Source organism: Tachysurus vachellii, chromosome 7, assembly GCF_030014155.1.
Source record: "Tachysurus vachellii isolate PV-2020 chromosome 7, HZAU_Pvac_v1, whole genome shotgun sequence".
In the NCBI taxonomy this organism is placed as follows: Eukaryota; Metazoa; Chordata; class Actinopteri; order Siluriformes; family Bagridae; genus Tachysurus; species Tachysurus vachellii.
This window is the reverse complement of record NC_083466.1, coordinates 5,638,596-5,782,774: the sequence shown is the minus strand read 5'-3', so window position 1 is coordinate 5,782,774 and position 144,179 is coordinate 5,638,596. Positions and strand designations below refer to the sequence as shown.

At 38.8% G+C, this 144,179-nt stretch overlaps 2 protein-coding genes, 19 non-coding genes and 3 gene segments (V, D, J or C); 6 read left to right on the top strand and 18 right to left on the bottom strand.

Moving 5' to 3' along the window:
- The first annotated feature begins 777 nt into the window (after positions 1 to 777).
- trnar-ucg (transfer RNA arginine (anticodon UCG)) lies at positions 778 to 850 on the top strand. Its single transcript has one exon. It is a non-coding gene; the product is annotated as a tRNA-Arg (tRNA).
- Positions 851 to 3,980: 3,130 nt separating this feature from the next.
- On the bottom strand, positions 3,981 to 4,062 carry trnas-gcu (transfer RNA serine (anticodon GCU)). Its single transcript has one exon. It is a non-coding gene; the product is annotated as a tRNA-Ser (tRNA).
- Positions 4,063 to 17,596: 13,534 nt separating this feature from the next.
- Positions 17,597 to 17,669, bottom strand: trnaf-gaa (transfer RNA phenylalanine (anticodon GAA)). Its single transcript has one exon. It is a non-coding gene; the product is annotated as a tRNA-Phe (tRNA).
- A 2,429-nt stretch (positions 17,670 to 20,098) lies between these two features.
- On the bottom strand, positions 20,099 to 23,665 carry LOC132847900 (kelch-like protein 10). The gene is made up of 7 exons (XM_060873400.1): positions 23,523 to 23,665; positions 22,349 to 22,838; positions 21,387 to 21,983; positions 20,998 to 21,147; positions 20,625 to 20,741; positions 20,407 to 20,498; positions 20,099 to 20,213 (listed from the first exon to the last, which is right to left on the bottom strand). Exons 1-7 carry the CDS (start codon positions 23,660 to 23,662, stop codon positions 20,105 to 20,107), a joined length of 1,695 nt encoding a protein of 564 aa, XP_060729383.1. The 5' UTR covers positions 23,663 to 23,665; the 3' UTR covers positions 20,099 to 20,104.
- Positions 23,666 to 31,165: 7,500 nt separating this feature from the next.
- trnam-cau (transfer RNA methionine (anticodon CAU)) lies at positions 31,166 to 31,237 on the bottom strand. Its single transcript has one exon. It is a non-coding gene; the product is annotated as a tRNA-Met (tRNA).
- Positions 31,238 to 33,500: 2,263 nt separating this feature from the next.
- trnav-aac (transfer RNA valine (anticodon AAC)) lies at positions 33,501 to 33,573 on the bottom strand. Its single transcript has one exon. It is a non-coding gene; the product is annotated as a tRNA-Val (tRNA).
- A 4,343-nt stretch (positions 33,574 to 37,916) lies between these two features.
- Positions 37,917 to 37,987, top strand: trnag-ccc (transfer RNA glycine (anticodon CCC)). The gene has a single exon. It is a non-coding gene; the product is annotated as a tRNA-Gly (tRNA).
- A 5,430-nt stretch (positions 37,988 to 43,417) lies between these two features.
- trnas-gcu (transfer RNA serine (anticodon GCU)) lies at positions 43,418 to 43,499 on the bottom strand. Its single transcript has one exon. It is a non-coding gene; the product is annotated as a tRNA-Ser (tRNA).
- A 3,499-nt stretch (positions 43,500 to 46,998) lies between these two features.
- Positions 46,999 to 47,080, bottom strand: trnas-cga (transfer RNA serine (anticodon CGA)). Its single transcript has one exon. It is a non-coding gene; the product is annotated as a tRNA-Ser (tRNA).
- Positions 47,081 to 63,627: 16,547 nt separating this feature from the next.
- On the bottom strand, positions 63,628 to 63,708 carry trnas-uga (transfer RNA serine (anticodon UGA)). Its single transcript has one exon. It is a non-coding gene; the product is annotated as a tRNA-Ser (tRNA).
- A 7,384-nt stretch (positions 63,709 to 71,092) lies between these two features.
- On the bottom strand, positions 71,093 to 71,165 carry trnar-ccu (transfer RNA arginine (anticodon CCU)). The gene has a single exon. It is a non-coding gene; the product is annotated as a tRNA-Arg (tRNA).
- Positions 71,166 to 76,003: 4,838 nt separating this feature from the next.
- trnag-ccc (transfer RNA glycine (anticodon CCC)) lies at positions 76,004 to 76,074 on the top strand. Its single transcript has one exon. It is a non-coding gene; the product is annotated as a tRNA-Gly (tRNA).
- Positions 76,075 to 76,787: 713 nt separating this feature from the next.
- trnar-ucg (transfer RNA arginine (anticodon UCG)) lies at positions 76,788 to 76,860 on the top strand. Its single transcript has one exon. It is a non-coding gene; the product is annotated as a tRNA-Arg (tRNA).
- A 2,480-nt stretch (positions 76,861 to 79,340) lies between these two features.
- Positions 79,341 to 79,868, bottom strand: LOC132847899 (T cell receptor alpha variable 5-like). The segment is given in 2 exon segments: positions 79,341 to 79,684; positions 79,829 to 79,868. Coding segments are annotated over 2 exon segments (384 nt in total).
- Positions 79,869 to 85,693: 5,825 nt separating this feature from the next.
- On the bottom strand, positions 85,694 to 86,137 carry LOC132847898 (T cell receptor alpha variable 12-3-like; the record flags this gene model as incomplete). The annotated part of the segment is given in 2 exon segments: positions 85,694 to 85,989; positions 86,098 to 86,137. Coding segments are annotated over 2 exon segments (336 nt in total), but the record flags the coding sequence as incomplete, so codon positions are not given.
- A 4,362-nt stretch (positions 86,138 to 90,499) lies between these two features.
- On the bottom strand, positions 90,500 to 90,572 carry trnaf-gaa (transfer RNA phenylalanine (anticodon GAA)). The gene has a single exon. It is a non-coding gene; the product is annotated as a tRNA-Phe (tRNA).
- Positions 90,573 to 91,101: 529 nt separating this feature from the next.
- Positions 91,102 to 91,183, bottom strand: trnal-uag (transfer RNA leucine (anticodon UAG)). Its single transcript has one exon. It is a non-coding gene; the product is annotated as a tRNA-Leu (tRNA).
- Positions 91,184 to 92,571: 1,388 nt separating this feature from the next.
- LOC132848073 (immunoglobulin lambda variable 1-47-like) lies at positions 92,572 to 93,121 on the bottom strand. The segment is given in 2 exon segments: positions 92,572 to 92,885; positions 93,046 to 93,121. Coding segments are annotated over 2 exon segments (381 nt in total).
- Positions 93,122 to 116,648: 23,527 nt separating this feature from the next.
- On the bottom strand, positions 116,649 to 116,720 carry trnam-cau (transfer RNA methionine (anticodon CAU)). Its single transcript has one exon. It is a non-coding gene; the product is annotated as a tRNA-Met (tRNA).
- A 1,403-nt stretch (positions 116,721 to 118,123) lies between these two features.
- Positions 118,124 to 118,194, top strand: trnag-ccc (transfer RNA glycine (anticodon CCC)). Its single transcript has one exon. It is a non-coding gene; the product is annotated as a tRNA-Gly (tRNA).
- Positions 118,195 to 118,835: 641 nt separating this feature from the next.
- On the top strand, positions 118,836 to 118,908 carry trnar-ucg (transfer RNA arginine (anticodon UCG)). The gene has a single exon. It is a non-coding gene; the product is annotated as a tRNA-Arg (tRNA).
- Positions 118,909 to 122,547: 3,639 nt separating this feature from the next.
- Positions 122,548 to 122,620, bottom strand: trnaf-gaa (transfer RNA phenylalanine (anticodon GAA)). The gene has a single exon. It is a non-coding gene; the product is annotated as a tRNA-Phe (tRNA).
- Positions 122,621 to 123,354: 734 nt separating this feature from the next.
- On the bottom strand, positions 123,355 to 123,436 carry trnal-uag (transfer RNA leucine (anticodon UAG)). The gene has a single exon. It is a non-coding gene; the product is annotated as a tRNA-Leu (tRNA).
- A 1,690-nt stretch (positions 123,437 to 125,126) lies between these two features.
- Positions 125,127 to 128,672, bottom strand: LOC132849289 (kelch-like protein 10). Its single transcript, XM_060875539.1, has 7 exons — positions 128,522 to 128,672; positions 127,389 to 127,839; positions 126,422 to 127,018; positions 126,035 to 126,184; positions 125,646 to 125,762; positions 125,428 to 125,519; positions 125,127 to 125,235 (listed from the first exon to the last, which is right to left on the bottom strand). The coding sequence occupies exons 1-7, from the start codon at positions 128,659 to 128,661 to the stop codon at positions 125,127 to 125,129; spliced, it is 1,656 nt and encodes a 551-aa protein (XP_060731522.1). The 5' UTR covers positions 128,662 to 128,672.
- Between the last annotated feature and the right edge of the window lie 15,507 nt (positions 128,673 to 144,179).

Below are 144,179 nucleotides of genomic sequence, written 5' to 3'. Positions count from 1 at the left end.
ACAGTGCACCAGTGGTGTAGTGGTATCATGCAAAATTCCCATTCTTGTGAACTCGGTTCGATTCCTGGCTGGTGCAGGTTTGTCTTCTGCTTTGTTTCAAGCTGTGCTGAAAAAGGCTTCCTAAGTGCTGTAACTCCAGAGGCAATTTGAGCTTCTTAATAGAACTTTCTGTCATATGTTACAAGCTGATTCTATTCCAAGTCATGCTCTTCAATATGTAGTGGTATCAGCAAGATTTACACTTTTTTGAGCTTCCTAATAGAACTTTCTGTCAAATGTTACAAGCTGGTGGTATTCCATGTCAAGCTCTAAAAAGGTAGTGGTATAAGTAAGGTTAATTTTTTCCAAAGCAGCCATTAATTCCTGCCTGCCGTTTATTCCGATTCCCGGGTGGTGCAGGTTTGTGCTTTGCTGCCTTTCAGACTGTGCCGTAAAAGTCTTCATAAGTGCTGTACCCACCGAGTCAATTTGAGCCTCTAAATGGAACTTTCTGTCATGTTACAAGCTGATTCTATTCCAAGTCATGCTCTCCAAAATGTAGTGGTATCAGCAAGATTTGGATTTTGCCAAGCTGCCTTTTATTCTTGCATTAAACAGAATGTTTTGGGGATGTGTTTCTTTAAACATCTTATTTGAAGAAGGCTCAATTGTTGCTTTCCAGAGCTTTTCAGATCTATCTGGACAATGGTGAAGGATTGGAGTGAATGCGGATAATAAACTCAGCAGTAGAAAATGATATATGGTTTAAATTTTTTTTTTCTGAAACATTTGTCTGCAGGCCTAGTGGCCTAATGGATAAGGCATCAGCCTTCGGAGCTGAGGATTGTGGGTTCGAGTCCCATCTGGGTCAACTTATAAGGTGTTATTTAGGAACTGCCAAGCACTTCTGTTTGCTGCTGCTCATTATCACCTTCACAATCTGGTCTGTCACATGTGTGAGCCGGATGAAAAAACATTGAAATGGACTTTGAAAATCAAAGCTGAAGGCCTAACAGGTAAAGCTTCAGCTTCTTAAAAAGGCACCCTGAACAATCATTGCTCAGATAGCTAGCAAAAGAGCTTGGTGCAGAGTGCACTAGTGGTGTACTGGGGTTTGATTCCAGGCTGGTGCAGGTTTGTCTTCTGCTTCCTTTCAAGCTGTGCTGAAAAAGGCTTCCTAAATGCTGTAACTCCTGAGGCAATTTGAGCTTCTTAATAGAACTTTCTGTCAAATGTTACAAGCTGATTCTATTCCAAGTCATGCTCTTCAATATGTAGTGGTATCAGCAAGATTTGAATTTTTTTGAGCTTCCTAATGTCAAATGTTACAAGCTGGTGGTATTCCATGTCAAGCTCTAAAAAGGTTGCTATTTTTTCTAGTAATTTATTCTAACATTTTTATGTTATAACATTTACATTTACAGCATTTGGCAGACGCCCTTAACCAGAGCGACGTACATAAGTGCTCTGTATTGTATCTATGCCGATCCAAGCGTTTTGAGTGAAACGGGTATCGGTGGTGCGTGACCGATCCTAATCCGATACCAGTGGTTATGAGCGTCAGAACCATTATATGTGGGTGGGACAGGACCCACCCACTTTTTAAGACCAATAATTTTGGACCCACCCACTTTTAACGTCTCTATTCAGCGCATATGTCTTTTTTTATATTACTTTTCAGAGCGCCGCCAGTCGAATCCATTCTGCTTGAGGAATGCCTAATAAATTAAACTCCATTCCGTGTTTTACCTACAGCATTGACCACGCTACTGCTTCCTGAAATCCATAGGCTTCAGAACCATTATATGTGTGTGGGACAGGACACGCCCATAAGAAAAATACACTTATATATTAAATTGCATTAATGAAAATAAATAAAATAAATTTTATAGGAAATATGTTTAGCAGGCACCCTTTCCATTTACCTCATGGAAAGCGTTAAACATGTCAAGTCAAGTCAAGTCAAGTCAAGTAACTTTTATTGTCACATCACCACAGCACATGTGCCTTGGTGAGTGAAATTCTTGGGAGCAAATCCAGAAATTGCAGAGCAGTTTACATACAGTAATTAAAACGAAATTAAGAACAGTTACATAAGGGTGAAAAATGTGAAATGTGCAAATGTGAAAAGATGCAATATACTCGTACATGGTCAGTACACACAGTGTACTATTGAACGTATTTAAAATAGCAAAGACTTCACACTGTATATTATTTATTTTCGATATAATTAATATATCATATAAAAAAATGAGTGTGTAAGTTAGAGATGTACCGATACCACTTTTTCTCTTCCGATCCGATTCCTCCGATTCCATTTGAAGTCTCCAACTTTAAAATATGTCGCTCATTTGGGTGCAAGGTTTACTGTTTAATACATTTTGCATTGTGTTTCAATAGTTCTAATTTAAAATTCACTTTAAAATATTGCCTTTTCTTCAGAAAATAATTTTATTTAATAATTGCAGTATATATAGTTTAGATTGTTATACCACTAACTGTTAAAAGTACTGTTTGCTACTGCATTAATACTTTTTTAAGGTTTCTTGTGTTTTCATTTTTCATCCAGTAATGGGCATTTTTGTATTTCTTTACCAGAAACAAATAAATCTTAATAACTAAACGAGTTGTATACATTCTTTAGTTTTAAAGGTAGAAAAGAACACAGATATAGTGGGGTTCGAAAGTTTGGGCACCCCAGGTAAAAAAAATTGTACTAATGTGCATAAAGAAGCCAAGAAAAGATGGAAAAATCTCCAAAAGGCTTCAAATTACAGATTAAACATTCTTGTAATTTGTCAAAAAAAAGTTAGATTTTATTTCCATCATTTACACTTTCAAAGTAACAGAAAATAAAAAAATGGTGTCTGCAAAAGTTTGGGCACCCTGCAGAGTTTATAGCATGCACCACCCCCTTTGAAAAGCTGAGACCTGACAGTGTCATGGATTTTTCTCAATCATCATCTGGAAAGACCAGGTGATGTCAATCTCAAAGGTTTTAAATGCCCAGAGTCATCTGACCTTTGCCCCAACAATCAGCACCATGGGTTCTTCTAAGCAGTTGTCTAGAAAACTGAAACTGAAAATAGTTGACACTCACAAAGCAGGAGAAGGCTATAAGAAGATAGCAAAGCATTTTCAGATGCCAAAATCCTCTGTTCGGAATGCCATATTTTTGTTTTCTGTTATTTTGAAAGCGTAAATGATGGAAATAAAATAAAACTTTTTTTGACAAATTATAAGAATGTCTAATCTGTAATTTGAAGCCTTTTGGAGATTTTTCCATCTTTTCTTGGCTTCTTTATGCACATTAATAAAATTTTTTACATGGGGTGCCCAAAACTTTCGAGCCCCACTGTAGTTTATTTGTGACTAGGGTTGCAAAATTCCAGGAATGTTCACAGCTGGAAACTTAAGCCTAAATACAGCGCCTTAGACCACTCGGCAATGCTACCAGAGGACCTGTGAATGTTGTTAGTGAGAAGTATTCTGCTGTCTCACCTGAACTAAGAAGCATCTGTGTGTAATCAGCACAGAGATATGGCTCACAGTTGCAGACCCAGTGCTAGGGAACCGTTAGAAAGCTTAATCAGTTGGATTTAGTTGCTAGAATTCAAGTGCCTTGAAAAGTTTCCCTGACAACAATGGGATTTAAATCCATAACTCTAAAGAGCACCAACAGAATACAAGCTAGTGTGAGCTTACCCAGTGCTAGGTTTTATCACCCCACTCTAGAAAAGACTCATGGAAGAGGTAGGAAGCCTAATCTGTGCCTTGAAAGGTTTTCACAGAAGCAGTGGGATTTGAACCCACAGCTCCAAAGAGACCAGAGGCTTCTTTGGAACCTTAGACCATTCAGCTGCATGTTAGGCTAGGGTCATGAGGGGCCTGTCTACAAAGCTTATGCACTTAAGAAGGGTCTAATGCCGTAGACCCATATACCACAGGCGAAAAGCATTTGGTGTGCATCAATCAAATGTGTTAATGTAAAGTAGGGGCATCGATGAGGGTGGGATTTGAACCTACGTATGCAGAGCACAATGGATTAGCAATCCATCGCCTTAACCACTCGGCCACCTCATCCGGCAAAAATACACCAAATCACACTATGAAAAGCCCAGGGTCTTTAAATGTAGCTCTGAAGCATGCTTGAACGGGCTTAAAACATTCTTGTCAAGATTCAATGCCACAAGGGCTGTGCATAGTTCACTGGAACTCTTTAGACGATATAGCTTGAGGATCTGAACTTACACCACCTGTCTCTAAACAAACCAATTGCCAAAAGCCAGGATCAAACAAGGAACCTTAAGCTCACCAGTCTAACACCCACCTAACTGAGCTATTTCAGCAATGGCGTATGAGCATGTGAGCTCGTTTAAGCATGTGAGTTTCTTGAGGTCTGGTAACACTATTTTTTTCCCCCCTAAGATTCACACCTTGAGGGCATGGAAGCCAGAACCATTGTAAAGCCTTTGAGTTGCCAAGAACCTATAACGCTTTGCAAAGTTCATCAGTGCTCCATAGTCTTAGCCTCTTGTTGGTGGTAGGCTTGCAAAATTCCAGGAATTTTCACGACTGGAAAAACTTTCCATTGGAATTAACAGTAAAATGTGAAAATTAATTGAATTAATTAGGAATTTTCAAAATTGCAGGTTAGCCTATAATAGTGAATGTAAAGTAAAATAAATCTTGCGGAATGATCGTGGTTAAAAAAAAAAAACAGAATTACTGCAATTTCAGCTGAAATTTGATATTGATATTTTGATATTTGAAATTTGAATATGATATTTGTATGAATTTAACATTTGCACATCAGTCTAGTCATAACTACTGATATTTAAGAATAACTATTTAAGAAAAACATTGTATGTATTGATAATTTTTTTTAGATTTAAATATAAAGTTAGTGGTACTTTGACAAGTAATATTTTAAGGGAAATTTGATTTGGTATTAAATTCTAACCATATCTTAAAGGTGTATGTATGACACAATGCACAGAAATGTGAACCCTGATGCATGAAATATACTAAATGATTTATTCAAGAAAAAAAAAAAAAATGTAGCTTCTATCCACTCATGTGGTGAAGTATTGGTAATAAGTTATGAACGACATTCAACAAATAATCTGAAACAAGAATAAATGCAGTAAAATATTGAATAAACACAGTTTTGCCCCATAATTATTTATAGGCTGAAGTACATACAATAGAATACAGTTTATACAATAATATACACAGTTATATACAGTTCTTTCTCCTCCTCTTCTTGAGTGCAGGAAAATGCTGAAAAAAGAAAAGTAGACATGCACTGATTATATTTCTTTTATATATAATGATAATTACCAAATTTTAATAACAGTTTATTATAACAATATTATACTATTATTGCTCTGGTCTTAATAATTGTGATGATATTCCAGATTTATTGTCTTACTGCATGTATTCTATTCAGCAGATTTCTATTGAGCAGATTGAAGAAATATCTGGTCTCCATTTTGCCCTAGCAAGTGTTCTTAAGAGCTCTTCATCAAGCAAAAGAGAGCTTGTCCTTATACTGTGTATCAAACAGGACATGTTTCATTTCAGGCCAAAGATTCAACCTATCTAGGGAGCTTACTGTATATTTTGGCTATAAATTGCAAAGTGTGTGTAATGACTGCAGAATAAAATTGTGTAGCATTTGTCTAAGAATTATTGTATGCATCAGAGTACTTACCATGTCCTGGCCAGCTTCCCTCGCCTGAAGCACAGCAGCAATCTGCTCGACCTGCACACACACATGAATGACAGTAAATTACAGTGTTTCATCTATTTGATTCGTGTATGATGATTGAATAGGCAAGTTGTTGTTGTCCTTCGGCTGCTCCTTGTTCGGGGTCGCCACAGCGGATCGTCCGAACCACGTGTTTTGATTTGGCACAGGTTTTATGTCTGATGCCCTTCCTGACTCAACCCTCCAATTGTATCTGTGTTTGGGACTGGAACTGAGCGTTAACCGCTCATTGGCTGACTTGGTTTTGGTGAGAGCACAAGATATGATTGAATAAGCAAGTTATATACATGAATGTGAGTATCTGTAAATAAGTCATTAGTGGGTGTGGCTTTGTTTCCACACAAATAAAGCTAACTCATGTCAACTGCATGAATCTGACAGAGCACAAGTTATATATTGCTAAACATCTAGACAATTTACTGAAACATACAAAAAAAAAGAGTTTTTGTGTGTTTATGTATGAGTGTGTGTATGTATGTGTTTGTGTGTGTGTACTTGGGCACGCAGACGGTTGGGCTCCGCAATCAAGTTGACCAGGTCATAGTTGTTCTCTCCTTCAATAACCAACCTGGTTATGTGTTTGGCCCCAGTCGGCTGGATTTCAGAGAGAGAGAGAGAGAGAGAGAGAGAGAGAGAGAGAGAGAGAGAGAGAATAATAATAAACTATAATTAAATAAAAGTCTGTAATATTTGATATTAACCCTTAAATACAATATGACCCTCACTGTGCTGTTGTGTAAATGAAATGATTAGCTACATTCTACAGGTAGAAAACACATTGTAACTAAAAGTCCGGAGCTAATCATGTATGTGTCTAATCACTATGTTACACCTGCTTTACTGTAAAACCTGTAGTGAGGATTGTGAAAAGTCACCAAACAACAGAGGAAATATTTTATTGTGAAATTAAAATCGATTCTTAAGTCAAGCTCATCGATTCGGTTCAGTATTTTTACTGTCATTTATACCTGTGTCCAAGTTCGCTAGCACAGTAAGTAGCATTGTGCTAATTCACTTCAAAAGAGGATCTCGCTTAGATAGAAAACATTAGACTGTAACACGGTGTAATTTAAACCTGCTTTATTGTAAAAACACTATGACATTAAAGTCACATTCTCTTACCGTGAGCTGACTGAGTTTGGTCGGGAGGAGCGCGGAAATCCATGGAGTTTTCTTTCTGTCTCTAAAGTCGGATGTAGGATGTTGCTCCGTGCAGCTCAGTGTTGTGTTTGGATTTAAACAAAAATAAACAAGTTAAAGAAAAACATCAAACACGACGGATATGACGTGTGCACAGGTTCTAACAGGGCTTGCGAGATGTGGATAAAAATATTTAATAATAGATTAAGAAAAAAACTTTTCATTATCATTGTTAACAAGCATAGTGTAAAGTGCAACCTCCCAAGTATAAGTGCACTCTTACGAATTTTATGAACAGGCTAATAGCATGTTGATTCATTCATTCATTCATTTTCTACCGCTTATCCGAACTACCTCGGCTCAGGCGTCATCGGGCATCAAGGGAGAATACACCCAGGATGGAGTGCCAACCCATCGCAGGGCACACACACTCTCATTCACTCACGCAATCACACACTACGGAAAATTTTCCAGAGAAATCGCATGTTGATGAATTTGCAAATTAATAGCGCAGCACATCAGGGTGTACAAACTGTCAGTGGCGCTGAAATTGACTTATGCTTAAGGTGCTCTCTTTCAAATCTGATGAACAGATTCACAGATTCACAGATTCACGAAGCACATATGAATGTCTTACTCTGCTCATATGGCTGAACCGCGATCATAGCTCAATGAGGGGTCAAATCGATGACAGGGTAAACAGCCGCAAGACCGACGGACAGCTGTGGCCGCCTTCGGAAGTTGTGGACCAAAGCACCGTCGAGTTGAGCAAATCGCTGCCACAGTAGGAAAAGATAAACCGGGTCAAGTACAAAACAGACGTAGCTTGAGAAGAACCATTAAAAGGGCCGGCCACCTCTGCCAAAGGTGTCCATGACACCTTAAAGTAGGCATTGGTGATTCAGTGGTAGAATTGTTGCCTGCCACGCAGCCTTCAACTTTCAGGACAGGTGTTCCTCGTTAGTATAGTGGACAGTATCTCCGCCTGTCACGCGGGGTGCTACATGTGCTAAATGTAACAAAGCCAAGACTTCTCTGACAAAAGTAGCAAATTGATTCTAGTTAATATAATGGAACACGTTTTACAAAAGCAGCACTTCCAAGCCCCAAGACTCAATCAGAGAGCAAGATGCCACACAGTTTGATTTGATCACTTAACCTGGCACCCTATTTTCAGCATTTAACTTGCACTGGGGCAGGCGCAGTCTAGTCCCAGTTGCCGGCAGCCGTCAAGTTTCAGGACAAGTGTTCCTCGTTAGTATAGTGGACAGTATCTCCGCCTGTCACCTGGAAGACCGGGGTTCGATTCCCCAACGGGGAGGCTGCTTTTCTGCCCAGTTCAAACTCTAGGAAGGCCAAGACGTCTTGGACAAAAGTGGCACAGCTCTCGACTTGCCTGCGGAAGACAGTGTTTTGATTCCTTGATGGGGAGGTTGCTTTGTAGTTGCTCCAACTGTAACATAGCCAAGAATTCTCTGACAAAAAGCAGCTTGCTTTTGATTGGTCTCTGCTTCAACCAAACCTCATAGAGAAAATCATCTGGTTTACAAAAACAAAATTGTGCTGTTTTTGTGTTAAAATAGGAAACCGACTGAACTCTTGAAGCCAGCTGATCATCTTCAATAAAATGAAATGCTGGCCTTGAGAAATACCGCATTGGATTTCAGTGTTTTAGCCACAGTTTGTGTGCCACCCAGCCTGCTTGTTTTTGGCTGGTCTCTGCTTCAACCAAAACTCATAGAGAAAATCATCTGGTTTACAAAAAAATTAATTATGCTGTTTTTGTGTTAAAATAGGAAAAAGACTGAACTCTTGAAGCCAGTTGATCATCTTCAATAAAATGAACTGTTTCTCCGCCTGTCACTCGGAAAACTGTGATCGCTCACACTTCTCTGACAAAAGCAGCAAATTCTTCCTAATTAGTATAATAGAACAGGTTTGAGAAAAGCAGCACTGCCATGCCCCAAGACTCAATCAGAGAGCAAGATGCCACACAAGTTGATTTGATCACTGAACCTGGCACCCTATTTTCGGCATTTATTTATTAAAGCAAATTTACTTACCTAGATGAAATCCCATTCGAAATACACAAGATTTTTCAGTAGAGGCAACCTTTGGATTAACTGTTGCAGACTTTTTATTCACCACCTTGCCTGTCTTCTTGGAGACCACCTTGCCTCTGCAGGTCTTTGAGCCTCTTTCTGGGTTTATTCCAATGAAGCGTATAAAGACAAATATAACAAAGTACCATTGTATGACAGAATCATGTATCAAAATTCTTGTGAAGATGATTCTTAGAGGAAATAAAATACAATATGGAAAGCTTAAGTGTCACACCTTTGAAGAAAATCCAATGTGAAACAAGTGCCCTCTTGATACTGCAGGTTAAAGACGTAGTACACAGCAAACAGTGTTGCAAGTGCAGTCAAAAATGATGACTGGACCCACTCACAAATAACACGGCCCTCTAGGCTTATCATCCATCGGACAGCATCTGTCTGCTCTGCCATACCTAAAATAAAAAATAAACCAAAAATATATAACAACAATTTCAAGATTTGCCATTGAGAAGACTTTGTAAAATTTTTTTAATTCACCTAAAAAGTATCAGTAGGAAAACAATACAAGTTTAGAGCATTCAGCAGAGCAAAGAAATTTATACAGGTTTGGAAAAAGGGTGAGTAAACATGGAAAACTTTTTGGGTAAACTATTCATTTACAACTGTATACAACAGAAATGTTTTTTTTATTGTATCTCCCCCATTTGTCAATGTTTCTTCTTAACATTTTAATAAGACACTAACCAAGCCAAATGAGATGAGGACTTGCAGTTAGATCAAGTTTCTTCTCAACAGCAGATGCAGCAACCTGTAGAGGAGACACAATACACAAGTCAGAATACATAATATTACTTAGTAAAGCAGAAAACCGAATACTCACATCTGCATGCAACACCAGTCCATCTTCATGTTCCTGAAAATGGGACATTAGAAACTTGATATGCAGGTGTGCCATCTCTGTGTTTTCAGGGTGGGATAGGACATCCTTTACTTTTTGATTTGTTCTTGAAGTACTCAATGATTGCCTTTCCATTTTGGACATTTTGAAAGCATTAGGAACATCAATGTCAGTGAGCAACTTGAAGAAGGCACAGATAGACTTGTGATGGAAGAAGTATGGCCACTGGCTCCTAATGTCGAACTGATGGTGTTGGTATGGAATTTAATTGTTCATGCAAAAGACAGAATGTAATCTCCATAAGAGTTTTTACTTCTGCTCTCTCTATAGCACCAGTTCCCTCATAGCTGTAAATGTCCTGTAGTCTATTGTCTATAGACTCTATTGTCCCAGGTGGAAGCTGCGGTTCAAATCTTACACAACCATAGGTGTCTTTTGATCCTCTTTTGCAGCCTTAGTTTGGCTTTGCTCTATGACAAACAAAGCTGCTCTCATGGTTCAAATTTTCAACTCGCATCTTCACTTGAATTAGGAGAGATGTATATCCCCCTCCTATTAATACAATCAATTTAACACATTCGAAAAGTTCTTTGTAATCATAACTTTAGTTGAATACATTTCTTACATTTAAGTTTTGCAACTTAAACACCCAGTACAGGCATTGATGTGTAAACGTGGATGTTTTACGTGTCTTATAGATATAAAGTGAATAAACTAATCTTCATCAACTTACAAAAACTTACAAAAAAAAAGCATACTTTTAAAATGTTTCTTTCGCTCCATCAAACACTCATACATTGATAAGACATTAAATCATAACCATGTACATTTGTTGCTGTATCAGTTCAGTGATTCACACATGTGCAGTAACAACAGCTCATCGGTTCTCAGTATGTCGGACCCTTCCGAAAGAAACAGTTCTCAGTTCTGTACTGATGATTCGCTGTATCGGTTCAGTGATTCACGCATGCGCAGTATCAACAGCTCATCGATTCTCGGACGCGTCCGAAAGAAACAGTTCTCAGTTCTGTACTGATCATTCGCTGTATCGGTTCAGTGATTCACGCATGCGCAGTATCAACAGCTCGAGCTCACAGTTCTCTTAGCACAACATGTCTCAGTTCAGTGTACAGGAGTTACATATACTCCGGGATATTAGTTTATTTAGAGTTTATTTAGAGACCAAAAGTGAATAACTTTAGTAACGTGTGGATCAGCGCTGACTCAAGACGCAAACTGTTTAGAACGAATCAGTCCGATTTGGTGAACTGGTTCATCAAGTTCACTAAAAAGAACCGGTTCAAAAGAACGATTCGTTCACGAACCGGTCATCACTATTTCAGACAAATTGGGCTCTTTTTAAGGTTTGTTTAAGTTGGCACCCTAGCTAGATAGAATAAAAGATGAATGCCCCACATGACAAATGAACAAAGTAAGTCTAAGGACAAGAAAAAACATACAAGAGAAAAAACTTACATAAACATAATCAATTATGTGTTATATCATTATTATAACACATAAACAGTCACACAATTGTACTCAGTGGGACATACTGTATAGTGTAATGTTTTTTTCCAGTCGAGTGTTCCCCCGTTTTTGCGTTCATCTGGGGGAAAAAAAGGCGCGCAATAACAGCAAAGACTTCACACTGTATATTATTTATTATTGATATAATCAATAGTAGTTTATAAGTTAAACCAGTAAATCACGCCCAGCAAAAGCATTGCAAACATATCTATATAAATGGTCGTCACGGCCAAAACAGCTTACATATCTAATATAAATGTGAGTATTAAAGAACTGTCAACCAAAGTTAGCCAAATCAACGACCGAACTCACCTGCATGTTGCCGAAAGGTTAAAAACTTGACTCTTGACTTGAAAAAGGAGAGTTAATACTTGTGAATATATATTACAAGAGTAAATATGTATATCAGGATCATTAACTAATGAATTGACTGTTTGCAGTAGCTCTTTTTCCTAAGTTTCATATCCCGAAGGTATGGCAGGATGTGAACTTATGCAGCAAATGACCAAATGAACCAATTGCCAAAACCCAGGATCAAACCTGAGACCTTCAGATCATCAGATTAAGATCACCTAACTGAGCTATTTCTAGATGCTAGAGTATTTGTGTGAGTTTCTTGGGGTCCGGTAACTCTTTTTCCTACGATTCATAACTACAAGGCATGGCCGCCAACCATTGTAAAGCCTTTGGCTTGCCAAGACCCCACAATGCATTGCAAAGTCCATTGGTGCTGGTGCCAGGTGCAGATACATCTGTATGTGTTACCACAGTCCCAGTTCTAGCATTTTGCGGTGGCAAATTAGTGCCTCAGCCTTAAAATTTTCAGGTTCCTGGAACTCGATAACAGCATGTCCATGTTCCACGTGTGCTGTCGGAAGCCCTCTTGGGTTTGGCAGTAAATGCTTTGCCACACTTATCTGCTGGGGAAGCTCCACTCCTTGCAGAAAAGTGTCCCGGTCAGTTCTCTTTTGTCAGTCAAGCAGCCTGACAAAACATATCCATTTTAGAATAAAACAACTGCACACATTTTTTTAATTACTTTTTTAAAAAAGTAAATAAATATATGATAAACATATCTTTTAAATGTATATGATTTTCTCAGTACAATACACTTGTAGTTCAGTACACACACACACACACACATATGTGTATATTAGATTAGATTAGATTAGATTAGATTAAACTTTATTGTTATTACACATGTACAAGTACAAGGCAACGAAATGCAGTTTAGGTCTAATAGTAGCAAGTGCAGGGTATACAGTTTTTTACAGGATTTAAATTAGTTAAATAAGGTGGTGATATGGAAGTGATTTACAGATGTGTGTGTACTATGAACATAATATACAGATTTACAGAAGGATATGTGCTGTAACAAAATATATGGCTATTACTATAAACAGTATGTATGTTCTATGAATACAATATACAAATAATGAATATATATGTACTATGAATATAATATACAGATGAATATATATGTGCTATGAATATAATATACAGATGAATATACATGTGCTATGAATATAATATACAGATGTCTATTACTATAAACTACATTGATCAAATACAGTGATCCCTCGTTTATCGCGGTTAATGGGGTCCGGAACCCCTCGCGATAATCCGTGAAGTAGGAGTGCCCCCCCTAGGAAATTCCGTATATGTGTGTGTGGGTACCAGAATGTTTAAAATATGTATATTTATACTTTATATATTTATATTTATACTATAATTTTACTTAAATCTATTTAATTATAAAACTTTAATATTATACATTCACTCACTCACATATATTTTACTTAAATCTATTTAACTATAAAACCTTAGTTTGACCTTTTCAATTATGGTCATAATCTTCCTCTTCCTCTTGGGCTCACTAGTGGAATCTTTTGCACGGCGCTTATGAGGCATTGTAAGGGCTTAATGAAAACACAATACGCGAGACACAGTTGACAGCATGAACGAGAGTGGCGAGATACAGTACAACAAGGGAAGAAGCTGAGAGAGGATGCGATGATGCGCAGCCAATCAGTTCAGATCTCGCGCCGGGAGCCAATCACGTGCCTTGTCTGAGTGCCCGTGGGTATGTACAAAGCCTCTGTGAGAGTTTCTCTCTTTGTCTGGCATCCGGGGAAAGCGTTGTTATTTTTATTTTTCGATGAATAATCTTTAAAAAATCACAGTGGAACTTGAACTGCAAAACCTGAACCGCGAAGTAGCGAGGGATTACTATACAGATTTTCAGGATGCTAGCAATATTTTCCTGAATGTAGTGATGGTGATGGAAGGGAGGTGTGTGTTGTTCTGTCTCTGCAGAAAATCTAAACACTTTTGGATTTGGGGACTTCTGGGATTACTGAGAAAATAGAGAAAATCTATCACTCTAATGGAATCAGCTGTATCCTAATAATCACACGTGTTACAAATCTAAACTATTAATAACAAGAGAGAAAGGATTTCCAAATATGGCATGTAAATTCAAAATTCTGTATATATATTCAATATAAAAAAACTGTCTTAGTTTTTGTACAGTGCAGCTGGATTTCCTGTCACTGTGGGCTGCAGAGCACAGTAGTATAGAGCAGAGTCTGATACAGCAGCAGAGGAGATGATCATGTTCACATGTGTAACATTAACTTTAACAGACATTCTTGATGGAGGGCCAGAATCAAAAGTTCCACTTGGAAGAATATTAAGAATGAAATCAGGTTTATATTTTGGATATTGTCTGTACCACTGAAGGTTGCTGTTTCCTGCAGTACTGCTGAATTTGTATCTGCAGGACAGAGTAACATCACCTTCATCTACAACTTTCTGAGTGAAAAGTGGCTCTATTGAATCTGCCATGGAGTCACCTGTCATAGAGAAGAGAACATAATGTTTTTAACCTTTAAATAATCAACAGGAAATACTTAAGTCAGACCCACACTCTGCATTTTCACACTGCATCACCACACAGACTAATATTTAATATAATCTAGTTAATATTTCTGCAATAACAAAAAGTCAATGTTAACTCACCTAGTGAAAGCCACAGATACATGAATATAACAGTGAACATGATGACTGGTCTTAGCTCAGTGAAAATAGTCCAGATCTTTCTGTAATCTAATATGTTAACACCATAAAGCTTTAAAGAGCTCCACCCCACAGCATCACATGACAGTGTCACCAATGTTGTTGTCAGATTGTTGATTCTTACTGAAACATCCTGGCTTTACATTCAGATTTCCAGAGGTTTCCAGTTTTCAGTGTTTCTGACACAGCAGGTGCTTTTGTTTGTCAGAGAATTGACATTAGATAAGTATGTATTCTTATGACAGTTTAGTCTGAAGTGGACAGTTGTGTTGTTTAATCAGAATGGTATCTCTGAAATGAGCTTAGGCACTAACAGTAACCAGGACAGGGGTTAGGATATTATATCAGCAGTATGTATGATAGAAGAACAAGTATACTCTATGTCACATTTACATTAAACCTTATATTTAAACTGTATGCACTGATGCATTTCTCTCTCAAATACTGCTGAGTTTGTTGTTTCTGTATGTTCTTTATTAAATGTAAAGCAGAACAAGAAATATAAAATAAAAGGAAACAGATTTCACATTTCAACATCTTTCTATTTACATGACATACTTGTTCACTCCCATGAGGTGATTAAACACACAAAATCCACTTTAGATAAATTTACTTTTTTACTTTACTTATTTGCTTGATCATGCATCACAATATTTTAAACCCACATACTTTAATGAAATGAATGCCAGAGTATAGATGTGTCCAGAAACTGTGGCCTGTATATTACTCTTCATGATATACTAGTCCCTTGTGTACCTATTTCTTAAAGGACAACTGCATTATTAAATATAGCATATACTATTTGCTTGAAATATTAATCTTGTGCAAAACCAGTTATGACACTGCTGCTGTTTATTATTCAGCCATTTCATCATGTTTTATCTGGCTGATCAAACTGATTATTGACTGGCCCAATAATATATAGACTTGTGAATTTACTGTGATTAATGTGTAGTTTAAACCCTCTTCATTTTTATTTGCTATTTCTTCAAGCTGCATCTGTTACCACAGCTTTTATTTATGTTTGTGGTTAACTGATAAAAAGTTCATAGTTCATGGTTTTTAGAAACCTCTTGCATGTGTATTTGCCATTATAATGTTTTTGTAAAGCCTTTCACTGACTCTGTATCACTGTGTTACTACAAGAGCACAGTGATAGAGAGCAGAATCTGAGAGCTTTAGACCTCTGATAGTAAGTTCAGTAGAGTCTACTACATCTGACTTCATCTCTTAAACATATCTTAGACTTACAGATCTGTGTTGTGTCATACAGTGGATGTAAAGATTTTACACACCCTGTTAAAATGCCAGGTTTATGTGATGTAAAAAATTGAGACCAAGATAAATCATTTCAGAACTTTTTCTCTTATAATTGGGGATGTGACTGTGTTCAGAATTAAGCAATCTCATTCAAACTCATGTTAAATAGGAGTCAGGACACACCTGCCATTATTTAAAGTGACACTGTTTAACCCCAAATAAAGTTCAGCTGTTCCAGTAGGCTTTTCCTGACATTTTCTTAGTTACATCTTACAGCAAAAGCCATGGTCCACAGATAGCTTCTAAACATCAGAGGGATCTCACTGTTGAAAGGTATCAGTCAGGAGAAGTGTACAGAAAAATTTCCAAGGCATTTGATATACCATCGAACACAGTGAAGACAGTCATCATCAAGTGGAAAAAATATGGCACAGTGACATTAACAAGAACTACACTCCAAAATTGATGAAAAGATGAGAAGAAAACTGGTCAGTACTGGCAAGTACAGGATGTGTAGAACAATGTGTAGACAATCTTAACAATCTCCCATATTCTTCATATGTCTGGGTCATGGGGTAGGCTGGCAAGCCTTTTCTTCTGAAGAAAAACATCCAAGCCTGGCTAAATTTAGCTAAACACATTTGAAGTCTCCCAAAAGCATGTGAGAAAATGTGTTATGGTCTAAAGAAACAAAGGTAAGTTTGGTGTGAAAATGACATTGCAAATCACCAAAAGATCACCATACGCACAGTGAAGCATGGTGGTGGCAGCATCATGAGTTGGGGCTATTTTTTCTTCAGCTGGAACTGGGGCCTTAGTCAAAGTGGAGGATTCAATGAACATTTACAAATACCAATCAATGATGGCACAAAACCTTCAGGCTTCTGCTAGAAAGCTGAAGATGAAGAGGAACTTCATCTTTCAGCATGATGGTGACCCAAAGAATCAACAAGTCAAGAAGAAGATTAACGTTTTGAAATGAGCCCAGACCTGAATCCTATTGAGAATGCGTGGGTTGATCTGAAGAGGGCTCTGTGCCTCAAATGTGTCACATTATGTAAATTACACACACACATGTCCTAAAAAAATATAGCCAGTAAAATATTCAAATATGGAGCTCCTATATGTCTTATTTCTATAAAGTAAAAAACACTTTTCTATTCTACAAAATATATTGTTGTAATTAAATAATTTTATAGCTCCATGCTATTTTAAATTTCTGTGGTAATTCCAGTGTTTCAGTCTGACTGCACTCCACACACCAGGTATCTGTGCTGAAGCTTTGTTCAGGTTTAATGTTCATGGCTACTGTTACGCTTCACATGTTTCTGTTGTGTCCAGGTCCAGTCAAGTTCACTTCTAGGCTCTTTTCATGTCATTTACTGCCATCTGCAGGTTTACATGCATCATCACCTCTAGTGTATATTGGCCACCAGTGGACTTCAAATGGTACACAACAGCTGTCTCTTTAGTTACAGTCTAGTGTGGCTTACTGGAAGAAAACTTTGAAGAGCTTCTCCCTTTTGTGAGGTGTAACCGCTATATCGGTTAGAAAAACCACTGTGCCACAGTACCTGCATGTAAACCCAGGCTCAGGAGGGGCCTGTGTACAAAGACTGTACCATGCACACTTCCTAAAGCAAATGCGCTTAAGCAGGTCCTAAGTCAGTACACCCTTGTAAAACACCTAGACCCAGGGATAGATTTGAAAATCACGGTGTCTTTAAATGTAGCTTTCTGGCACAATTCCTTTACCAAACAGGCTTAAAAATGGTCTTGTCAAGAACAACAAGATCCAAAGCCACAAGGGCTTTGCAATGTTCATCAGCACTCCCTAGCCAATGACACAAACATACGCCACCTCTCTAGAAGCAAACCAATTGCCGAAACCTGGGATCTAACCAGGGACCTTTAGAACTTCAGTCTAACGCTCTCCCAACTGAGCTATTTCGGTAACGGCACACATTGCTGTGAGCATTAGCAACGGGACGCGAGTGTGAGCCTTTGTTTTGTTAAGACCCCACACACTTTGCAAAGTTCATTGGCACTCTATAGCCTCAACCTCTTGTTTGAGGTAGCTTTACAAAATTGCAGGTTAGCCTATAATGGGGAACTTAAGGTAATTGAAAAAAATCTTGCAGGATAATCTTGATTAAAACAGCCAGATTTGTGCACATTCATCAATCCCAAGTACCCAGCACTTTGCCTACTGCAGGACTATTAAGGCCGAATCCCCAATGCACTGTGCATTCCTCCATAACAACACAGATCGTTTCGAATCCTGCACACAAAATAATGTCAAAGAATTTCCATCTTGGTGAGTATTTACATAAAGTGTTTACATATTACATAGTTATATTTTAAACTCCATTGTGCTTTGTGTAAGTTACTGTGCAACAAAATTTTACCATTGTAAATACAAATACACTGACTGAGCAGACATTTAGGTGAGATTAAAAAAAAAAAGTTTCTCTGACAGCGGTGGGATTTAACCCACACCTCCAAAGAGCGGAAACAGGATGCAAGCTAGTGTGAGCGTGTAAGTTTACCAGCACAGAAATATCTACCAAAGTTAAGATCCAGACTGCTAGGTTATCACACCCCACTTTAGCATAGACAGGACACTAAATCAGTGCCTTGAAACATTTCCCTGGCAGCAGTGGGGTTTAAACCCACGCCTCCAGAGAGACTGGAGCCTAAATCCAGCATCTTAGACCACTCGGACACACTTCCCGCAGACACTCAGACCTTTACAGTCTTCTGCTTTCCACCAAGAAGGAACATTCTAGCATAAACTTGCTTATGTCAACAGACAAGCGTCTGTGTCCAACCAGCACAGAAATACAGCCCAGAGTTGTGAAAGATGCAGATCCAGTGCTAGCTTCTCACACCCCACTCTAGCACAGACTCAGTGAACAGTTAGGAAGCTTAATAAAGTTAATTATTGTTTGATTAGAATCAAGGATTAGAATCTCTACAGGGAACGAAAATGAAAACTTTAATTTGAATAAAATCAACTAAAATTGCTCAAGCTAAAGTTGTATTATTTTGTTTAAAATGTCCTTAACTGTTTAACATTATTTTTCCTTTCCAAAGTGATTTCAAGAACCTAAACAGGCCTAACGTCCTGCACAGAAGTAATCACTTCCTGTATGTCTGGTTACAAAAAAAAAATTATATCCATTACAGCATTTTTTATTGTTGCATTTTTTTTTTTTTAAGGTTGATCCATGTAGAAAGTGTTTTCTGTGAGCAAAACATATCACACTGCAAAGTAGAACTAAGCTCAGGTACTGAAAATAATTATCCATGTGTTTGGTTTTATTTCTACTCTCAGCTTCAGTGTAGTCTCTGATACATAAAGAATTGTATTAAACATTATTGTCTTTCACTTTAGCTGGTTTCTGACTAAAGAGGAGTGTTGTGGGACACAGGAGACAGGAAACACTAAAATATTGTTTCTGTTCAGAATTAAAAAAAAAAAAAAAGAAAGATCTTTCTGAATTATTTTAATATAAATCTCAGATTTATTGTGTTAGAAGCCTTCTTTACATGGTTTTAATCAAAATAACTATAAAACAGTAAAATATATGTAGTCAAAAATGATTAAAAAAAGACAGTGATGAAACAATATTAATGAATTTATTTGTGTTTCATTATTATTATAACAAACCAGGAAGCTCCACACTCATACAGCTGAATATATTATAGATCCAGTACATGAGATTTAGTAACAATAATAAAGTGAGACAAGTTTTGTATTCTGTACACTTTGATTCATATACAAAGTAAAAAAAAACAACAACTCTATATACATATGACACATTTTATATTAAACATTGTGTTTTAACACCCAGCACATTATGATTTTTTTTTTTATTTTTTGAAATGCAAAAGAACCAAAAAAATCAATACACTGTTATATTCATATATATTCATTTTAAAACATTTAATATTCATTGACACACACCTGAGTAGTTTTAAAGGTATAAAGTAACATTTCCCGTAATGAACGTTATACAATTATAGAAATCGATTTTTTTTTACTTTTAGTACCTTTTACTCATCACACGTACATTAAATACGTAATACTTAATATGATTGATTTGTTCTGTGTATAACTATAAACTCTGAGCTCCCAAAGATGCAATAAATAAATAAAAAAAAGAAGGAGTTATTCCTGAATATTTATACAGATTTCCGATAACAGACTATTGTGTCATAAACACAGCTGAATTACGCAGATGATTAATACAATAAAATAAATGTTTATAATGACAGATAGAGGTTAAATCCTAATCTGTACTCTATGTCTTAAAATAGGCAATTAATTAATAATACCATGACATATAATAATAAAATATAATAAAAGTAATAAAAGCAGTGCATCTAGAGTAAACCATCACGTTCTGTGGTGTAGTCGGTGACGTTGGGAAGCCCAGAAACCACACAGCAGCTGACTGCGCTGCGGGAAATGTTCAGATTCTGGACATGGAACCTGCAGGAAATCAAACGTTTGTCATGTTTGTAATGTTTCTGTGTTTAATTATCACCATAACATCACATTTACCCTGGGGTTCAGTTTAATACACTAAATAATTACAAGATACACACACACACCCTACGAGTTTCTAGGATAAACTTAACTACATAACCCCAGATCTCTGGAAGTGACAGTAAGCTGCTCTTACCACTCATCTTTATACACATCGTAGTACTCGCATCTGGAGGTTGTGCCTTTATTATTGCAGCCACCAATCACATACAAGTGACCGTCCATCACCTGAAAGAAGAAGAAGACGATCATATGGTGAAGAGGTAGACAATAGATGGATTATTATTCATTATTATTCATTCACTCCAGGTTTTGGAGTTGGGTCTAATCTTGTATTAACACCAGGTTCGTTACCTCAATGCCAAAGTTGCTGCGTGGGTTAAGCATGGGGGAAAGAAACCTCCAGGAGTTGGTGCAAGGGTTAAAGGCCTCGATGCTCTGCATCCGACTGAATCCACCGAAACCTCCGATCTATAAAACATCAGATTTCTCTGTGTGAATGAACATAAACAGTGCGAATAGAAACATGTATCCATCCCGCCACTTACAAAACAATGATATGAGCTTCATTTATTTCTTCAAAAATTAAGTTTTCATAGAATTATTTTCACATTTACCACATACCGTAGTCTCATTTTAAGACGTCATTTTTGTTTAAAGGTTGAAATTTCGATCCATTTTCTGTGTGTGTGTGTGTGTGTGTGTGTGTATTATTTTCAGTTCTTACAGCAAACAATTGGTTGTTCAGCGCAATGACACCTAGGCCACTCCTGGGCATGTGCATCGGCTCAATCAGGGTCCACTGATTAGAATAAGGGTCAAAACACTCAGCCGTGAAATGATGCTTGTTTTCACTGAAGCCTCCACAGATGTAGATCTACAGGAACCAAAAAAAAAAAAAAGACAAAAAGTAATCAAGCTTCTGGGTGTCTCCAGGTTCTGCTTTCAGGTCTCATCAGGGACTGGAACATTAAATAATATTAATAATAGATTAATTAAATTTTTTAGCCAAAGGCCCTTGACCCTTTTTGTACCAGGGCACTGTATCAGGAATGATCCTGACCTCTGACCCCAATTCACTGTGCTGAAGTGTGTGTGTGAGAATTGAAGGCTTACCTTGCCATTTAAAGTGGCAGCGCTGGCGTCACTTCGTTGCTCCTGCATGGATGGGATGAGGCTCCACTGGTTGGTGCTTGGTTGATAACGCTCAGCTGTGTTAAGACTCACGGTGCCGTCGAAGCCTCCCATGGCATAGATGAATCCGTCCAGCACGGTAACGCTAACATAGCCGCGGCACGAGTGCATGGGCGCTGCCTCGTTCCACGTTCCATCCAGGGGATCAAATGTGCACATGGTGTTGAAGTATTCCACAAGGTCAGAGCCACCAATAACATACACCAAACCATCAAAGTACACTGTGCCGTGATATATTCGAACTTGCTCTTCTCTGCTGGAGATGCACATCCAGCTGTCCAGCCTCGAGTCGTACGTTTCCACTATGTTCTTAGAAGATTCCTCACTGAAGCCGATGGCAAACAAGATGGAATACGGGAGCCGTGGACGGGTAAACAGATGTGAGTGTCTGGTGTTGGAGACGTACATGGCCTTCATGGCGTGGGCGATGATGGGTTGACACTCACACACACTGCTGACCACCGGGTTTTTCTTTATATTTTCCAGGAAGTATTCCTGAGTCACCAGAGCCAGCCGCACCTGACCTCACAGCACAGACAACACAATATGAAAGGTCAGAACTTTTGGTTAGAAAGTGGAGCAAAAATGTGGAAGGTTGTAGGATAATATGGAATCTGACTAATTTCTACAGGAGACTGTGAGATAATTGTTGTACGATTAAGATCGTATTATATAACAAAAAAGACTTATTATTAAACAAGAAGATCTCAAAATAATTTTTCCTGCCCATTAGCATGTATTGTTTATTACCATCATTACCTAATTAAATTAATTCAGAGCTATCACTGGATCCCTAACTGTTAGTCTACTGTCTGGTTTCTGTTCCATTCAAACTCAAGGTAGGAACAATCATCAGGGTCTTGGTCGGGTGTATTGACACTCACCTTCGGCAGCAGGTTCACTATGTGCTGCGTTCGGACGCTGGGATCATACCTGATCCACAGGAATACAGCTTGGAACGCTGTTTTCTCCTCCTTGATGTTCAGCTCATCCTTCTCCAGGATGTCACTGAGCTGCTCCACGGTCAGCTCTAGGAATTTTCCAGACTGTGAAAAAACGACGTCCTCGAAGTGATGCAACGTGTACATGTAGGCCTGATCCCGCAGCTCGTAGCACGAGTGAGTGTCAGCGTACTGCCAAATCCTTAAGCAGTTATCCGGCTTTAAGTGTTCCTGTATGAATTCACAGCAGCTCATTACAAGGTCTTGGATAAGCAGGTAATTGGCCGTGGCCAAGAGAGTCTCCACTTCATCAGTGGTGACTTGAATGTCCTGCGTGTACATGTAGTGGATTATAAGATCCATGATTTCTGGAGATACACCATTGATGTTGTACACACTCTGATCCAGATTGCTCCATCTTGTGAATAGAGCTCTGCAGATCAGGAAGAGAAGAACATATTATTTGTTAAAACATATAATAAAAATATCTCCACACAATAGACTGGAGTCTTGATGATGTGGAAGCTGCAGTCAGGAGTTAGAGAGAGTTTAAACGGAGGGCGTTCCTCTAGCCTGTCAATCAGAGCGACGATAGCCAATCAAACGTGTAGTTTATGTAACTTGTATAGACAAGTCCAGTAATAAATACATTTTAATTGTACTTCAGACACTATAATGAATCATTCAGCAAATCCAGATTATTAAAAAGAAATAAATCTATCACTATATAAATATTCTTCCATGAAGATAAGATGAAGACGGTGTAGCCGAAGAAAACTAAACTGGAGCTAAATATCAGCGAAAAAAACAAACACTTCATAGTTTATTTCCAGCCCAGTTGTCACCGCATGTGTTTTACACAGTACACACACTGGACATGCGCTCCTTAACATCCTGACACTTGTTTTATTACAATATCGTGTAACAGGGTGGATTTCAGTCAGATGGCTGTGAGGAAACGTCGGCGTTAAGAAATCATCATTAAATCAGACTCGCGCTGTGAGTTGTGACTATGGATCTGTTCATTTAATACTAATGTAAATACCATTTCATCTTCGGTATAGTTTTTGCTCATTAGGTACCATTTTAAGATGAAAAGTTGTGTTTGTTTTTTTACCTGAAATACGGGCTGTACGCCGAGAGGATGTTCTTGTGGACCTTGAAGTCCACTTCGTCCACTCTGAGCACCGCGTCACACAGCGACCCGTCCAATCGCATCTCGTTCAGTAAAGCGCACAGCTTCCTGTCTTCACTCATCTCTCTCTCCATACTCGTAAACAAGTCGTCTAATCCGTACGTGTTACAGGGCGTGATAAGAGCGTTGATAGTGAGTTTGTAAAGAAGCGTGTTTTAAATCGCAGCTTTCTGGAACAGCGCCGAATTCACAAGAGGCGCCGCGTCATAGTGACGTCATGTCGTCAATAAGCTGTGGCCTCAAACCACATCACGTCGTTTCCTGGCACTAATAAACCATAGTTCATTCATCTTCTACCGCTTATCCGAACTACCTCGGGTCACGGGGAGCCTGTGCCTATCTCAGGCATCATCGGGCATCAAGGCAGGATACACCCTGGACGGAGTGCCAACCCATCGCAGGGCACACACACACTCTCATTCACTCACGCAATCACACACTAGGGACAATTTTCCAGAGATGCCAATCAACCTACCATGCATGTCTTTGGACCGGGGGAGGAAACCGGAGTACCCGGAGGAAACCCCCGAGGCAACCATAATTTTAATAATTAATTAATTATAATACACCGAAATTTGTAGTCAGAAATGGATAAATAAATAAATAAATAAATAAATAAATAAATAAACCAAACCAAAGTAATGAATTTTTCAGTCACTTCAGTCACACACACGGGTCTATTTTTAAAGATACACAAAATGTTTTACAAAAACCAATGTACAATGTTATACAAAACCTTTTAACCATCACTCACATAAAATGTGTCATAATATGTAAACTTATTTAAATGCACAGTTTATAAATCTAATCAATGAGCTCCAAAAGATGCTCCAAAATTAAAAATTAAAAACAGATTCCTGCCATAGTTTAAATCCTAGACTTTATCCTACAACAGGACTGTTTACATGTGGGGAAAACCTTCAATACAGTTGCTCTGTACGTTTCATTAGTGAGCGTCACAGCAAATTCAGTCCGAGGTCAGATTGATATGTTCAGTCATATAAACCTATCACAGATCATTTCTTGAATCAAAAGTCATATAAACCTTGGTGAGTATTTGCATATTACATGAAGTTATATTTAAAACTTAATTGTGTTTGTGTAAGTTACTGTGCAACAAAATTATACCATTGTAAATACAAATACACTGACTGAGTAGACAATCAGGTGACACAATAAAAAACTGTTTAAAAAAGACTATGCAGTGTTTTAAAAAGTTTCTATGGCAGCAGTGTGTTTTAAACACATGCCTCCAAAGAGACTGGAGATTGAATCCAGCCCTTTAAACCACTCAGCCATACTACCTGAGTAGAAGTAAGCCTTTATACTCTCCCAAAAGTGTGGGGGGAAGAAAGTCTTCTGCTGTCCACAAAAAAAAAAAAAAAAAGGTTCTGGCATGAACTTGCTCATCTCATGTGAACTAACAAGCATCTGTGTTCAACCTTATCACACCCCACTCTAGCACAGACTAAGGGGGAACAGCTTGAATGCTTTATTCTGTGCCTTAAAAAGATTTTCTAGCAGCAGTGGGATTTGAACCCACGCTGGAGCCTTAATCCAGTGCCTTGGACTGCACAGCCAAGCTACCTGCATGCAAGGGGTTTGTGTAAAAAGACTGTACTGTGCACGCTTACTAAAGCTAATGTGCTTAGGGTCTAACTCATCACACCGAATGCATGCCTGCAAAGAAAAATGGATTAGTAGTCCATCACCTCAACATCTCGGCCACCTAATCAGGAAGAAAAGTTTCCAAAACATGCCATGAATACATAGGGTCTTTAAATATATCTCTCAGGCATGCTTCCTCTACCAAATGGGCTTTGTGAAGAACACCAAGATAAAAAGACACTATGGCTATGCAATGTTTTTTGGCGCTCCCTAGCCGATGTAGCCGATTTAGCTTGAGGATATGAACTTACTCCACCTGTCTCCAAACAAACCAATTACTGAAATCAAGGATTGAACAACTGACCTTTAGATCTTCAGTCTAAGAATCTATTTTTTTGTTTTTATTCCAAAATATTCCAATTGTTCATCTAATTATTTATATATCTGTGCATTGCATTGCATTTACAAGCTTCTTCCCAATCTTATTCTATAGAACTATGCCACACACACCATCTCATGTGTGGATACATTTCACCTCAGCCAGTATTATATTGAATGCATGTCAGTTTATGTTCAAACAAAATGTTTATATTAATGTTTTTATGATACAGTTTATATAAATTTACTCAATTTTCTAATTAATCACCATAAATTCCCAGTAAGTTTTCAACTTGGAATATTGTGCAACCCTAGTTAAGTCATATTTGTGCAGTATGTATGATAGAAGAACAGGTAGAGTTTATATCACAGAGGGATTATTGTAAAAAGAATGTCAATGTGAGCAGGTTTATATGGTGCTCTAGTACTTGGTCCACCATAAGATAACTGAGTTCACCATCTTGTGTTCAGCAAAGAGAAATAACTTAAAACACAAATAAATTTTGCCCCATATACAGTCCTACATTACAAAGAAGAAGGTTTGAGCTGTCAAAAAGAATAACATGTTTTGTAAATTTATATATATTTGTAAAATAATTTTCTCTCTGTAATACTGTAATATGTTCTCTGTCTGTTTTTACCTCTTCAAGTCAGGGGTTGTGGACTTGCTGATGTTCACTGCAACAAACTAACAAAATATTCAGTGCTGCCTTCCATGATATAACCTCATTTGCATTTAAGGTGGTTGGTCCAACACCACTCCTTATAATTTTAATCTATCTACCACTTTAGTGACCTACTTAAAATGAATTTAGAGCAAAGATGCCTTTATTATCACCATGTGCACATTACAGCACAGTGGAATTCTTTTCTTAATATATCCCAACTGAGGAGGTTGGGGTCAGAGCACAGGGAGCGATTATATGGCTTCCCTGGAGCAGGGAGAGTTGAGGACGTAGCTCAATTGCCCAACAGTGGCAGCTTGAACTCTGACATTTTTGACCAACAACCCAGATCCTTAACCACTTGAGCCACCACTGCCTCAAACAAAATAAAGATCATAGTCCAGCACTATCAGAAATTATGCACTCAGGATACCAGCATTTGAGAAATCGCCCCAGTGCAATGTCTGAGCCTCACTTTGGGCAAACCACATCCTTGATTATAGGATTGCCCCTGCCAGGTAAGTTTCTGCTAAAACCACCAAACTTCTGTCAATACTGGAAAACTTTAACCTTCTGCAACATGCACACTTACATACCCACTCTCATGATCACACACATGATCTGATCTTTTGGGCTGAACAGGGGATCTCTGACTGTTCTGAAGTTCATTATTCAGCTGAAAGGTTGGAGATGATGTAAAAACAGACCAAGCCAGCCAGTAGTCAAACCTAGAATCTTCTGATATGTAGTCAGACACATTATCCATTGTGCATTGTCTCAGACTTCAATCCTGTCTCAGCAGAGCAGCACAGGTTGATCGCTTTCCTCCTGAAAACAACAGTCATCTCTCTAGTTTTGTGTCTGGATTGTTGCTTCTACACTAGTCTTCACACTTCTCCACCATCTCTCTGGACACTCACTATTGTGCTAATAAAGCTCAACACTGTATTGCCTCAGCACACTTGAAGATATGATTTAAGCTGTGCTTTAAAGCAGACTTGTGCGACGGCAGAGTTTTTATGATCTCAGGAACTGTAGTGTTCAGACACATTTAGCAGTTTACAACTTATGCTTAAGAACAGTGGAAACAAAAAATAAAAAAAGATTATCAACATCATATTGGATATTAATACAAAATAAAAACAAATAATATCCAATGCCAGCAGAAGAGCACAGACTTCACTGAGGATCACTAGCTATAGATTTTTACTTATAGATACTCATTTCTATCAGTGTGTCTGTGACATTACTAAAACTACAATGTATTATATAATCACATTAAAACCCACTTTACCTTCTAAACATCATAAACAAGTGCTTAGTGCCCTGCAGCTGCAACCTAACAAATGCTGGCAGGTAAAAATGTGTTGAGGAAATCCTGAATGTCACAGTTCTAGTGGGAACAGAATAAAGTTATCACAAACTCCAGAGACATCCGTAATCTGTCATGTTTTAGAATAGATTCAGTAACAGAAACATTGACCTTTAGCAATCAAATGTACATGCAGTTAAACTGACAACAAACTTTCTACTGAACTTTCTACTCTCTAGATGAGTGTCTTTATTTATTTATTTCATTTTCTCTACAATCTGTACAATATTATATGTACAATCAAACTTACATCTGTTCTGAGAGGTTTATAAAAGGACATTGCTCTAGTTCACATCCTACAAAGTAACATGCAGCTGTATATACATGCATAACATAACTAGTGTATCATGGACAAAACTGTCAAGAAACAATACAGTTCAATTAACTTAATTTCATTTCCTGTGCACCTGTAACACACTGTGGAGTGTTTGCTTGTTTTCTGCTTGTTTTCATTTATACCACAAAATTACCACAATTATCGTTTGTGTCTGTGGTTAACTGATAACAGGTTGGTAAAGGGAGGATCTTTAATGTGGTTTTATGAGTTTTTGTAAAGCCTTTCACTGACTCTGTATCACTGTGTTAATCCTAGAGCACAAAAATAGAGTGCAGAATCTGAGAGCTTTAGACCTCTGATAGTAAGTTCAGTAGAGTCTGTACTTGTTTCTGACTCTAATCGATGATCATCAGGAGTGCTCTCATCACCACTATCTGATCTTGCACCTTTATACAGTAAAAACTGTGGTCCGCTGTTAGGATATTGTTTGTACCAATAAAGCCAAATGTTATCACTGCTTGTCTCATATGAACATTTCAGAGTAACATTGTCTGTTTCTTTCCCCACAATGTTGGCATCCTGTGGTCCAATTTTATCTGCAAAACTGCCTGGAGTGAAAAAGAATATAAAGAAATAAATCTGCAACAATTTTTTTTAAATCAAATATTAACCTGGTAAATTAGGAAATTACTATATGCTTTAAAAACAAACATAAATATTATATAATACAATGAATGACCTGTAACTAGAGTGAGAATCAGTGGTGTGTATCTCACTATGTACAGTAAGTTGTATAGTTGAGCCATTTCTGAACACAGCTCTGTGACGATTCTGTATAATAGTGCTGTATGTGCTGAACTTTACACGTCTCTAGAAGGTCACACCCAGGAAGTGACACTGTTCAGGATGAAACCTTGTCTCACTAAAAAAAAATTATTTTAAAAAACAATAAATAAAACATGAATTAAATATAAGTTCTGGATAATCTGAATAATTTTAGTCCTAGAATGAATGAAACTGAGCTACAAACAGAGCTCAAAACATGGAAATTAATTCAGTTTCTACATCATTTTAAACTTAACATATCTGCCTATACTGTATACCGTACACTTACTGTACACTAATATTGCCTAAAAACCCTGTAGATATTTACATGTGAATAATTATTTTCTGTCTATAAATACCATTATTATTTTTAAAATGAGTGTATAATGATGGGCTTGAAGTTTTATTAGATTTTGTTTCATTTATATTAGTTCAGTTACTGAGCCTGACTGTCTGGGGGAAATAGAAGCTGGTACAGAGTTTGGCAGATGTTCTGTCCAGACGTTCTCATCCCTTCTTCCAGTCTAGGGAGGTGATGTTCACAAAACTGGTGGCTTTATAAATGTAGACTTTCTGGTAAGAATCCTTTACTGAACTAAGAGAGAACCTGATGATATTTTCAGCATCATTATCTGTTGTAGTGTCTTGTGCTGTGAGACAGCATGTACTTTTCATATTAAACAGTGCTACAGCTGCACAGGATGCTCTTTATGTCTCCCATGAATGGAGTGAAGATGTGAGGTTGGTGTTTTCTTTCATATGTCTGCAGGAAATGAGGCCTGAGTTGCACTGTGATACCTCCAAGCTTACCGCGTTTAACATATACCAAACATATTTCCGTCTAAATATTCCAAAAATATATCTTCGATAAATATTCCAAAGTCATGAACTTCCTCAGAAATTATATTTTCCTCCCAATACTGCATGATCGTGAGCCCAAATAGCTCAAAAAAAAAAATATTATTTTTTCCATTGAATTTTCCAAGATCTTGTCTCAAATTTTAACATTTAAGATCATACCTTTCTATATTATTTCTATATTACATTTATTTCTTCGCATTGGATTTATGGAAACCTTCATGCTGAAACCTTTTAAATAAACACATTGAGACAAATATTTCTTTATTGGAGTTTTATGTGTAAGTTAAGTGTGTATGTGTAGGTAGTGTTGTGTGGCTGTTCATGTGTATGATAGAGTTTTTTAGTTTTTGTAATTAAAAATGAAAAAATACAGGAAAACACTAAACAACAGAAGTGAGAAGCATTGCAAAACACAGAAACACAATTCAGAAACCACAAAAACGGAGGCACAAACCCAAAACAGATACTAATATCAAGGACTCAGCAAATACTAATGCAAAACAACAGGTATAAATAGGGAATTCAGAGAAACATGTGGAACAAGTGTAAAAGGATTCGATCCATCGACCTCTGGGTTATGGGCCCAGCACGCTTCCGCTGCGCCACTCTGCTTCAGCACACCTTTCAAAAGGGACTCAAACCTACAATCCCTGGCTTAGGAGGCCACTGGAGCATGGCTGTATTAAGTCACTGCTGTTTTGATTTTCTGGCATTTTGGGTTTTTGCTGTAGGCATCTAAGAGCTAAACTGCAACAAATATTAAGCCATTTCATTTTTATTAGAAAATAGGCTGCTCTTAGCAGAGAATGATTTCGAGCCATCGACCTCTGGGTTATGGGCCCAGCACGCTTCCGCTGCGCCACTCTGCTTCAACACACCATCCAACAGGGACTCAAACCTACAATCCCTGGCTTAGGAGGCCACTGGAGCATGGGAGTATTAAGTCACTGCTGTTTTGATTTTCTGGCATTTTGGATTTCTTAGGGAGGTATCTAAGAGCTACACTGCAACAAATCAGAACATTAGACCATTTCATTTTTATTAGAAAGTAGGCTGCTCTTAGCAGAGGATGGTTTCAATCCATCAACCGCTGGGTTATGGGCCCAGCACGCTTCCGCTCACGTGGCCAGTGCCTTATCCATTAGGCCACTGGGGTACTGCTGTTTTAATTTTCCGGCGTTTTGGGTTTCTGCTGGAGGCATCTAAGAGCTAAACTGAAATGTCTTTGGACAAAACCCATTTTCTTTGATGCAAGAGGCCAAAGCTTCATCCAGTAGGCCACCAGGATCGTGGCAATGACCTGCAACGATTAGGGTTGATAGCAACCATTCTGAAATTTATGCCATTTTCTTCTTAGTTAGGTTGTTCCTAACAACCTAGGAGAGGAGGGTTGTGATTTATTGATCTTGGTTTTGCTACAACCATGCTTTTCCTGCACCATGCTGCTTAAGCACACCCCAGATAGGACTTGAACCCACAATCCATTAGGCCACTGATGTTTTAAACATATGGCATTTTGGGTTTCTGCTGGAGCGAAACTATTTGTCCATTTCATTTTTATTAGAAAGTAGGCTGCTCTTAGCAGAGGATGGTTTCGATCCATCGACCTCTGGGTTATGGGCCCAGCACGCTTCCACTGCGCCACTCTGCTTCAACACACCTGCCAAATAGGACTCAAACCTACAATCCCTGGCTTAGGAGGCCACTGGAGCATGGCTGTATTAAGTCACTGCTGTTTTGAGTTTCTGGAGTTTTGGGTATCTGCTGGAGGCATCTAAGAGCTAAACTGAAATGTCTTTGGACAAAACCCATTTTCTTTCCTGGACATGGGATGCCTGGGAAACAACAAAGTATCTAAATAAATTAGACTTTTAATAAATATTTTCATATATTTCATATATGATTCTGTTTTCTTTTTAAAAAGTCTCCACAAATCTAAAACAATTCCTTTTCTTTTGGCTATGATTCTTCTCTCACATATTAGACTTTTCATTAACATCATACTCAAATTTACAAACTTTTTGTTTTGACTTTTTTGTCTCGACCTAACATTACCATTCTATTCCATTCCAAATCATTTTCATTCCAGTCCCCACTCACATCTTTGATTAGAAACTTTACATTGTTTAAAAAACAATTCCAATTCTTTACAATGTAAAAACAGATGTAAAAACCCTTCCTCCCTTTCCTGACACACTTTACACATTGGACTTTGTTCAATTTCTATCTTGGTTAAGATTACGTCTGTAAATACTGCTTCATGCCTTATAAAATATTCAAAACTCTCCAGTTTCACTTTCACACACTTCCCTTTCATATTTTTCCATATAACGTCTTTTTTTAATCCTTCAAAAGTTTACACCAGTACTCATTTGTATTTGGTTCCTTAAAAACTTCTTCCCTAAAAATCTCATGAAACATTTTAACTGTACAGCTTTTAAAACCATACAATTTTTCTTCTTCTTTCGGATAAATGTTCATCTGTTCTTTTTCTGCTTCCATGTTGTCTATTTTCCTTATCCACTCTTTTGGTATTGCATCTTTGATTATTTTATATTCGTCCCTCAGTTCTTTCTGATCATATTCCTCTTTTGCCTCTTCCATTGCATCGATGAGAAACTGTTCTGGTAGAAACCCCTCTTTAAATTCATATAAAACTTCCTGTACTCTTGTTATCCCTGCTAACATCCACTTCTTAAAAAATATTACTGTCCCTTGTTTTAAAATGTTTTTGTTTAAGAACAGAGGTTGATTTAAAATGCTTTCCCTTGTGGAAAGTGGTCAATAAACTCTATAAAATTCCAGTAATCCTTCCGTCATCCAATTTTTTGTTTCATCCATAAAATTCCCTTGTCCAAATTAAAGTTGCCACATTTGTTTATAAAGTATTTCAGTGTTTTTTTCCATTCAAATTGTTTTTTTCTTGTAGATATTTCTTGATTACTTTCACACTTAGACTCATTTTGCTCTGTTCTACGTCCATTAAACCTAAGCCTCCCTTCTCCGCCACCCCTAAGATCATGTTGTAAGCTATTCTTGCTGGTTTACACTCCTATAAAAAGTCACAAAAGCATTTTTTCAGCCTCTTTTCTGTCCAAACAGGCATATCATATACATATAGAACCTACCAAAGCTTAGACACCATTAAAACATTTAAAATTAAAACCTTCCCTTTCAAGTTCAGTGCTCTTTGTTTCCAAAAGTTTAGTCTCCATTCTATTCTTGTTAAAAGCTCCTCCCACATTTCATCTCTTACTTTCTTCTTGTTTTTACCAATTAAAATCCCTAGAATTTTCATTTCATCTACTTCTTTAAAGTTAAAAGAATCCCCTAAAATCAATGCCTTCCCAAACCTCATGTATACTGTTTTGTCCTCATTTAATTTACTTCCCGAGCCTTTACAGTATTCCTTTATAATCTCCATAACATGTTTGACACTTTCTTTCCCTTCTACAATTACCGTTGTATTATCCGCATATTGAAAAATTTTACCTTCTGCTTTACATTTCTGTATTTCTATTCCTCTCACTGGTTTGTAAACTTCTCCAGGCTTTTGTACATCTTTACACACACACACACAGACACACACACACACACACACACACACACACACACAAACATGCAACCGATGCTTCTGAAATTATAGATAGAATAAAATAGTTAACACAATTGAATTGATGTAAGAGCTCTTTCTGATATCCACTTGTGTTGTGTGTGGTTGTTTTTTGTCCAAAGTTTTCTGTACGTTGTTTCAGCTACAACAAACACTCATTCATGCAGTATAGCGAATTTTAAGGGAGGCACCTTGTTGTGGAGAAACTGCATCTATCACGGTTAGAGTCTCAATGTCTGACTGTGTCACACGAGCTGAAACAACAGGCTGCTTACTGAAGCAAAGCTCAAAAGCATCAGCATGTTTCTGCCCAGTTTCAAACCAGGGACCTTTCGCGTGTTAGGCGAACGTGATAACCGCTACACTACAGAAACTACAAAGTGCAACTTTGGGCTCTCAGTCTGAAAATAAATTAAGGAACCGACAAAAGGAAGAAAGAAACTGTTTCTTCATTTGATCGCAATAGCAGATGAGCAGCCACGTGAAAACTGTCGCACTATGTGGGAATCAGGCTGGTTTCAGGGTGTTCCAGAAGGAACGGCCGACACAGAGCACCAAACTTGACTCTTATTTCCCGTAAACCAAAAGCCCAAATCCTTGTTTCTGCCCGGTTTCAAACAGGGGACCGTTTGCTTTTGAGGGGAACGTGATAACCACTACACTACAGAAACCACAGCAAAGCCTGCCCACCCTTTGCTGAGGCCTGGGAAACATCTAAATAACAAAATAAATAAGAGTTACTAAAAAGCATCAACTTTCAGTCACCAAAGTTGGGATGTCTGCAGTCAAGGTGTTGGTGGTATAGTGGTGAGCATAGCTGCTTTCCAAGCAGTTGACCTGGGTTCGATTCAAGGCCAACGCATGACCTTTACCAACACTTGTATGAAGCTCAAACACTTGAGTGCCATTGTCAAGAAGCAGACACAATTTAATTGCTTATGTTACAGCTGGATGTTGTTTCAGCTGCAACAAACACTTGCATGCAGTTTATTTCCCATTGTGGAGAAACTGCTCCAGTCACGTTCAGAGTCTCAATTTCTGACTGCTCTCACATGAGCTGATACAACAGGTTGCTTACCGAAGCAACGCTCAAAAGCCTCAGCATGTTCCTGCCCGTTTGCAACCCGTGATCCTTTCGCATCTTAGGCAACGCTATGAACGCTACAATACAGAGACCTCAAAGCACCACCATAGGCTTTCAATAAAACTGAAAAATTCTGGAAATGACTTAAGGAAGACAGAAAATGTTTCAGCATTTGATAGCCAAAGCAGATAACCACTAAACTTCAGAAACCACAGCAAAGACTTCAGAGACATTTTGGAATGTGAACGATTAACACACAATGCTTATTTATCAAAACAATATACTTAGTATTTACTAATACACTTTATTTACACTGTTGTTTAATCAGAATGGTATCTCTGAAATGAGCTTAGGCACTAACGTGCTAACCACTAAGCCACCGTGCCCCCGTACCTTAACACTCTAATAAATAAAACCCTGCAAACAGGTCATACAGCCACACATGTATGCTTTGGATAAATAATTATTTATTATACCTTATAATTAAATTGAATTTACAACACCATGTAGTTTGTGGTGTCTTTATGACACTCCTTATGAATCCTGCACACAAATTAATGTAAAACAAATGTCCATCTTGGTGATTATTTACATATTACATAAAGTTATATTTAAACTCCATTGTGCTTTGTGTAAGTTACTGTGCAACAAAATTATACAATTGTAAATAGAAATGCACTGACTGAGCTGACAGTAAAAAACTGTCTAGAAGGAATATGCAGTGTCTATGGCAGCAGTGGGATTTGAACCAACACCTCCAAAGAGACTGAAGCCTAAATCCAGCAGCTTAGACCACTCGGCCATGCTACCCAAGGAATTGGAAGCCTTTATGCTCTCCCAAATGTGTTGATGGAAAAAAGACATGATCTTGTTCATGTGAACTAACAAGCATCTGCATTCAACCAGCATGGAAATACAGCCCAAAGTTGCAGACACAGTGCTAACTTATCACACCCCACTCTAGCACAGACTCAGGGAACAGTTAGAATGCTTTATCTGTGCCTTGAAAATGTTGAAATGTGCCTTGAAAATGGGATTCGAACCCACGCCCCCGAAGAGACTGGAGCCTTAATCCAGCACCTTGGACCGCTCGGCCACGCTACCTACAACTAAACCCGTGGTCATTAAGCACGCTACCTACAACTAAGCCCTTGTGTACAAAGACTGTACTGCGCTTGCTTCCTAAAGCTAATGCACTTAAGCAGGGTCCAACTCATCACACCCTTGCGAAACACCTAGACGCAGGGCTAGATTTTCATACCCCACTCTAGCATGGACCAACGTTCTGTGAGCAACAATCGAAGGTTTTGAGGTTATGATGAGGTCAGTGATGATGCACGTGTGCAAAGAAAAATGGATCACCTCTATCAGGAAGAAAAGCTTCCAAAACACGCTATGAATGCATGGGGTCTTTAAATGTATCTCTCAGACCCAAGATTTTTCCCAAACTTATTATAGACTTATAAACTTATATAGAACTATGCCACAGACACCATCTCATGTGTGGATATATTTCACCTCAGCCAGTGTTGTCAAAATGTAATTTTTTAAAAATCTATATTTGATTGAATGCATGTCAGTTTATGTCCAAACAAAATGTTTATATTTATGTTTTTATAAGATACAGTTTATATAAATTTCCCCAATTTTCTAATTAATCACCATAAATTCCCTTTATTGTTCAACCCTAGTTAAGATCATATTTGTGCAGTTTGTATGATAGAAGAACAGGTAGAGTTTATATCACAGAGGGTTTATTGTGAAAAGGATGAGAAAAGAATGTGAGCAGCTTTAATATGTTCTCTGTTTTTGCCTCTTCAAGTCAGGGGTGGTGACTTCTGTCAATACTGGAAATCTTTCACCTTCTGCAACATGTAAACTTACCCACCCACTCTCATGATCACACACTTGACCTGATCTGTTCACTTGGGCTAAACCAGGGATCTCTGACTGTAAACTTTGTTACTGAGCAGGAAGGTTGGAGGTGATGTGAAAACAGACCAAGCCAGCCAGGAGTCGAGCCTAGAATCTTCTGATCCGTAGTCAGACACATTATCCATTGCACCACTGGCCCTGTTCAGACTGATCTTGGAACAGGCAAATTATACTTTTTACAGCTCAATCTGGGTCAGAGAAACGTTCGGTAGTTGTTCCTATATGAAAAGTTAAAGTCATTTCAGTCATTCAATCCAGGATTCCTCTTGTCCTTAGATCACCTATATGAGTTCATTAACTTTATATGTTGAGACAAATAAAGCAGTATTTTATTTTAACAGTGCGTCTTTTTTTTTCAGGTCCATTATTTAAGTTTGGATAAAACTTTTCTTTTTTGATAACCTGAACTTAGTTAGAACATTGGCTGCTCTTAGCAGAGGATGGTTTCAATCCATTGACCTCTGGGTTATGGGCCCAGCACACTTCTGCTGCACCACTCTGCTTCACCACACCCCAGATGAGACTTGAACCCACAATCCCTGGCTTAGGAGGCCAGTGCCTTATCCATTAGGCCACAGCTCTTTTGCATTTCTGGTGTTCTAGGTTTCTGCTGGAGGCATCTAAGCGCTAAACTGAAAAGTCTTTGGACAAAACCCATTGTCTTTGATGCAAGAGGCCAAAACATAATCCAGTAGGCCACCAGGATCATGGGGTTGACCTGCAACAATTAGGGTTGATAGCAATAATAAAACGAGCATGCTCGTGCCAGGTGCAGCTACATCTGCATGTGATACCATAGTCTCAGATCTAGCATGTTTGTGGTGGTGAATTACTAACTCATCCTTAAAATTTTCAGGCTCCTGTAACTCGATAACAGCATGTCCATGTTCCAAGTGTGCTGTCGGAAGTAAATGCTTTGCCACACTGATCTGCTGGGGAAGCTCCACTCCTTGCAGAAAAGTGTATATGTGTGTGTGTATCTTTATAATATATGTGTATCTTTATAATATATTTACAATAAAGTGCTCAATACAGGAACTGCTGGTCCTGTCCAGCAGTTCTCTGCAGTCTTCATGCAGCTGATTGATGTGACTGTATGTCATCACAATTGACACTGAGTTATAAACAGTCTGTGGATAAACAGATGCATTGTTTGTATAATGAATGATCAGTAGTCTCTACAATCATATTCAATAACAGCATCAACAAAAATATTCTAAATATTAATTCAGAAAATGAGAATCACATACTAACTTTTTTATTTATGTTTTCACAAACATACAACGTTTGTCAATTCTCAAATAAAAATTCAGTTATAATAAAATAATATGAAGGTGTAATTACAGTTACAATATGTAATATTTATCTCCTATGAAATCACAAATCCCTCTGCATTAGCATTTTTGTACAAGGACAAAAATTTGTCACAATCTTAATCAGTAGTGAAATATTGTTTTTTTTGTTTGTTTGTTTGTTTTTTCATTTACAACCGATTGTGTGTGACTAAGACTATGTTTCGGCCAATTGACTGTTTTGTCAAAAAATCAACAAGCTTCAGCTTTACATGATGATTGTGGGTTGGAGTAGCATCTGGGTGCACTTCTAGTTAGCTCTTAAGAAGGCACCCTGAAGTTCAAGAATCCTGCAGGTCCTGAACAACAAATGTTCAGATAACTAGCAAGATCACTGGTGCACAGTGCACCAGTGGTGTAGTGGTATCATACAAGATTCCCATTCTTGTGAACTGGGTTCGATTCCTGGCTGGTGCAGCTTTGTCTTCTGCTTCCTTTCAAGCTGTGCTGAAAAAGGCTTCTTAAGTGCTGTAACTCCTGAGTTAATTTGAGCCTTTTAAGAGAACTTTCTGTCATATGTTACAAGCTGATTCTATTCCAAGTCATGCTCTTCAATATGTTGAGGTATCAGCAAGATTTACACTTTTTTGAGCTTCCTAATAGAACTTTCTGTCAAATGTTACAAGCTGGTGTTATTCCATGTCAAGCTCTAAAAAGGTAATGGTATAAGTAAGGTTAATTTTTTCCAAAGCAGCCATTAATTCCTGCCTGCCGTTTATTCCGATTCCCGGGTGGTGCAGGTTTGTGCTTTGCTGCCTTTCAGACTGTGCCGTAAAAGTCTTCATAAGTGCTGTACCCGCCGAGTCAATTTGAGCCTCTAAATGGAACTTTCTGTCATATGTTACAAGCTGATTCTATTCCAAGTCATGCTCTTCAAAATGTAGTGGCATCAGCAAGATTTGGATTTTGCCAAGATGCCTTTTATTCTTGCATTAAACAGAATGTTTTGGGGATGTGTTTCTTTAAGCATCTTATTTGAAGAAGGCTCAATTGTTGCTTTCCAGAGCTTTTCAGATCTATCTGGACAATGGTGAAGGATTGGAGTGAATGCGGATAATAAACTCATTGACAGCAGTAGAAAATGATATATGGTTTAATTTTATTTATTTTATTTTTTTTCTGAGTTCTTTGTCTGCAGCCCCAGTGGCCTAATGGATAAGGCATCAGCCTTCGGAGCTGAGGCTTGTGGGTTCAAGTCCCATCTTGGTCAACTTATAAGGTGTTCTTTAGGAACTGTCAAGCGCTTCTATTTGCTGCTGCTCATTATCACCTTCATAATCTGGTCTGTCACATGTGTGAGCCGGATGAAAAAACATTGAAATGGACTTTGAAAATCAAAGCTGAAGGCCTAACAGGTAAAGCTTCAGCTTCTGAAGAAGGCACCCTGAACAATCAATGCTCAGATAGCTAGCAAAAGAGCCTGGTGTAGAGTGCACCAGTAGTGTACTGGGGTTCAATTCCCGGCTGGTGCGGGTTTGTCTTCTGCTTCCTTTCAAGCTGTGCTGAAAAAGGCTTCCTAAGTGCTGTAACTCCTGAGTCAATGTGAGCTTCTTAATAGAACTTTCTGTTAAATGTTACAAGCTGATTCTATTCCAAGTCATGCTCTTCAATATGTAGTGGTATCAGCAAGATTTGGATTTTTTTGAGCTTCCTAATAGAACTTTCTGTCAAATGTTACAAGCTGGTGGTATTCCATGTCAAGCTCTAAAAAGGTTGCTATTTTTTCTAGCAATTTATTCTAACATTTTTATGTTATAACATTTACATTTACAGCATTTGGCAGACGCCCTTATCCAGAGCGACGTACATAAGTGCTCTGTATTGTATCTATGCCGATCCAAGCATTTTGAGTGGATCGGGTATCGGTGGTGCGTGACCGATCCTAATCCGATACCCGTGGTCATGGGCGTCGGAACCATTATATGTGGGTGGGACAGGACCCACACACTTTTTAAGACCAATAATATTGGACCCACCCACTTTTACCGTCTCTATTCAGCGCATATGTCCTTTTTTATATTACTTTTCAGAGCGCCGCCAGTCGAATCCATTCTGCTTGAGGAATGCCCTAATAAATTAAACTCCATTCCGTGTTTTACCTACAGCATTGACCACGCTCCTGCTTTCTGAAATCCATGGGCTTCGGAACCATTATATGTGTGTGGGACAGGACACGCCCATAAGAAAAATACACTTATATATTAAATTGCATTAATGAAAATAAATAAAATAAATTTTATAGGAAATATGTTTAGCAGGCACCCTTTCCATTTACCTCATGGAAAGCGTTAAACATGTCAAGTCAAGTCACTTTTATTGTCACATCACCACAGCACATGTGCCTTGGTGAGTGAAATTCTTGGGAGCGAACTCCAGAAATTGCAGAGCAGTTTACATACAGTAATTACAGTTACATATGGGTGAAAAATGTGCAAAATGCTCAATATCAGGTGAAATGTGCAAATGTGAAAAGATGCAATATACTCGTACATGGTCAGTACACACAGTGTACTATTCAACATATTTAAAATAGAAAACTTCACACTGTATATTATTTATTATTGATATAATCAATATATCATATAAAAAATTAGTGTATAAGTTAGAGATGTACCACTTTTTCTCTTACGATCCGATTCCTCCGATTCATCCGATTCCATTTGAAGTCTCCAACTTTAAAATATGTCGCTCATTTGGGTGCAAGGTTTACTGTTTAATACATTTTGCATTGTGTTTCAATAGTTCTAATTTAAAATTCACTTTAAAATATTGCCTTTTCTTCAGAAAATAATTTTATTTAATAATTGCAGTATATATAGTTTATATAGTAACTGTTAAAAGTACTGTTTGCTACTGCATTAATACTTTTTTAAGGTTTCTTGTGTTTTCATTTTTCATCCAGTAATGGGCATTTTTGTATTTCTTTACCAAAAACAAATAAATCTCAATAACTAAGCGAGTTGTATACATTCTTTAGTTTTAAAGGTAGAAAAGAACACAGATATAGTGGGGTTCGAAAGTTTGGGCACCCCAGGTAAAAATTTGTACTAATGTGCATAAAGAAGCCAAGAAAAGATGGAAAAATCTCCAAAAGGCATCAAATTACAGATTAAACATTCTTGTAATTTGTCAAAAAAAGTTAGATTTTATTTCTATCATTTACACTTTCAAAATAACAGAAAATAAAAAAATGGTGTCTGCAAAAGTTTGGGCACCCTGTAGAGTTTATAGCATGCACTACCCCCTTTGAAAAGCTGAGAGCTGACAGTGTCATGGATTGTTCTCAATCATCGTCTGGAAAGACCAGGTGATGTAAATCTCAAAGGTTTTAAATGCCCAGACTCATCTGACCTTGCCCCAACAATCAGCACCATGGGTTCTTCTAAGCAGTTGTCTAGAAAACTGAAACTGAAAATAGTTGACACTCACAAAGCAGGAGAAGGCTATAAGAAGATAGCAAAGCGTTTTCAGATGCCAATATCCTCTGTTCGGAATGTAATTAAGAAATGGCAGTCATCAGGAACAGTGGAAGTTAAAGCAAGATCTGGAAGACCAAGAAAAATATCAGACAGAACAGCTCACAGGATTGTGAGAAAAGCAAGTCAAAACCCATGTTTGACTGCACAATCCCTCCAGAAAGATCTGGCAGACACTGGAGTTGTGGTACACCATTCCACTATAAAGAGATACTTGTACAAATATGGTCTTCGTGGAAGAGTCATCAGAAGAAAACCTCTTCTACGTCCTCACCACAAAAATCAGTGTTTGAAGTTTGCAAATGAACATATAGACAAGCCTGATGCAATTTGGAAACAAGTTCTGTGGACTGATGAAGTTAAAATAGAACTTTTTGGCCGGAATAAGCAAAGGTATGTTTGGAGAAGAAAGGGCACAGAATTTAATGAAAAGAACCTCTGTCTAACTGTTAAGCATGGGGTGGATCAATCATGCTTTTGGGGTTGTATTGCAGCCAGTGGCACAGGGAACATCACAAGTAGAAGGAAAAATGGATTCAATAAAATATCAGCAAATTTTGGATGCTAACTTGATGCCATCTGTGAAGAAGCTGAAGTTAAAGAGAGGATGGCTTCTACAAATGGATAATAATCCTAAACACACCTCGACACAAAAACTGAAGGTTTTGCCATGGCCTTCACAATCTCCTGACCTCAACATAATTGAAAATCTATGGATAGACCTTAAAAGAGCACTGCGTGACAGACAGCCCACAAATCTCAAAACTGGAAGACTTTTGTAAGGAAGAATGGGCAAAGATACCGCAAACAGGAATTGAAAGGTTTGGCTGGCTACAAAAAGCGTTTACAAGCTGTAATACTTTCCAAAGGGGGCGGTGCATGCTATTAACTCTGCAGGGTGCTCAAACTTTTGCAGATGCCATATTTTTGTTTTCTGTTATTTTGAAAGTGTAAATGATGGAAATAAAATCTAACTTTTTTTGACAAATTATAAGAATGTCTAATCTGTAATTTGAAGCCTTTTGGAGATTTTTCCATCTTTTCTTGGCTTCTTTATGCACATTAATACAAATTTTTACCTGGGGTGCCCAAAACATTCGAGCCCCACTGTAGTTTATTTGTGACTAGGGTTGCAAAATTCCAGGAATGATCACAGCTGGAAACTTTCCATGGGATTTAATGGGAAAATATGGGAATTAACAGGAATAAATGGGAATTCATAGGAGTTAATGAAATTAACTGGAAAATTACAAAATTGCTGGTTAGCCTATAACAGGGAACTTAAAAGTAGTTGAAAAATAATCTTTCAGCTGAATTTCTACCCTGCACATTCATCAATCCCATGCACACAACACTTCACCTACTGCAGGACTATTAAGGCCGAACCCCCTAATGCACTGTGCATTCCTCCATAACATAACACAGATCATTTTTTGAATACTGCACACAAAATAATATCAAAAAATGTCCAGTATTTACATAAAGTATTTACATATTACATAAGGTTTTATTTAAAACTCCATTGTGCTCTGTGTAAGTTATTGTGTGTATGTAACATAATTTTACAATTTTAAATACAAATATACCGATTAAGCAGACATTTAGGTGAGATAATAAAAAACTGTCTAAAAAGACTATGCAGTGCCTTGAAAAGTTTCACTGACAACAATGGGATTTAAATCCATAACTCCAAAGAGCACCAACAGGATGCAAGCTGGTGAGCTTACCCAGTGCAAGGAAGCTTAATCAGTGCCTTAAAAGGTTTTCATGGCAGTGGTGGGATTTGAACCCACACCTCTATAGAGACTGAAGCCTAAATCCAGCACCTTAGACCACTCTGCCATGCTACTGGACGACCTGTGAATGTTGTTAGTGAGAAGTTTTCTGCTGTCTCACCTGAACTCAAAACGCATCTGTGTGTAACCAGCACGGAGATACGGCTCAAAGTTGCAGACCCAGTGCTAGGGAACAGTTAGAAAGCTTAATCAGTTGGATTTAGTTGCTAGAATTCAAGTGCCTTGAAAAGTTTCCCTGACAACAATGGGATTTAAATCCATAACTCTAAAGAGCTCCAACAGAATACAAGCTAGTGTGAGCTTACCCAGTGCTAGGTTTTATCACCTCACTCTAGAAAAGACTCATGGAAGAGTCTTCAAGATTCAAAGAGACCCACACCTCCAAAGAGACCAGAGCCTTCTCTAGAACCTTAGACCATTCAGCCACACTAGCTGCATGTAAGGCTAGGGTCATGAGGGGCCAGTCTGCAAAGCATATGCACTTAAGCAGGGTCTAATGCAGTAAACCCATATACCACAGGCGAAAAGCGTTTGGTGTGCGTCAATCAAAAGTGTTAACGTCAAGCAGGGGTCATCGATGAGGGTGGGATTCGAACCCACGCATGCAGAGCACAATGGATTAGCAATCCATCGCCTTAACCACTCGGCCACCTCATCTGTTAAACAGACACCAAATCACACTATGAAAAGCGCAGGGTCTTTAAATGTAGCTCTGATGCATGCTTGAACGGGCTTAAAGCAGTCTTGTCAAGATTCAATGCCACAAGGGCTGTGCATAGTTCACTGGCACTCCCTAGACGATATAGCTTGAGGATCTGAACTTACACCACCTGTCTCTAAACAAACCAATTGCCAAAAGCCAGGATCAAACAAGGAACCTTTAGATCTTCAGTCTAACACCCACCTAACTGCATATGAGCATGTGAGCTCGTTTAAGCATGTGAGTTTCTTGAGGTCTGGTAACACTTTTTTTTCCCCTAAGATTCACACCTTGAAGGCATGGAAGCCAGAACCATTGTAAAGTCTTTGAGTTGCCAAGAACCTATAACACTTTGCAAAGTTCATTGCGCTCCATAGTCTTAGCCTCTTGTTGGTGGTAGGCTTGCAAAATTCCAGGATTTTTCAGGACTGGAAAACTTTCCATTGGAATTAACAGTAAAATGTGAGAATGAATTGAATTAACTAGGAATTTTCAAAATTGCAGCTTAGCCTATAATAGTGAATGTAAAGTAAAATAAATTTTGCGGAATGATCGTGGTTAAAAAAAAACAAAACAGATTTACTACAATTTCAGCTGAAATTCACTCACTCACTCATTTTCTACCGCTTATCCGAACTACCTCGGGTCACGGGGAGCCTGTGCCTATCTCAGGCGTCATCGGGCATCAAGGCAGGATACACCCTGGACGGAGTGCCAACCCATCACAGGGCACACACACACTCTCATTCACTCACGCAATCACACACTACGGACAATTTTCCAGAGATGCCAATCAACCTACCATGCATGTCTTTGGACCACTAAGCCCCCCTCAGCTGAAATTTGATATTGATATTTTGATATTTTGCCCGCGAGGCATGTTCTAAAAATAGCACTGGTCAAAATATAGTTCCGTTTAAAAAAATTTTCAATGGTACAATGGTGAGCAGAATGCAGTGCCAGGCTTCCCACTAACAGACATTTACAGACAAAGAAGAGATAACGTGTTAATTGAAAACACCATAACATTGAACTAAAAATGGTGCACAGAAATGTGAAAAATTGTTCAAAAAAAGACTAGATAAATTGTTGTGACATGATTAATGATTTCCTTGACATTACTTCCTGACTTTCAAATGTTGGAACAGATAAACATAAATAAATGTTGCATGTTTAAATATTCCTACCGTCATTGTTGTATAAATCATTGTTAATAATTGTGGGGAATAATTAACATTGACATGTGAGCAGTCTCTTCACCCTATTATTATTATTATTATTATTATTATTATTATTATTATTATTATTATTATTAAAAAGTGCTGTGCAATTTTGCTATTGAGGAAGTTTGTATCAAACAGGTAGCCCTTCGTACTACTCAGTTCCCTTGAAGTAGCCCTCAGTCTTAAAAAGGTTGGTGACCCCTGCTGTAGACAGAAAAGCATAATAATACAATTTTAAAGTTAAAATACATTGTATTTTGGAGAGAGAGAGAGAGAGAGAGAGAGAGAGAGAGAGAGAGAATAATAATAAACTATAATTAAATAAAAGCCTGTAATGTTTGCTATTAACCCTTAAATAGAATATGATCCTCACTGTGCTGTTGTGTAAATGAAATGATTAGCTACATTCTACAGGTAGAAAACACATTGTAACTAAAAGTCCGGAGCTAATCATGTATGTGTCTAATCACTATGTTACACCTGCTTTACTGTAAAACCTGTAGTGAGGATTGTGAAAAGTCACCAAACAACAGAGGAAATATTTTATTGTGAAATTAAAATCGATTCTTAAGTCAAGCTCATCGATTCGGTTCAGTATTTTTACTGTCATTTATACCTGTGTCCAAGTTCGCTAGCACAGTAAGTAGCATTGTGCTAATTCACGTCAAAAGAGGATCTCGTTTAGATAGAAAACATTAGACTGTAACACGGTGTAATTTAAACCTGCTTTATTGTAAAAACACTATGAAATTAAAGTCACATTCTCACTTTTTTCAAAAAGTGGACCTTTTTGCAGTTTTTCTCCACCTTTTGTATTTAATTATGAGGTTCAAATACTTCATTTTGGTGACCTTTTATGCACTAATTTGTGCTGGATTAGCTTGTCTGCTGGTATCTTAACAAGCACGCTTTTTGATGCACCTAAATTATTTACTGCATTGTTGTCAATTTGCTTCCTCATGTACCACCTTTGTCAGTCCATACACAGTTCATAAGTTTAAAGACCACACTAACAACAGAATAGATTTAATGAACTTTACTGAAGTATTAATAATAATTATTTTCATCATCATTTCTTGACTGTCAATGCCTCTTTGCTTGTTGCTGTATTTGTCTTGACACTTATGGATATAATACACTGGTCAGTTCCAATCTTCTTGGGTGCAATTTGGAGAATATGTTCACAGCTTCATCCAGGTTGCCTGTCTGCCGGTATTGGCCAATCACAAAAGTCGATATTGCACAGCCAATATCACTGAATATCCCACTATGTTTTATTATAATTACGCTACGTTTATATGGATATTATATTGTAGACTATTGAGTGGATAAAATATAAAAATCCTTTTAATTAATATATATATATATATATATATATATATATATATATATATATATATATATATATATATATATGTATATATATATATAACCCCTCCCCCATCATTCAGAGGCGATGCTTCACCGTTGCTTTGAAAAGTGTATTGCGAGAACTCTCTCTGAACTGCACGCGCGGCACACACACGTCCAGCTCAGTGTTGTAATGTAACGGAGTACAAATACTTCGTTACTGTACTTAAGTAGAAATTTCTCGTATCTTTACTTTACTTCGCTATTTAAATTTATGTGAACTTTCACTTTTACTCCACTACATTTCCTAGATAAAATGTATACTTTTACTCCGTTATATTTTCACTAAGCATCTTCGTTACTCGTTACTACAAAATAAAATCAGGAGAAATGTGTGCGACTGCAATAAGGGAGGTTTGGTGAATCACTTTATTGGAAAGATTGTTTGCATAGTATATTGCTTCCTTGGGTTGTCTGTGAAGCATTCACATATCTCCTCAAAGCAGGGTTCAAACCTGCATGAGGAAACTCATTGGACCTCTACTGGACTTTGAGGCCAACACCTTAACCTTTCAGCCAATGCAGCTGTGCCAAGAGCTGTACTAAACTGGACATTTTGTTTGTGGCATACAATTAATCATTGGGATTATAACAAAGGAAGGAACTTGAGGGATGTGGAAGCTCAGTGGTTAAGGTGGTGGGCTACTGATTGGAAAGTCATGGGTTCGAACCCCAGGTCCACCAAGCTGCCACTGCTGGGCCCCTGAGCAAGGCTCTTAACCCTCAGTTGCTTAGTTGTAAGTCACTCTGGACATGGGTGTCTGCTAATTGCTGTAAATGTAAACTTCAAATGAATTTTGAAGGACTTTAAAACACCTTCATTCGCTGCAAGCAGGGTTCGAACCTGCGCGGGGAAACCCCATTGGATTTCGAGTCCAACGCCTTAACCTCTCGGCCATTGCAGCTTTACATTTACAAATTTACATTTACATTTACAGCATTTGGCAGATGCCCTTATCCAGAGCGACGTACATAAGTGCTTAAATCTCTCTCATTGGATACATTAATGCTGGTTCACTGGGTTAAATACTTAAGATACCATGAGTTTAAAACATTGTTCAAAGTTACAATGAAAAAGTTTCAACAGTTTCTGGTATCTGAGGGTGGGAAAGAGAAGATAAGTTGTGTATCATCAGCATAGCAGTGGTAAGAGAACCCATGTGAGGAAATAACTTCACCAAGAGAGTGAGCATACTGGGAGAAAAGAAGGGGACCAAGTACTGAGCCTTGTGGGACACCACTGGAGAGTCTGCATGGAGCAGATGTCACTCCCCTCCATGTTACCTGATATGAAGCGGAGCAGGATTTACAAGCTTGTTTCTCGCTCACTGATTGGACTGTTTTTGAAGATGCTGCCACCGACCTGGATGAGCTCACAGAGACTGTAACATCATATATTAGTTTCTGTGAGGATTTGTGTATTCCTACCAGGACTCACTTAACCTACAACAACGATAAACCATGGTTCACTGCAAAACTCAGTCAGCTCCGTCAGGCCAAAGTGGATGCTCACAAGAATGGGGATAGGGTCTTGTACAAACAGGCCAAATACACACTGGAAAGGGAGATCAGAGTAGCAAAGAGAAACTATTCTGAAAAGCTACGGGCTCAGTTTGCCTCTAACGACTCAGCTTCAGTGTGGAAAGGTCTGAAAGCCATCACCAACTACACGACACCATCCCCCAGCACTGTGGTGAATCAACAACTGGCAGACGACCTGAACGAGTTCTACTGTAGGTTTGAAAAAGCCCAATTTTCACCTCCTGTAACCCCTGACTCCAACACACCTAAAATTCAGGTCAGCGAAGATGAGGTGTGTCAGGTCTTTAAGAAGAACAAAAGGAAAAAGGCACCAGGCCCAGACAGCATTTCACCAGCCTGTCTGAAAACCTGTGCTGATCAACTGGCCCCCATCTTTACTCGGATATTCAACACATCACTGGAGCTGTGTGAAGTACCCTCATGCTTCAAAAGCTCCACCATCATCCCCGTCCCAAAGAAACCCAAAATTACCGGACTAAATGACTACAGACCTGTGGCCCTAACATCTGTGGTCATGAAATCATTTGAAAGACTGGTTCTGGCTTATCTGAAGGACATTACTGGTCCCTTACTGGACCCTCTGCAGTTTGCCTACAGGGCAAACAGGTCTGTGAATGATGCAGTCAATATGGGACTGCATTATGTTCTGCAGCATCTGGACAGACCAGGGACTTATGTGAGGATCCTGTTTGTGGACTTCAGCTCTGCTTTCAACACCATCATCCCATCACTCCTTCAGCCCAAGTTATCCCAGCTATCCGTGCCCTCCTCTGTCTGTCAGTGGATCACCAGCTTTCTCACAGACAGGCAGCAGCTAGTGCGACTGGGGAAACTCAAATCCAGCACCCGCACCATCAGCACTGGCGCCCTGTCGGAACTTAGAGCCCGTCTCCAAGTCGGCACATATGCCTTGCATATAATAATCATTAATATAACTAATAGATTAACATAATAATAATGATGATAGTATAGTGTATTCTCTTAAGGCTCAAGGATTTTTCACAACATCTCTCCCCCTCTGAGACTGTAAAAGTCTCAACAAAACCCAAGTACCTAACCACGATGACCACCCCAACACAAACGAGAAACAGAAACTAAAACAAAAACATACTCAGAACATAAAAACATACAAAATCTCTCCCCCCAACAACAACAATGAGCACAGTAGACCACAACACACACGTGCCCCTTCTCAAAAGGTGAGCCAGGAGTGAGCGAAAAACCCTCATGATGCCAAATCGAGGGAAAATTCTCACTCTGCCCGCAAATATAGCGCGACAGTGAAATCAGTGTCACCAGGGTCACCGAAACATATAGCATAAACACATGAAAATCAAACAGTTCTTGCATGGCATGGAAATCGTCCCTACGACCACCACCAATAATGATTACAATGCATGGTTTGAATCCACCGCGGCAAGGGGGCCCAAATGTGTCGGCCTGCGCGTAGGGAACCCCAAATGTTTCTGTTGCGATAAGCGTGAAAGTCTCGAGTTACAGGAACAACCGCATCTGAATCACCTCCTGTCCATGAGTATATGAACGTGGGCGGTTTCTTCATATCCTGTAGTCCTTGCTGCACATCTTTAGTGTGAGATGACCAAAGTTTATATCCACAGAAGAATAGAGTACAGTACTGTCGTATGGCGGCCTGCCGTATATGGCGGGAAACAATATACGCATGTTTATATCTACGTCCATACGTTGAGGCCACACAAAGGGAACGACGCACCTCATATGTGTGTACCTGCAAAAGCAGTCCTTTGTCAAGAACATAATCATTCTGATGGCACGAATGAACCCATAGTCCTTCAGGGAGCACTAGATCTGCGTGTGCAAGGATAAGTGACACGGGGCGTGTGTCTTCCAGCAACGTAAACCAGGTGTCAGCCGTCGGCGGGGACGGGTATGTCAGCCAGGTGCGATACGGCGCGGCACCCAGGTCGAAGTCCCTCCAGATAAAATCGGACTGGTCCACCTCGATGTCTAGTTGGATACATGTGTAGCAGTAACCAGGAGCGTCGTCGAGGCGACAAGCGACACCCCGTGGGCTTGCCTCCAACCGTGCACAGGTGAGGGGTCGCTGGACTCGGCGCCGGCCTCTCCGTGGGCGCGACATGGCCTGCACACAAAGCTCTGCGACCTTGACTGCAGTGGGGGTAGCTAACCTGAGAACACAAGAGTCTGTAGATATGGGTTAAATGCTTCACATAGCTTGACATTTTGCCTTCCATCTGTTCAAGCGATGGGCCCTTATAGGGTCCTCGTGTGAAAGCCATGGGCATTGGCCTGCCTGTCACCATTTCATGAGGTGTCAAGTGTGTTATACGATTCGTCTGCGAACGCATTTTCATCAGAGCCAAAGGCAAAGCCTGTACCCAATTCAGACTGGTGCTAGCGCATATTTTTGCAATTTTCTCTTTCAACACGCCGTTGGCTCTTTCTACTCTTCCTTGTGAACTTGGGTGATAGACACATCCCATCTTATGGTTAATGCACAATGCTTGCGCAAGGGACTCAATTACTTTATTTACAAAATGAGGTCCATTATCTGAACTCAACTGATCTGGAATACCAAACCTCGGGATTACTTCCCTACACAAGAATTTTGCCACTGTTTTAGCATCATTCTTGGCACTGGCCACTGCTTCAACCCATCTACTGAACATGTCAATCACTACCAAAATGTATCGCTTCCCTTCTGCTTTTTCTGCCATATCCACAAAATCCATCATTAAGTGTCGAAACGGCCCTCGGGGTTCTGGAATGTGTCCTATTGGGGCTGTGAAATGCTTCCTGACATTTCTTTTAGCACATAGTTCACATGTTCTCAGCATTTTTTCTACAAAGCTGGCTAGATATGGAGACCACCAATTTTTCCTGATAGTGTCTACTATCACCCTTTTGCTACAGTGGTCTATCCCGTGGGCTTCCTTTATCAACATTGGTAATAGGGCTGTGGGTGCTACCCACAACCCCTCTCCCCCTCTCCACACTCCTGACTCCTTGTCCTGAAATGCACCTCGCTTTTTCCACTGTTCTACTTCTTCCGGATTGGCTGTGTTTTGTGCATCCCTGACATCTTCTATTGACATCTCTCCTGAACCTGCATCTGGCTCTTCTCCCTGCATAACTGCCATTATGCATCTATCCCCTAATGCTGCCTTTTTGGCTGCTTCATCTGCTGCAGCGTTTCCTTTAGTTATTGTTGTTCCATCTGTTTTGTGAGCTTTACACTTCACAATAGCTATTTTCTCAGGTAGCTGTATAGCTGCTAACAGTTCAACTATGGCTGATCCATGGGTAATAGCAGAACCATCAGCCCTCTGGTAACCTCTTTGTGCCCAGATTGGTCCAAAAACATGACATACCCCATATGCATAGGCTGAATCAGTGTAAATTGTACACGCTTTTCCTGCTCCAAGCTTACACGCTGCTATCAATGCTTTTATCTCTGCCAATTGAGCTGAGCATGGTTGTGGGACAGTCCCCTCACTAATTGTTTGATATACATTCTCAATGAAGTCGTATTCAATTACTGCATAACCTGCTTTGTTTCCCTCACTGATGCGATAACAGGATCCATCCACAAAGAAGATTCGTTGTGCCCCTAAAAGAGGTTGGGACTCTAAATCTGGTCGCGCTTTCAGGAACTTTTCAGATTCTTCTGTACAATTGTGTGGAGTCCCTTCACTCGGCAGCACCATTCTTTCGGCTGGGTTTACTGTGTTGCACCTTTCGATTGTCAACTCCGGTGCTGACAGTATTACATCATATCCTGTGCGCCTCGCATTGGTTATTACAAACGTTTGATTTGTCAATAATGCATGCAGTGCATGTGCTGTGTACAGGGTCACGGGGTGACCCATCGTAATTGTAGAAGCTTTTTGATATGCAAATGCTGCTGCTGATATAGCACGATAACATGGCGGCATGCCCTGCTCAACATTATCTAACGCTGTGCTGAAGTAGGCAATGGGCTGCTTTCCTACCCCTTGCTGTTGCTGCATTAGTACTGCCGATACAAAACCTTGTCTTTCTGACACGTATAGGTGAAATGGTTTGCTGTAATCTGGACTAGCCAGCGCTGGGGCTGAGGCTAGTGTGCACTTCAACATCTCGAATGCTGCTAGTGCTTCTGGTGTCCGTGTCAGCTGTGCCTTGGGCTTAGCCTGATCTGTAGCTTTTATTATGTCTCTAAGTGGTTGTACTTTTAAGGCAAAATCGCATATCCATGGTCTACTAAACCTGCCAAATGTGTTATGATCCCAGACGGTATCTAGGGGTATGGATGGGATGCAACAACATGAAAGGATAAGGTTGGATTTTCTTTGGTGTGCACTGTATGTGGCAATCAATACAGGGGGGAGGGACACGAGCTGTGCCAAAACAAAGAAATAAGCAAAACAAAACCACTCTACCTTGAAATTAACCCTCTAACCTAAACTACAAAAGGAAAAGTAATAAGACAGAGCTTCAGCGTCAAACGACGCCCTAACTAACCTACACTACCTACCCCAAACAAAACGTACAGAGGGTGGCACACGCTCCTAACCTAATGTGTCTAATACAGGAATGCGTACCTATGTGTTGCACAATGTATGTCACTTGACGTACTTACCTGTCCACTTTCCCCAATATACACAATGTCACACACACAGGGCGAATGACCACTAATATACATACGCACGGTTTGAGGTCATGGTGCATCACGTATAGCTTGTACATGAGCCGGTAATATTTTTCGTGTTGTTCCTTCTAGAACTCGTCCTAAATATTCCACCTTTCTCTGGCAGAATTGTAGCTTCTCTTTACTAACCTTGTGCCCATTGTTTGCTAGGGCCTTCAGTACTGTTATTGAATCCTGTACACATTGTTCCTTTGTTTGGCTACAGATCAAAAAGTCATCAAAATACTGGACTATGAGTCTATCCATTTGTAAATTCACCAGATCTCTGGTCAGTACTTGGTTGAATATCGATGGACTTTCGCAATATCCTTGGGGCAGCCTTGTATAAGTATACTGTTGCCCACGATAAGTGACCACAAACAAACAAGTGCTGAGAGTCAGGGTGCAATGGGACACTGAAAAAGGCTGAACATAGATCAATTACTGTGTACCATTTTGTTCCCACTGGAATATTTGATAACAAAGTGTGTGGATCTGGGACTACTGGAGTCTCCGCCACCACTACCTGATTGACTTGTCTCAAATCGTGGACCAATCTCCATTTGTCTGAGTTAGGCTTTCTGACCGGAAAAATTGGAGTGTTGCACTGACTCCTAGTGGGGATTAAAACCCCTGCTTCTACTAATCCTTTAATAGTTGGCCCTATCCCCTCTTCTGCTTGTTTGGATAACTGGTATTGTCTTTGATAGGGTAGTGGAGCGTTGGGTCTGATTTGTATTTTTGCTAGCCCTGCTGATTTGACTAGTCCTACATCTGTTGCGTGCTTAGTCCATAGTTGTTCCGGAACTTCATCTAGTGCTTTAACTACATCTTTTTCTGTCAACTCTTCCTCATCTGCTATTTGTGGCATCTGTACCTCTACTCCTAATCTTACTTGTATCTTTGTTTGCTGACTCACCAACATAGTAGTAGCTACTACCTGCTCTGTCCCTTTATAATCTATCTTTAGAAATGTTCTGTCTTCTGACATATATACCCTAGAATTTCTCGCCGCGTTCCATTTCTCTACCCTTCTTGCTTCTCTCATCATAGGCCCTAAATCTTTTGACTCAAAACCTTGCCCAATCATCAGGGAGATGTGGGAGCCTGCGTCTCCCACTTGATACCATTCGTGAATCTGTTCAGGGAGTATGGCATATGTAGCTACTCCTTGCCGACCAAGTATTAGGCTGTCCGTGCTGATGACACATTTTCTTCCTTCTAGTCGTTCCTCCCATAATGATGCGTATTCTTCATCTTTTCCCCCTTCATCATATTTCAGGGTACAATGCCATGGTCCTCCAGCCTCACGGCAATCTGGGCGTATGTAATTTAGCCATGGTTTCCATTCTGAATATTCTTTCCATATTTGTGATGTATTTTTGTCTCTGACTTCCATCCAATACACTTTGTCCAGCTCTGTCATTTCCTCTCCTTGGCTTACTACTAGGTATTGTTGAGCTAACATTTCTGGAAGTGTTATCCACACTCCTGTTGGCCCACAGTGTATTTTTGCTCCTAGTTTGCAGAGCACATCTCTTCCAAGAAGATTAGCCGGAGTGTCTGGGGAATAAAGTAGAGGTGCTTGCACTACTATTCCTTCTACAGTAATCCATTGTGGTTCAGTAAATCGTAGAGTCTGAGTTTTTCCTGAGAAGCCTACTGTCTTTATTGCTCTACGTGTGAGGGGAAGCTTTGCACCTTCTTTTCCAATGCTTGTAAATGTTGCTCCTGTATCAATCAGGAATGGGGCCTGTACTTCATTTCCAATTCCTACCACAATTGTTGGTTCTTGTGCAGGGTGCAGTGAGGTGGTACACTGCACCAGCTCCCCCTCTGGCTTCTCTAGGCCTCTTCACATTCCTCCTGGGGCTGAGCCCAGTGGGCTCCCTCCAGGTGGTACTGGGGCTTGTCCTTGAAACCCTGGGCCCATCCATTGGCCTGCCCAATTTCCCGCTCCTTGTGGGGTTGCTGCGGGTGCTTGTTGCATTCCTGACTGCCCTGCTCCTTGTTGAAACGTTGGAGCAGGCATCTGTCCAGGCATCAGTTGTCTTCCTTGGTTTCCCATGGCCCCTCCTAGTGCTCCATACTGTAAGTAGGGACAATCATATCTTACGTGACCTAGGTTATTGCAATTCCAGCAGGTTTTTCCCTGTCCTACTGCTCCCCAGGCCGGTCTCTGTGGAGGCTGTCTTCCTTGTCCTCCTCTTCCCCGACCTCTGCTCGGTCCCCATCCACGTTGCGGAGGTGCATACTGAAGATTCACAGGATAAATTGTTGGGTATCCCATGGGATACTGTATCATAGTTGGGTGCACCGGCTGTGTCTGTGTCACCACCTGTGGCGCTCCCCCATCTTGGGGTGGTGCTACCTGCACTGCAGCTGGGGCGACCATCACTGCCGCCTGTTTGGTGTATTCTTTATCCTCCTTCTTCTTCTTATCGTGGCTTTCTTGTTTGTTTCTCGTCAGTTCCCCCAGTTGTGCCTTGTGCAGTTGCACCAACAGGTTCTCTTCAGCCTTCTTTGCCTCTCTTTTCCTTTTCCTGTGAAGTTCTGTATGGTGTATCACGTTTGCCTCGAAGGTGGCCCATGGCAAAGTGTTCAAACCCACTACCGTCTCCAGCTGGTCTTGAACTTCTGCTGGCAGTGCCCTTTTCAACATGAGCTTGAACAGAGTCATACTTGCGGGCGTTTCATCCCACGAGGCTCCCATTTCCTCCCTCCAAGACTCCTGGAGTTTCAATATAAACTGGGCAACTCCCTCTTCTTCATCCAGCTTTAATTTCTCCACTTTGCCCGGATCGGCTTTAGTTGGATATGCTTCCCTTAGCTGTTCCCACAGACGATTTCTGAATGGGCCAAAGGTTATTCCATCTGCTCTTGAGTCGTTCGCTTCTTTTCCTAGTCCAGTGAGGCCGAACATTTCTATCATTTTTGCCTTCCCAACTGTCTGGCATAGGATTACCTTCAGGTCACCCAAGGCCAGACTCTGTCCCATTGTCTGTTCCTCAAACTTTGTGATCCATTTCTGTGCCCCTTCACACACACTTGGCAGTCTTTTTACTAATCCAGTCACATCCATGAAGGTCCATGGCACATAATGTATTTGCTGTCCTTTGACTATTAGAGGATACTGTGCTGCCATCTTTGGCATTGTATATTCGTCCGCCTTGGTTGCTGCTGCTCCACGCGACTCAGGCTCATCTATCTCCCCCTCTTCGTCGCTGGAGGTTTCAGTTTCTTCTTTATCCACCTCCCTTTGTTGGCTTTGAGCCTGTGACCGTGTGATCACACGTCTTCGGTTCTGTAGTAGTTTCCACTTCGCTTTATCTCTTTTGTCTCTCATAGTGGGCTTGGCCCTCTTTTCTTGTTTTACTCTTTCGGTTGCTTTTGCTATCTTTTCTTCTTGTTCTTGCAACCTTTTCTCCAAGCCTTTGCATATTGCTGCTGTGGTTTCTTCTTTTTCATATTGTAGGCCTCTTATCCTTTGCTCGGCACGCTTCTGTTCTTCCTTTAGGTCTCCTCTCAACTCCTCCACCCGCATTTCCAGGTGAGATGTGTGTTCTTTTAGTTCCTGCATTGTCTCATCTGCCATACAACTTTGTTTCAGAGCTGTTTTAATTGCTTCGCCTTGTTCTTTGTCTGGCCATAGGTTTACCTGCTCTAGTGAGGTTAATTGCACTTCTCCATCTATCCTCACTTTCATGCTTCTGTTGTCAGGCTGAGATTTCTCGTCTTCTGGGCCCATCCCTTGGGATACTTCCTCCTCGTTTTCTGTAGCCATGGAGGTCTGTGACTGCTGTTCAGCAGATCTCTTCACCCTTTCGTCCACCGTTTCCGCTCCTCCTTTTTCTTCCTTTCCTCGGTGGTGCTCTCCTTTTCCTCCAGCTATGAGGACCCTTTTGGCGTGAGTTTCCAGCTTATCCAGAGATTCGTGCAGTCTATCCATCACTGCACTCTGTTCTTCCCACTGTATATCCTGCATTCGCCTTCTACTTGCCCAGTAGGCCTCGTCCATCCTCCTCATCTGATATTCTCTTGAGGCTGGTGTGCTGTGTGCACGTATATATTGCACTTGGGGATGCCCTGCCAGCCATTCCGTGTTTACAGCTTCTGTCTGTTGATGAGATAGGTGAGGATGTTCTTTCCCCCACCGGGCATTAATATCTTCTATCTGATCATCCCAGTGCAACTGGTATCCACCGCCTTCGTCCATTTCCTGTTGATTTTCTTTTCCTTCTTCTTTTGTAGTCTCTCTTGGATGTTCTGAGCTCCCTTTTTTCTCATCTTTGTGTCTTAGAATCTCATTCTCCTCCCTCTGGCTACCTTCTTCTGAGGAAGGATGATAGGGCTCTTCATACTTGTTCATAGCATCTCCTTTTTCTGCTGACATTTGTCGGATTAGTCCTTTGACTTGTCCACCCGTGATTTCCAGTTCTATTTCTTGTGCTTCACCTTTTTCTCCCGTATTTATTACGGGGTATATTCCATGATAATCAGGCTTCTTTTGTTCGTTGTACGGCGGGGGTATGAGCTGCTCCACCCATTCACCTGATGGTGGGGCTGTAGCCTTATCTCTCTCCTGTTCTTTACTCTGTGGTTTTTTTAGCTTCTCTTCTCTTCTTCTCTTTCCTTCCTGTTCAAACCACTCCACTATCTCCCATTTCTTTATAATTTTATCCATACTCTCTTTTTTCGCTTCCCCCCAGCATTCTATTCTTTCCTTCATCTTTTTACATTTCCCTTCATCAAATGTCCCACTTTCAGGCCACTGCAACTCTCCCCTTGTCCGGTCTTGCCACTTTTTCATGTATTTTCTAATTTCTTTTACAGCATCCTTGTGCCTCATTATTATAATTGTAGCTAGAGTAATCAGACTCTTTCCCTTCTCCATCATGCACCCCTATCTCGCCCTTGTGGCACTGTCACGTGGTACTGGATTTCTGTGTACTATTGACTACTTCAGCTGAACGTTTACTCTTTTTCTGGTAAACGTGGTTGTGCAGGAGTCCTAGTATGGCTCTCAAGAGAAACAAGGCAGATATTAGGATCTCAAAGTATAAGTACAAAAAAATACAACTTTTAATTAAATAGTTATACTTAAAAATGGATTAAAATCAATCAACTACATAATCAACCAAGTATTGACCCATCCCATAATTTAATTCACTAATCAATCAGATAAATACCAGTTATTCAATTAATTAATTAATCCAATCCAGATTAAAATTAAATTGTTTCAGTCACTCGGTAATTTCTCCCAACTGGTTTATTATTCCTCATCTAACGTCTCATTTATAACATCCTGTAATAGTGTGTCCTCTAGTCGGTTAGAAAATGCCCCAGATTGGAAAGAAAACAATCTCTTGTTTTGGTTACACGTATCAGGGCGATTCAAGGCCTTACTGGCACAGAGTTACAGAGGCTAGAATGGAGGTTTCATTTTCCACCAAAATAATTTTGCTGTAATAAAACACTACAGTAAACACAAGCCATGAGCTAATGAAGAACTCAAGATCATAGCCACACGTCTTAGCTTCCAAAAAACATTTTTTCTAAAGTCAAAGAGACCCAAGAGTGGATTCTATATGAATATTTTACACTAAGCAGTAGTATTTGCTCAAGAAAAACATGGGAAAGCTATTCTGTGTGTGTGTGTTCTAGGATTGCGCAATCCACCTTAAGAATTGTTATCACTGGCAGCCCCCCCTGCCAGATGGCCCTTATCGCACCTCAACTGCCACACACACAGAAGGTGTTCTGAATACAATGGAGAACCATCATTGGCCTTTAAGCTGTCTATCTCTACTCTACGGGCACCTATTGGCTCATGTGGGGCCTTGTTTGATTCCTAGGAGTCTGGACTACAAATCTGACACCGAATTGTAGTTTTCTGATCCTCCAATGAGAAGTGAGAGATGAACTTCTACTTACGGTTTTCGGTCAGAACCGTGATGATTGTGAGGCGAGCAAAGTGATGTGGATAATACGGTGGAGATATTCCAACTCCCCTGGATTCTTGGGAATCTAAGAATATGAAAATCTATAATATTTGTTATGAAAGAAATCACTCCAGTGAGGAAAAAGGAAGAGCTTAAAGGCAAGTAAACCAACTGAACTAGCGCCGCCTAGTTCAGGTAACGATCAACTTCATCACACTTGTACGACCACTATAAATCATATTATGCTTTGTGTGTGGGCTTAATAAATAAAACATGACCGTGTATTTAGAGGATCTAATGCACAAAAGTTACAATGAAGTTAATGCAGCCTCATCCCCTAGCGGTGCTCGTAATACTGGGCAAAGCTGTGCGTGTCCGTGACGTTGTTACTAAGAGGAATTATAATTCAAACGCAGGATGATGATGACTGTTCTTGACTATAAAATGCAACAAAATAATTCTCTTTTCTCGTTTTACTCAGGATATTAACTGCTCTTCATGCAATCCTTTGTGTGTGTAGCCGGATGTGCTGAATCGTGCGTATCGTGCCATGTTCTACTGTAACAGAGTACAAGAACTTCTTTACATACGTCCGAATTTTTGAACTTTTATTCCGTTATATTTCCACTAAGCATCTTCGTTACTTGTTACTACAGACTAAAACCAGACAAATGCCATAAGGGAGATTACACTGCTCCTAGACTCCTAGACGCTCCATGGAAAAGCACAAGCGCACGCAGCGTGCACGCGCTGTCAGAGCTGGAAAGAGCGCAAAAACACCCAACCGCGGTGAAATGTCACAATTCGTGTTCCTACAGTTACAGCACAAACAAAACATTAATGCAAACACTCCATGCAATACTTCATAAACATAATAATCATTACTCTGGTCTTTGTCTTGTCGATATTATTATTTGTTCATTTTATTTATTTATTCATTTATTTTTTTGATGACTACATACTGGACACACTGTGGAGACTGCACACATACATGAACTGATCTATTCAAATTTGTCTATTCTGCCCTTTTACATAATACCATAATTTTTCTGACTATGTAGTCATATAATATAAACCTCTTGCTTTAATTTCACACTGAGGCCTAAACCCTGCTCCTAGCTTGCCTAAAATCACTCTCAATCACAATCAAATTCACAATCACTGAATTTTACTTCTTATTTCTACTTCAGCTTTTTAAGTACAGTATATATCAGATACTTTGAGACGTTTTGCTTAATTATCATTATAAAAGGTGTTATATTATAATATATGGTAAAATATTCTACCAAAATCTTTTTCTAGTATGATACTTGCACTTTTATTCAAGTATTGTTTTCTACTACTTTATACAATACTGGTGTCATGCTTACTTACCTCTGTTCTTTACTTACCCACACACCACACTTTTACTACATCAAACAGCAATCTGAATCATCATTCGGTTCAGCAATGTCCATGACTGATCCATACACAGTTTGCACATTACCGTGCACTTATCACGTGTGTGCTTGTGTGTTTACGTACACTTATCACGTGTGTACTTATTTCCTACTTGTGGGTTCATATATTTATCTATGTACACACGTACACTTATCACGTGTGTACTTATTTTCTACTTGTGGGTTCATATATTTATCTATGTATTCCGTGCTCTTTATCTCACCCTTAGGGGTTCTTATCTCGAGGGTGGCTGTCCGCTCTCCTTCCCGAGGCCAATCCCCCCGCTCAGGCCACAGATTCACTATACACAGACATTTGAGTTTAACAGGCGTCTGCTCACCTTGTTATTTATGGCCGGCCTCTGTAGCCTGTCAGAGAGAGCGGTCCCGGTTCTGGAGGCAGTTCACACCGTCCCTGCAGAGGTCGCTTCGTGGTCGCCATTAAATATGTCGGAACTTAGAGCCCGTCTCCAAGTCGGCACATATCAGGGTGAATTATACGGATATACTTTATAATACTTTTATACTATATAATTGTTGCTTAGACTTAATTTACTGGTAGCACTAACATTAATACGGCTTAAAACAATGGGAAAGCTCCTCAGACCTGGATGAGAATGAGCAAACTTCTTTATTGTGGTCAATCAGCCAACAATTCTCTAAGAGAAATTGCTAATTTGAAAAGTAACAAAAGAAATCCCAAAAACCCAAGAAAAGAAAAAGCATCTTCATGAAGAGCATCGGCATGCAAAAACAAAAAAAACCCTCAGGACGGTCCTGCAAAGTAACGGGATTTTATACGCATACACCTTGGACTTCAAAATTCTCCTCTATATATACGCTTCCAAGAGCCTCCTTATCGGTCCCCCTCCTTACAGACCCATTTTCATATCACCTTATCCTTATGTCTCATATGTTTTTGTAACGTCCTGTTCCTTACAATCCCCTTGTTGATCCTTCACCTTTTGCCCATATGCCCATTTATGGATTTTCCTCCCCTTAATTCCCGGGGGCCCAGGTCCGGAAGCCCAGGCCTGTGACCCTGGGTCTTCTTCGTTCGACATAACAATTATATCTAAACAACAATTTTGTTATTAAAAGTGTGCTTTAAAAAAAGCCTCACTCCCTGGTCGAAGTTACATTTGCCTCTAAGTTTTTCCGTGCCAGACGTCCTGAAGATTAATCCTTCGTTCAACTGCAATGGGTAAGTTTCTCCCTTGTTATTTTCTTCTATACATGATTTTTAATAATTATAAGTCACTCTATGAGTCTAATTTTATGTCAAAAGTTATTATGTTAAAAGAAAGCTCTTATCTATTTGTCATCTTATATTGCCACTGTGGCTAAAACTCTTGCTAACCTATTGCTGCTATACTGTTGTCATTATTGTTAAGCTATTGCTGCTATAATGTTACTTGTGTACATAAAAGTAAAAAATGGAGTTCTTTTAATGACTCCTCTAAACTGCTAAAAGCTTCAACTTTGTTTTGATCGCATGTTTCATGTTGTGATCTCAGCCTGTCCTTGCTCAGGCTGGAATTGTTTACCCTTATCTCAAGTTCCCGTTCCTTTATCTCCTCTAACTCCCCTTATCTCTCCTCAGACCCTTTGCCTCCAGGTCAGTCAGCTCATCCTAGTCGCCCCATCAGGTCCTCGCCTCACCATCCTCATCCTTCTCCCTACACAAGGCCAGTGCCAGCTAAAGTCACGGAGACCTATCGCCGCCTCCAGCTACTTCATATCACCCATGAGCTCGTTACGTGTCTGGAACAGCTCTGTTCCCCTGATCTCCCCTTATATCCTCATCTGCTGTTCCATATTGTGAAGGGGCCTCTTACTAGCACTTCCACGACTCAAACCACCCCTCTACCTAACCTCGTGGACCAGAGAACCCAAACTGATGGCTGTCCTCACGTTGAGCCTTGCAACCCTGAGCTCGGGACTCCCGATTCTCCTCCTCGTCCCCCAGTGCCTTATGCTTATGTCCGTCCTCTCAGTCCGGCCTTGGCATCTCCTCCTTCTGATTCTAGCTCTGAGTCCAACCCTGGATCTCCAGACTATACCCCTACTTCTCCCTCCGATTATTACGATTACGAATAATAAACCATAACCATTCCCTCTGACTTCCATGTGGTTATTATATATATATATTCATTAATTATTTAATAATAGACTCGCTATATTAACATATTACTATTACCTTGCATATAATAATCATTAATATAACCACTAGATTAATATAATAATAATGATGATAGTATAGTGTATTCTCTTAAGGCTCAAGGATTTTTCACAACAGCCCCCCAGGGCTGTGTCCTCTCCCCACTGCTCTTCTCCCTGTACACAAACGACTGCACCTCTAATGACCCCTCTGTCAAGCTCCTGAAGTTTGCAGACGACACCACACTGATCGGCCTCATCCAGGACGGTGACGAGTCTGCTTACAGACTGGAGGTTGAACGGCTGGCTGTCTGGTGCAGCCTTAACAACCTGGAGCTGAACACGCTCAAGACAGTGGAGATGATCGTGGACTTCAGGAGAAACCCCCCTGCTCTCCCCCCACTCACCATCATGGACAGCATTGTGACAGCAGTGGAGTCATTCAGATTCCTGGGAACCACAATCTCCCAGGACCTGAAGTGGGACATTCACATTGACTCCATTGTGAAAAAGGCTCAGCAGAGGTTGTACTTCCTTCGCCAGCTGAAGAAGTTCAACCTGCCACAGGATCTGCTGGAACAGTTCTACACTGCAATCATCGAATCCATCCTCTGCACTTCAGTGACTGTTTGGTTTAGCTCAGCCACCCAATCCGACCTCAGGAGACTACAGAGGATAGTCCGGACTGCTGAGCGAATCATTGGCACAACTCTACCCACACTCCAAGATCTGTACTTCTCCAGAGTGAGCAAAAGGGCAAAGAAAATCACTCTGGACCGCTCACATCCAGCACACTTACTATTTGAACTGTTGCCATCTGGCCGACGCTACAGAGCCCTGAGTACCAAAACGACCAGATATAGGAACAGTTTCTTCCCTCAGGCAATACATCTGATGAACACTTAACATACATCTGATGAACACCTAACATACACAGAACAATACCTATTCTTACATTGTCTGCAAGTACGCATTTATATTTTATTTTGCACATCTACATTTGAATTTGCACATCTTTACTTTAATTTGCACATTTATATTACAATTTGCACATACAACTGTCTATTATTTATGTGTTCATGTCTTACCATTGCTATATGTTTACACTGTGGAGCTCCTGTACTAGAAAAAATTCCTCGTATGTGAAAACATACTTGGCAATAAAGACCTTTCTGATTCTGATTCTGATGAGCGTCCTTCCAGGTAGGAAGCGAACCATTCCCAAGCTGATCCCAAGACTCCTGAGGGTGGACAAGAGAGTCATGTGGTTGTACATATCAGCTGTACAGCTGTAAGTCTGTTGTTTGGTTTGGGATGCATGTTTTTTCCTACTGAGTGTTAAAATTTTTCTGTGAGCAGGGTTCAAACCTTTTTACTGAGTGAGCAATTTCTAATCAATTTTGAAAGACTTAATTGGAAATATTGTTCGCATGGTATATTGCTTCCTCGGGTTGTCTGTGAAGCATTCACAAATCTCCTCAAAGCAGGGTTCAAACCTGTCTGGGGAAACTCATTGGACTTTGAGTCCAACACCTTAACCTTTCAGCCATTGCACCAAGACCAGTACTAAACTGGACATTTTGTTTGTGGCACACAAAGAATCACTGGGGTTATAACTAAGGCCCTTTTTACTAAGGGAGGAACTTCTAATGAAATTATCTAATTCTGTTCAATTAAATGACATCCCTGGGAGGCTTTGACGCTGTGAGCAGGGCTCGAACCTGCGTGGGAAATCCCATTGGATTTCAAATCCAACGCCTTAACCACTCGGCCATCACAGCTGCTTGTGATTGCTTTAAGTGTGATTTTCCTTACAGTATCTGCTGCTACACTAGAATAATTGTGGTGCTGAATATAGCTTCATGCAGCTGATTGACGTGACTGTATGTCATCACAATTGACATTGAGTCATAAACAGTCTGTGGATAAACAGATCGTTGTGCAGGGATATAGCAAGGTCATGACCTGGGGATGAATCACCTGGGATGAACAGCAGTTTAGTTTTGCTAGGATTGAGCTTTAATTAATCGGCTGAAAGCTGCAAATACGGCAACCAAAAGCAGTGAAATTTCATTAGTCTCATTACCAGAGTTTATAGCACAAACAAAATATTAATGCAGACAATCCATTCAACACTAAATAAAAATAACATTTATTGATTTGTTCTTTGTCTTGTGAAATTTTTTTATTAATGACTGCATTCATTGGACACACTGTTTGTAGAGAATGCACACATACATGAACTGATTTGAATCAAGACTGGCATCATTACATCATGCATAAAATTTTGGTGTCCACTTTTGCCATTTTAAATAATACCATAACTTTTGGCTTACTATGTAGTCATATAATATATAATATAAAACTCCTCTTGTTTTAAATTCTCACTGAGGTCTAAGCCCCCTAAAGATGAATTTCTAGAACCGCCCCTGGTTGAGCATAAAGACAAAAACCTTTTAGTCAAATGAAAGCTGTGTCTTTATGGTTCAAAGGTCCTATCTACTGTGATAAACAGCAACTCCAATCTGTCGAAGCACCTCCAGAATATTCAAAAATGGATAGTGAGCTGAAGACAACATTTGAGGGGCTAGACTACATCGTGACCACTGCAGACATTTGGTCTGTACACAACAAAAGCTTCCTAGGCATGACAGCCCACTGGATAAACACCGCTCCTCTTCAAAGTCTGAAATCTGTGTTGGCCTGTAAAAGGATCAAAGGTAGTTGCTGCTGAGATCGATCACATTCATGTATTACATGGACTGTCAACAAAAGTTACAGCTACGGTTACTGATAACTTTTCTAACTTTGTAAAAGCCTTCCAAATGTATCAGCCGAAATCGCTCTCTGATGATGAAAAGGTTTCAGAATTCCTTGTGATATATTCAGTTTGTGCTGGTCTGACATAAATAAAATAGTGTTTAAAAATTACTTTGTGTTTAAGTCAGTTTTGTATTTGTATAGACCATAACGCATAAAAGGGAACTAATGGGAACATTCTTTAATGTTCTTTAAAAAAGTAAAGTTACTTTTAACAGTAATGCATTACTTTTTGGTGTAAGTAATCAACAAAGTAATTGAGTTACTTTTCGAATGAAGTAACTGTTACTACTTACTATTTCTTAGTAACTAGCACAACACTGCTCCCATGATAACTACTGTACAAGAGAACAATGGCCAGCTTTTTAATAATGGCCTGATTTGTGCTGTATGGTGTATGCAACTGTTGGACTAATGAATGGCTTCATTAAGACGTGAATAATCACATCTTAAGGCCATAGAGGGCACAACAGTGGGGATCTATTTTGCCAGCGGGACTTTCAGCGGTGACCGTTCTGATGTTGGCGTAATTCTTGATGGTGTGGTGGTACTTTAATCTACTTTAAAATATAAAGTATTTCTCTGATGCAAAGTTGAATTTTTATCAGCCATTACACCTGACACAGCCTTTCAACAAATTTCAATAGCCATACTTCACCTCAACACATTGACACAAATGCACACATAGCTCATCCTATAGAAACTGTGTCTGTTCCTTGAGTAGTGAGATCAAAAAGTAAATGCGTGAGAAGTTCTCGAAATAATCTTACTGTAATTAGACCAGAAAAATGCCAAAGAAACAAACAAAAACAGTTCCTAAAGTTTGGGCTTCTGAACATTAGATCACTTGCACCCAAAGCACTTATTGTAAATGAAATCATCTCAGAAAATAGACTTACTGCACTCTGCCTTACCGAAACTTGGATTAAACCAAATGACTACATCGGTCTAAATGAGTCTACACCAGGGGTCGGCAACCCGCTGCTCCGGAGCCGCAAGTGGCACTTTCATCCCTCTGCTGCAGCTCCCTGTAGATTTGGAAAATAAATATTTACTTTAAATTTATTTTATTTTAGTTGGTTTTTAAAAAAAATGTAATTCTAAATTCTAAGATTATAATGCTCTTGTAACATTAAAATAAACCGTGTTTAATTTTTTTGTCGCTCAAAACATGCGTCATAACTGCCTACTTTCGAAATCCGACACACGGAAGCAGACGCATTTTTGGTTTGCTGCAGCCGGCAAGTTAAAATTTTGACGTCATACAGGGCTGTCAAGTGTCACGCATTGAGAGTGACAGTCACGCATTTGGGTCTTTTGTCACGCTCTCCACCACACATTGTATTTCTCACACAGAAAAACTTTTTGACTATTTATCATATATTTAATATGCCGCAGCTAACAAAATGTATCAGTCCGCACCGCTGTCTCTATAGAACTGGGCAGGAATCAAGCGCGTCTAATCAGCCAATCAAAAAAAGATTGATTTTATTCAAACATTTTATTTGAAAGTAACCTTCAACCCAGCGTCTTTTTTGTTAAGGTTAGTTCAAACTGTTCAAAATATTTTTGTTTGCTTGCAGAAATAAAATTTCGTTTACTCGATAGCAGTTCATTGATTTAATAAATGCAACACAGTACAGTTTTTTCTATACTTTCCATAAAGGTAAAAAACGATATATGCAGTGTTATCTTCATTTTAGATGTAAAAAGGGTTTTGTGGCTGCCTGTGTTTTTTTTTCTGTGGGAAACGGGTCCAAATGTCTCTTTGAGTGTTTAATGTTGCCGACCCCTGGTCTACACCATCAGGATATATCTATAAGCACGAGCCTTGGCCGACTGGTCGTGGAGGTGGTGTTGCCATTATCTTTAGTGATTTCCTTACTGTTACCCAGAGAACAAAGTATAGACTTAATTCTTTTGAAGTGCTTGTTCTTATTGTTACACTATCGCACATGCACACGAAAAAATCCCTGATGTCTCTTGCTCTTTCGACTGTGTACAGACCCCCAGGGCCCTACACCGATTTTCTTAGAGAATTCGTAGATTATCTTTCAGAACTACTGGTTAACTTCGATAAAGCGTTAATTGTAGGAGATTTTAACATTCATGTTGATGACACAAATGATGCTTTAGGACTCACATTTATAGACTTACTAAATTAATTTGGGCTTAAACAAAACATTACTAGAGCAACTAATTGTCTTAATCATACACTAGATTTAATAATATCACACAGAATAGATGTCCCTGATATAGATATCATACCTCAAAAGTGATGACATCACAGACCATTACCTCATAATGTACACACTACCTGTAGAACAGACTAACTGTATCTCACGACGTTATCGACTTGGAACTATTATTCCGACCACTAAAGACAGATTCACTAATAACCTGCCTGACCTGTCTGGACTTCTTACTGTACCCTTAAACACAAACGATCTAGATGTAATGACTAACAGCATAGGCGCTATATTTACTCGCACATTAGACACTGTTGCCCCAATCTGATTAAAGAAGGTTAGAGATAAAACGCTTGCACCGTGGTATAATAGTCACACCCTCGAGAGAGACCCGTAACCTCAAGCGAAAGTAGAGAAAAACTAAATTAGAGGTTTTTAGAATTGTGTATAAGGAAAGTATGTCCAGCTATAGACAGGCTCTAAAAGCTGCCAGGGCTGAGCTACGGTGGCCGGGAAGTGCAAAACAAATTAACAAAACCCAAACCAAATTAACAAAACGGAAAACACATTAACAAATCCCAAACCAAATTAACAAATCCCAAACCAAATTAACAAAACGGAAAACACATTAACAAAACCCAAACCAAATTAACAAAACCCAAACCAAATTAACAAAACCGAAAACAGATTAACAAGTCAGACAACCCGGAAGCGGTTGGTATAATTTGTGAATGGAAACTTACCATCATCGGACGAGACACCTTTCATTCACCTGTATATCTTTAATGACAGTCGTCTTGTCCAATGATCGGTAAGTTTCCATTCACAAACTATACTTACCGCTTTCGGGTTGGTATAGTTTGTGATTGGACAAGACACCTGTCACTCAAAGTATACATGAAGTTCAACAGTCTGCCACAGGGAAAAGTTGGAATGGATGGATGGAATGGATTACTGTGGATTAATTCTGTTATTTTCTTGAACGGAGAACTTTATTTAAACGGAGAACTTTACACATTACACATAAGATTCCATACCTGTATATCTTGAGTGACAAGTGTCTTGTCCAATGATCGGTAAGTTTCCATTCAAAAAACGATACACTACCGTTTCTGGATTGTCTGACTTGTCGTTGTGTTTTCGGTTTTGTTAATTTGGTTTGGGTTTTGTTAATTTGGTTTGGGTTTTGTTAATTTGGTTTGGGTTTTGTTAATGTGTTTTCCGTTTTGTTAATTTGGTTTGGGTTTTGTTAATGTGTTTTCGGTTTTGTTAATTTGTTTTGCACTTCCCGGCCACCGTACTGAGCACCTGAGCAAACTCATAGAAAATAACCAGAACAATCCCAGGTTTTTATTTAGCACAGTGGCTAGATTAACAAAAAAAAAAAAAAAACAAAAAAAACAGAAATCTGAACACACTATTCCTGATCGAAAATATCAGGAATAAAATAGGTGATGCTCAACATATGAGAGCAACTAGTGACCCAGTCTCACCTAAAGCTCTAGACACACAACTACAGTGCTTTACAAGTACAGGACAGGAAGAGTTAGATAAACTTATTACTACAGCCAAATCAACAACTTGTTCACTACACCCCATTCCAACTAAATTACTGAAAGAAGTGTTACATAAAGCTGGTGAGCCTCTTCTTTATATTATTAACTCCTCGTTATCTTTAGGTTACGTCCCTAAATCCTTCAAGATGGCAGTTATTATGCCACCCATCAAAAAAACTTAATTTAGATCCAAATGAACTATCAAATTACAGACCTATTTCACACCTTCCGTTTATGTCTAAAATACTTGAAAAGGTTGTGTCTGTTCAACTCAGCTCCTTCTTACAGGAGAACAATATCTTTGAAGAGTTTCAATCAGGTTTCAGGTCCCATCATAGCACAGAAACTGCACTTGTGAAAGTCACAAAAATCTTGTTCTTAGCTTCAAACAAAGACTGTATGTCATTATTAGTTCTACTTGACCTTAGTGCTGCATTCGACACTAAAGATCACACCATTCTCCTAGATCGCTTACAAAATTACACAGGTAATCATGGACAGGCTTTAAGTTGGTTAAGATCCTACCTATCTGATCGATACCATTTTGTAGAATTAAATGGTAAATCCTCCAGTTTATTGCCAGTTAATTATGGGGTCCCTCAGGGATCAATTCTAGGACCTCCGCTTTTCTCGATATAAATGCTTCCATTAGGGAACATTATTAGAAGACATGGGATTAGTTTCCATTGCTATGCTGATGACACAGTTATATATCTCATCAGAACCAGATGAAATAGCTACTGTAAAGTGTCCAAGTTAACTCAATGCCTTAGAGAGATAAAAGACTGGATGAGCAGCAATTTTATGTTGTTAAACTCTGATAAGACAGAAATACTACTTATAGGTCCAAAAACCAGTACATAGAAACTCTCACAATTTAACTTCTATTTAGAGGGATGTACTGTTACTAGTAGCTCAACAGTGAAAGACCTGGGTGTTATATTAGACAGCAACTTGTCTTTTGAAAATCATATCGCCAATACTACAAAAACAGCCTTCTTCCACCTTAGAAATATTGCCAAGCTGAGAAACATCCTGTCTGTATCTGATGCTGAGAAGCTAGTTCATGCTTTCATGACCTCTAGACTGGACTATTGTAATACGTTACTAGGTGGTTGTCCTGCATCTTTAATAAATAGGCTACAGTTAGTCCAAAATGCAGCTGCCAGAGTTCTCACTAGGACGAGAAAGTATGACCATATAACCCCAATTTTATCATCTCTACACTGGCTACCTGTTAAGTTTACAATTGATTACAAACTGCTGCTACTTACATACAAGGCTTTTAATGGTTTAGCTCCCATGTATCTAACTAGACTTCTAACACGTTACAGTCCTTCGCGCTCTCTGAGATCACAAAACTCAGGACTTCTGTTCCAGTTGGACTCTGTGATACTAAAGAGGAGATCTGAACTCCATGTGATCCTTAAACCAATACAACATTTGTTTGATTGTATATTTATAATCACACCCTTCAGTGTCACCCATATGAGGATGGGTTCCCCTTTGAGTCTGGTTCCTCTCAAGGTTTCTTCCTTTACCAATTTAAGGGAGTTTTTCCTTGCCACTGCTGCCTGAGTCACCTCAGACTTGCTCATTGGGGATAAATACATACACATTGTGAACTATATATATATCTCATAATAATCTTGAATTTTTTATTATAATAATTCTTTATATTATTCCTTATGCTTACCTTCTGTTCTATGTTTGTTCTGTAAAGCTGCTTTGAGACAATGTCTATTGTAAAAAGCACTATACAAATAAACTTGAATTGAATTGAAAAACTTGAATAATCCAGTAGGACACCAGGATCGTGGCGTTGACCGGCAACAATTAGGGATGACAGCAACAATTCAGAACTTTAAGCCTCTAAGAGCTAAACTGCAACATTAGGCCATTTCATTTTTATTAGAAAGTAGGCAGCTCTTAGCAGAGGATGGTTTCGATCCATTGACCTCTGGGTTATGGGCCCAGCACACTTCCGCTGCACCACTCTGCTTCAGCACCCCTTTCAAAAGGGACTGAAACCTACAATCCCTGGCTTAGGAGGCCACTGGAGCATGGCTGTATTAAGTCATTGCTGTTTTGATTTTCTGGTGTTTTGGGTTTTTGCTGGAGGCATCTAAGAGCTAAACTACAACAAATATTAAGCCATTTCATTTTTATTAAAAAGCAGGCTGCTCTTAGCAGAGGATGGTTTCGATCCATCGACCTCTGGGTTATGGGCCCAGCACGCTTCCGCTGCGCCACTCTGCTTCAGCACACCTGCTAAATAGGACTCAAACCTACAATACGTGGCCAGTGCCTTAGCCATTAGGTCACTGCTGTTTTATGTTTCTGCTATTTTGGGTTTCTGCTGGAGGCATCTAAGAGCTAAACTGAAATGTCTTTGAACAAAACCCATTGTCTTTGATGCAAGAGGCCAAAGCTTCATCCAGTAGACAACCAGGATCATGGCGATGACCTGCAACGATTAGGGTTGATAGCAGCCATTTTCTTCTTAGTTAAAATGTGGACTGTTCCTAGGAGAGGAGGGTTGTGATTTATTGATTGGTTTTGTTACAAGCGTGCTTTTCCTGCATCACGTTGCTTAAGCACACCCCAGATGGGACTCCAACCCACAATCCCTGGCTTAGGAAGCCAGTGCCTTATCCATTAGGCCACTGGGGCACTGCTGTTCTAAATATCTGCCATTTTGGGTTTCTGCGAGAGGCATCTAAGAGCTAAACTGCAACAAATATTAAGCCATTTCATTTTTATTAGAAAGTAGGACTTTCTTAGCAGAGGATGGTTTCGATCCATCAACCTCTGGGTTATGGGCCCAGCCCGCTTCCGCTGCGCCACATCTTTTAAAAGGGACTCAAACCTACAATCCCTGGCTTAGGCGACCACTGGCGCATAGCTGTATTAAGTCACTGCTGTTTTGATTTTCTGGCATTTTGGGTTTCTGCTGGAAGCATCTAAGAGCTAAACTGTTAGTTATTGGACAAAACCCATTTTCTTTGCTGGACATGGGATGCCTAGGAAACAACAAAGTATCTAAATAAATTAGACTTTTAATAAATTTTTTCATATATTTCATATATCATTCTGTTTTCTTTTTAAAAAGTCTCCACAAATCTAAAACAATTCCTTTTCTTTTGGCTATGATTCTTCTCTCACATATTAGACTTTTCATTAACATCATACTCAAATTTACAAACTTTTTGTTTTTACTACTTTTTGTCTCGACCTAACATTACCATTCTATTCCATTCCAAATCATTTTCATTCCAGTCCCCACTCACATTACTTTGTAATTTACTTTGTAATGTAATTACTTTCACATTACACATCACTTTACTTAAAACTTTACATTGTTTAAAAAACAATTCCAATTCTTTACAATGTAAAAACAGATGTAAAAACCCTTCCTCCCTTTCCTGACACACTTTACACATTGGACTTTGTTCAATTTCTATCTTGGTTAAGATTACGTCTGTAAATACTGCTTTAGGTCTTATAAAATATAAAGTTTCACTTTCACACACTTCCCTTTCATATTCTTCCATATGTATTTTTTTAATCCTTCAAAAGTTTACACCAGTACTCATTTGTATTTGGTTCCTTAAAAACTTCTTCCCTAAAAATCTCATGAAACATTTTAACTGTACAGCTTTTAAAACCATACAATTTTTCTTCTTGTTCCGGATAAATGTTCATCTGTTCTTTTTCTGCTTCCATGTTGTCTATTTTCCTTATCCACTCTTTTGGTATTGCATCTTTGATTATTTTATATTCGTCCCTCAGTTCTTTCTGATCATATTCCTCTTTTGCCTCTTCCATTGCATCAATAAAAAACTGTTCTGGTAGAAACTCCTTTTTAAATTCATATCGTCGCTGTCGGGCGGAAACCTCGTATGTCCAAATTTGGTCAATTTCATATTTTTACACATGTCGATGCTATTGGTCAGTCCCCACGTGGGTCTGTTATTTTTACAAGTTATTAACCAAACTAAAGTCTTGAAAATGGCTTGAGCGCAAATCTCATAACTCCACTGGACACTTAAACTGTCCACCTTTTCCTCACTCCGCGGGAGAGCTTCGCGGCATATTTCTCCTCAAGAAGAGTCGCAATGAATCAACACGTCTTCTGAGGTAAATGTCTTCAAAACACTGGGCTCAAAGAAAAAAAAATCTTGACCCCCGCTAGTTCTGGTGCTCGTCTGAGGACAGGAATTTAGCGCAAGACAATTCACTGCAACGCAGACTAAACCCTGTGCACTGCAGATAAGGTACAGCGTTTTTTAAATTTCCTGAAAAATAACGGTTTTGGAGATACGAGGATTCCGCCTGACAGCGACGATATAAAACGTCCTGTACTCTTGTTATCCCTGCTATCATCCACTTCTTAAAAAAATATTACTTTCCCTTGTTTTAAAATGTTTTTGTTTAAGAACAGACGTTGATTTAAAATGCTTTCTCTCCCTTGTGGAAAGTGCTCAATAATCTTTAACAGCTTTCCCCAGGCATTTAACTTTTTTTTTTTCAAGCAAATTGGTTTTCTTCTTGTAGATATTTCTTGACTACTTTCACTCTTAGACTCATTTTGCTCTGTTCTAGGTCCATTAAACCTAAGCCTCCCCTCTCCGCCACCCCTAAGATCATGTTGTAAGCTATTCTTGCTGGTTTACCCTCCCATAAAAAGTCACAAAAGCATTTTTTCAGCCTCTTTTCTGTCCAAACAGGCATATCATATACATATAGAACCTACCAAAGCTTAGACACCATTAAAACATTTAAAATTAACACTAGAATTACTAAGGCTGCGCAAATTTGTGTAAAATCCCTGGACCTCACACCTCCTAGGACCCCTACAGCTCCATTGTTCTCCTGCTTTTGTTGTGCAAACACCCCCATTACCTCTGAGGCCTGTTACATTTGCATTTGTTCACTCAGAGTAGCTCAGATCCAAGGCAGGCCAAACCTCTGTGTGTGACATGGAAACCTTCAGAAAGGCCTGCTGTATCTTTACAAAATAGTCTGTTTTATTTATTAAAAATTGTGTGCTAAGGTTTGTCATTGCCATAGTACATATGATATTTATATAACCCTTGTGCAGACCTGGGGTCTATTTGACTCATCTGGAAAGTTTACTGTGTCATAACTTGGGTTTCCTTCCACATATTTGCCTGAAATGTACCAGGATTGTTCCAAATTATGAACTTTGCAAGTAAAATTTTGTCTATTTTTGTTGAACTATGTGTTCGTAAAATAAATACTTTCCTCCTCAAGTCCTCCCGGGTCAATTTGACCCGGCCAAATTTAGTGGGGCAATAGGTCACACTTTTGCCCTTTTCAGCGCAATGAACATACATACAGACACAAAAATGCACACATAAAATGTCCACTAACACACGCACCCAAATCACACACCACACACACACACACATGCGCACACAAAGCACTTTAATACCAGAGCCAGGGTGAAAGAGACTGCCTGGAGGGGTGAAAGAAAAGGAGGAAAAGGGAAAAATAAGTGGAGGGGTTGTAGTGCAGGATGATTATGCTGCAATGGGGGCACATGGTTGCATCTTTTAAACATAACAAAACTAGGTTTTGTACAGTGCATGAATTTTGTTTATGTGAATGATTAACACACAATGCTTATTTTATCCAAACTAATTTTATTTACTAATGCACTTTATTTCAACATAAACATTTATTAACAAGACAAGCATTAATATATAATAATAAATAAATAATAATAATAATAATACATATACATTTATATTTATATTTATAATAATAATATATATATAATATATATTATTATATTTATACCTACAATAATTTTTATATAAATACTATCATTATAGAGCTTTTCACTTATTACAAAGGTTATAACATAAAAAATGTTCGCATAAAAAATTGCTAGAAAAAATAAAAAGTGTTTGAAGTTAAATAAATGTTCTTTGATTGAATACAAAGAGTCTTACCACTGTTCAATGGCCTTCCCAGATGCTGGACAGTACCATTAACCTTTAATTTGAGTATGGCCAGTAAGTTTGTTCTTTGACTGACCACATAATTTACACTGGTAGTGGTAGCCTTCTTTTGACAGACGCTTTTTTGGTGGCTCCCCTCTTGCCACAAGCTCTGATTTTTGGAGTCTCCATGCATGTTTTCAGTTCTGAGACTGGAGACTGGGGACCTGGCAAAATGATAAAGAACCCTGTAACAAAGGTGCTGGCACTGATGGGTGATTACCTGGCAGAAAGGATGTATATCCCAGAGATATATATATACATCTCTGGTGCTGATGGATGATGACCCTGCTGATTTGAAAATCCAGGCCAGTTAAACCACACAGGATCATGCTTGACACTGGGCCAGAAAGAAGATTCACATGCCACATGAGTCAGGCTCATGCCAGGTGCAGCTACATCTGCATGTGTTACCACAGTCTCAGTTCTAGCATGTCTGCGGTGTCGAATTACTGCCTCACCCTTAAAATTTTCAGGCGCCTGGAACTCGATAACAGCATGTACATGTTCCACGTGTGCTGTTGGAAGCCCTCTCGGGTTTGGCAGTAAATGCTTTGCCACACTGATCTGCTGGGGAACTCCACTCCTTGCAGAAAAGTGTCCCGGTATATGTGTGTGTGTGTATCTTTATAATACACCTATATTTACAATAAAGTGCTCAATATGTATATATTACATATTTATTTATTTTTATTATTGAAGTGAATGTGGGGAACAGAAGCCCAACTCACCAAGAAGAGACTTTAGTGTTGTTTATTGTTAATAATACCATCTTGGTCCTGTACAGCAGTTCTCTGCAGTCTTCATGCAGCTGATGTGACTGTTTGTCATCACAATTGACATTGAGTTATAAACAGTCTGTGGATAAACAGATGCATTGTTTGTATAATGAATGATCAGTAGTCTCTACAATCATATTCAATAACAGCATCAACAAAAATATTCTAAATATTCATTCAGAAAATGAGAATCACATACTAACTTTTTTTTTTATGTTTTTTTTTTCATTTACAACCGATTGTGTGTGACTAAGACTATGTTTCGGCCAATTGACTGTTTTGTCAAAAAATCAACAAATCAAAAAATCAAAGCTGAAGGCCTAACAGGTAATTTTTTTTTTGTTTTGAAATCTTTGTCTGCAGACCCAGTGGCCTAATGGATAAGTCATCAGCCTTCGGCGCTAAGGATCGTGGGTTTGATAACTGCCAAGCACTTCTGTTTGCTGCTGCTCATTATCACCTTCACAATCTGGTCTGTGACATGTGTTTGCCGGATGAAAAAACATTGAAATGGACTTTGAAAATCAAAGCTGAAGGCCTAACAAGTAAAGCTTCAGCTTCACATGATGATTGTGGTTTGGAGAAGCATCTGGGTGCACTTCTAGTTAGCTCTTAAGAAGGCACCCTGAAGTTCAAGAATCCCACAGGTCCTGAACAACAAATGCTAGGATAACTACTGTAGCAAAAGAGCCTGGTGCACAGTGCACCAGTGGTGTAGTGGTATCATACAAGATTCCCATTCTTGTGAACCGGGTTCGATTCCCGGCTGGTGCAGGTTTGTCTTCTGCTTCCTTTCAAGCTGTGCTGAAAAAGGCTTCCTAAGTGCTGTAACTCCTGAGTCAATTTGAGCTTCTAAATGGAACTTTCTGTCATATGTTACAAGCTGATTCTATTCCAAGTCATGCTCTTCAATATGTAGTGGTATCAGCAAGATTTACACTTTTTTGAGCTTCCTAATAGAACTTTCTGTCAAATGTTACAAGCTGGTGGTATTCCATGTCAAGCTCTAAAAAGGTAGTGGTATAAGCAAGGTTAATTTTTTCCAAAGCAGCCATTAATTCCTGCCTGCCGTTTATTCCGATTCCCGGGTGGTGCAGGTTTGTGCTTTGCTGCCTTTCAGACTGTGCCGTAAAAGTCTTCATAAGTGCTGTACCCGCCGAGTCAATTTGAGCCTCTAAATGGAACTTTCTGTCATATGTTACAAGCTGATTCTATTCTAAGTCATGCTCTCCAAAATGTAGTGGTATCAGCAAGATTTGGATTTTGCCAAGCTGCCTTTTATTCTTGCATTAAACAGAATGTTTTGGGGATGTGTTTCTTTAAACATCTTATTTGAAGAAGGCTCAATTGTTGCTTTCCAGAGCTTTTCAGATCTATCTGGACAATGGTGAAGGATTGGAGTGAATGCGGATAATAAACTCATGTGACAGCAGTAGAAAATGATATATGGTTTTAAAAAAAAGCTTTTTCTGACACCTTTGTCTGCAGGCCCAGTGGCCTAATGGATAAGGCATCAGCCTTCGGAGCTGAGGATTGTGGGTTTAAATCCCATCTGGGTCAACTTATAAGGTGTTCTTTAGGAACTGCCAAGCACTTCTGTTCACTGCTGCTCATTATCACCTTCACAATCTGGGGTCTCATTTATAAAGCGTGCGTACGCACAAAACGGGGCTGGAAACGTGCGTACGCCAGTTTTTGCGCAAAGGTTGTGATCTATAAAAAACAAACTTGACGGGAGAATGTGCACACCTTTAAGCAAACAGACGTGCGTACACACATTCTGGAGACAAAGGGAATTGGTGACACAGATGGTGAGGTCGTGAAGTGAAGTTACAGTAGATTGTAGAAAATACATGTGAGAAGAACGATTATAAGAATTAATGACATTTAATTTTCACTCCATTTCATACCTTATATCCACATTATCATGAAGATTAAATCCAACAGTGTTATTTGTGCTGATTGTTTTAGGCTAGTAAAATCCAACCGTAATTCAAAATGTATTAAAAATAAAATAATAATAATAATAATCAGCGCTACTCCGTCCAGGGTGTATCCTGCCTTGATGCCCAATGACGCCTGAGGATAGGCACAGGCTCCCCGTGACCCGAGTAGTTCGGATAAGCGGTAGAAGTTGAATGAATGAATGAATAATCAGCGCTGCCTTACAGTCACATTATCCACAATGGGAGCACAGGAGGAGATGGCGCGACTACATGTGATACAGAATAGCATGAAATATCCTTTTATTAGAGAACTGCAGAACACAGTGTAAAAACAAAATATTTTCCTTAATGTACATATATCATAAAATGTCATAGTCTGCAAATACAGTCATGAAGCACAATCGCTACTCATCATCGGTTACATTGACTATGGTTAAAAATGGGCGTGTACAGGGCGGGATTTGAGGCTGGTTCACGTACGCACATCTGCGTGTGATCTGTGATTTATAAAGGGAACATTGCTTACAGGTGTGCGTACGCACGGTTTTATAAATCGGAATTTTTTTTGCCGTTCGCCATTTTTGGCTTTTGGGCGTACGTAAACTTTTAGTAGGGATCCTACGCACAGTTTTATAAATGAGACCCCAGATCTGTGGAGAGGCAAGCCCCCTTACATTGAGAATACAGGTTGTTAAGGTATTCTTTTGCAATAAAACAGTTCTAATTGAATAAATGCAAGATACATACAGACCCTCTAACAGAAAGAGTTACAGTGCACCTTTAAGAGTTTAAAACAAATTACATAGTGCCTTAACCATAATACACATTGTGGATTTAACAAAGTGAAAACAGTACCTCTTCTCAAACAGTCAGAGTCAACAGCAAGAGTCCATCTTAAGGCTTAACGCCACTCGTGTTTGGAGAGTTCCTGTATCAGGGTGAGGACTCGAGGGTTCAAGTTGACAGGATGCTTGGAGTTTTTATTCTGTACTTTGGTTCCCTTTTCTGGGTTTATTGAGAAAAAACACCTGTAGAATAAAAGCATATTAAGCATTTTAGTTGATCAGTAACAAAACACAGTGTGTGAGTGTCTGTATGTATGTGTGTGTCCGTCTGTCTGTGTATGTATGCATGTATGTGTGTGTCTCTGTGTGTGTATGCATGTCTGTCTGTATGTACATATGTGTACATATGTCTGTCTGCGCGTGTGTCTGTCTGTCTGCATGTGTGTGTCTGTCTGTCTGCGTGTGTGTGTCTGTCTGTCTGCGTGTGTGTCTGTCTGCGTGTGTGTGTCTGTCTGTCTGCGTCTGTGTGTGTGTTTGTCTGTCTGCGTCTGTGTGTGTGTTTGTCTGTCTGCGCGTGTGTCTGTCTGTCTGCGTGTGTGTGTTTGTCTGTCTGCGTGTGTGTGTGTTTGTCTGTCTGCGACTGTGTGTGTGTTTGTCTGTCTGCATCTGTGTGTGTCTGTCTTGTGAGAAAAGCATGGCTCTGCTCCAGTCATGTGTAGTGCTTCTTGTACAGTGTGGTTGGGTTTCCTGTCTTGGAACTTTAAACTATGAATATGAATATATTTCTTTTATAGACTAGGTCAAAACTGAAATACTCATGAAACACTACAACTCAATTACAATACTAAAATGATCAGATTGGCTATTTTCATTTGAGCCATTAACCATCACTGTGGGTTGTAATGTGACAAAGAAATGAAATCCTGAACATAGACACAATAAAAACATGTTAATGATCAGACCAGCAGAGGAGCACAGACTGATCACTAGTGATAGAATTTTCTCTAACTGAATGAGCCGTCTTCTAATAATGTGTCAAATATATAAACTCTTTATAAGTCACAAAACGGAGAGAATTTACAAATATAGCATGCAATTTCAAAATTCAGTAGAACTGATTTCAAAATAACAAAACTGTGTTAGTTTTTGAGTGAATGAGAGTGTGTGTGCGTGCCCTGCGATGGGTTGGCACTCCGTCCAGGGTGTATCCTGCCTTGATGCCCGATGACGCCTGAGATAGGCACAGGCTCCCCGTGACCCGAGGTAGTTCGGATAAGCAGTAGAAAATGAGTGAGTGAGTGAGTGAGTGTTAGTTTTTGTACAGTGCAGCTGGATTTCCTGTCACTGTGGGCCTCAGAGCACAGTAGTATAGAGCAGAGTCTGATACAGCAGCAGAGGAGATGATCAGATCCACTTGTTTATCTCCATGAAGTTTAGCAGTCATTCTTGGGGGAGTATTGTGACTTAGATCTCCACGTTGATGAATATAAAGAAGAAACTCAGGTTTAGATTTTGGATATTGTTTGTACCAGTGCAGGTAGTTGTTTGCTGTACCACTGGTTATTTCATATGTGCAGGACAGAGTAACATCATCACCTTCATCTACAACTTTATGAGTGAAAAGTGTCTCTACTGAATCTGCCATGGAGTCACCTGTCATAGAGAAGATAACATAATGTTTTTAAACTTTACATAATAAAGCCAGAAATACATAATTCATATTATTTTACAAAACAGACTAAATAATCACTAATTCAACACATAATATTTTCGAAATAAGAAAAATTCAAAATTCACCTAGTGAAAGCCACAGACACACAAATATAACAGTGAACATGATGACTGGTTTTAGCTGAATGAAAATATTCTGAGGTCTTTATGAAGACTAATATGTTAAGATCATAAAGGTTCATGAAGCTCCACCCCACAGCATCACATGACAGTGTCACCAGTGTGTGGCTTTACATTCAGGAGTGAGGTGGACTGGAAGACTCTAACAACACAAGGTTAGAGGTAGTTACATATGAAACATACAACATTATTACAACTGCACTCGAGGTGTCACCAGAAGAAAATCTACAATTAGATGTGTGTTTATTCTTCTGATACTTTCAGTTATCTGAAGTGGTTCATCTGTAATGATCTTATCTACTGAGATTAACCATGACAGGGGTTAAGATCATATTTGTGCAGTATGTATGATAGTCTATATCACAGAGGGTTAATTATGAAAAGGATGTGCAGGTGATCAGTGGTGACTCAACTGGTTAAGTCTCTAGGTTGTTTATTAGAGGATTGTGGTTCAAGCCCCAGCACTACCAAGCTGTTGTTGTTGGGCCTTTGAGAAAGGTCTTTAACCCTTTCTGCTCCAGGTTTGCTGTATCATGACTGACCATAGATTTTGTTCTCTCTCTGTAATACTTCATTTGTCATAAGCAGGCCCTAAACAGTTGCCAGAGATGTGTCAGAAAAAGAAAAACAAATGTTCTACTTAACTTGTGTAGATATGTTTTGTCTTTATATTAATGTGTTATATATTAAAGTTATTTAGGGTTTAAAGTTTGCATTAATAAGTATATGTGCAGTCTTAGGTATGTGTTCCTTATTATTGTTTTTTTTTTCACTGCTCCTTTATAATGTTTAAAATGTAAAATAAATGCATTTGTAAACAAAGATTTTTGTCTCTGTTTACATCATAAACAGGAACAAGTGTGCAAATGTGTGGAAACAGGACAAAGGAACAGGAAAAACACACACAGAAAAATAAAATGTTTAAAATAACATTGACAAAATAAAAGTGCTGACAGATCGCCCTCTGGTGGTCTGACAGGGAACTGTCCAAGCAGTCCATGACAGCAATGACATTCGCCGTTTATTATTTCAAGGACAGGACCGTGGAAGTTGGGAAAATTGTTTGGATGAATTCTGAAGAACAGCAATATACAACTTCAAGAATGATAAGAAGAATGGATAAATGTATAAAAAAAAACATGGTCCAACTTATTTTCCTGCAAAAGTATTAATATTCAGTGAAAACACTAATGTGAAGTCTGTTCCATAACTGCAGGGCTTTGTAAGAGAAAGCTCCGCCCCCTGCTGTAGACTTTACTACTTTAGTTACTAACAAATAACCTGCACCTGTAGGTGTGGCAAATCATTAGAAAGGTTTTCTCAGGTTCTGTGGCATGAGATCATTCAGTGTTTTAATAGTCAGTACTAGTATTTTATAATCAATGTGAAATGTGACTGGGAGACAATGCAGTGTGGATAAGATAGGAGTGAATCAACTGATTATTCTTTTGAGATCCAGCAGAGTGATGCTGTTCTGTGCAGGACATGTGGACTGTGTGAGCTATAGCATGATGGATCTATATGACCAGTTTGTACAGAAATATTCAATTTTGAATGTGGCTCAGTCACCACTCACTCTGAGGTTTTTATATGAAAGATAAATGTCCAGTTGCAGCTGTGATCAATACGGAACACTAGTCGTAGGGAGCATTTCAAGACTGGTGGTGGACCCCTGGAAAGACCAGAGACAGATGATATGGGAGAATTGTTGAGTGCCCTCATTGATAGCCAGCAACCCCTGGAAGGTATCCCAGATGATGACCATATGGACAGTTCAGATGGGGCACCTGTCCAATCTTCATTTGGTAGGCAACATGTGCCATCCTCAGACTTCAGTGAATATGTAATGCTGTCCGTCATCTCTTATATCCCCAAAACAAAAATAAGCAAAGAACTCAACACAAGTATTATTCTCTGATGCATCATCAATACAATGTTTTTCAGATTACCACGTAAGCTTGGAGGGCCCGAGAAAGGGTACATGTCAGCCCACTACATCTGAGGCAGCCAGAAGGGAAGATGGTGTCGCTAATCTGGGCCGAAGGACCAAGAGACAGACCATACATGAGAAACTGGCCATGGACTATCATGAGCACAAATTAAAGTATTTAAAAGAAGAACATGAAATAAAGATGAAAATCCTTCATATTGACTTGGCTTTGAAGGAGGTGGAGAGAAACATGAAGCAGCAACAAATGCTGTCCAGTTCTGGGTTCTGAAATTTCGTTTGTTTAAATAAAAATAATCTTGAAACCAATACAGGGCAATTGTTGTCATAATTCATTGTCTTTGTGAAAAATGCTGCAAAGCAAAAACATCTCTGCAGGCTAGTCCATATCTGTCTTTGTTGGCTTCAACAATGGGAATATCTAGGTCACTGTCATCTTCCATTTCAGGATCTGGCCAGCCATGTTGTTTAATGTAATTGTGAAGCACTGCTGCAGCAATTATCACAATACAGCATCTTCTTGGTTCAAAGCGCAGTGTGCGTCTGAGACACTGGAAACGACTCTTCCACACACCAAACATGCGCTCCACTATACCTCTAGTGCGGATGTGTGCTTGGTTGTACCTCTGTTGCGCTGGTGTGACTGCATGAAGATAGGGGGTGAACAAGAAGTTGTTCTGTGCATACCCACTGTCACCAAGTATGATTCCACTATGTTGTCCTCCTTCCAAATGAGCATACAAAGAGGAGTTTTGGAAAATCCTTGAATCATGAGTTGCACCTTTCCAGCGTGCAACAATGTTGGAGAACTGCATAGTTGGAGTGCACACACCTTGCACATTTATTGAGAACCAGTTTTTACGATTCCTGTACTCTTCAGCATCTGGTGTAGAGGGACGCTTTATGGGAATATGACACCCATCAATGCAGCCAATGACTCCAGGGAAATTGCCATATTCATAGAACTGCACCTTGTAGATGGCTTGGGTAGCAGCATCAGGGAACTTAATGTAGTCATCTTTTAGTTTACATATAGCATTGCAGACTTTGTGGACTATTTTGCACACTGTTGGTTCACTCACGCCACACAAATCTCCTGTTTCACGATGGAATGTTCCACATGCCAAAAACCTCAAGGTAATCAGAATTTGTAAGGAAGGAGGGATAGGCCTTCCCCTTAAAGAGTGAGAGTATATTCTAACAAAATCTCACTTTCACAGTCTGTGTTCAAAGGATTAAAATGGTGGACAAGATACCTTTGTTCAAACCAAGGGGAAAATCTAGAACGGTGACCATACTGATGAAACTGATTATTATTATCATTGTTATCATAAAGTCCTGCAGTAGCACCTCTACTTTCTGTGTGCTTGATTCCAGGTGTTTAACAGAAGATTCTGTGTCCATTTCCTCATTTCCTATTTATTCTGTTGCACATAAGGACAGGAGATTTATTGATAAATACAAATCAGCATGTACTGAGCATTACCATAGTGTAGGTATTCCACTAGACCAAAGCCACAATGTCTCATTATAGAGCTCTGTCCTTTCAGCTGGATCATAAAGTCACCTTTAACATCATACTATTGTCTGATTTCTGTTAATCCCTAACACTTTATTCATTGCTGGCTATAAGAGCTGAATTGGTGCTACTGTTTGTTTTAAATTGGTGAACTGTGTCATGGTAAGCAAAGAAATTTGCCAAAAGACATAAAAGTATTTTTCCCAAAGTAAGTTACTTTATCTTAAACATATTAGATGTGTAGTCTCATTTCTATCAGTGTGTCTATGACATTACTAAATCTACAATATTATATAATCACATCCAAACCCACTTTACCTTCTAAACATCGTACAACATTTGTAAAAGGACATTGCTCTAGTTCACATCCTACAAAGTAACATGCAGCTGTACATACATTCATAACACACACAAGGCTGAATGACTAAATGAATGCACCATTTAATTAATCAGTAAATTCTAAATGGCTATTGATTACAATGTATAATTTTTATCCTTTATTTTACCAGGAATAATTCCATTGAGATAAAAAATCTCTTCTACCAGTGAGTCCTGGCCAAAATGGCAGCACACAAAGTTTCAGACAAAAATATTTCAAGACAAACAATACAAAAAAGTCCTGTCCAGCACTCAGAACTAACAAAATATATTAATGTTAAGTAAAACAAGAACATGATTCTTTCAAATAAGACACCAAAAGGTTTCTAAAAATATTTAAAGATGGGAGCATGGCTAGCATCAAAATACTCTGCATCATGGACAAAACTGTCAGGAAAAGTTCAATAAACTTAATTTCATGTCCTGTGCACCTGTAACACACTGTGGAGTGTTTGCTTGTTTGCTTCTTTATTCATTTATACCACAAAATTACCACAATAATCGTTTGTGTCTGTGGTTAACTGACAACAGGTTGGTAAAGGGAGGATTTTTGATGTTGTTTTATAAGTTTTTGTAAAGCCTTTCACTGACTCTGTATCACTGTGTTACGTCTCTAAGAGCACAAAGATACACAAAGATTTTTGACTCTAATCGATGATCATCAGGAGTGCTATCATCACCACTATCTGACCTTGCACCTTTATACAGTAAAAACTGTGGTGAGCTGTTAGGAAATTGTTTGTACCAGTAAAGATAAATGTATTCACTGCTTGACTCATATGAACATTTCAGAGTAACAGTGTCTGTTTCTTTCCCCAAAATGTTGGCATCTTCATCCTTTGGTCCAATTTTATCAGCAAAACTGCCTGCAGTGAAAAAGAATATAAATAAATAAATCTGCAAAGAATTTTTCAAAAGCAAATATTAACCTGGTAAATTAGGAAATTACTTTATGCTTTAAAAACAAACATAAATATTATATAATACAATGAATGACCTGTAACTAGAGTGAGAATCAGTGGTGTGTATCTCACTATGTACAGTAAGTTGTATAGTTGAGCCATTTCTGAACACAGCTCTGTGATGATTCTGTATAATAGTGCTGTATGTGCTGAACTTTACATGTCTCTAGAAGGCCACACCCAGGAAGTGACACTGTTGTAGTGTAACTTTGTACAGATCATCACTTCACAGTATCAGTGACAGTGAACTGAGTCACCAATAAAACATAGAACAATACCAGTTTTACTTCACATCCCACTGCATTAGATAATAATAATCTGTGGTCTCTGTGTTTGTAACAGTGTTCAGTTTTAAAAGTGAATTGAACTGAACTTTCTCACACTGAACACTGTGCAAAAAAATAAGTCAATGTACATGCTCTAATAAATAAGTCAGTTCTATTTACTTGTGTATAAATACCAGGAATTGGTCTGTAGTGGTTATACCATCTGTAGAGATAATGCTATGTGGAGAGAAGGTTTCCTGTGTAAAACTGTAACATTAACTAATTAAAATATACACATCATATAAAATGAAGCAACAACACTTTAACTCACACACATTGCAGTGGTAAATTACAGAGACTTACACTCCATCCCAACAGAAGTGACAAAGCATGTGAGGTCTAATTCTTATATCCTGCAAAGCCTAAAACTCTTTCCTTAGTTCTGGAGATTTCCTCATTACCTCATTGCTGGTCTGAGTGAATGGTCTTAGATGCTTTATATGGTACAGTGTTATATATGTGGAGTCATGGCTTGTTGTTAGTGAACTTCTAATTTAATTACAAATTGCCTCAAGGAGTGAAGGAGTGTGTGAATGTGTGTGCATGAAGAACTGTGAAAGACTGCCTGAAAAAGTGCACATACATTTTTCTCAACCACCAGTAGAGCTGTGTACAATATAACAAAACTGTGTGTTAGTTTTTGTACAGTGCAGCTGGATTTCCTGTCACTGTGGGCCTCAGAGCACAGTAGTATAGAGCAGAGTCTGATACAGCAGCAGAGGAGATGATCAGATCCACTTGTTTATCTTCACCTTCATGAAGTTTAGCAGACATTCTTTGGGGAGGGTTGAGACTTAGATCTCCACTTTGATGAATATAAAGAAGGAACTCAGGTTTAGATTTTGGATATTGTCTGTACCAGTGCAGGTAGTATGATGTAGCACTAGTTTTGTATCTGCAGGACAGAGTAACATCACCTTCATCTACAACTTTATGAGTGACAGTTGGCTCTATTGAATCTGCCATGGAGTCACCTGTCATAGAGAAGAGAACATAAAGTTTTTAACCTTTACAAAATAAAGTAGAAATACATAATTTATTCCAATAAGTATCACTAATTCAACATAAAAATGAAAACTCACCTAGTGAAAGCCACAGACACATGAATATAACAGTGAACATAATGACTGGTTTTAGCTGAATGAAAATATTCTGAGGTCTTTATTCTGAAGACTAATATGTTAAGATCATAAAGATTCATTAAGCTCCACCCTACAGCATCACATGACAGTATCACCAGTTTGTGGCTTGGACTGAGTGAGGTGGACTGGATGACTAACAACACAAGGTTAGAGGTAGTTACATATGAAACATACATCATTAGTACAACTGAGTATCACCAGGTATCATCAGAAAAAGTCAATAATTTGTTGTGTATTTATTCTTCTGACAGTTTTAACTGTTAAGATAGTTTTAACTATCTTAACTGTTATATCTTTAAAGATCTTATCTACTGAGATAAACCATGACAGAGGTTAAGATCGTATTTGTGCAGTATGTATGACAGAAGAACAGTTATAGTCTATATCACGGAGCGTTTATTGTGAAAAAGATGTGAAAAGAATGTGAACAGGTTCATATGGTGCTCTAGTACTTGGCCCACCTTCTTGTGTTCATTAAGGAGAAAAACCTTAAGACACAAATAAATGTTTACCCCAAATACAGTCCTACATTAAAGACAAAAAGAGGTTTGAGCTGTCAAAAAGAATATATACATTTTGCAAATATATGTATTTGTAAAATATATTTTTTCTCTGTGTAATACTGTAATATGTTCTCTGCCTGTTTTTGCCTCTTCAAATCAGGCGTGGTGGACTTGCTGTTGTTCACTACAACAAACTGTAAATATTCAGTGATATAACCTCATTTGAGTATCTGGCATGTAAGGTGTTTGTTCTGTTGGTTCTGTAACTTTGTATTTCTGAATTAGTAAAGCAATTTCCACTTTTTTTGTTGTTGTTTTTCTAGCTAGAACATAGCACAATCAATAAGTTTAAGGACATTAATGATCAAGATTTTTTTATTTCTCAAGAAATATTGAGGTTTTTAAAAAATAGTAACATTGCTCATTTGAGCTTTACTGTACTCAAACAACAACAATAACAGATTTTATTGTTGGTCCAGAAATGATGGTTGATCTTCTGAAACAAACTGACATCATAGACAGATGACTGAAGAAGTGAGTGTAAACATGTAAATAGCTCCATCTTGTGAGAAAAGCATGGCTCTGCTTCAGTCATGTGTTGTGCTTTTTGTACAGTGCAGCTGGATTTCCTGTCACTGTGGGCTGCAGAGCACAGTAGTATAGAGCAGAGTCTGATACAGCAGCAGAGGAGATGATCAGATCCACTTTCTTACTGTTTTTATCTTGATCATTTTTAAGTTTTATGGACAATCGTGGATGAGGTGGTTGAGCTGGTGTGACAAATTTACCGCTCTCATCAATCATCAGCAGAAAGTCAGGTCTTGATCCAGGTTTGTGTCGATACCAGAGGAGATTGTAAACTGATCCAGTATATGTGCAGGACAGTGAGATGTTGCTGCCTTCCGTTGAAAATACATTTGTTTGTTCTGGTTTAATGCTATTGTCAGCAGCCTCTGCTATAAAAACATTACAACAATATTGTGATATTTTAATCATAAATGACACATTTCACATGGAGAATTGTGTCTTAATTAGAAAAAAGAATCCTTTTGTGTGCAGTGTATATGACTTACCAACATCAGCAAGAGAGAAAAGGAAGAGGAAAAACAATGTTTTCCTGAGTGTTTAGTTCAAACCTCTAGCTTTAGAAATGAATGTCAGTGTTACTATTTGATGTACATCTCCACCTCGAGCTCCACCTACTTGTAATTATGCATATTCATGACAACTGTGCTGTTCTGTATACTCTTTATAGTAATCTCTGTAGAAATATTTTATATTAATAATAAAATGTGGTCCTTGCCTTGTATGTGTTATATTCAGTTTGCCAGTTTGTGTGAGTAAAGAAAAGCAAGTAGAGTAACATTGTTGTCCTGAGTGTTTAGTTCAGGCCTCTAGCTTTAGAAATAAATGCCAGTGTTGTGTCTCTAATGTCTCCACATGTAGCTCCACACATTCAGACACTTATTCATATTCATGACAATGATGCTTCATCTTACACTACACAGGGAGGTGAACTACTGCTGTACTAGAGATTAGAGATTTTTTTTTCGTCTTATTCAATTTTCTATGTATATTCTATCAACAGTAAGTAAATGCACTGTTCTTAAAGGGCCATGAATTCACATGTTTTATTTACCATTTTTTATGATATTAAAATAATACATTTTTTCATCATCTTTAATTATTCCTATAAATATCACAGACTACAAAATATATATAAACCCCCATCTACCTTATAAACGATATAAGCACAAGGGAAGTGGCTAAAAAAAAAAACCTAAATAATCCATAATTGAATTCTGTATCAAATGCTCTCAGTAACAACTGGCACTAAATGTTCTGTTAGCATCAGATAAAATATAGTTTGGATGATAGAAATATACATGAATTGGCTGCAGTGTTTAACGTGTAGTCGTTGTTTGCTCTTCATACTTCGTTTTCTTTTCAGCTGCATGTTATCACAAGTATTATATGTGTCTGTGGTTAACTGATAATTTAGCAAAAGGAAAAGGAGTAAAGCAGTAACGAGTTCACCAGCGATTCCCTCAACAGCCACCAGAGGGAGCCCTCCTTATGTGCATTTAACTATCGTCACTGTCGGGCGGAAACGTCATATGTCCAAATTTGGTCAATTTCATATTTTTTCACATATCGATGCTATTGGTCAGTCCCCACGTGGGTCTGTTATTTTTACAAGTCATTAAACAATCTAAAGTCTTGAAAATAGCTTGAGCGCAAATCTCATAACTCCATTGGACACTTCAACTGTCCACCTCTTCCTCACTCCACGGTAGAGCTTCGCGGTATATTTCTCCTCAAGAAGAGTCGCAACGAATCAACACGTCTTCTGAGGTAAATGTCTTCAAAACACTGGGCTCAAAGAAAAAAAATCTTGACCCCCGCTAGTTCTGGTGCTCGTCTGAAGACAGGAATTTAGCGCAAGACAATCCACTGCAACGCGGACTAAACCCTGTGCATTGCAGATAAGGTACGGATAAGGTGCAGATAAGGTAAGGTAATACCTTTTGAAGACAGTCATCATCAAGTGGAAAAAATATGGCACAGTGACATTAACAAGAACTTTCCTCAAAATTGGAAAGATGGAAAGAAAACTGGTCAGGGAGGCAGACAGGAGGCCCACAGCAACATTAATTAAAGGAGCTGTGGGAAGGTCTGGCAAGTACTGGATGTGTAGAACATGTGACAATCTCAACAATCAATTGTGACAATCAATTCTTTATATGCCTGGGCTATGAGGTAGGCTGGCAAGCCTTTTCTTATGAAGAAAAACATCCAAGCCTGGCTAAATTTAGCCAAAGCACATTTGAAGTCTCCGAAAAGCATATGAGAAAATGTTATGGCCTAAAGAAACCAAGGTTAAACTTTTTTTAATTCTAAAAGGTATGTTTGGTATGAAAATTACATTGCAAATCACCAAAAGATCACCATGTGCACAGTGAAGCATGGTGGTGGCAGCATCATGATTTGGGGCTATTTTTTCTTCAGCTGGAACTGGGGCCTTAGTCAAGGTGGAGGATTTCATGAACATTTACAAATACCAATCAAAGATGGCACAAAACCTTCAGGCTTCTGCTAGAAAGCTGAAGATGAAGAGGAACTTCATCTTTCAGCATGATGGTGACCCAAAAAATCAACAAGTCAACAAAAGAATGGCTTTGCCAGAAGAAGATTAAAGTTTTGAAATGAGCCCAGACCTGAATCCAATTGAGAATGTGTGGGTTGATCTGAAGAGGGCTCTGTGCCTCAAATGTGTCACATTATGTAAATTACACACAAACATGGTCTAAAAGAATATAACCAATAAAAGATTCATATATGGAGCTCCTATACTTCTTATTTTTATAAAATACAAAAAAAAAACATTTCTAATCTACAAAATATATTGTTGTAATTAAAATTAAATTTCTGTGGTAATTCCAGGGTTTCAGTCTGACTGCATTCCACACACCGGGTATCTGTGCTAAAGCTTTGTTCAGGTTTAATATTCATGGCTACTGTTACGCTTCACATGTTCCTGTTGTGTCCAGATCCAGACAAGTCCAGACAAAGACTGTACCATGCACACTTCCTAAAGCAAATGCGCTTAAGCAGGTCCTAAGTCAGTACACCCTTGTAAAACACCTAGACCCAGGGATAGATTTGAAAATCACGGTGTCTTTAAATGTAGCTTTCTGGCACAATTCCTTTACCAAACAGGCTTAAAAATGGTCTTGTCAAGAACACCAAGATCCAAAGCCACAAGGGCTTTGCAAAGTTCATCGGCTCTACCTAGCCAATGATACAAACATACACCACCTCTCTAGAAGCAAACCAATTGCCAAAACCCGGGATCGAACCAGGGACCTTTAGATCTTCAGTCTAACGCTCTCCCAACTGAGCTATTTTGGCAATACAACACCATGTTGTGAGCATTAGCAACGGGACACAAGTGTGAGTGTGTGAGACTGGGTCTGGTAACTCTTTTTCCTAAGATTCATATCTAGAGGGCATGTGAGCCACAAACATTGTAAAGCCTTTGTTTTGTTAAGACCCCACAACGCTTTGCAAAGTTCATTGGCACTCTATAGCCTCCGCCTCTTGTTTGAGGTAGGTTTACAAAATTGCGAGGTAGGTTTGAGGTAGGTTTACAAAAATTTGTGTAAGTTACTGTGCAACAGAATTTTACCATTGTAAATACAAATACACTGACTGAGCAGACATTTAGGTAAGATAATAAAAACTGTCTAAAAAGACTATGCGGTGCCTTCAAAAGTTTCTCTGACATCAGTAGGATTTAAACCTACACCTCCAAAGAGCATGTACTGTAAGTTTACCAGCACAGAAATATGGACCAAAGTTAAGATGCAGACCCAGTGCTAGGTTATCACACCCTACTCTAGCAGAGACAGGACACTAAATCAGCCTTGAAACATTTCCTTGGCAGTGGTGGGATTTGAACCCACACCTCCAAAGAGACTGGAGCCTAAATCCAGCGCCTTAGACCACGCAGCCACACCACCTGCAGACACGCAGACCTTTACAGTCTTCTGCTTTCCACCAATGTCAGCTTATGTCAACTAACAAGCATCTGTGTCCAACCAGCACAGAAATACAGCCCAGAGTTGTGAAAGATGCAGATCCAGTGCTGGCTTATCACACCCCACTCTAACACAGACTCAGTGAACAGTTAGGAAGCTTAATCAGTGCTCTACTACTGCAGGAGAGCTCACCAGCTCAGGTGTGTACTCTGAGTGTATGTATGAAAACAATAATTAGATGTATTATATTAATAATTCACATCTTTATAAACTGTGACCTATAAAAAAGCATGTTGATCACAAATCATCATTAGATCAATCCCAAGTGCAGTTTCAATGATTCAAAACAAAAGCTTCATTAAGCAGTGTTTCGAAAGCGGCCATCACTATATGCCTTTGTCTTGTCTTTTAACAGCTTAACTTAAAACGGGGAGCAGGAATGAAACACGGGCAAGGAGTCTCTCAGGGATATGAAGCGGCCAGCCGTGCCGTCATCAGCAAACCAGACCAAATATGAGTGTTTCATATAAACAAAACAACCAAGGATAGAGCATCAACATGACCTTAGACTGATGGCTCTGAGTGTTTTTCTGTTTATTTTTGTGTCAGCTTTCTACAGTAGTGCAGAAACCTAAGACTAAGGCAGCTATGTAAGCCTCCATCCTTAGCGAGATCATCAAATCCCAAAGAATTAGATCATCAGAAAATCCTATGCCCAGTAGAGTTGAGTCAAATCCTGGGCAGGTGTGTCATGGCTGTGTTTAAGCTGGGCATTTCCATTTCCTGGGCATAAGTCCCTGCCTTATTTACATCAAAATATTATGTTATAAAGTATTAGCGTAATAATGCATTTAAATCATTAAACAGTTGCACAAAGGCTGTGTATAATGAGGAATATACAGTTCTGTTCAGGAATTTATGCTGCTGTAACAGATTTATTTCACCTGAAATTTCCATAGTGGAGTCTTTAGGAACAAAAGAGAGCATCTTTATTTCTTACAGATTTTATACACATATACTGTATATGTTACTTTAAGATCAGAAACGTTTGGTTAATATCTAACATTTGCTGAGACATTTGTACTTTTTTTTACAAATAATACTATAAATATATTAAATATATAATTATGATTCGTTCAGCTTTTCCTAAGAGAGAGAAAGAGAGGATTAGAAACCTTACAAATCGTTTGCAATTTGTATAGTATAACAAAACTGTGAGTTATTTTCTCCACCTGCAAATGTTATTACAAACGTTGCTTGTTTCTGTGGTTAACCACAAAGTAGATAAAAAGAGTCTCTTTGATCTTGTGGTTTTTGAAAGTTCATCTGTACGTTTTACTGTTTTTGTAAAGCCTTACAGTGACTCTGTATCACTGTGTTACTTCAAGAGCACAATGATAGCGTGCAGAATCTGAGAGCTTTAGACCTCTGATAGTAAGTTCAGTAGAGTCTCTGCTTGTTTCTGACTCTAATCGATGATCATCAGGAGTGCTCTGGGCAGATCTTGATCTTGCTCCTTTATACAGTAAAAACTTTGGTGCGCTGTTAGGATATTGTTTGTACCAGTAAAGATAAATGTCATTACTGCTTGTCTCATATGAACATTTCAGAGTAACAGTGTCTGTTTCTGTCCCCACAATGTTGGCATCTTCATCCTTTGGTCCAATTTTATCTGCAAAACTGCCTGGAGTGAAAAAGAATATAAAGAATTATACCAGTGAAGATTTTTTCTTTTGTTTTTTAACCAATATTGATTAATAAAAAGAATAGATTAGCATGAATATTGTTATTAATTAATGCACTTAATTAACTGTTAATTAAATATCATAATGAAAGGTAATGACCTGTAACTAGAGTGAGAATCAGTGGTGTGTATCTCACTATGTACAGTAAGTTGTATAGTTGAGCCATTTCTGAACACAGCTCTGTGATGATTCTGTATAATAGTGCTGTATGTGCTGAACTTTACATGTCTCTAGAAGGCCACACACAGGAAGTGACACTGTTGTAGTGTAACTTTGTACAGATCATCACTTCACAGTATCAGTGACAGTGAACTAGTCATTAATATGGCTGTGTTGTACAGTATTTCACAATTTATCATCTACACAATGCTGCAAGTGTAACGAGTTATAAATGTAATACATTATTTTCTTTTTTTTCACAAAAATCCTTATTATATTACCGTATTGTTTTCATTTTCTTTTTTTTGGGTATTAAGTATTCATTTTGGTGTTTTCTGTTGGGAGACTTTTGTTTTGACACTCTCTGTGTTACGTAGACGGCACTTTCCATTGAGCATGCGCACCTCTTCAGTCTGTGTTGCATGTGCCGGAGAGAGGTAGGCATTTGTGTGAGCTCGATTAATTAAGTTTATTAAGTGTAGAAATGGACTTAATTTTATTTTGTAAACAGTTGTGAGATTGAGACATTGTTTTATGTTTTATGTACAAGTGGATGTCGAGTGTGAGAATTTATCGTGTGGGCCGTTTATATACAGTGTTAACGTGGTTGTTAGCCAGCTAACATGTGTTGTGTTATACAGGGATATATTGTCACGAGGTGCCCACGAGTGATTAATAATCTTTATCGACATTAATCCACAGGTATTTCTTCCTTAATCTATTTTCTATTGGTTTTGTATGAATGTTTTAATGTAATGTGTTTTGTTCAACTGTTACATATAATGAGTCTGTGTTGCATGTGCCGGAGAGAGGGATATATTGTCACGAGGTGCCCACGAGTGATTAATAATCTTTATCGACATTAATCCACAGGAGTGTTAATGAGTGGCCAAGGCTGGTAATAAACCTTCTCTGTGAACTGAGCGAAAGCGTCCTGAGCCTTCTTTGAACACAACGCGGATAAGGGTAGCAGCGGTTAGTCTGAGACCGGCTACATTGGTGCCGTGACCCGGATGAAGATTTGCTTCAGGATCTACGTCAGCTGGGTCACCGAGGGATGCTGAATTAAGGTTCACTTGTTTCTTAGTGGAGAACTGTGATAATATAAATGGACATTTGAGATTCTTGATTATGAATAATATTGACTGAAGCATTCTCTCACATTAGTCATTCTTTGTTTCAGAGTTATAGATATTTCTAACGTGATAATTGTATCTAAAAATTTATCAAGTTATATATTTTTTTGTTTGTTTGATTCTGAACATGGCATTTAGTTTAAAAGCAGACGAAATTGATGTAAATGACACCATGACTGGCTCGGGTTTTGGAAGGGGTAGGTTTTTCGGTGAAGTTCCACTTACTCCAATTGTTAAGGGGCGTAGAACTAAAGGAGCATCTCCTGTCTTATGCTCCACACGTGTAACCAGTTATGGCTCCAATCCGGCAGCTGATACTTTGCCTTTAGCTGTCCCAGATATAAATGATCCAAATTGGCAAGGTTTGATAGCACACATCGCTCAACAAGTAGGACAGACAATGTTAGCTTCCCAAAAAGAGGCTAGTAATGGGGTAAATGAGAGTAGAGGTGCACAAACACAAGGGTTGAGTACCAGTAATACATCCCCAGACATACCCTCACTTAACTTGACTGGAGTGAGGTTAGTCATGCAATCTGATGCAAAAGAGCCACCAGTTTACCGTGGTGATTCATCAGACAAGCTTGGAGTTCATGAGTGGGAGGAGCTGATGGATACATATTTGCGAAAGAGAGGCATACCATTAGAAGAACATCATCAAGAGATTTTAAGCAGATTGATGGGTAAAGCTAAAGATTTAGTCAAAGTTACCCTTCGTTGTAATTCAGCTTTAAACCCAGTTGAGAACCCGAAGGTCATCATGGATATCCTGAAACAACATTTTAGCGATGCCAACTATTCATGCATGCCTTTGGCCGACTTCTATGCCACTGTTCCATTAGCAGGAGAAGATCCTGTCGAATATTGGGTACGACTAAATAAAGCAGTGGATCTGGCAGAGGAAGCTTTAAAGAGACTTGGACGACGGATGGAGGACCCATGTCAAGAAGTGGCTATGATGTTTGTGAAGTACTGCCCTGATTCAAATCTTGCTGCGGTGTTCCGTTTTAAATCCCCAGAAAAATGGACCGCACAGGAAATCCAGGAGCAGCTTGACCGCTACCAGAAAGATTTAAAGGAGAAGATGTCAACCAAACTGAAACGTCATAATGCTCCCAGACATGCCACTGCTCACGTTCAGATGTCCTATGAGAGCGATGAAGTGGATGTTGACCCTCCTATAGAGCCAGGTGACTGTAGCAAAGTCAGTACTGCACAGAGTGATGACAATTGCATGAGAACTTTGATTAGCCTTCTTGACCGTGCTTTGTCTCAAAATGTCCAAATGCCTATTCGTCAGCCACAGAACAAGTTCTGTAGAGTGTGTCGATCTCACGAACACTCCACCGTGGCACATTGCCGACGAGAGCATCTGTGTTTTGCATGCTTTCAACCAGGGCATAGTAAGAGGGATTGTGCAAGTGACAGGCCCAGGCCTAGTCCGGCAGCATTCCGCGGCTCATCAACTTTAAACTAGATGGCTCACGTTCGGAAGGGGGATGCGTGAGTGCAGGCAAAAAACCCCTAGAGAGTATTAATCTTACACATTTCTATGAAAGCGCATGCACACAGGCCCCCATTGGGACCAAGGTGATAGCACAAAATATTCAGGCAGTTGAGGCATTCGATGAGTTGTTCTATGCACCAGTTAGTGTAAATAGCATGTTTCCATTGAAGGGAATGCTAGATACAGGTTCCATGGCCTGCACTTTTAGTGAAGAAGCAGAGAAGAGGATGTTATGTGAAAATGTGCTGTCTACACCCACACTGCTTCAGGAGGAAGTCATCTTAGTAGGATGTGGTGGGAAGGTTACAAAACCAAAATGTATGTACGAAGTTGAATTGAAAATTTATGGAGAAAGCTTCTTAGTACCCATTCTCGTTGTACCCGGCCAGCGGGATGATTTGATCATTGGCACAAATGTAATCAAATTCCTTGCACATCGTATGAAAAGTATCAGTGACTACTGGAGACTTGTTTCTAATCACGCAGTGGAGCCAATGGCAAATTGTGAGCATTTCCTGGATGTCATGGCCAACACGTGTCGCTGGAAAGGTTCAGAGCCACCAAATAAGGTGGGAACTATTAAGCTACAGCAATGTGTCACTCTCCTGGCAAGGCAAGAGCACCTCGTCTGGGGGAGATTGCCCAAAGATGTTCCAATGTCACCAGGGAGCACAGTTGTAGTTGAACCAACGACTTCAAAGTCTGTATCCCGAGACGTCATGGTTGGACGAGTTATCACGCCATTATGGGGTGATCACTGGGTTCCTGTAAAAGTCACCAACATCTCTGACAAGCCAGTCACTCTAAGGAGAAATCGCAAATTAGCAGATGTTTTCCCATGTGTCGCAGTGGAGGATTTTGAACTTTTACAAGGGCTGAGTCGTGCTGAAATGGTTGTAAAAGAGAGTCAGAGTATACCTAATTCATCAGTTGACTTCAAACAAAGGATGGAAACTGTTGGCCTCTCCGATCTTAACATCCAGTCTTGCTCCATCAGCCATGAGACAAAGGAGAAGTTAGTGCAGTTATTGGAGAGATATCATGACGTGTTTTCCAAGCACACATTGGACTGTGGAGAAGTAAAAGGGTTCGTTCACCGCATTCGGCTGATGGATGAGCGTCCTTTCAGACTCCCTTATCGACGAGTGCCACCTGCGCATTACCAAAAGCTACGGCAAGTTTTGTCCAAGATGGAAGAACAGGGGATAATTAGGAAGTCTGTAAGTGAGTATGCTTCCCCGTTAGTCCTAGTGTGGAAGAAGGATGGCAGTCTTAGAGTATGCACAGATTTCAGATGGTTAAATGCAAGAACGATAAAGGATGCACACCCACTTCCACACCAGTCCGACTGTTTAGCTGCTCTAGGCGGGAATACACTCTTCAGCACCATGGACCTGACGTCAGGATTTTATAACATCCCTATGGCTGAAGAGGACAAAAAATATACTGCGTTCACAACTCCAGTAGGGTTGCACGAATATAACAGGATGCCGCAAGGACTATGTAATAGCCCCGCCTCCTTTATGAGAATGATGGTCAGCATCTTCGGAGACTTGAACTTCAGCAGTTTGTTGTGCTACCTTGACGACCTGTTGGTGTTTGCTCCAGGTGAGTCGGAAGCATTAGAAAGGCTGGAGGTTGTGTTTAGTCGTCTGAGGCAGTACAATCTTAAGTTAAGCCCTAAGAAATGCCACCTGATGAGATCCTCTGTAAAGTTCCTGGGACACATCATAGACAGGAATGGAGTTTCTGTAGATCCTGATAAAGTCGAAGTCATCTCGAAATTGTCCAAGTTCGATCTGATGGAGGGCGACAGATGCACCCCATCAGTGCGGAGGATTAAATCAGTCCTTGGTATGATCTTCTATTACCAACATTTCATTCCTGGATGTTCTTCCTTGGCAAAGCCACTTTTTGCTCTCACAGCTGGGCAAAGGAGGAAGAGGGGAAACAAGGGTGATGTTAAAGCAGGAACGTACAGGAAACTTAAGCCCACAGATTGGACTGTGGAATGTGATTTTGCATTACGTAACTTAAAGGAGAGCCTATTACAAAGTGTGGTATTAGCCCACCCCGACTTTTCTCGACCCTTAATACTGGCAGTTGATGCTTCACTGGATGGGTTGGGAGCTGTATTATCCCAAGTGCCTGCAGGCGAAGAACGAGCTCGCCCAATCGCGTTTGCAAGTAAGACCCTGAGCAAATCGCAGAGAAACTACCCAGTTCACAAGCTCGAGTTTCTGGCACTTAAATGGAGTGTGTGCGAGAAATTTAGCCATTGGTTGAAAGGTCAAACATTCACCGTCTGGACTGACAACAATCCGATAACGTACGTCATGTCCAAGGCAAAGCTTGATGCATGCGAGCAACGGTGGGTGTCCAAACTGGCGGCATACACCTTTGAGCTGAAACACATAGCAGGGACAAAAAATGTAGTGGCAGATGCTTTGAGTAGGGACCCTTTTGTCAGGACTGTGAGCAGCAGGTTAATGAAGGAGCATTATCGTGATTTGCTAGAGGAGGCTGAAGAGGTTGATGGAGATGGAGTTAGGGATGCCTTCCGCCAAGGTGCTCAAAATTTACAGATTTGTCTCCAATCCTGTCTTGCCTTGCCCTCTGATAGTGCCACCGTCAAGGCCTGTTTAAGTTCCCATGATCAATGGGAAGAAACATCTCGAGCCCGAGCAGTACAGCTAATTCAGTCTTACCAAGATTTTATACCAGCTGGATCTGACACCCTTCCTACCATTGCTGTAGATAAAATCCATGCAATGCAAGAGGCTGATTCAGTCATTTCCAGAGTCATGTTCTTTAAGAATGCGAAGCGTCAACCTGCAAGGCGAGAAAGGGCCAATATGAATGCCAAGACCCTATCACTTCTCAGACAGTGGGACAAATTAAAGATTATGGATGGAATATTGTACAGAGTTATACAATATCCGCACAGTAAACATAAGCGATATCAGCTCGTTTTACCGACTAGCCTAAAGGATCAAGTTTTGAAGGGCGTGCATGACCTAGCGGGACATCAAGGGCAAGCAAGAACCATCCATCTAGCCCGCCAACGCTTCTTTTGGCCAGGAATGGGGAATGATGTTTGCAATTACATCAAGTGCTGTCAGAGATGCATCTTGGCCAAGGCCCCCGAACCATCTGCACAGGCCCCGCTTGAAAGTATTAAGACCTCTATGCCTATGGAATTAGTATGTCTGGACTTTTGGACTGCGGAGGATGGGAAGAAGCGCTCTGTAGATGTGCTTGTTATGACGGACCATTTCACGAAATTGGCTCATGCATTCCCTTGTGCAAATCAATCAGCAAAACAGGTCGCTAGGAAGCTGTGGGACCGTGTATTCTGTGTATATGGATTTCCGAGTCGCATCCACACAGACCAGGGAGCTAACTTTGAGAGCACTCTTATAAAGGAGTTGTTAAAGCTATCAGGGGTCTCCAAGTCTCATACCACTGCGTACCACCCCATGGGGAATGGAGGAGTAGAGAGATTCAATCGGACTTTAGGAAGTATGCTCCGAACTCTGCCCCTGAAAGAGAAGCACAAATGGGCGGAGCAAATACAAACATTGACCTTTGCCTACAATGCTACGGTCCATGAGACAACAGGTTATGCTCCCTTCCAGCTTATGTTTGGGCGTGTGCCAAGACTGCCGGTAGATGTTATGTTCAGACAGGTGCTGCATGATCCTGTAGTTGTTGATCACAGTACTTACCTGAAATCATTGATGTCATACCTCCATGAGGCAGCTGAGATCGCACAACAACATTCCGAAGGAGAGCAGAGGAAACAGGCAAAAGGTTACAACAAGAAGGTCAGAGGTACGTACCTGAATATCGGAGACCGTGTGCTGGTGGCAAATAAAGGGGAAAGGGGGAAGAGGAAATTAGCGGATAAGTGGGACCCTGTAGTGTATACTGTAGCAGACAGGAACTTGCAGACGCACACTTACAAGCTCAAAGATGAGAAAGGTCACGTGAGGATAGTGCACAGAAACCTGTTGTTGGATATTAGTTTTCTTCCTGTTGAGTCACCTGACGAGGAGGGAAGAACTATGAGATGGGTAGATGAAGACTCTGAAAGCGCTGCAGTTCAAGACTCTGAAGAAGCCTTGGAAACAAATCATTCCAGTTCAGATGGAAAAGAGTCTAGTGTTCAGTTACAAATTGAAGAGAGTCTTCCCCAGAGTGGTTTAGAATCCAGTTCAATATCTCTTGACGTCAACCTTGACTGTGACACAGAGACATATATACAAGCTCCAACTGACCCTCAAACTGACATTGACACCCAAGATTCAGTTCCTGATGCTCAGGTTGTTAGAACACGGGTAGGAAGAGTTGTTAAGAAAGTGAACAGATTAATTGAGTCAATGGGTTAGAAACCTTATCATCTTCATGGTGTAGAAAGTCACCTGAAAAGGAGTACTGTGATATTTCTTTCTCTGTCTTGAATAGTATTGTTATATATTGATTTAGTAAGGTGTGAAGGGACATTTTGATTCCAAGTATGGAATAGTAGGATCAGGTCGTATTATGGTGTACAAGGCATCATAATGTTCCAAGATGATCTTAGGCTTGATCACCCTGAGGTTTTTCTTGACCTATTAATGGGTAATTCACAAGTTGAACTAATGGGCATTTCATTGCAGACCTGTGTTAGTTATTTGAATTGAATTCAATACGGATTTTAGTGAAATCCGGAAGGGGTGAATGTAACGAGTTATAAATGTAATACATTATTTTCTTTTTTTTCACAAAAATCCTTATTATATTACCGTATTGTTTTCATTTTCTTTTTTTTGGGTATTAAGTATTCATTTTGGTGTTTTCTGTTGGGAGACTTTTGTTTTGACACTCTCTGTGTTACGTAGACGGCACTTTCCATTGAGCATGCGCACCTCTTCAGTCTGTGTTGCATGTGCCGGAGAGAGGTAGGCATTTGTGTGAGCTCGATTAATTAAGTTTATTAAGTGTAGAAATGGACTTAATTTTATTTTGTAAACAGTTGTGAGATTGAGACATTGTTTTATGTTTTATGTACAAGTGGATGTCGAGTGTGAGAATTTATCGTGTGGGCCGTTTATATACAGTGTTAACGTGGTTGTTAGCCAGCTAACATGTGTTGTGTTATACAGGGATATATTGTCACGAGGTGCCCACGAGTGATTAATAATCTTTATCGACATTAATCCACAGGTATTTCTTCCTTAATCTATTTTCTATTGGTTTTGTATGAATGTTTTAATGTAATGTGTTTTGTTCAACTGTTACATATAATGAGTCTGTGTTGCATGTGCCGGAGAGAGGGATATATTGTCACGAGGTGCCCACGAGTGATTAATAATCTTTATCGACATTAATCCACAGGAGTGTTAATGAGTGGCCAAGGCTGGTAATAAACCTTCTCTGTGAACTGAGCGAAAGCGTCCTGAGCCTTCTTTGAACACAACGCGGATAAGGGTAGCAGCGGTTAGTCTGAGACCGGCTACACAAGCTTTTACCTGTTTATGTGGTGTTTACATTATTTGTAAACTTAAAAATAATTGTATTATATATTACAGGAATCTCTTTTAAATGTTGATAGTTTTATTTAATTTATAGTTTAAACTAGGCTAATAAAAAGGAACTGAGGAAGCAATGAGAACAGTTTTACTGAGTGTAAGATTAAATCTCTAATTTAGACACAGCAAAGAGACATTAACATATTAACTCAGTTAGAGTTTATAATGTGCAGTCAGTAAGCTCAAATCTGATGTCACCTGATACTACAAATACACTACTCTCTGTTTTATACATATTACATCATCCCAGATTCCTCATGTAATACAGGTGGACTCTAACTACTCTAAATTGCTACTTGATGTACATCACTGTAAGTGTGTTTATTGTCTTAACCAGAAGAAAATGCCTACTGAATATGTACATATGAATGGATGGATGGAGAGATAGATGAATGAAAGTCTACCATCAACGGGTGATATCTGTTTCTACTGCTGCTGCCATTGTTTAACACAAAAAGATGCCAAGAAACACGAAAATCCTGAACATTCTGGATTTTATGGAATCTTTTTCAATGCTGAAACATTTAAACACAGAGAAATATTTCTTTATTGGAATTTTGTTTGTAGTTAAGTGTGTGTATTTGTAGCGAATGTTGTGTAGAGGTTCATGTGCATAATGGAGTTTGTGGTTTTGATCACAAATATGTGAATGTTTCTCTCTGTTCTAGGTTCTCTCTGTTCCATGGCTCACTGAACAAAACTAAACTACTCAAACAAATGTCAGTAAAATCTTCCAACCCCATGGTCATAGAAAAGAAATGGCTTGATTCCAAATGTAAACTCAAAGCTGGGAACACACGTGTCAGCTGATGTTTCCAATGTTGCAAACACACTCACCTTCATGGACTGGGTTGACTTCCTCCTCTGCAGGCGGAGACTCCATAAGACTCTGGCTGTGACCAGTGGCTCCAAACTCGTCATTAAGAGATGCAAAAACAAACTCATTAACCTGATTGTGTTAGCACTTCTCCCCCACATTCACTTCCGGTTTAGGTGATGTCACCTCCGGGTTGGGAGACCATCTGGCAAAGAACCATGTGTAGGCAGCGTGCTTATATAGTGCCAGGACACAAACTCTTAAGGGATTCCTGAATGTCGTTTAGTGTCTTTATAGCATCACCAATGCCACTGAGGAGCTCGTACAGCCTCCTACCCCAGACCTTTAAAGTGTACAATCATTGCCACAGTGCTGATGGACAGTTGATTGGAAACATATGTAGGTGAACAAAGTAAAAATAAAACACAGATGAAGATTCAATGTGAATTTATTTGTATAGCAATTTTGACAATGGACATTGTCTCAAAGCAGCTTTACAGAACATAAGAAATATTGCAAAATGTACAAAAAGGTTAACATTATACAAAGATTCAAGATTAATATTAGATTTATATTTAAATGTTTGTGTTTATCCCCAGTGACCATGTTTGTGGTGACTGTGTTGACTGTGGTGAGGAAAAACTCCCTTAGATTGAAGAGAGAGAAACCTTGAGACAAATCAGACTCAAACGGGAACCCATCCTCATTTGGGTGACATTGAAGGATGTGATTGTAAACTGTTATAAACAACGGAGATTCTTATTATGAATAATGTCCTTTCTACAGTCAGATACACTCCAACAATTGTGCATTTAGGAGATTGTTGTCCTCAGAGACCACATGGAGTTCGTAACTTCAAGAAGTGGAACACAACTGGAGTTGGTACCAGAGCCGATCCTGACCTCCCTGGGGCCCTAAGCAAAATTCTGCTAAGGGGCCCTCCTACCTGACCCGTGAGCCATGTAAACCATTTGCCACACATTCACACTTGACACCCCACTGCTCCCACTACAAACCTCCCAAAAGTTTGCTCCATCTCTCGGTCAAAGAGTAAAACAATATTGATTGAGGTATAAACAAATCTTTACTGAATGGAATATTTTAAATAGAATGTTGAGTTGAATATTAGCAATTGAATTTAAAGTGAATATTAACATTATCTTAAATATATATATAAAGCCATGTAAATGATAGGAATATCCAGAATGTTTTTCTTTATTAAAAAGTGAATTACAATTCTCTAGAAAATTGTCTTGGTCTTTATTTAACTATGAATATGCACTAAGAAATGTGATATGTAACAAATGGGTTTTGCTGTGGTCCTACTATCTATGGCCAGTGCCTTATCATTTAGGCCACTGGGGCACTGCTATTTTAAGTTTCTGGAATTTTGGGTTTCTGCTGGTGGCATCTAAGAGGTAAACTGCAACAATTCTGAACATTAGGCCATTTCTTTTTTTTATTAGGAAAAAGGCGATTCGTCGCAGAAGATGGTTTCGATCCATCGACCTCTGGGTTATGGGCCCAGCACGCTTCCGCTGCGCCACTCTGCTTCAACACACCTTCCAAAAGGGACTCAAACCTACAATCCCTGGCTTAGGAAGCCACTGGCGCAAGGCAGTATTAAGTCACTGCTGTTTTGATTTTCTGGCATTTTGGATTTCTTATGGAGGCATCTAAGAGCTAAACTGAAATGTCTTTGGACAAAACCCATTTTCTTTGCTGGACCTGGGATGCCTAGGAAACAACAAAGTACCTAATAAATTAGACTTTGAATAAATATTTTCATATATGATTCTGTTTTCTTTTTAAAAGGTCTCCACAAATCTAAAACAATTCCTTTTCTTTTGGCTATGATTCTTCTCTCACATATTAGACTTTTCATTAACATCATACTCAAATTTACAAACTTTTTGTTTTGACTTTTTTGTCTCGACCTAACATTACCATTCTATTCAGCACACCCCTCACTAATAATCAATAAACAAATAATCTATTATTATGTAATGCGTAAGAATAAGGAGTGGTCCGGTTTCTCCTGTTTCGCCTAATTATAGCTAATGTGTTTCCGCCTCCCTCTGAAGCACTTTGGATGATCCTGGACAGTGACGAAGATGGTACTTTCTCCTCAGAGGAAGAACATGACTCGGATGACGAATGTTTGCATTTTGAAGAACGTCTGGACCCAGCGGAAGATATAATTACTGACGAGTAAGACTTTTATTATTACCTTCATGATTTAAAATGTTGCTCATCTATACCTATTTTATATCTAAATTTGGATGTTTCCAAACATGATATTGTCAGACTAAAATCAGCTTTTCAATATAAAGTAAAATTGGTAATATGAAATATATTCTTACCAGCCAGTTATATTTTTGAATGTTGTACAAAGCGCATATTAACTATAAATAATGATATATAATGATATATAATGATATATAATGATATATATATATATATATATATATATATATATATATATATATATATATAGCATATATAATGATATAATAAAAATCTATAAAAAGCTATAGAAAAGCTTCTATATATATTATATATATATAATCTATAAAAGCTATAGGCCGAAATTGTTCATCAACTTAACCTTATGTTGCCGAATATCAGATGTGGTAAATGTCAGAAATGCTTTATACCCGGCTATTGGCGTTCGCGATCGTCCGAGGTGTAAATGTATCAGAAAGTTGTAAATGTCACCGATAAGTGGCTTATCGACAGATAGGCTCGTCCATTCTTATCAGTGATGCAATATATTATCAGTTATGAATCCCCTGGTAACTGCTAACAACAGTGTTTTTGAACCATACTATAGTAAATTGTATTGTACTGTATATATATATATATATATATATATATATATATATATATATATATATATATATATAATTAATTTAGGTCTAATAAATTATACCCCAGGACATGGAGACCTTCCAAAATCCAGGATCAAACCAGGGACCTTTGGATGGTCAGTCTAACATTCTCCCAATTGAGCTATTTTAGCAACTGGATACATGATAGTGTGAGTGTGTGAGGTTCTTTGGGTCCAGTTACTCTTTTTCCTAAGATTAAATGAAGTATCTTAAGTTCATGAAGCCTGAATTTGATCAAAAATATAGGACAAAACAGTTTGTGAAATATTGTTGTGAGATATTATTACAATGGCTTTCTGATTTAATCTACTTTAAAATATAACGTATTTCTGTGATGAAATGCTGAATTTATCAGCCTTTACATTGTATTATTTATAATCTATTTTTTTCAGGATTGTCTGTACAATGACTCGCTGTATCTCCATTGGCTTCCTCTGGATTTCTGATTTTCAGACATTGCTCCCCCATTCCCAGTGTTCCCAATAAAAGCTACAGATCTCTGACCAGAATAAAGTGGTTAATGAAGCTAATAATCCAACATTTGTCAAACTAGAATATATTTACAATATACAATATATTCAATTTATATCTCTTTATAAATAGCAAGAGAGACAGGATTACCAAAAATAGTGTGTAAATTACTTAAATTCATTGTTAGAAACACTTTCATTAGGAAAGGAAAAATTTCATAAGGTTTTCGTACAGTGCAGCTGGATTTCCTGTCACTGTGGGTGCCAGAGCACAGTAGTATAGAGCAGAGTCTGATACAGCAGCAGAGGAGATGATCAGATCCACTTGTTTATCTTCATGAAGTTTAGCAGTCATTCTTGGGGGAGTGTTGGGACTTAGATCTCCATTTTCATAAACATAAAAAAAGGTACTCGGGATTAGATTTTGGATATTGTCTGTACCACTGCAGGTAATTTTGTGTGTAGCTTGATTCATATCTACAGGACAGAGTAACATCATCACCTTCATCTACAACTGTATGAGTGAAAAGTGGCTCTATTGAATCTGCCATGGAGTCACCTGTCATAGAGAAGAGAACATAATGTATTTAACCTTTACATAATAATGTCAGAAGAACATGTTTGAATTATATTCTGTGCTTTCTTTAACACCACACAGACTAATTAATCACTAAATACATATAATTATATATAATACATATTATAAACTCACCTAGTGAAAGCCACAGATACATAAATATAACAGTGAACATGATGAATGTTTTTAGCTGAATAAAAATATTCTGAAGTTTTTCTGTACTCTAATAAGTTAACATCATAAAGGTTCATGAAGCTTCACCCACAGCATCACATGACAGTGTCACTAATGTTACTGACAGACTGTTGATTCATACTGAAGCTTTCTGGCTTTACATTCAGCCTCACATGTGTAACTTGTCCTGAACACATGGTAAACAAAGACAAACTAATAGCGGGACAAAATAAATCAGTGAAATAAATGAACTATAAATGAACTAATGAATGTGGAAGTGTATGCCTTGTGGGAAATGGAGTCTGGTACAATGCAGGATGGGTAATGGAGTTGTGGGTTAAACTAATGACCTGTTTATTAAATAGGATTACAAACATTTGGGGAGTCTTTCACTGTGGTGAGGAACAAACCGGACTCTTTACTTTCTCTTGTCTATTATTTCTTAAATCATTGATTGGTTCTCAACGGCATTAAGATTGCAAATCATATACAATCTATTTTTAGGCAATGCATAATATATTAAAGTACTATATCTGCATGACTGAAGATTAGCTGTAGCCTACAGAATTGTGTAAAATAGTGTACATAATCACAGAAGACAACATCTCTGGGGATGTAAGTGGAGTCGCAGTACTTGGCCGACAATAAGATAAAAGACATCGCCATCTTGTGGTGAAGGAAATAGACTTTAATACACCAAGGTCTTCTGTCTTTGAATTTATTTATTTTATTGTTAGTTGTTTCACTGAAGTTCAGAGTTGGTCCCAACTTGAGCCTCTGAGGACCTTTCTGTTTAACTTTCAAGTCAAGTCAAGTGAAGAAGCTTTTATTGTCATTTCAACCATGTATAGCTGAAGCAGTACATAGTGAAATGAGACAATGTTTCTCCAGGACCACGGTGCTATATAGAACGAATACAGAGCTACGTGGAACAACACTGAGATAAGGACTTAAAGTAAGTTAGTCTTAGCTACATAACGTGCAACCAGTTGCAAACAATGCAAGACAATAGACAAAAAACAGTGCAAACAAACAATACACAATGTATACTGTATGTACTGTATATTCTACAGTTCAGTTCAGTTGTTGAGGGGTCTGATGACTTGTGGAAAGAAATTCATACACAGTCTTGTGATTAATGTGTAGTTGTCATGTTTGAAGCATCTTTATTTTTATTTGCTATTTCTTCCAGCTGCATCTGTTACCACAGCTTTTATTTATGTTTGTGGTTAACTGATAAAAAGTTGATGTGGTTTTTAGAAACCTCTTGCATGTGTATTTGCCATTATAATGTTTTTGTAAAGCCTTTCACTGACTCTGTATCACTGTGTTACTACAAGAGCACAATGATAGAGAGCAGAATCTGAGAGCTTCAGACATCTGATAGTAAGTTCAGTAGAGTCTCTGTTTGTTTCTGTCTCTAATGGGGTGTCAGACGGAGTTCTCTTAGCACTATATGACCTTGCTCCTTTATACAATAAAAACTGTGGTGTTCTGTTAGGATATTGTTTGTACCAGTAAAGCAAAATGTAATTGCTGCTTGTTTCATATGAACATTTCAGAGTAACTGTGTTTGTTTCTTTCCTGGTAATGCTGGTAACTTTGTCTGTCAGCCCAATTTTATCTGCAAAATTGCCTGGAGGGAAAAAGAAAATGTAAGAAATGTTTCACCTATTCTTGCAAACAAAATATTGTCTAAATATAAGATTGCTCGATTGATTCTTAAACATTTTGCAATCAGCTAATACAATGAATTAAATGAAAGTTAATGACCTGTAACTAGAGTGAGAATCAGTGGTGTGTATCTCACTATGTACAGTAAGTTGTATAGTTGAGCCATTTCTGAACACAGCTCTGTGACGATTCTGTATAATAGTGCTGTATGTGCTGAACTTTACACGTCTCTAGAAGGCCACACCCAGGAAGTGACACTGTTGTAGTGTAACTTTGTACAGATCATCACGTCACAGTATCAGTGACACTGTGGCAGAATAACCACAGTCAGGAATTATTATTATTATTGTTGTTTTCATACTCAATTGTAATCAGATTATTCATATACATGTGTAATTATTTTCCTCTTAAAGTCATATGAAACAGTATAGCCTAACAACATGAACACAATCGAATGAAGAAACACAGCAGTTAACAATGACTGACTGAAAACATGTAGAGTTTTTAAATGAAAGCATTTCTCTATTAAACTCTTTACCACACAAGTGCTCATATATTCTGTAGTATGTTTCCTCAAAACATCTCTTATTAAACAATGCATCTATATTTAAATGTACTTTAAATGTATTTATCTGTATATTATTTACACATGAATATACAAATACAATATGAATCACTAAAAAACATTCAAACTGAAATGAGCATGTCATGTTAATGTAGACTTATTAATATTAATAACAGTTGTTATAACAGGGTGGATAAGTAACATTGTTTTCCTAAAGTGTCAGTTCAGAGCAATGTAATAATCTGTGGTCTCTGTGTTTGTAACAGTGTTCAGTGTTAAAACTGAATTGAACTGAACTTTCTCACACTGAACACTGCAACTGAGCAGAAAAAAAAGATGCTCTAATAAATAAGTTAGTTCTAGTCACTTGTGTATAAAAACCAGGAATTGGCCTGTAGTGGTTATACCATCTGTAGAGATAATGCTATGTGGAGAGAAGTTTTCCTGTGTACAACTGTAACTCAAACTAATTAAAGTACACACATCATATAAAATGAACACTTTAACTCACACACATTGCAGTGGTAAATTACAGAGACTTACACTCCATCCCAATAGAAGTGACAAAGCATGTGAGGTCTAATTCTTATATCCTACAAAGCCTAAAACTCTTTCTTTAGTTTTGGAGATTTCTACATTACCTCATTGCTGGTCTGAGTGAATGGTCTTAGATACTTTATAGAGTTCAGTGTTACATATGTGGAGCCACAGCTTGTCTTTAGTGCACTTATGTGTAGCCAAATGTAATTTATATGTAATGTAAAATAAATAAATTTAATTACAAAATGCCTGAAGGAGTCAAGGAGTGTGTGAATTTGTGTGCATGATGCACTGTGAAAGACCTGAAAAAGTGCACATATATTTTTCACAATCACCAGTAGAGCTGTGTGCAATATAACAAAACACTGTGTTAGTTTTTGTACAGTGCAGCTGGATTTCCTGTCACTGTGGGCTGCAGAGCACAGTAGTATAGAGCAGAGTCTGATACAGCAGCAGAGGAGATGATCAGATCCACTTGTTTATTATCTCTTTTAACTTCAGCAGACATTCTTAGGGGAGTGTTGGGACTTAGATCTCCATTTTCAATAATATAAAGAAGGAAGTCAGGTTTATATTTTGGATATTGTCTGTACCACTGCAGGGTGTTTCCTGTAGCACTTGTTTCATATCTGCAGGACAGAGTAACATCACCTTAATCTACAACTTAATGAGTGAAAAGTGGCTTTATTGAATCTGCCATGGAGTCACCTGTCATAGAGAAGAGAGCACAATGTTTTGAAACTTTACATACTAAAGGTGAAATACATAATTTATTCCAATAAACATCACTAATTCAACACATTTTTTAAAACAAAAATTCAAAACTCACCTAGTGAAAGCCACAGACACATGAATATAACAGTGAACATGATGACTGGTTTTAGCTGAATGAAAATATTCTTTCTTTTCTTTAAGACGTTAACATCATAAAGGTTCATGAAGCTCCGCCCACAGCATCACATGATGTTGACACTTACTGAAACATCCTGGCTTTATATTCATCTGGAACCTGTCCTGAACATGAAGTAAACAAATACTGACAGAATGAAAGACTTTTAAGTATGAGAAATAATGATTCTAAACCACTGTTTGTTTAAAAGCCTGTTTATTAAATAGAGTCACAAACATTTTGTGGTGTATTTCACGAAGGTGAAGAACAAACCAGTTGCTTTTACTACTGTTTTCATTGTCGGAGTTTACATTCCTCCTAGCACTAATGCTAAAGAGGTGCTAAGTGAGCTATACAGAGCTATTAGTGATCTGCAGAATGTTCACCCCGACGGACTGTTTATCATAGCCGGAGATTTCAATCACGCAAGTCTCAGGTCAGTGCTCTCTAAATACCAGCAACATGTAGACTTTGCTATGAGAGGTGAAAACACGCTGGATCTTGTTTACGCAAACATTCCCGGCGCATACCGTGCGGAGCCACGCCCCCACCTTGGCTACTCAGACCACATCACTGTTATGCTAATTCCAGCATACAGACCACTCGTCAGACGCTCGAAACCGGTTCTGAAGCAGGTGAAAACCTGGCCAGCAGGAGCCACCTCTGCTCTTCAGGACTGCTTTGAGTGCACTGACTGGAATATCTTCAGGGAGGCTGCAACCAACGGCGACTCCGTCAACTTGGAGGAGTACACGTCAACAGTGACTAGTTACATCGGCAAGTGCATTGATGACGTGACGCTTCAACCAGAAGCTGTGGATGACTGCTAACGTGCGTGTGCTGCTGAGGACTAGAGACCTAGCCTTCAGAACAGGGGACAGGGCGGCCCTTAGAACAGCAAGGGCCAAACTGTCCCGAGCCATCAGAGAGGCAAAGCATGCACATGCCCAGACAATCCACAGCCACTTCCAAGACAGCGGGGACACCTGGCACATGTGGCAAAGCATACAGGCGATCACGAACTTGTGATACTTGTTCACCTTGTTTCGAACTTGTTTCGAACTTGTTCACCTGCTTGTGATAGCGACGCTTCCTTCCCAGACATGCTGAACGACTTCTACGCTCGGTTCGAGGTACAGAACAACGTAATGCCAAGGAAGGCCATCCCTCCCCCCGACGACCAGGTACTCTGTCTATCCATGGCCGACGTTATTATTATTAATAATAATAATAATAATAATAATCTAGATACAGGGGTTGCAAGCCAGTGATTTTTTTTGCCAGTCCCAAGTCCCGATAAATAGAAACAGCATCTGGTGTTTAAATTCCATACAGGATCGGTTGAGGCCTGGGTTAACAATGACCACTGGTACTGACGACCTACAGGGTGCCGGCAGAAACTGGGCTACAGTTAGGAAGGAAGTGTGGATAGGAAGAGTAATGGGGTAGGAGTGATCCTGAAGAATGAGTTTGTGAGGAATGTTTTAGAGGTGAAAAGAGTGTCAGACAGGTTAATCAGTTTAAAGTTAGAAATTGAAGGTGTGATGTTGAATGTCATCAGTGGTTATGTTCCGCAAGTAGGCTGTGAGGTAGAAGAGAAGAAGAGATTCTGGAGTGAGATAGATGAGGTAATAGAGAGTATTCACAGATGGAAGAGTAGTGATTGGAGTGATGAGGAGGTTAAGGGAAGGTTTGGTGTTAAGGAAAGGAACACTGTAACAACAGACTGTAAACATAGATGATGACTATGTGGATGAAGAACTTTGCTATTAGATGCTATATAGCGGAATACTTGTGATAATTCACCAAAAACGGAACACATAATTGCTTTCTGAGCTAATTACTATGTCCTATATAGTTACCTTCCCATATAGAAATGCTGATATTAGGACTGTTTTCAGAGTTATGTTACCTACTGACGCTACTAAAATCGTTGTAAATGAGTAAACATGCATCTCATACACTTATTCATATATTAATTCTGACCTTAAAGTTAAGGTTTTTTTTGCAGAACCAGGGAAAGTCCAGTGCTAACATCTGACAGTGTTTTATACACACAATGTTTCATAGTGAAACCTGTCGAATGTCATCAGTAAACTGTGTGCACATTTAACTGTCTACACATTGTGTTACTGTGTTACATCTTTGTTACAACAGGGGAATTAACAGCATGAACCTTAACCAGGAATTAAGTCAATAATCATTTAATACAAACAGTTTGTTTTTCATGAATTGTTCAAACATTAAGCTTTATCAATTTGGGTAAGAAGATGATCAAAATACAGGAACTAGTAAATGACTCTGTTTGAATGAAACAGATAAACAGCTCCACCTGCTGAGAAACAAATATAAAGCTTGACTTTTTGTACAGTCTGTTAGAGTTTTGTGTCACTGTGGGCTGCATGGCACAGTAGTACAGTGCAGAGTCTGATACTGCAGCAGGAAAGATCTCCAGATCTACTTTATTCTCATTTTTACGAAGTTTGGTGGACAGTCTTGGGTCAAGCTCATGTTTAGTTCTAGTGTCTGTGGATTTAAAAATCAGCAGCAGAAACTCTGGTTCTGATTGAGGTTTTTGTCGATACCAGTGGAGACAATTAGCTGATTGATCATATGTGCAGGTCAGTGTGATGTTGTTGCTTTCACTTGAAGATATGATGGTTTGGTCTGGTGTAATGCTGCTGTCAACAGCACCTGCTGTAAAGACAATGCAACAACATAAACTTTCTTTCTTTGCTTAAGGACATTCATATATATATAAATGTTTTTGCTAAATGAATCATGTTTAGGTAGCAGTACAAATCCACCTAAATGTTATGTATAATATAAATGACTTACCAATATTTTTGACAATTATCAATACAAAGAAAAATAACATGATTGTTCTGTGTGTCTCTTGCAGTAGATATAAACTGTCTAAACTGTATCTCACCACATCTAGCTCCACCTACTGAGGTGTAGTCATGTCAATTCTGACATCAGTCCCTCAGCCTAGAATTTACTTCTCATGGCATGACATAATTGATTAATTTAAATATGTTACTAATCCAATAATTCAGACAAATATTGAAAGTTGATAATGCAGTTTATGATTTATGTTTTTCTTCTTAATGTTTCCACATTTTGATGGATCTTCTAATAATGTTACGCAGTTCTATATCAAAGTCCATCTAAGAGCTAAACTGAAATGTCTTTGGACAAAACCCATTGTCTTTGATGCAAGAGGCCAAAGCTTCATCCAGTAGGCCACCAGGATCGTGGTGATGACCTGCAACGATTAGGGTTGATATCAACCATTCTGAATTTTATGTCATTTTCTTCTTAGTGAAAATGTAGGCTGTTCCTAGGAGAGGAGGGATGTGATTTATTTCTCACTTGGTTTTGCTACAAGCATGCTTTTTTTTTGCTATAAGCATACCCCAGATGGAACTCGAACCCACCTGGCTTAGGAGGCTTAGGAGGCCAGTGCCTTATCCATTAGGCCACTGGGGCACTGCTGTTTTAAACATCTGCCGGTTTGGGTTTCTGCTGGAGGCATCTAAGAGCTAAACTGCAACAAATCTGAACATTAAGCCATTTAATTTCTATTAGAAAGAAGGCTGCTCTTAGCAGAGGATGGTTACAATCCATCGATCTCTGGGCTATGGGCCCAGCACACTTCTGCTGCGCCACTCTGATTCAACACACCTGCCAAATGCTCAAACCTTCAAGCCCTGGCTTAGGAGGCCACTGGAGCATGGCTGTATTAAGATACTGCTGTTTTGAGTTTCTGGAGTGTTGGCTTTTTGCTGGAAGCATCTAAGAGCTAAACTGAAAAGTCTTTGGACAAAACCCATTGTCTTTGCTGGACATGGGATGCCTGGGAAACAACAAAGTATCTAAATAAATTAGACTTTTAATACATTTTTTCATATATTTCATATATGATTCCGTTTTATTTTTAAAAAGTCTCCACAAATCTAAAACAATTCCTTTTCTTTTGGCTATGATTCTTCTCTCACATATTAGACTTTTCATTAACATCATACTCAAATTTACAAACTTTTTGTTTTGACTTTTTTGTCTCGACCTAACATTACCATTCTATTCCATTCCAAATCATTTTCATTCCAGTCCCCACTCACATCTTTGATTAGAACTTTACATTGTTTAAAAAACAATTCCAATTCTTTACAATTCCCAATTCCTTATCCACTCTTTTGGTATTGCGTCTTTGATTATTTTATATTCGTTCCCTATTCGTATACTTTCCCTTGTTTTAAAATGTTTTTATTTAAGAACAGAGGTTGATTTAAAATGCTTTCTCTCCCTTGTGGAATGTGCTCAATAATCTTTAACAGCTTTCCCCAGGCATTTAACATTTCTCTATAAAATTCCGGTAATCCTTCCGTCATCCAATTTTTTGTTTTCATCCATAAAATTCCCTTGTCCAAATTAAAATTGCCACATTTGTTTATAAAATATTTCATTGTTTTTTTTTCATTCAAATTGGTTTTCTTCTTGTAGATATTTCTTGACTACTTTCACTCTTAGACTCATTTTGCTCTGTTCTACGTCCATTAAACCTAAGCCTCCCTTCTCCGCCACCCCTAAGATCATGTTGTAAGCTATTCTTGCTGGTTTACCCTCCCATAAAAAGTCACAAAAGCATTTTTCCAGCCTCTTTTCTGTCCAAACAGACATATCATATACATATAGAACCTACCAAAGCTTAGACAGCATTAAAACATTTAAAATTAAAACCTTCTCATTCAAGTTCAGTGCTCTTTGTTTCCAAAAGTTTACTCTCCATTCTATTCTTGTTAAAAGCTCCTCCCACATTTCATCTCTTACTTTCTTCTTGTTTTTACCAACCAAAATCCCTAGTATTTTCATTTCATCTACTTCTTTAAAGTTAAAAGAGTCCCTTAAAATCAATGCCTTCCCAAACCTCATGTATACTGTTTTGTCCTCATTTAATTTACTTCTCGAGCCTTTACAGTATTCCTTTATAATCTCCATAACATGTTTGACACTTTCTTTCCCTTCTACAATTACATTACCAGTATCATCCGCATATTGAAAAACATTACCTTCTGCTTTACTTTCCTGTATTTCTATTCCTCTCACTTTGTTTTTTTGTACTTTTGCTAATGTTAGGGGTTTGTAAACTTCTCCAGGCTTTTGTACATCTTTACACACACACACACACACACACACACACACACACACACACACACATGCAACCGATGCTTCTGAAATTATAGATAGAATAAAATAGTTAATACAATTGAATTGATGTAAGAGCTCTGATATCCACTTGTGTTGTGGGTGGGTTTTTTTTCAAAATTTTCTGTACATTGTTTCAGCTACAACAAACACTCGTTCATGCAGTATAGCGAATTTTAAGGGAGGCACCTTGTTGTGGAGAACCTGCATCTATCACGGTTAGAGTCTCAATGTCTGACTGTGTCACGCGAGCTGAAACAAGAGGCTGCTTACTGAAGCAAAGCTCAAAAGCAACAGCATGTTTCTGCTTGTCCTTGTCCCTGCCCAGGTTCAAACTGGGGACCTTTCGGGTGTAAGGCAAACATGATAACCACTACACTACAGAAACCACAGCAAAGCCTGCCTACCCTTTGCTGAGGCCTGGGAAACATCTAAGTAACAAAATAAATAAGAGTTACTAAAAAACATCAACTTTCAGTCACCAAAGTTGGGCTCACTGACGTCAAGGCGTAGGTGGTATAGTGGTGAGCATAGCTGCCTTCCAAGCAGTTGATCTGGGTTTGTTTTCTGGCCAATGCACAACCTTTAATAACAGAGCCAGGGCAAAAGGGACTGCTTGGAGGGGGGAAAGAGAAGAAGGAAAAAGGAGGAAAAGAGAAAAATAAGCAGAGGGTTGTAGTGCAGGATAATGGGGGCACATGGTTGTATCTTTTAAAAAATATAAGAAAACTAGTTTTTGTACAGTGCACGATTTTGGAAAGTGAACGATTAACACACAATGCTTATTTATCCAAACAAATTTTATTTACATGCACTGTGCATTCCTCCATAACATAACACAGATCATTTCTTGAATCCTGTACACAAATTATTGTAAAAAATGTCCATCTTGGTGAGTATTTACACAGAGTATTTAAAAATTACATGAAGTTATATTTAAAACTCCATTATGCTTTGTGTAAGATATTGTGCAACAAAATCATACAATTGTAAATACAAATACACTGAGTGAGCGGACATTTAGGTGACAATAAAAAACTGTCTAGAAGGAATATGCGGTTTCTATGGCAGCAGTAGGATTTGACCCAACACCTCCAAAGAGACTGAAGCCTAAATCCAGCAGCTTAGACCACTCAGTCATGCTACCCGAGGAATTGGAAGCCTTTATGCTCTCCCAAATGTGTTGATGGAAGAAAGACATGATCTTGCTCATGTGAACTAACAAGCATCTGCGTTCAACCAGCATGGAAATACAGCCCAGAGGTGCAGACACAGTGCTAACTTACAGTATCACACCCCACTTTAGCACAGACTCAGGGAACAGTTAGAATGCTTTATCTGTGCCTTGAAAAGGTTTCCTGGCAACGGTGGGATTTGAACCCACGCCCCCGAAGAGACTGGAGCCTTAATCCAGCACCTTGGACCGCTCGGCCCGCTTTTCAGGTCCAGTATTTAAGTTTGGATTAAAACTTTCTTTTTTGATTTTGGACAACCTGCATTTAGTTAGAACATTGGCTGCTCTTAGCAGAGGATGGTTTCGATCCATCGACCTCTGGGTTATGGGCCCAGCACGCTTCCACTGCGCCACTCTGCTTCAGCACACCCCAGATGGGACTCAAACCCACAATCCAGTGCCAGTGCCTTACCCATTAGGCCACTGGGGCGCTGCTGTTTTGAGTTTCTGGTATTCTGGGTTTCTGCTGGAGTCATCTAAGAGCTAAACTGAAAAGTCTTTGGACAAAACCCATTGTCTTTGATGCAAGAGGCCGAAACATAATCCAGTAGGCCACCAGGATCGTGGTGTTGACCTGCAACAATGGGTTGAAAAAAAAAGGGTTGATAGCAATAATAAAACAAGCAGGCTCATGGCAGGTGCAGCTACATCTGCATGTGATACCATAGTCTCAGATCTAGCATGTTTGCGGTGGTGAATTACTAACTCACCCTTAAAATTTTCAGGCTCCTGGAACTCGATAACAGCATGTCCATGTTCCACGTGTGCTGTCGGAAGCCCTCTTGGGTTTTGCAGTAAATGCTTTGCCACACTGATCTGCTGGGGAAGCTCCACTCCTTGCAGAAAAGTGTCCCGGTATATGTGTGTGTGTGTGTGTGTGTGTGTGTGTGTGTGTGTGTGTGTGTGTGTGTATCTTTATAATACACCTATATTTACAATAAAGTGCTCAATATGTATATATTACATATTTATTTATTTTTATTATTGAAGTGAATGTGGGGAACAGAAGCCCAACTCACCAAGAAGAGACTTTAGTGTTGTTTATTGTTAATAATACCATCTTGGTCCTGTACAGCAGTTCTCTGCAGTCTTCATGCAGCTGATTGATGTGACTGTATGTCATCACAATTGACACTGAGTTATAAACAGTCTGTGGATAAACAGATGCATTGTTTGTATAATGAATGATCAGTAGTCTCTACAATCATATTCAATAACAGCATCAACAAAAATATTCTAAATATTAATTCAGAAAATGAGAATCACATACTAACTTTTTTATTTATGTTTTCACAAACATACAACGTTTGTCAATTCTCAAATAAAAATTCAGTTATAATAAAATAATATGAAGGTGTAATTACAGTTACAATCTGTAATATTTATATACTTACACTTATACACCATCTCCTATGAAATCACAAATCCCTCTGCATTAGCATTTTTGTACAAGGACAAAAATTTGTCACAATCTTAATCAGTAGTGAAATATTGTTTTTTTTTTTTTTTCATTTACAACCGATTGTGTGTGACTAAGACTATGTTTCGGCCAATTGACTGTTTTGTCAAAAAATCAACATATCAAAAAATCAAAGCTGAAGGCCTAACAGGTAAAGCTTCAGCTTCACATGATGATTGTGGGTTGGAGTAGCATCTGGGTGCACTTCTAGTTAGCTCTTAAGAAGGCACCCTGAAGTTAGAGAATCCTGCAGGTCCTGAACAACAAATGCTAGGATAACTAGCAAAAGAGCCTGGTGCACAGTGCACCAGTGGTGTAGTGGTATCATACAAGATTCCCATTCTTGTGAACCGGGTTCGATTCCTGGCTGGTGCAGGTTTGTCTTCTGCTTCCTTTCAAGCTGTGCTGAAAAAGGCTTCCTAAGTGCTGTAACTCCTGAGTCATTTTGAGCTTCTTAATAGAACTTTCTGTCATATGTTACAAGCTGGTGGTATTCCATGTCAAGCTCTAAAAAGGTAGTGGTATAAGTAAGGTTAATTTTTTCCAAAGCAGCCATTAATTCCTGCCTGCCGTTTATTCCAATTCCCGGGTGGTGCAGGTTTGTGCTTTGCTGCCTTTCAGACTGTGCCATAAAAGCCTTCATAAGTGCTGTACCCGCCGAGTCAATTTGAGCCTCTAAATGGAACTTTCTGTCATATGTTACAAGCTGATTCTATTCCAAGTCATGCTCTCCAAAATGTAGTGGTATCAGCAAGATTTGGATTTTGCCAAGCTGCCTTTTATTCTTGCATTAAACAGAATGTTTTGGGGATGTGTTTCTTTGAACATCTTATTTGAAGAAGGCTCAATTGTTGCTTTCCAGAGCTTTTCAGATCTATCTGGACAATGGTGAAGGATTGGAGTGAATGCGGATAATAAACTCATGCGATAGCAGTAGAAAATGATATATGGTTTTAAAAAAACGTTTTTCCTGAAACCTTTGTCTTGAAACCTTTGTCTTGAAACCTTTGTCTGCAGGCCCAGTGGCCTAATGGATAAGGCATCAGCCTTCGGAGCTGAGGATTGTGGGTTCGAGTCCCATCTGGGTCAGCTTATAAGGTGTTCTTTAGGAACTGCCAAGTGCTTCTGTTCGCTGCTGCTCATTATCACCTTCACAATCTGGTCTGTCACATGTGTGAGCCGGATGAAAAAACATTGAAATGGACTTTGAAAATCAAAGCTGAAGGCCTAACAGGTAAAGCTTCAGCTTCTTAAGAAGGCACCCTGAACAATCAATGCCTCTCACAACAGCTCACCCAGCATGAGCCCCTCATACCAGCACAACAGCTCGCCCAGCCCCTCATACCAGCACAACAGCTCGCCCAGCCCCTCATACCAGCACAACAGCTCGCCCAGCATCTCAAACCAGCACAACAGCTCAGCCAGCATCTCAAACCAGCATAGCATCTCAAACCAACACTCATGCACATATTATAGTCAGTTGTGCTTTGTGCAGCAAAAGTATTGAGGCGGAGCATTTCTCTGGCCATCTCTTAGACTACCATACCAAAGAGAGTTGTGACCAGTGTGACAAAAAAGTCTGGGGTGCAGTTGGACTGCTTCAGCACATTGAAAATGACCACCTTTTCACCAGTGTTGCAGAACAAGGCAGGGCAACTGTGGTGCCACCTACAGCTTCACTCAGAGAGTCATTTAAAAATCATCCTGTAGCTGCTCAAGAACATATATCGGTTGCTGCTGGCATTCAAAAGTCCAGTTTCACCCAAGCGTGACAAGAAACTTTACAAAGTGCTCCTCACACATCATGCACAACAGACATCAACCTGAAGCCTCCAGAAGTGAATTGGGTGTTTTCTCCCCAAGCAATTCTGTAGAGTTATTAAACCAGCAGATCAGTAGTGCATAGCACAGTGTCTTTATGACAGCACAGGACAGCTAAAGCAGCAATTTTCACAGAACTGGTTTTATTCACCAAGCCCTTGCAAGCCTACAACTTCACCTCCTGATCCAGGTAGCTATTTCAGACAGCGAATGTTTCTGTGGGCTCCAATGTGGATGTGGGGCATCCCTCTAAAATGTGATGAGTGCAATATGAAAATGCACCATTCTGGAATTTACACAAAAGTGAGGGAAGTCATCGATATTGACTCCAGGTATTATCTCATTGGAGCAGACTACCCTCGCTGTAGCAAGTGTAGGATTCCTATATGCCCTTGGAGTATGGAGGTGCTTAAACAACTAGATCCTTCCCACAGAAACAAATTCCCGGCTGTCCTCACCACTCAGCTTGCCCTTGATAGGAAGTGTGTGACTTTGTTGAAGTCAAGGTCTGCCGGAAACAGCTCAAGTTACTTGCAGCGTCCCTACAAGGAATTCACAGTGAGGAGTGGGCAAGGCGAACTGTAGAATACCTGTCAGACTGTTGGTCATCTGGATGAGCTGAAGGGTGTCATTACCTCTACATATGGTAGAATCCTGAAGCTTGATTCAACAAAGAAGGTAAATACACACTCACATATGCATACACAAACACACACACACACACACACAGAGATATATATATATCGTCGCTGTCGGGCGGAAACCTCGTATGTCCAAATTTTGTCAATTTCATATTTTTTCACATATCGATGCTATTGGTCAGTCCCCACGTGGGTCTGTTATTTTTACAAGTTATTAACCAATCTAAAGCCTTGAAAATAGCTTGAGCGCAAATCTCTTAACTCCATTGGACACTTCAACTGTATGAGAAACCTCGTAACTCCACCTCTTCTTCACTCCGCGGGAGAGCTTCGCGGCATATTTCTCCTCAAGATTAAGAGTCGCAACGAATCAACACGTCTTAAAGTGATATCTAAAGTGATTTTCGTGGGGCTCAAAGAAAAAAAAATCTGCAGATAAGATAGGGTTGTATCTTACAATGTCAAGGCAAACCTTGTGTTTTTTGGACACTAACAAGTGAAAATAGTTAGATTAGATACATTTGAGTAGGTCTGTTTTGTTAAAAATCGATAGTTGTAATGCTTCTGTGCAGAAAGAAACCCGTGAGCCACGAAAGTAAGTTTGCGAACAGATTAGACTAATTTCCACCTATTAGACAGCCTAATCAGCTTATCGTGTTTTGTATTGCATCACTTATAGGTCTTAAACCTTTAAAATAGAATTTAGGAAGATGTATGTAACTACAGTCATTAGCTTTGGTTAACTATTGAAGCCTTATCTCTTGTCAAAAGGCTCAATGTGACCGCAGACTTTATTGAACACTGCTGGCAGCAGCGACGTCTGTGTCCGTACCGTTCTTATCAATGACAGCATAATCTCGTAACTCCCTGCTCCCAAGTCATTAAGCTTGTATCTCCGATAAAACGTGACTTTGGGAAAATGTTGTGTTAATGTTGGTACACAACAGTATGTGATAGCAATATAAGGTATAATAACAACTTTAACGATACAATGTTTAATAACTCAAAAAAATACGCGTATTTCCTGAAAAATAATGGTTTTGGAGATACGAGGATTCCGCCCGACAGTGACGATATATATATATATATATATATATATATATATATATATATATATATATATATATACACATCTGCTTGTGTGTATGTATACATTACAAATATTATTTATACTTGATGGTTGTTTGTGTTATTTGTGCTCATATAGATTACCAAAAAACTTGCTGGTGGCATTGCAGACACAGCTACATGGATGACCAATATTGGAAACAAGTTTGGCCAAGTCTTGAACTGTGACCTGACCACTGGTGAGGGAGCTGGCCTAGATGAACTGTGTCAAGGTATAGTCAAGCGCTTCATGGATGCTGGGGAGCCAGAGCCAGAAGTGATTTATGTTGACAGAGATTGCTGCAATGAAACAGGTCTGTGACAATCTTTTTGAAAATTGTGATAAATTAATTGCTTACTTTCATAAATTCACTCATTGTTTCTCATTGGTACAGGCGTAAGCCCAGTTCTCATCTGGTTTCGACCATTGAAATTCAAAGTAAGACTTGATATTTTTCACTTCATGAGGCGTTTCACTTTAGGTCTTACAACAGAGCACCATCCACTGTTTGGCACATTGTGCTCCGAGTTGTCCAGCTGCATTTTTGAGTGGGAGAAGGATGACATCCATCAGCTTAAAGAGGCAAAGAAGGCAGAGCTTTTAAAAAAATGTGGTGGCCATATTCCATCTGAAGCCCAAATTCTGTCAAGCATCACCTCCAGTGAGCTGGCCAAACACTGCAGGAGGAGGACTCGTGGGGTTGAAGAAGTGGGTGAAGTGTTGACTTTGGTTTCAAATGGTACACAACAGCTGTTCCAACAGTGTGGCTTTCTGGAAGAAAACTTTGAAGAGCTTCTCCGTTTTGTGAGGTGTAACCGCTATATCGGTTGGAAAAACCACTGTGCTTGTACCTGCATGTAAACCCAGGCTCAGGAGGGGCCTGTGTACAAAGACTGTACCATGCACACTTCCTAAAACAAATGCGTTTAAGCAGGTCCTAAGTCAGTACACCCTTGAAAAACACCTAGACCCAGGGATAGATTTGAAAATCACGGTGTCTTTAAATGTAGCTTTCTGGCACAATTCCTTTACCAAACAGGCTTAAAAATGGTCTTGTCAAGAACACCAAGATCCAAAGCCACAAGGGATTTGCAAAGTTCATCGGCACTCCCTAGCCAATGATACAAACATACGCCACCTCTCTAGAAGCAAACCAATTGCTGAAACCCAGGATTGAACCAGGGACCTTTAGAGCTTCAGTCTAACGCTCTCCCAGCTGAGCTATTTCGGCAACGGGACACAATGCTGTGAGCATTAGCAACGGGACGCGAGTGTGAGCCTTTGTTTTGTTAAGACCCCACAACACTTTGCAAAATTCATTGGCACTCTATAGCCTCAGCCTCTTGTTTGAGGTAGCTTTACAAAATTGCAGGTTAGCCTATAATAGGGAACTTAAGGTAACTGAAAAAAATCTTGCAGGATAATCTTGATTAAAAGCAGCCAGATTTGTGCAGGGTGGAATTCAGCTGAATTTCCACCCTGCACATTCATCAATCCCATGCACCCAGCACTTTGCCTACTGCAGGACTATTAAGGCCGAACCCCCAATGCACTGTGCATTCCTCCATAACAACACAGATCGTTTCAAATCCTGCACACAAAATAATGTCAAAGAATTTCCATCTTGGTGAGTATTTACATAAAGTGCTTACATATTACATAAAGTTATATTTTAAACTCCATTGTGCTTTGTGTAAGTTACTGTGCAACAAAATTTTACCATTGTAAATACAAATACACTGACTGAGCAGACATTTAGGTGAGATTAAAAAAAAAAAAAATTTCTTTGACAGCGGTGGGATTTAACCCACACCTCCAAAGAGCGGAAACAGGATGCAAGCTAGTGTGAGCGTGTAAGTTTACCAGCACAGAAATATCTACCAAAGTTAAGATCCAGACTGCTAGGTTATCACACCCCACTCTAGCAGAGACAGGACACTAAATCAGTGCCTTGAAACATTTCCCTGGCAGCAGTGGGATTTGAACCCACGCCTCCAAAGAGACTGGAGCCTAAATCCAGCGCCTTAGACCACTCGGCCACGCTACCCACAGACATGCAGGCCTTTACAGTCTTCTGCTTTCCACCAAGAAGGAACATTCTAGCATAAACTTGCTTATGTCAACTAACAAGCATCTGTGTCCAACCAGCACAGAAATACAGCCCAGAGTTGTGAAAGATGCAGATCCAGTGCTAGCTTATCACACCCCACTCTAGCACAGACTCAGTGAACAGTTAGGAAGCTTAATAAAGTTAATTATTGTTTGATTAGAATCAGGGATTAGAATCTCTACAGGGAACGAAAATGAAAACTTTAATTTGAATAAAATCAACTAAAATTGCTCAAGCTAAAGTTTTATTATTTTGTTTAAAATGTCCTTAACTGTTTAACATTATTTTTCCTTTCCAAAGTGATTTCAGGAACCTAAACAGGCCTAACGTCCTGCACAGAAGTAATCACTTCCTGTATGTCTGGTTACAAAAAAAAAATTATATCCATTACAGCATTTTTTATTGTTGCATTTGTTTTGTTTGTTTGTTTGTTTTTTTTTAAGGTTGATCCATGTAGAAAGTGTTTTCTGTGAGCAAAACATATCACACTGCAAAGTAGAACTAAGCTCAGGTACTGAAAATAATTATCCATGTGTTTGGTTTTATTTCTACTCTCAGCTTCAGTGTAGTCTCTGATACATAAAGAATTGTATTAAACATTATTGTCTTTCACTTTAGCTGGTTTCTGACTAAAGAGGAGTGTTGTGGGACACAGGAGACAGGAAACACTAAAATATTGTTTCTGTTCAGAATTTAAAAAAATAGAAAAATCTTTATTTAATTTAATTTAAAATTTATTTAAAATCTTTAATATAAATCTCAGATTTATTGTGTTAGAAGCCTTCTTTACATGGTTTTAATCAAAATAACTATAAAACAGTAAAATATATGTAGTCAAAAATGATAAAAAAAAGACAGTGATGAAACAATATTAATGAATTTATTTGTGTTTCATTATTATTATAACAAACCAGGAAGCTCCACACTCATACAGCTGAATATATTATAGATCCAGTACATGAGATTTAGTAACAATAATAAAGTGAGACAAGTTTTGTATTCTGTACACTTTGATTCATATAGAAAGTAAAAAAAAAACAACTCAATATACATATAAGACACATTTTATATTAAACATTGTGTTTTAACACCCAGCACATTATGATTTTTTTTTTATTTTTTGAAATGCAAAAGAACCAAAAAAATCAATGCACTGTTATATTCATATATATTCATTTTAAAACATTTAATATTCATTGACACACACCTGAGTAGTTTTAAAGGTATAAAGTAACATTTCCCGTAATGAACGTTATACAATTATAGAAATCGATTTTTTTTACTTTTAGTACCTTTTACTCATCACACTTACATTAAATACTTAATACGTAATATGATTGATTTGTTCTGTATATAAATATAAACTCTGAGCTCCCAAAGATGCAATAAATAAATAAAAAAAGAAGGAGTTATTCCTGAATATTTATACAGATTTCCGATAACAGACTATTGTGTCATAAACACAGGTGAATTACGCAGATGATTAAAACAATAAAATAAATGTTTATAATGACAGATAGAGGTTAAATCCTAATCTGTACTCTATGTCTTAAAATAGGCAATTAATTAAAAATACCATGACATATAATAATAATAAAATATAATAAAAATAATAAAAGCTGTGCATCTAGAGTAAACCATTACGTTCTGTGGTGTAGTCGGTGACGTTGGGAAGCCCAGAAACCACACAGCAGCTGACTGCGCTGCGGGAAATGTTCAGATTCTGGACATGGAACCTGCAGGAAATCAAACGTTTGTCATGTTTGCAATGTTTCTGTGTTTAATTATCACCATAATATCACATTTACCCTGGGGTTCAGTTTAATACACTAAATAATTACAAGATACACACACACGCACACAAGTTTCTAGGATAAACTTAACTACATAACTCCAGATCTCTGGAAGTGACAGTAAGCTGCTCTTACCACTCATCTTTATACACATCGTAGTACTCGCATCTGGAGGTTGTGCCTTTATTATTGCAGCCACCAATCACATACAAGTGACCGTCCATCACCTGAAAGAAGAAGAAGACGATCATATGGTGAAGAGGTAGACAATAGATGGATTATTATTCATTATTATTCATTCACTCCAGGTTTTGGAGTTGGGTCTAATCTTGTATTAACACCAGGTTCGTTACCTCAATGCCAAAGTTGCTGCGTGGGTTAAGCATGGGGGAAACAAACCTCCAGGAGTTGGTGCGAGGGTTAAAGGCCTCGATGCTCTGCATCCGACTGAATCCACCGAAACCTCCGATCTATAAAACATCAGATTTCTCTGTGTGAATGAACATAAACAGTGCGAATAGAAACATGTATCCATCCCGTCACTTACAAAACAATGATATGAGCTTCATTTATTTCTTCAAAAATTAAGTTTTCATAGAATTATTTTCACATTTACCACATAGTCTCATTTTAAGACGTCATTTTTGTTAAAATTTCGATCCTTATATCAGTACATAGGTCATATGGTTAAATTTTCTGTGTGTGTGTGTGTGTGTGTGTGTGTGTTATTTTCAGTTCTTACAGCAAACAATTGGTTGTTCAGCGCAATGACACCTAGGCCACTCCTGGGCATGTGCATCGGCTCAATCAGGGTCCACTGATTAGAATAAGGGTCAAAACACTCAGCCGTGAAATGATGCTTGTTTTCACTGAAGCCTCCACAGATGTAGATCTACAGGAACCAAAAAAAAAAGACAAAAAGTAATCAAGCTTCTGGGTGTCTCCAGGTTCTGCTTTCAGGTCTCATCAGGGACTGGAACATTAAATAATATTAATAATAGATTAATTTAATTTTTTAGCCAAAGGCCCTTGACCCTTTTTGTACCAGGGCACTGTATAAGGAATGATCCTGACCTCTGACCCCAATTCACTGTGCTGAAGTTTGTGTGTGTGAGAATTGAAGGCTTACCTTGCCATTTAAAGTGGCAGTGCTGGCGTCACTTCGCTGCTCGTGCATGGATGGGATGAGGCTACACTGGTTGGTGCTTGGTTGATAACACTCAGCTGTGTTAAGACTCACGGTGCCGTCGAAGCCTCCCATGGCATAGATGAATCCGTCCAGCACGGTAACGCTAACATAGCCGCGGCACGAGTGCATGGGCGCTGCCTCGTTCCACGTTCCATCCAAAGGATTGAATGTGCACATGGTGTTGAAGTATTCCACAAGGTCAAAACCACCAATAACATACACCAAACCATCAAAGTACACTGTGCCGTGATACATTCGAACTTGCTCTTCTCTGCTGGAGATGCACATCCAGCTGTCCAGCCTCGAGTCGTACGTTTCCACTATGTTCTTAGAAGATTCCTCACTGAAGCCGATGGCAAACAAGATGGAATACGGGAGCCGTGGACGGGTAAACAGATGTGAGTGTCTGGTGTTGGAGACGTACATGGCCTTCATGGCGTGGGCGATGATGGGTTGACACTCACACACACTGCTGACCACCGGGTTTTTCTTTATATTTTCCAGGAAGTATTCCTGAGTCACCAGAGCCAGCCGCACCTGACCTCACAGCACAGACAACACAATATGAAAGGTCAGAACTTTTGGTTAGAAAGTGGAGCAAAAATGTGGAAGGTTGTAGGATAATATGGAATCTGACTCATTTATACAGGAGACTGTGAGATAATTGTTGTACGATTAAGATCGTATTATATAACAAAAAAGACTTATTATTAAACAAGAAGATCTCAAAATAATGAGATTTTTCCTGCCCATTAGCATGTATTGTTTATTACCATCATTACCTAATTAAATTAATTCAGAGCTATCACTGGATCCCTAACTGTTAGTCTACTGTCTGGTTTCTGTTCCATTCAAACTCAAGGTAGGAACAATCATCAGGGTCTTGGTCGGGTGTTATGACACTCACCTTCGGCAGCAGGTTCACTATGTGCTGCGTTCGGACGCTGGGATCATACCTGATCCACAGGAATACAGCTTGGAACGCTGTTTTCTCCTCCTTGATGTTCAGCTCATCCTTCTCCAGGATGTCACTGAGCTGCTCCACGGTCAGCTCTAGGAATTTTCCAGACTGTGAAAAAACGACGTCCTCGAAGTGATGCAACGTGTACATGTAGGCCTGATCCCGCAGCTCGTAGCACGAGTGAGTGTCAGCGTACTGCCAAATCCTTAAGCAGTTCATTACAAGGTCTTGGATAAGCAGGTAATTGGCCGTGGCCAAGAGAGTCTCCACTTCATCAGTGGTGACTTGAATGTCCTGCGTGTACATGTAGTGGATTATAAGATCCATGATTTCTGGAGATACACCATTGATGTTGTACACACTCTGATCCAGATTGCTCCATCTTGTGAATAGAGCTCTGCAGATCAGGAAGAGAAGAACATATATTAGTTAAAACATATATTAAAAATATCTCCACACAATAGACTAGAGTCCTGATGATGTGGATGCTGCAGTCAGGAGTTAGAGAGAGTTTAAACGGAGGGCGTTCCTCTAGCCTGTCAATCAGAGTGACGACAGCCAATCAAACGTGTAGTTTATGTAACTTGTAGACAAGTCCAGTAATAAATACATTTTAATTGTACTTCAGACACTATAATGAATCATTCAGCAAATCCAGATTATTAAAAAGAAATAAAATCTATCACTATATAAATATTCTTCCATGAAGATAAGATGAAGACGGTGTAGCCGAAGAAAACTAAACTCGAGCTAAATATCAGCGAAAAAAACAAACACTTCATAGTTTATTTCCAGCCCAGTTGTCACCGCATGTGTTTTACACAGTACACACACTGGACATGCGCTCCTTAACATCCTGACACTTGTTTTATTACAATATCGTGTAACAGGGTGGATTTCAGTCAGATGGCTGTGAGGAAACGTCGGCGTTAAGAAATCATCATTAAATCAGACTCGCGCTGTGAGTTGTGACTATGGATCTGTTCATTTAATACTAATGTAAATACCATTTCATCTTCGGTATAGTTTTTGCTCATTAGGTACCATTTTAAGATGAAAAGTTGTGTTTGGTTTTTTACCTGAAATACGGGCTGTACGCCGAGAGGATGTTCTTGTGGACCTTGAAGTCCACTTCGTCCACTCTGAGCACCGCGTCACACAGCGACCCGTCCAATCGCATCTCGTTCAGTAAACCGCACAGCTTCCTGTCTTCACTCATCTCTCTCTCCATACTCGTAAACAAGTCGTCTAATCCGTCCGTGTTACAGGGCGTGATAAGAGCGTTGATAGTGAGTTTTATAAAGAAGCGTGTTTTAAATCGCAGCTTTCTGGAACAGCGCCGAATGCCGCGTCATAGTGACGTCACGTCGTCAATAAGCTGTGGCCTCAAACCACATTTCCTGGCACTAATAAACCATAGTTTTAATGTAATGATCAATTAATTAATTATAATACACCGAAATTTGTAGTCAGAAATGGAAAAAAAGAAAGAAAAGTAATGAATTTTATATATTTTATATAATCAATACATGAGATTTGTCAACAATAAGAAAGTAAAACAAAACATTTTAACATGCAGCATGCCATCATTCCTCTTTCTGTGGTCTGTCTTAACAAAACACAAAATACAGATAGCTGATAGTCCTGCTGATTTCCCACCTGGTATCAGAATGCTGGTTCATTTATTGTGACAAAACATGACTACACATTAAAAATCTCTGGTGTTCTCACCCGAGTTTGTTTATAGAGGTTGTTGAGGATCAAACAATTGTCATTTAATTAATCCCTGATAAATAAAAAGGACAGCTGATGGACTGTGGACTTTTGTCTTTCCTGATGACTTCATATCACAACAAGAAAACAGATCTTTTTATCTTCAGAGTTGCATATACTATTCAACTAATACAATCATTAGTGGCTTCTGTGGAGATGTCAGCTAGTCAGGTGACAGTGCAGAAACCAGGTAAATCTTCTGGCTTTTTGTTTGACAAAATTTTGCTCAAAACAAAAGTAGGAAGTTTATTCTGGAGTAGAAATATATGATAAACCCAACGTAATAAGAAAATGTATCACTCTGTCTATTCTTATTAACATAGGGAGATACTGTATACAGCTGAACATAAGTCTAAATAAACTGTGGATCAGATTTTAATGTTTTCTTGTTTTTCAATCTCTATGTACTGTAGTTATATACACAATTAATGTGGAATAAAATAATGTGGGATTTTTCTTACCCTTAAAAATACACATACCTTTTCTTTTCTTCTTCCCTGTGTGAAAGAAAAACCATAACAGTCATTTAGAACAGAAACTAATCATCTTTAGAGTGAACACAACTATACTGTACTGTAAGTATAATCTACTGGATCTGTTTAGTACTTGTGTTCATCACTGTACTAAAGTGTAAAGAGTAAGTCACAGATCCATTTTCTGTTTATGTGTGGAAAAGAAATGAAAGTGGCGCGCACACACACACACACACACACACACACACACACACACACATATATATATATATATATATATATATATATATATATATATAATTATTTTGAATTATTGTTATACCACAGACCACACAGCTCACTCATATGCTTTTGGGATCAGTTCTACTCTTAACAAGACATCATTCACACAAACCAAATGAGCTGCAATACAAAGACAAGAGAATTCAATTTCACTTATTGTTTTTTTAATTTAGTATAAAGGTCTATTAAGGCCTGATTTAAACTCAGATACATGTTGATTGAAACATGGTAGTGCAGTGTGGCAATAAAATAATTTCACACTCATATCACTGTGTTCCTGAGTTCCTGAATAATAAAGCAAAATCACTGAATTTATATCAAAAGATACCAAATCTGTATGTCAGGGAACAAGCTGTCTTCTTGGATTTAGTGGGTATAATAATTGGGGAAGACACACAAGGGCTAGAAACTAAAGTGTCTTTAGACACTAAAGACAACAAACAAATAGACAAGGACTCAGCAAAAAAACAAACGCAAGACAACTGGTATAAATAAGGAGAACAATCATTGAAACACAAGGAACAGGTGTGCAGAGGCAGGATTAAGGATAGTGTGGGGCAAACACGTGATAGACAAAACAAAAACAAAAGCACGTGGCACAAGACACAAAAAGTGCCAGAATGTCCCCCTAGTGTCCAGGTAGGGAATAGTCCCAACCATTCCTGACTCTGTAATCATAGAAAAAAATCTCTTCCCTGTTCACTTCTTAATTATGAAATAATTATGTACGTTAAGTATTTCATTAGTAACCTGCCTTCTAATTTCTCTTGTATTGACTGTGGATGTAGGAAGGGTCTACTTATTTTTCCAACTAGTTCCTGAATGTTTATTTATGTTTAGGGAATAAAATGCGTACATATAAAAATCTGTTTTTTTTTTTTTTGTTGTTGCTGTTGTTGTTTTCACCTGAGTGATTTTCATTTTATTGAAGTTGAAGAAAACAGCTGTTATGTAGGCCCTGATAAATAACACAGTCTATTTAGTAGTAGTCTTTTTTATTGTAACTATAATTTCTTATGAAATAAAAATGTTTTTAGTTGTTATTTATTAATAATAGTGAACAGTGCATGCTGTATGTATGTCTTAATATTCCAGCACTCCAAAAGTTATGTGTCCAAAAGTGCTGTGTTAATGGTCCAAATGGTTCAGTATCTGTCTGTGATATAAACTACATCGATAAAAAATGGTCAGAGATAAAATGCAGACAGAAGCACAAGTTTCATGTCATTAATTCTACACAAGGTGGAATATCAGTGCAGCTGAATTTGGGGACGTCGCTACTCAAGAGGTTTAAATTCCCTCTTATTTGTCAGAGTTACAGATTCATCTAACATGAATTTCTAAATGTGACTTGTTTCTACAATATTAACATATGACTTGATTTTGTTGACATAATCACTGACATTAACAGACACCAACAATGTTGTATATATTATGGTTACACATTTAAAGGCATCTATAAAAATACAATGATTTAAAAACTCATTTTCTTATGTCTTAAAACTCTTCTGTTGAACTTAAATGTATTAGTTTTTAAAAATAAAAGCGATTTGAAAAAGGTTTGAAAAGTAAGGAACCCCCTTTGAAGAGTTTAGACATGTAAACAGGTCAAGATGTGGAGGAATGTAGTCACAGAGACCAGTGCGTCACCTTCTACAAAAAACACACACATTTTTTACACCAGTGTAATCATGACACTGTTAATACAGGAATGTTCATTGTACAAAGAATTTTAAAATAAACCAGATTAAAATTTAAAAAACACAGGGTCATGCTTTTGTGGATAGTACTTGTTCCTCCTTAAATGTTTTTTCCTCGTAGCTTCCTGATCAACTGTTCTGTTCATCTTTAAATAAAACCTCCACACAGTAATGAAACAGGAAATGGTAGTAACCTTTCTCATTGATCTTCACATTATAATGGATGTAGATCTACCCTGATGCACTTAGAACCTCCATGATCACTGATACACAAAGTAAATAATCTTCAACAACAAAGAGCTCTTTTTACATCTTCATCTTCACATGACAACATCCTACATTAGCAATAACTTCGGTTCACTTTTAAGCTTGATTGTAGATTTGATTTCTTCATCAGTCCCTATGTGTCTCACCATTTTTTAAATTATGATTGTGTGCAATATTTGAACTTCTTGTGTATTTTATATTAATGCCTGAGTTACACTGCTAGTCTGAACAAGAAAATAATTAACGAATAAATGAACAAGTCTGATGTTTGTTAGTTTTTTTTGTTCAACAAAGCTTAATATTTATACTAAAAAAGGCACAGATTTCCCTGTATGACGAACTTGATGATGTTACGAAAAGTGAATGAATAAATAAATAAATGAATAAGCTGTCTCTTAATAATAAAACGTGTCAATAATATAAACTCTTTAAGATCATGATAAAGAAAGAGAGAGACTTCCCCAAAAAGGGCATGCAACTTTCTATAAAGCACTGGCGGGTCTGCTTTAAAGAAAACTTTGTTAGTTTTTTTTACAGTACAGCTGGATTTCCTGTCACTGTGGGCTTCAGAGAACAGTATTACAGAACAGAATCTGATACAGGAGATGATCAGAGCCACTTCTTTATCTCCGTGAATTTTAGCAAAATTTTTTCATAAATATAAAGAAGGAACTCAGGTTTACATTTTGGGTATCATCTGTACCAGTGCAGATTCTGTACAGTACCACAGAGTAACATCAAAACCTTCATCTAGAAGAGAGCATAATGTATTTAATCTTATATTAATGTAATAATGTAATTATCATCATGTAAATAATCAAGAAATACTTAAGTCAGACCCACACGCTGCATTCTCACACTGCATCACCACACAGACTAATATTTAATATAATCTAGTTAATATTTCTGCAATAACAAAAAGTCAATCTTAACTCACCAATGAAAGCCACAGATACATGAATATAACAGTGAACATGATGACTGGTCTTAGCTCAGTGAAAATAGTCCAGATCTTTCTGTAATCTAATATGTTAACACCATAAAGCTTTAAAGAGCTCCACCCCACAGCATCACATGACAGTGTCACCAATGTTGTTGTCAGATTGTTGATTCTTACTGAAACATCCTGGCTTTACATTCAGATTTCCAGAGAAGTTTCCAGTTTTCAGTGTTTCTGACACAGCAGGTGCTTTTGTTTGTCAGAGAATTGACATTAGATGAGTATTTATTCTTATGACAGTTTAGTCTGAAGTGGACAGTTGTGTTGTTTAATCAGAATGGTATCTCTGAAATGAGCTTAGGCACTAACAGTAACCAGGGCAGGGGTTAGGATATTATATCAGCAGTATGTATGATAGAAGAACAAGTATACTCTATGTCACAAAAGTTTTTCAAAAGGATCTCTGACTGTAAACTTTGTTACTGAGCAGGAAGGTTGGAGGTGATGTGAAAACAGACCGAGCCAGCAAGGAGTTGAACCTAGAAACGTCTGATCCGTAGTCAGATGCGTTATCCATTGCGCCACTGGCCCTGTTCAGACTGATCTTGGAACAGGCAAATTATACTTTTTACAGCTCAATCTGGGTCAGAGAAACGTTCGGTAGTTGTTCCTATATGAAAAGTTAAAGTCATTTCAGTCATTCAATCCAGGATTCCTCTTGTCCTTAGATCACCTATATGAGTTCATTAACTTTATATGTTGAGACAAATAAAGCAGTATTTTATTTTAACAGTGCGTCTTTTTTTCAGGTCCAGTATTTAAGTTTGGATTAAAACTTTCTTTTTTGATTTTGGACAACCTGCATTTAGTTAGAACATAGGCTGCTCTTAGCAGAGGATGGTTTCGATCCATCGACCTCTGGGTTATGGGCCCAGCACGCTTCTGCTGCACCACTCTGCTTCACCACACCCCAGATGGGACTTGAACCCACAATCCCTGGCTTAGGAGGCCAGTGCCTTATCCATTAGGCCACTGCTGTTTTGAGTTTCTGGTGTTCTGGGTTTCTGCTGGAGACGTCTAAGAGCTAAACTGAAAAGTCTAATTTTCTTTGCTGGACATGGGATGCCTAGGAAACAACAAAGTATCTAAATAAATTAGACTTTTAATAAATATTTTCATATATTTCATATATGATTCTGTTTTCTTTTTAAAAAGTCTCCACAAATCTAAAACAATTCCTTTTGGCTATGATTCTTCTCTCACATATTAGACTTTTCATTAACATCATACTCAAATTTACAAACTTTTTGTTTTGACTTCTTTTTGTCTCGACCTCACATTACCATTCTATTCCATTCCAAATCATTTTCATTCCAGTCCCCACTCACATCTTTGATTCGAACTTTACATTGTTTAAAAAACAATTCCAATTCTTTGCAATGTAAAAACAGATGTAAAAACCCTTCCTCCCTTTACTGACACACTTTACACATTGGACTTTGTTCAATCTTGGTTAAGATTACGTCTGAAAATACTGCTTTAGGTCTTATAAAATATAAAGTTTCACTTTCACACACTTCCCTTTCATATTCTTCCATATGTATTTTTTTAATCCTTCAAAAGTTTACACCAGTACTCATTTGTATTTGGTTCCTTAAAAACTTCTTCCCTAAAAATCTCATGAAACATTTTAACTGTACAGCTTTTAAAACCATACAATTTTTCTTCTTGTTTCAGATAAATGTTCGTCTGTTCTTTTTCTGTTTCCATGTTGTCTATTTTCCTTATCCACTCTTTTGGTATTGCATCTTTGATTATTTTATATTCGTCCCTCAGTTCTTTCTGATCATATTCCTCTTTTGCCTCTTCCATTGCATCAATAAAAAACTGTTCTGGTAGAAACCCCTCTTTAAATTCATATAAAACGTCCTGTACTCTTGTTATCCCTGCTACCATCCACTTCTTAAAAAATATTACTGTCCCTTGTTTTAAAATGTTTTTGTTTAAGAACAGAGGTTGATTTAAAATGCTTTCTCTCCCTTGTGGAATGTGCTCAATAATCTTTAACAGCTTTCCCCAGGCATTTAACATTTCTCTATATTCATTCATTTATCCGAACTACCTCGGGTCACGGGGAGCCTGTGCCTATCTCAGGCGTCATCGGGCATCAAGGCAGGATACACCCTGGACGGAATGCCAACCCATCGCAGGGCACACACACACTCATTCACTCACTCAATCACACACTAGGGACAATTTTCCAGAGATGCCAATCAACCTACCATGCATTTCTTTGGTACCCGGAGGAAACCCCCGAGGCACGGGGAGAACATGCAAACTCCACACACACAAGGTGGAGGCAGGAGTCAAACCCCGACCCTGGAGGTGTGAGGCGAACGTGCTAACCACTAAGCCACCGTGCCCCCCATTTCTCTATAAAATTTCAGTAATCCTTCTGTCATCCATTTTTTTGTTTTCATCCATAAAATTCCCTTGTCCAAATTAAAATTGCCACATTTGTTTATAAAATATTTCATTGTTTTTTTTTTTCATTCAAATTGGTTTTCTTCTTGTAGATATTGCTTGACTACTTTCACTCTTAGACTCATTTTGCTCTGTTCTATGTCCATTAAACCTAAGCCTCCCTTCTCTGCCACCCCTAAGATCATGTTGTAAGCTATTCTTGCTGGTTTACCCTCCCAAAAAAGTCACAAAAGCATTTTTTCAGCCTCTTTTCTGTCCAAACAGGCATATCATATGCATATAGAACCTACCAAAGCTTAGACACCATTAAAACATTTAAAATTAAAACCTTCCCTTTCAAGTTCAGTGCTCTTTGTTTCCAAATGTTTGTCTCCATTCTATTCTTGTTAAAAGCTCCTTCCACATTTCATCTCTTACTTTCTTCTTGTTTTTACCAATCAAAATTACGGTGGCCGGGAAGTGCAAAACACATTAACAAATCCGAAAACAAATGAACAAATCCCAAAACACATTAACAAATCCCAAAACACATTAACAAATCCAAAAACAAGTTAACAAATCCCAAAACACATTAACAAATCCGAAAACAAATTAGCAAATCCGAAAACAAATTAGCAAATCCGAAAACAAATTAACAAATCCCAAAACACATTAACAAATCCAAAAACAAATGAACAAATCCCAAAACAAATTAACAAATCCCAAAACCAATTAACAAATCCCAAAACACATTAACAAGTCAGACAACCCAGAAGAGGTTGGTATAGTTTGTGAATGGAAACTTACAGTACCATCATCGGAAGAGACACCTTCCGGGTTGTCTGAATCGGTGCATGAAACACATTAACAAATCAGAAAACACAATAACAAATCAGAAAACAAATTAACAAATCAGAAAACACAACGACATTTCAGACAACCCGGAAGCGGTTGGTATAGTTTGTGATTGGACAAGACACCTGTCACTCAAAGTATACATGAAGTTCAACAGTCTGCCACAGGGAAAAGTTGGAATGGATGGATGGAATGGATTACTGTGGATTAATTCTGTTATTTTCTTGAACGGAGAACTTTATTTAAACGGAGAACTTTACACATTACACATAAGATTCCATACCTGTATATCTTGAGTGACAGGTATCTTGTCCAATGATCGGTAAGTTTCCATTCAAAAACCATACACTACCGTTTCTGGGTTGTCTGACTTGTCGTTGTGTTTTCTGATTTGTTAATGTGTTTTCTGATTTGTTAATGTGTTTTCGGATTTGTTAATTTGTTTTGGGATTTGTTAATGTGTTTTTTGATTTGTTAATGTGTTTTGGGATTTGGTAATTTGTTTTCGGATTTGTTAATGTGTTTTGCACTTCCCGGCCACCGTACAAAATCCCTAGAATTTTCATTTCATCTACTTCTTTAAAGTTAAAAGAGTCCCTTAAAATCAATGCCTTCCCAAACCTCATGTATACTGTTTTGTCCTCATTTAATTTACTTCCCGAGCCTTTACAGTATTCCTTTATAATCTCCATAACATGTTTGACACTTTCTTTCCCTTCTACAATTACCGTTGTATCATCCGCATATTGAAAAATTTTCCCCTCTGCTTTACGTTCCTGTATTTCTATTCCTCTCACTTCCTTTTTTTGTCCTATTGCTAATCTTAGGCCTTTGTAAAGTTCTCCAGGCTTTTGTACATCTTTACCCACACATACACACACATTATTGTAATTAGAGCACTGTGGGGTCAGTAGTTCTGCCGGTGTGTTCTGGGGACACCACTTTCCTGAGGTTCTACTGATGTGAAAAAAAATCTGGCATGTATAATTTAATTCTGGGAACATAAAAATCACTTGAAATTATTGATTTAAATCTGAGTTTCTGTGCTTGTTTTTTCACACCTAATGGGGACATAACAAGAACTCATCACTAATGGGGACCTAGTTTGCATACACAGAAAATTAACCGATTTTCATGTTATAGTGGGGACACCACTAGATACCCAATTTGCATACACAGAAATTTGGCTGGTTTTTGTGTTGTAGTGGGGACAGCACTAAACGACTCTAATTTGCATACACACACACACACACATCAGGTCATTTATAACATCAAGGGGACATGGCTTAATAAAAACAAGTTGAGTATTTAACTTAACTAGCTTATGAAAAATTACAAACCAAGTATGTGTAACACTACATGTAAAGAACAGATGACCTGTATTTTCTCTATCTGTCAATTTAAGCACCTCATGAGTTTGAAGAATTGTTTACATCAAGGACTGTTAACCAAAACTTCACTAATTGCATACTCATAAAATGGCAATTAATCTCTTTTACACAAATACAGGGAGTGCAGAATTATTAGGGAAGTTGTATTTTTGAGGATTAATTTTATTATTGAACAACAACCATGTTCTCAATGAACCCAAAAAACTCATTAATAGCAAAGCTGAATATTTTTGGAAGTAGTTTTTAGTTTGTTTGTAGTTTTAGCTATTTTAGGAGGATATCTGTGTGTGCAGGTGACTATTACTGTGCATAATTATTAGGCAACTTAACAAAAAACAAATATATACCCATTTCAATTATTTATTTTCACCAGTGAAACCAATATTACATCTCAACATTCACAAATATACATTTCTGACATTCAAAAACAAAACAAAAACAAATCAGTGACCAATATAGCCACCTTTCTTTGCAAGGACACTCAAAAGCCTGCCATCCATGGATTCTGTCAGTGTTTTGATCTGTTCACCGTCAACATTGCGTGCAGCAGCAACCACAGCCTCCCAGACACTCTTCAGAGAGGTGTACTGTTTTCCCTCCTTGTAAATCTCACATTTGATGATGGACCACAGGTTCTCTATGGGGTTCAGATCAGGTGAACAAGGAGGCCATGTCATTAGTTTTTCTTCTTTTAGACCCTTTCTTGCCAGCCACGCTGTGGAGTACTTGGAGCATTGTCCTGCATGAAAATCATGTTTTTTTTGAAGGATGCAGACTTCTTCCTGTACCACTGCTTGAAGAAGGTGTCTTCCAGAAACTGGCAGTAGGACTGGGAGTTGAGCTTGACCCCATCCTCAACCCGAAAAGGCCCCACAAGCTCATCTTTGATGATACCAGCCCAAACCAGTACTCCACCTCCACCTTGCTGGCGTCTCAGTCGGACTGGAGCTCTCTGCCCTTTACCGATCCAGCCACGAGCCCATCCATCTGGCCCATCAAGACTCACTCTTTCATCAGTCCATAAAACCTTAGAAAAATCAGTCTTCAGATATTTCTTGGCCCAGTCTTGACGTTTCAGCTTGTGTGTCTTGTTCAGTGGTGGTCGTTTTTCAGCCTTTCTTACCTTGGCCATGTCTCTGAGTATTGCACACCTTGTGCTTTTGGGCACTCCAGTGATGTTGCAGCTCTGAAATATGGCAAAACTGGTGGCAAGTGGCATCTTGGCAGCTGCACGCTTGACTTTTCTCAGTTCATGGGCAGTTATTTTGCGCCTTGGTTTTTCCACACGCTTCTTGCGACCCTGTTGACTATTTTGAATGAAACGCTTGACTGTTCGATGATCACGCTTCAGAAGCTTGGCAATTTTAAGAGTGCTGCATCCCTCTGCAAGATATCTCACTATTTTTGACTTTTCGGAGCCTGTCAAGTCCTTCTTTTGACCCATTTTGCCAAAGGAAAGGAAGTTGCCTAATAATTATGCACACCTGATATAGGGTGTAGATGTCATTAGACCACACCCCTTCTCATTACAGAGATGCACATCACCTAATATGCTTAATTGGTTGTAGGCTTTCGAGCCTATACAGCTTGGAGTAAGACAACATGCATAAAGAGGATGATGTGGTCAAAATACTCATTTGCCTAATAATTCTGCACTCCCTGTATGCATCAACACAATACAGATTACAGACTCTCAATTTTTCTCTGGAGCTTCCCTTTTTCATTAAATGAAAACCTTCAGATACCAAGGAACCTTTTATGGAAGTAGGTACCATGGCTATTACAGATTTCAAAGCTGTAATCTCAAGAAGTCACCCCTTTCCTGCACCAGATATTTTTGAGGAACAGAAAGGACACATGCATGAGGTACTGAACCTTACTGATTTGTCAAAGAATATCAAAAATTTTGGCAAGTTACAACTGATAGATGCATCTTCTATTTCAGCTGCTTGAGCTATTTGCATATTGGTATGGAACTCTTTGCTGAAGTGAAAACACTGTCAGTCAAAAAAGCCCTTGTCAGGAAAAGCCCTGTTTATTTAACATTACAGACAACTTGAGACTTGAGCTTCTTTACTGCCAAAGTCAACAAAGTCTCATTAAATTTACTAAAAGCTCACATGTACTATGAATAAACTCTCTCATTTAGTATAATACAAAGCTGTTAAGCACAACTCTTATTTACACTTACATCAACATCCAAAAGTAAATGAGTATTCTCTATAACATACTATAATGAGCACTGAACATTCTATAACTGGCTAGGCCTGACTAGCATTTGCTTCATAATTAATTAAAAATAAATTGCTTTCAAGTATTAGGATCAAAAATAAAACTTTTAGCAACCAAAATAAAAAGTTTGACCCTTACAATCACCTCAAACCTTGCATACTGCACATTACTTAGTATACACAAATGAACGGATTTTTTCCAAAACATGAATATGGCCTTAATCTTTATTAATCTACCTAAACTGACTACGCTAAAAAGTGGCAGCTAACAATTTAACAACATTTGCCAAGCTAGCTAGGCTAAACAAATAAATGGGCAGCACATTGGAGCTTTTATTGCCCAAACAAAAGGCAGTGGCAGTAAAATGGAAGGAGGTGGCCAAAATAAATTTGATTGGATGCAGTATCAAGGTGTAGGTAAGGGTTCTTATGAATATTGAAATGCTTGATCTGTTCCTGATTAGTTTATTATGAAATAAATGCTGACTGGTTCATTACAAAGTGATAGCCTAGAGATGGAACATAACTTATTAAAGAAGAACTAGTAAAGTACCAAAGTGCCATTATCAGTCTTATCTAATCATTCTTGTTTAGATCTCTCTTATAAGCTACAATGCGATTGTAGACATAGAATTTGACACTTTGCCAGTCTCTATCTTTAAGAGCTAAAGGCTCAGCTGTAATGCAGTTTTGACAGGCCAACTTCCCTGGGACATGGCATGACCTGCGGTGACCTCGTTTACTTCCCAAGCCTTCCTCTTTTTCAGAGTAGAAGTTTTACCTAAATGAAATAATTAACATTAGTTACACAGCAAACACACAACCTTATATCTGACGTCAATTGTTGTCTAGCAACTGCTCTCTAAATACATGGACATGCGATTCAATACTGTGTTGCATTCTGATTTATGGTCCATAACCAATTTATTGGCCTTGCATCCTTACACAGTTAGGGCTCTGTTTCCTTACTGATGGGTGGCCTTGTACTGGGAGTTTTTTGGGTTTTTTTCCAGTGAACTAAAAGTTGACATGATGAAATTTTGAGTCTTAAGAATGAAAAATCTTCAGTTCTCATGTTGGGAATTTCTACCAAAAGACAGGATCAAAAAAAGTGCCAACGAACTACATAATTCTGAAATTTGTGTTCATTGAAAAGATACTATTTGAATCCAATGCATTCATCAGGCGACAATCAGGCTACTGGTGGTGAATTTGTGTAGTGAATCACATTTTCTTGCTGATTTCTTATCACTGTTCCAATGGCCTATTCTGTACAGTATATCAATCCATGAGGGTTATCAGCCCAACCACTATAATTTTAACTGAAAATAACATGGTCATGGTCAATGTTATGGTCAAAACATAATATTTGCTGATTATAGCCACCAACCCAGCCTCAGCTCTGTAAAATCTAAGAAAAATACATCAGATATATTAAGATAAATCAGATTTATTACCACACTCACCTTTAGAAGACCTTTGAAGAGAATTCATCTCCACGTTGTGCACGATTTCAGTGTCTACTGGTGGCACCCTCACATCTGCTTGAGTGTCTGTGGAAAATTTTAGTGGCAACTCCATGTAAAATTTTAACCATATTTAATTACTTTTTTAAAGCATACTATCTTTTTATATTCTATTACAATTAAATAAAAATCGTTGTGTAACAATAATCATGCTTGTTATTATTTTAAAAATCCTTACCTTCATGTTCTTCGCATTTCTCACCTTCCTCACTCATTATTTCATCACTGTTTAACTCCATTTCCTCTGCAAAAAGTAGAGTGGTACGTTTGTCAGACTTTACACCACAGCCACTTTGTTTCATGTGTCTCATATTAACGAAATACAGTACTGTGCAAACATTTTAGGCAGGTGTGGGGAAAATGCTTTCAAAAATAAAACTGTTAATTGTTTATTTTTATCAATTAACAAAATTCAAAGTAAATACACAGGAGAGAAATCCAAATCAAGTCAATATTTGGTGTGACTACAGTTTTTGAAGGAACTCAGCAGGTAGGTTGTTCCAAACAAATTGGAGAACTAAACACAGATCTTCTGTTGATGTTGGCTGCCTCAAATCCTTCTGCTTTTTCATGTAAACCCTGACAAACTCGATCAGGGCTCTCTGGAGGCCAAAACCATCACTTCCAGGACTCCTTGTTCTTCTCTATTTGGAAGATAGTTCTTAATGACGTTGGCTGTATGTGTGTGGGGTTGTCCTGCTGCAGAATGCATTTGGTCATGATGGTATTGCATGATGGATAAGTATCTGCCTGTATTTCTCAGCATTGAGGACACCATTAATCCTGACCAAATCTCCATTTGCAAAAATGTCTTTTGCTGCTGGCACTGCTGGACATCTTCTGATGTCAAACGGAAGTGAGCATGTCTTGTAGTATTTCATCTGATGCATTAATTTTCCGTGGCCAACCACTGCATCTACGGTCCTCAACATAGGCTGTTGGTGCTTCTTCAAAATATCTTGATCACATCTTGAAACCCCAGTCTGCTTTGGACTATTTGTCTGGGAGAGAACATGCTGATGCTGTAGAACTACCTTGTGTCTTGTTACTGTATGATGTGACATGAAACGGTCTTCCACAGCCTTACCTTAGTAGAAGAGTTTGTCTGTTCCTCACCCACATTTAATCTTCTACACAGCTTTTTTTGTTTCAACCTACATATGAAATTGATGATCATTAGCACCTGCTTGGTGTTACTGGTTAATCATACACCTGACTCTGATCCTACAAAATCCCTGAATTTGTCCAAGTGTGCTGGTTTGAAGCCGAAGGTTGGTCAAACCATCTACTGATTTGATTTAGGTTTTTCTTGTTTGCTCACTTAGTACATTCATAAAAATAAATATAATTTTTGGAAAGCATCCTTAACTTTAGAGCATTTCTTCACATCTGTCTAAGCCTTTTGTACAGTACTATACTTAAATAGAAACCCATGACTGTAGATGAGCAAAATAAAAAATGTATTTTATATACCATTTGGATCAATAGTGATCTCATCCAAATAAGCACTTTGCTGACTTTTGCAAGCTGTAGGGTCTTTTCAGGAAGGCAATAGTATTCCCGATGAATTCGGATATCATGTCCAAGAAAGTTTGCTAACTGATCCAAGTCCGTGTCCCTCAGATTTAGGACTGTAGAAAGAGTTGCTGCCTGTTTTCGTAATTTTGTGGATGTAAGTGCATATGGACTATCTGCACCACAATGCTTGGCAAAGTTGCGGATGCAGTCCGAGCCTCTGTAATGCGACATTGCTGTTGGCCGAGCAAAAAGATAAACATTTTCCTTTAGCACTCCACAAGTCTCCCTGTTATTTACGAGCAACTCCAATGCACCCAGCATTTTTGGTGTCAGTAGAACAGGAACTGGACGTCCTCTTTTTCCCCTGATGACAATTCTTGAGAAATGTCTGCACAGTTTCTTCTCAACTTCAGACAATGCCCAGTCTACATCAGCATGTGGATCAGTGGTGTCCCTGGTTAAAAATGCAGATAAAGGCATACTTGATACCTCTCCCTCTCTGCGGCAGTTGAACAGGATGATTTGAGTTAAAATGGTTTTGGCAAGTTCGGACTAGTATTTTGTAGAAGACACTGATGATAACTGCTAGACGCATTCATCTTGTGTTTTGTCAAGGAAGGTGTGAAGCTTTTGCACGTCCTTTGTAAATGGCAACACTGTAGGTGCATTCCACTTTAATTCTTTTATATTTTGTGCAGCTGTCCTCTTTTCCCCCTGATGACAATTCTTGAGAAATGTCTGCACAGTTTCTTCTCAACTTCAGACAATGCCCAGTCTACATCAGCATGTGGATCAGTGGTGTCCCTGGTTAAAAATGCAGATAAAGGCATACTTGATACCTCTCCCTCTCTGCGGCAGTTGAACAGGATGATTTGAGTTAAAATGGTTTTGGCAAGTTCGGACCAGTATTTTGTAGAAGACACTGATGATAACTGCTTGACACATTCATCTTGTGTTTTGTCAAGGAAGGTGTGAAGCTTTTGCACGTCCTTTGTAAATGGCAACACTGTAGGTGCATTCCACTTTAATTCTTCTATATTTCGTGCAGCTGTTGCAGTGATCAAATCACACCACCGTTCCTTATGCACATCGTGAAATCCAGTGACTTTCTGTGCCAAGTCAACATCTTTGTTAATCAAAGCTTTAGCTTTTGTAAGCTTACTAAGCTATTAGGCTTATTCCAAGTTTTTTTGCAAGTGAAGGTGTTCTGTATGTGTTGGTTTGATAATCATATCCACATGCATGTCTAACAGCTTTAACTGTTTTCATATAGTTCTGTGGATCTAGGAAATCTTCCATTCTTTTCAAAGATGCAACT

Coding starts and splice junctions, on each gene's coding strand:
- LOC132847900 (XM_060873400.1), bottom strand. CDS start 23,662: ATGAGTGAAGACAGGAAGCTGTGCGCTTTACTGAACGAGATGCGATTG. Junction 21,148..21,386: donor CTGCCACTTTAAATGGCAAG/GTAAGCCTTCAA, acceptor TGGTTCCTGTAG/ATCTACATCTGTGGAGGCTT. Junction 20,742..20,997: donor TGAACAACCAATTGTTTGCT/GTAAGAACTGAA, acceptor GATGTTTTATAG/ATCGGAGGTTTCGGTGGATT.
- LOC132849289 (XM_060875539.1), bottom strand. CDS start 128,661: ATGAGTGAAGACAGGAAGCTGTGCGGTTTACTGAACGAGATGCGATTG. Junction 125,520..125,645: donor GCAGCAACTTTGGCATTGAG/GTAACGAACCTG, acceptor TTCTTCTTTCAG/GTGATGGACGGTCACTTGTA. Junction 125,236..125,427: donor GATGTGTATAAAGATGAGTG/GTAAGAGCAGCT, acceptor GATTTCCTGCAG/GTTCCATGTCCAGAATCTGA.